Source organism: Mesoplodon bidens (genome assembly GCF_964165515.1).
Source record: "Mesoplodon bidens genome assembly, chromosome: 19".
In the NCBI taxonomy this organism is placed as follows: Eukaryota; Metazoa; Chordata; class Mammalia; order Artiodactyla; family Ziphiidae; genus Mesoplodon; species Mesoplodon bidens.
Genome location: NC_138179.1, coordinates 26285782 through 26407677, shown reverse-complemented (window position 1 = coordinate 26407677; position 121896 = coordinate 26285782). Strand labels below are relative to the sequence as shown.

General features: G+C 42.7%; 2 protein-coding genes and 1 pseudogene across 3 annotated transcripts; 1 reads left to right on the top strand and 2 right to left on the bottom strand.

The window, feature by feature from the left end:
• Positions 1–565: 565 nt before the first annotated feature.
• Positions 566–6317, bottom strand: LOC308607027 (uncharacterized protein C3orf38 homolog; annotated as a pseudogene). The gene is made up of 5 exons: positions 6277–6317; positions 6124–6187; positions 5307–5310; positions 1399–1915; positions 566–1177 (listed from the first exon to the last, which is right to left on the bottom strand). The product of its transcript is annotated as an uncharacterized protein C3orf38 homolog (transcript).
• A 9415-nt stretch (positions 6318–15732) lies between these two features.
• HS3ST3A1 (heparan sulfate-glucosamine 3-sulfotransferase 3A1) lies at positions 15733–95418 on the top strand. Its single transcript, XM_081219654.1, has 2 exons — positions 15733–16386; positions 94432–95418. The coding sequence occupies exons 1-2, from the start codon at positions 15788–15790 to the stop codon at positions 95051–95053; spliced, it is 1221 nt and encodes a 406-aa protein (XP_081075780.1). The 5' UTR covers positions 15733–15787; the 3' UTR covers positions 95054–95418.
• Positions 95419–105831: 10413 nt separating this feature from the next.
• Positions 105832–107551, bottom strand: LOC308607235 (cytokine receptor-like factor 3). The gene is given in 2 exon segments (XM_081218949.1): positions 105832–107251; positions 107253–107551. Coding segments are annotated over 2 exon segments (1320 nt in total). The 5' UTR covers positions 107517–107551; the 3' UTR covers positions 105832–106195.
• Between the last annotated feature and the right edge of the window lie 14345 nt (positions 107552–121896).

Sequence of the window (121896 nt, the reverse complement as noted above, 5' to 3'; positions counted from 1 at the left end):
CGCAAGGAAGATCTCAAAAAACGGTGTCGCAAACTGCACGGGCTACTGTGGGCAACTCGGCCAAGGTACCACGCGCCACACCTTTAAAAAGAGTCGTCATTTCTTCCCGGTTCATTTCATCATCTCAGCCCACGTTTATTGCCACCTCGATGCTGTGACTCATGCCGTTCCCCTTGCCTGGAAGTTCTCTCCTTTCCTTCCACCTACCCAAACTCTAAGCGTTAAAAAAAGGAATCCTCTCCTCAGGCTTCTGATTCTTCCAGCCTTCAGTGAGCAACTTCTTTTCTGAATTTCTAATCCTGCATGATCATTTTTTTTTACAACGTTTAAAGTGGGATTTATTTGATGAATTGCATGAAGCTTTCAGAACATTTACTGCAACTCAAGTAGAAGGAGGCAAGTGTTCACATAATATGTTAACCTGTGGTCAAGAAAGACATTTCAGCTAAAATATGTCAATCCCCGAATCTGAAATCACTTAAACATTACTATTGTAGTATCTGGAAGAATTTCTGTATACAAGATTTTTCAGACTGACATAGTACTCAGTGCTTCAAGGGCTAGGAAAAATTAATTTTCTTTTGTTCAACAGTGTCTCCTTTCCACTAGATAAAGTTTGGTCTCCAATCCCACTGTCCAGTGCCTGCCTTACATTGAGTCGTACTTCACTGGACCACATAAAGTGTTTACATTATAAAAGGCTTCTAGATCACTTGGTTCAAGTGTAATAGCTGGTGTCATTAATGTCCCAGGAGCAAGGGAACTCTCTCCAATAATTCTCAGGTTGATAAATTTGATTTTCCCAGTATTCTCCACAGAAGGGCAGTGGATGAGTCCAAAAATCTGTTCAAAAATGCCCAAACAGGTGTTCCCTTGGTGGACGGTCCCAGCAAACTCCAACCATAATGAGACCATGGGGAGAAGAAGTGCATTTCAGTCCATGGGAATTTAGGTTGGGACTGAGAAAAAGATATTCTTCATTCACTAGTGACAGCAGACGAAGTCTCACAATTTCTGCTCCATGGTAGTCTATCACATTTTGTTTCAGATATGTTGTAATAGAACCTAAGCTTGACATCATGCCAGAAGTGCTGTGGCCGCCATTCTTCTTGACGTGGTCCCAGAATAGCATTCTGAGAAATAAGAAGTTCAAAGAACCAGTGACAGAATTCTTCACCTAATCAACGAAAATCAAACTTTTCAGCTTTTTTTTTTTTTTTTTTTTTTTGCGGTACGCGGGCCTCTCACTGTTGTGGCCTCTCCCGTTGCGGAGCACAGGCTCCGGATGCGCAGGCTCAGCGGCCATGGCTCACGGGCCCAGCCGCTCCGCGGCACGTGGGATCCTCCCAGACCAGGGCACGAACCCGTGTCTCCTGCACTGGCAGGCGGACTCCCAACCACTGCGCCACCAGGGAAGCCCTTCAGCTTTTTTATCTTCTTTCTCCTGCTGTTCAAAGAGTCTCATGTCCTCTGTCTTAACTGGCTCTGGCATTTCCTTCAATTTCAGTTTTGACTGCTTTTTCTAGTAATCCTTCACATGCTGAATAAGATTGTGTTTTTCAGTAGCTGGAGGTATAATAACCCACTGTGTTGCAAGTACTTAAATATGATTTCTTGGTGGACTTTTTTGCACCTCAAAAGTTCTTCTGCACTTTGACTGTACACTAATATTGCACGAATGGCATCTTGGTGGTCCTCAGGCTGCACCAGGCAGTTGGTGATGGTGTCGCATAGGGCCATGATCTCGTTCGTCGTTGTCCAATAGGCCGAGCAGGTTACGACAGCCCTCCATCTCTGGGTAGCTGAGCCCCAACTTCTCAACCCCCAGAAAGGGGGGGAGAGGATGCCAATAACGTCGCCCCCTTAGGCCCACCAGGCTGGCACCTTGGCAACAGATACCCTAATCCTGCGTGATCTTTATTGCACAATTTGCATTTGACTGCATGTCGTTTGTATCATTAAATATCAGTTCAATTATACATTTTCATTAGATCCATGAACATTATAAATTCCATTTTGGCATTCCTTTGGCCAAATTCTGTTTCTTTGATGGGCACTTATTTTCTTCCTTTTATTGTTAATGAGCTTTTCGAGTGCCTGCCTTCTGTTCTAACTAGATGGTTAGTTAGTATATCAGTCGGAAAAGACCTGCTGAACACCCACCATGTGCTGGCGAAATGTGTTCAAGGCAGATTTATTTTCACTGTCATGGAGCTCACAATCTTCCAGTTTTCTCCGGTAAGAAACCACTATTTCCTCAAAGAGAATTACATGTTTTAAAGTCCTTTATTCCTGCTGTGGAGATACCCTCGAAAACAAGATATAAAGCACCCATCCCATAAGTTTGGCTGCAAGATGTTCCCATTGTCATGTCTAAAAATAAGTAAAAGGGAATAATAGCAATTACATATTTACCATTTTTTGAGCACTTTCTATGAGTCAGGCACTCTATAAAGCCTTTTATATGTATTAATTCATTTATTGCTCACATCAACTCAGTCATGATAGACAATCACATTACTGTTATCTCCATGGCACAGAAAAGGAAACTGAAGCCAGGAGAGATGAGGTAACTTGTCCAAGATCAGGCAGCTGACAGATGGTGGAGTCAGGGTTAAACCCAGATACTTCAACTCCAGAACTCAGCACAATATAAATGTTAGTTACTCTTTCATATAATCCCTCAGTCCCTTGTCTGTAAAATGGGGACGTTAGGTTTGATCTGATGTATCCCAGTTTATTTCTGTAATGGGTATATGATCAGAAATTCATCTGTGTATAAATTCCAAGGATCTTTTAATGATAAATTTTACTGAATTAAGAGTGTCTACACTTAGTGGTTGAGTATTAGATATGACTCCACCATGATTCAAATGTACATGAAGGTATGATTTATACCTATTTTCCTTCTGTCAGCAATCCTTCATTATGTCAGTTTGGTGATGTAAATTTAATGAAGTTAAACTGCAGCTGCTCAAAATTGTGTGACTAATGACATTGCACTTCAGTTATAATTGGTACTTGATCCAAGGATGCTAGAGGTACACCTGGCAAGGTTAGTTCTACAAAAGGACCAGCGGGGCTGGTGGCAAATGCTTGCTATCCTGTGAAGTCATGTGTGTTGGCCAAATTGATAGAGAACATTTGCTAACAAGCCTTCTGGGGCACACCATTGGCCCCCAGATCACTGCAAGTGCAGTGGAGTGGAAAGATCACAGCCAGGCAGATCTACAGTGCATCCCTGCTGACACCTGTTCAGCTTTCTGAGCCTGGCTCAGCATCTAAGATCCTGTAGGAGAGCTGTAAGGTTTAGACTTGATACAGATAAAACATCTAGCATAAAGCTAGTATTTTGGACTTGCCAGCCTCTATGATCATATGAGCCAATTCCAATAAATAAATAAATAAATAAAATATATGGAGAGAGTTGCAGGTAGAGATGCATGTATGTATATGTGTATTGGGTTGTGATAAAAAATGTATTTTTTACTCTAGGTCAAGGTCAAAAACAGTTTTAAAAGTACTGCCTTAGGTCTTATCATGACCAATAATTGCACTATCTCCAAAAGCCTTGTAACATCACATCTTATTTCTGTAGTCACTCACCTCAGATCCACGGGTTTTACCATTTCTCACTGTTTGATACACACTCACACCTTCCCTTTTCTCCCACTCAGCTTAGGTTCTATGGTTTTCATACAATCCCTCCCTTAACTCCGTTTTCTTCTTTGACTTCAGAGTATTTGTTTGACACACTCCACCTTGATTCGTCCCTAATCTTGATGTATTTCAGCCTGGACCCATGCAACAAACTGCACATGACTCAAGAAAATACAACTGTGCTGATTTGTTGTACTTTAAGTTCATGGCCACAAGTGCCAAGTGGGCTGCTGTGCTACATTTCTGGATAAATTCACTTTCCTGCTCTTAGACAGTACAGTTTCACACCCTTGTGTTTGTTTTCAGTCTCAGGCAAACTCTATCCACAAGGAGGCAAAGACACCTGTTTTCATTTTGTTTTGTAGCTAAAGATTCTGTGATAAAGAGTGTATTTTTTTTCTAAGACTTAGTAAAAGTCTCATGAAAGGTTTTAATTAACTGGGTTTGGGTCATTGGCCTGGTTGTGAACAAATCACCATGGCCAAGTTCTGGCTTTTGTGCCCACGCCTGTAAATCAGGCTGGATCCATGCTTCCCAGGCCACATGGGCTAAGAATGAGGGAGTGCTCACTCCCCAAAGAGATGTTTTGGCTCGCCCATGTAAAATGAGACAGAGTGTTTCTACCTTGTATATGAGGTTCATAACACAATGCCCAACCCATAGCAAGTAAGCATTAGCTCGATACAAACAGCACATAGAAAAGCTTTGGGATGTAGACAAAGTTCTACTTAGATAAAATCTATAACCCTAAAAACTTCCATCACTGAACAACCAAAAAATGAAAATAAATAAAATATGATCTCTATTCTTGCTCAAGATTCCAGAACAGAACAACAAAATGCATCTAAGGAAACTTACAGCAAAAATCAATGAATCAGAAAATAGAAAATGGTAGTTTTACTTATCAGTTTTTTGTTTTTGAACAAAATAAATAAACGTACATAACTCTGGCAAGCTTAATTAAAAAAATAGAGGGGAGGCTAAAACACAAGTGTACTAAATAAGAATTAGAATCATGAAGTAAACAGATACAATATTTTAAAAATCATAATTGAATACTGTACACAATTTGAACACTGATGAATAGAAAGATTTTAGCATGTTTTATGTTTATTAAGCAAATATTATACAAGTGAAACACGAGCATATTGTCATAGAAAGAAATCAAACAATTAAGTACAGCAAAACCAAGAAATCCCCTTTTCCATATCTCTTGAACTCCTCTTCTTAAAGATAACCACCATCAAGAGTTGAGTGTTCATTGTTTTCCCCCACTGAGGCCTATACATATGTGTGTATTTATGTCTTTGGTGTCATATGGGAAAATCTACATGTGAGATAATATTATCCATGCTGCTCTGGAACTTCCTTTTTCACTTAAGCAAATGAGTTGATGGTAAATCTAGTGTTGACATGTGGATCTACCTCATCCAATTTTACAGCTTCAGCATGTTCCTTGGGAAGGTAGCCTTTTAAATTACTTAACCACGTCTCTGTTGGACATTTAGGATGCTAGTAACTTTGCTTTTATCAACAACATGGAAATTGAGCATCTCTGCATCTTTGGGCACAAGTGCAAGTATTTCTTTAGCATAAATTTCTGGAAGGATTTATCATTTCTAGTTTGATAGAGAGTGGAAACTCACCTTCCTAAAAGTCAACACCAATATACTTTTCGCATTACTCTTTTAGATTTTTTTATTTTTATTTTTGCTCATTCTTGAAAATCTTTTCTATCATTAGTGTTTTTACTCTGGCAGTTGGATGAGACCACCCAGCAATATATCTCATGCTTTCACTGCTCCCCAGCAGTAATTTCTATTACTTATTGATCAGAAGAGTCAAAAGATAAAGCTCCCTCCTCAGTTTTCATCTCTCCAGACTTGGGAATATTAGTAAAATTTCTCAGGTTTATGTCTCTTCACCAGAATGGTTTCTAGGGATTGAAACAGACATAGGAACAGAATCAAGTTTATCCCCAGCTCTGCTCAAATTGAATTAGGTCTCCTCTCTTTTTCTTTCCTCCCTCCCTTCCTTCCTTCTTTCCTGATACATTTTGTAATGGGAGAGAGGCAGCTTGTTTCTTAATTTTTACTCATTTCTTTAGGTATTGGCAAAGAGATTTTCTGTGAAGAAATTTCAGTCTTAAGGCAGAAGTAGAGTTGATTCTTTTCTGTGAATGCAGTGGTCTCTTGATCATCACTGACAATATTAATTTTACTTATTGAAAAGTGTTTTTGCTTCTTCTCTTTGCAATTTTACCTGTGGATATTGTTCCTTCTTTTAATGCAATTAAGTACTGATCTCTCCTGGTGGTTCAAAGCAGGTTAACCAAATGTTATTACTGATGTTTGACTATTTTGTAACCTATAAAAACAGTGAATTCATATTTTGCAAGTCTCGTAAGACCCTCTGTTTCTCTGCCTATGCTTTTCTATGTAGTTTGGTCACCGATAGGGTTACCGGGTGGGGTGGGCTGGCCCCTTGTGAACCAGAACCTCTGAGGGCTTCCCACTGCCTGGCCACACTGCAAGCGGGAGGGGCAGAGGGAGGAGGTTGAGCACTGCTTCCCATTTCATCACCCTGAGGAACTACTCCTCCACTTTTCATACCCACCTGTTGACTATGGCTTTGAGACTACACGGGACCACGCTCATCTCTGCGACAGCGTCTCCTACAGCAGGGGTCCCCAACCCCTGCCCTGGGCCATGCAAATGAAGCTTCATCTGCCGCTCCCCATCGCTCCCATTACCGCCTGAACCCATCTCCTCCCAACCGCTGTCCCCCCCAGCCACTCCCCTCTGCCCGCCACCGCCCCCCCCCACCCCCCGGTCGGTGGAAAAATTGTCTTCCACAAAACCGGTCCCTGGTGCCAAAAAGGTTGGAGACCGCTGCCCTACAGCATGTTGGGTAGCACTTGGTTCCCTGTATCTATTCTTCTGTCTTGCTTTCATGCATTCTGCAACATTTCTGGTCTACTTGTTACACTTGTTACACTTTTTCCTTTATTTTCCTCCCCATAAGATAATGAGCATGCTCACTTTACTATATTGATCTAAATTCTCATGAATGATTTTAAGGAATAATTACTGACTCAAGAAATGTTAGAAAATATGAATATAACAACCATGATTTTTAAAAATTATTGATGAATATCCTTCCCCATTAGGGCTCCAGATCTGAATTGCTTTATGGATAATTTTTATATTACTCTCATATAAATTATTTATACTCTTGCAGAGCACGGAAAAAATGTAGAATTTCTCATGTCCTTTTAGAAAGCCAGCTTAATCATAATAAAAACACCTGACCAAAATTGAATACAATAAAAGTTTAGCCTTTTGAATGAATATAGATACAAGCATCCCAAATAAAATCTTGGCAAAACACATACAATGGCAAAATAAAATAATAATAACAATACAACATTACCAAGGAGGTGAATATGAGTACACTTCAACATTAACACAAATTGATGTAACATAATATATTACATCACAGAAAACAAACCAAAAAGGACAGGTATCTCAGTATCTGTAAAAGGCCTTAAACAAAATCTCACTTATAATTAAAGTGTATTTTTATATGAGAAATGAAGTTAGCTAATTCTTTAATAAGATGAAGACTCCATAGTGGAAAAAAGAACAAATGTGATACTTAAAGGTCAAATTCAGAATTATTCCATAAATAACATAAACAGAAGAAGGACATCCGATATTTTATCATCATTTTTGCATTATTTTTATAGTTCTAGCCAATGCAATGTGGCAAGAAAAATAAATGAGTTAGACTTTTTGGAAAGAGGATTTAAAATTCTTGTCAACTAGAGATTAAATAATTGTCTAACTGAAAAACATTGAAACTAGTAAGAGTATCCATTATGGGTGCCAGTTATTGAATATATGTGGAAAAGGTAATAACTTGCTTATATATCAAGGAAAAATCATGAGAAATATCTTGCGGAAAGATTCATTTACAAAACAATCATACATTTAACTCATACAGGAATAACCATAACAAAAGATGCAGGAATTTTATGAAGACAATGAAAAATTCTTCCTGTGGTCATGCAATATCATTCAATAGACAGAATAATGGTGATGATATAGAATAAGGCATACCATGTTCTTGGAAGGGACTATATTGTATTATATTATATTATATTATATTATATATACCTCAAGAAATCAGTAAATTAAAGTCCAGTAAAAATATAAACCATATTTTTTGGGGTAATTGATCTAATAAACTTAAATTTCTAGGAAAATAAAGTGTGAGAATAGTCAAGACACTTTGGAATGGTAGTTTAGGGTTTGGAGTCTTAAAGTGATAGTACGTACATAGTAAGTACTATAATGATAGTGTGGTCCTGAAAGTAACAGATGAATAGAACAAAATAAAATGTCCCAGGACAGATTCAAGTACGTTTTAAGCTAAATATAAGAGAAACATGTCATTTCAAGTCAGCAAGGAAAGCATAGGTATTAGGTAAACTAGTTCATCATTTGGGGTGGGGGTGGGGAAACGTTGAATGGTTACCTTACAACACATAGAGAAATTGTTTAGGTAAGAAACGTACTCAGAATATCCCTTTCTTGGTAACTTTCCCTGGTCTCATTCATAATCTCTTGAGATGTTTAGTACACTGGATTGAATTCCCCTGTTTATAAAGGAAAAAAAGAGACCTAATCATATACAAAGAAGGAACTATTTTTTAAAATCAATATATATCCATGTCTAAAAACATTATTTTTTTCCTGGGCAAATGGGTCTATAAAAATCACATTCCTATATAGTCTGGGATTTGAATTATTCCAAATCCTTTAAAAGAGCAAGAGCCGTGTCAGAGGCTAAGCTGTAAAAAGCTCAGAGGTGAGCTTGGGCTTTTAGTGTTTAATTAGTGAAGATAAGCATTATCTTTGCAGCCCCAGCTAATATTATGCCCGCAGTTGAAGGGCAGAATGCTAAAGAGAAGGGGCGATCAGATGGATAAAATGACCAAGTCAACATGCAGAAAAATATCCACAGTAATGAGTCTTGCAGTCTTGCACTCAGTTGCTTAATAATATGTCTGGAAAAGCTATATGATTGTGTAGAAATAATAATCAGAACTAAAAAGGCAAATAAAAACATTTGTTAAAAGAGGTGCTATGCATGGGTGTGTCAAGGCATGCCTTATATGTTCTGATGAGTTAACTAAGCCTAGGGGGTCTATACCTACTTCAGAGAGTATAATGAGCACAAAAATCTCAAACTGGAAATCAGGTGTGCACAAAGTAACTGTCTCATGCTTCTGAAAACTGAACTGGATTTCCTTTTTTAGCGCCTGTTTTTCACAATGGCAGAAATGTAATCTCAGTACATTCTGGGGACCCTCAGGGTCTTCCCCTCCCTCCCCCTGCCCCCAGTCCTTCTGCTCTCACTCCATATCTCTGGTTTGGTCTTAGAGATGCCAAGATATCATAGGGAATCTGGGTTTTGGCCATTGTTACCCATCCACTGGGCATCTGATGAGCTGTACTTTGTCCTTCCTGTCCTTGGTCACCAGCCCACGCCTATCACGGTTGCATCATGCCTTGTTCCTGATCCCCAGGCTTCTCTGGACCCTGCTCCGTCTCAGCTGATTGATTCTTCTTCTGTGCCTTTGGAGTCTTGAGGGGCCCCTAGGGAGTTGTTGCTGGTGCTAAGGAATCCACAGCTCTTCTCTTCTGCTCTCAAGCTGCTCTGAGGTGGGGTATCTCTTTGAGGCTCACCGCTTCCCTGGGTCCTCCCTGGGGACTGAGGCACAAGGCTCCTTTGCTCTCAGATTCCCTTGGCTCACCTGGGGGTCGATGTCTCTCCTCCAGCTCCTGCCTTGGGAGGGGGACAGATAGGAAGCACCAGGCTGTCGCTCACCTGCTTTCCCTCCGACTCATACCTCCTTCTCCTATAACGTAAGGCAAGTTTAAAAATCTCCTCTAGAGGTGGAGAACCAAGGACACTCACTCTGACTCCCCTTATCCTTCAGGTCTATTATTTATGCCCCACATCATTCTAAAGTTCACCTATATTAACTCAGTTTTGGTCTACTACCATAAAAAGTATGTGATATCTTTTAAATAAAAGAAATACCAATATTATAATAAACCAAAGAAAAAATTATGGACTCAGCATCCTCTACTCTCAGAAGAGAAACTGAGAATAAATAAAAAATAACCATATAGCCCTCCTTGAATCAACTTTTAGTGCTCTATTATTTATTTAAATAGGTCCTGCTTTTTAACTAACGGTTCTTATTTCTTCCTGCTTAACTTATATTGTAGCCTGGAGATTTTGAGAAATGAGTGGTCAGTCTACTGAAAATGTCCCTTGATCCTTTTGCATGCTAATTCACTTCTTAATAAGGTGTATTTCAAAACCTGCACCCATTTCTTTCATATGTCATAGAATCGGAAAGAATTGACTCAGGACAGAAGCAAGATGCATGAGAAAATCTCTGTGTGATTATCAAGCTTTCCAGTTATTTTTGGCTAAATCAATAATTCATGAAAATTACCATTTGTCAAGACCTTTGTTAAAGCCCTGTCCCTCGGGGGAGGTGGGTCCCGGGAGAAATAATAGAACAAAGAAAAGTCCAGATACTTGGTGAAATGTCCCCCACCTGGTCTCAAAGTAAACCAAACCCTCACTATTTGTAGTTGAGGCCCCTGTACATTCAGAAAACATTTGTCCTTCGAGGTTCCTGACAACAGCAAGCCTTTGTAAAGTTTAGGATTACATTTCTTGATATATGTTCCTGAGAACAAGGAATATTACTGGCTAGGGCATGGGTAATGGGAGTCCATGGTCCAAAAGCCTTGGAAAACATTGGATTAAGCAAAATTTAACTGGTATCTTTACTGAAAAGTCATTTCAGAGACTGTAACATGCTAAAATTTATCAGGAATGCCCAAGAGAGGGTAGTCTTTCAAATTTATTCTATCACAGAATACTTTGCTATCGAACATTTCCCAGGATTAGGGCTATATCTGGGGAAACTCTGGCCTCTTCCAACATTAGAAATGGCAAGCAAAGACCTGAGCATCCACTCAGAGTAAGACCTAGTAGGAGCAGCTCCAGCACCCAGCACAATGTCTGGCCTTCAGGGGATATCACTAGTCTCTCTCCCTCATTATCCTTTCTTGTCGAAACTACAAAGACTAATATTGGTCACCAACGGTTGTAAGAACACTTTTTAATATTGTCTTGTAATAATTCTGTTTATTTTGTTTCTCGGTCTGGAACTACCACCATGCTCATCTCCATCTGCAAAACTCTTACTCCTTCTTCTACAAGGTCCTTCTTAAATTCCACTTACTTTGGGAATTCTTGGTGATCTTTCTATTTTATTGGAACTCTTAATGACTCACAGGATAGCCATTAATACATATTAATCAACATGTCACCTGAGATTGAGAAAACCATATTGCCCCCCACATGAGATGAGTAAGGATCATAGTGATCAAAATAGTCACTGGGACCTCTTGTCAAGTCTGCTTCATCCTTTGGTGAGAACGGTCTTGTGTCCAATGCTGTATCTTCAGTTCTGATAGTGACTTGATCCACCTTCAACTCCCACTTGGCCATTTGACTGCTACCTACTCAGCTCCATTTCTCCAGTCCTACTCGTGGGTCCCCAAGTCAATTTAGAGTATTCACCAGCATGCCCAACTGCAAAGATAGATGAAAAAACTGACTAGCAAACACACACCAGGCCAACTGGAGAAGGACCCATTCAGTGGTGATACTTGGAATGGCTTCTGAGTTTTCTTTCATCTGCGACATTTGCCCTATCACAGATTTTATGTTTCTTTGTAAGATATTTTAGATTTTCTCTATTTGTACCCTCTGCTAACGTTACAGTTTGGGATTTTATGATTTCATGGCTTATATCTAACTCTGGACTCTCCACTGGGTTGTCTACATCCAAGCTTTTCTAACCAATCCAGCATTCAGCTCGCAGAGTAATTTTCTAAAATGTTACCTTCACTATTCCTGGACTGAGCACAAGAAATCAGCCACTTGAATTTGAAGTCTGAAGATCGCAGACCCTAACATTTTTGTCTCTTAAGGTAAAAGAGAGAGCACTGAAACACTTCCTTAGGGCTACAATAAGTATAAATGAAGATTTGGTCACAGGGCATTACTCAACATTTATTGTCTGTGTCTTGCAGCAGACACCTTAGTGCTTATTCCTTGTGACCTAAAATATCATGTCCCCCCGCCCCAGTCAATTCCTTAAGACCCATGTTGAAATCCAGCACCTCCACCAAATCTCCCTCCTTATTTCTAGCTAATTATCAAGACTCCTGCTTTCTTCACTAGTCTTGTTTTTGTGCTAATTCTAGTCCCCCCAGTGCCTTCCCCAGGCCAGCCCACACTTGGTTCACACTGAAACACAAGCGGTTTACACTGCACTATGCTTCCTCCCGTCTCTTGGCTTCTGTGTGGTGCTCTCTCAGACTGGGATGCCCAGCCCCCAATCCTCTAGGTTCATTAGTTCATCAACAGATCTTCACCAGGCATCTCCTTGCACCAAGTAATATGCTAGATATTCCAGGTGTGCTACTGAGGAGTGGCTCCCGGCTCCTTGGAGTACAGCCTCTAACGGGGAAACACAGACATAACCACACACCTGTAACATTGCAAACCCTCATCAAGTCTGTAAGGAAACTGCCAGGAACTTTGAGAATCTGTACCAGGAGACATGATCAAACCAGGGACAGGGGATGCAGAGGGAAGGCATCCTTAAAGATGTGTACAGCTGACATCTGAGGGATGAAGAGGGTGTACATTCTAGGTCGAAACACCATGTGCTTTGGGACAGAAAGGGACAGGGCACATCCTGGAGCTGGATGTGAATCTGGTGAGTGGGCAGCACACCTGTGTTCAGTTGAACACAATGTGATTTTGCATTTCTAAAGAGTGTGTGTACGTTTTGTCTCATTAAGATCATAAGCTCCTAAAACAAGGAATGGGGCAGTGGAGCGCCATAGCATTGTTCCCGAGATATGTCAGTCTTCTGGGGGAAGTGTGGCAGTATGAAAGGTCCAGTGAAGCACCCAAAATTCTTTGAGGAGAACCATTCATGAATCCATGCACATCAACACCAGACACTCCTCTCACCAAAAACAACATCCTCATTCGTGCCGTCCAACATGGAAGCCACTAGCTCTTGTGGTTACTGAACATTTGACATGTAGCTCGTCCCTATAAAGCAGTGCTGAAAGTGTAAAACACATACTGGATTTTGAAGACTTGGTATGAAAAGAAAGAACATAAATGACCTCAGTAATTTTTATATTGACTACATGGTAAAATCACATTTTTAGGTATGTTGGCTATATTAGTAAAATTAATTTCACCTGCTTTTTAGCATTGTTAAGGTGGCTACTAGACATTTTAAATGACCTATGAGGCTTGTGTTCATGGCTTATATTTTATTTCTAATGCACAGAGCTGCCCTAGAGCTAGATATGGTGTGAGTGGTCCTTAGAACCCTGTCTCCTACATAGTGTGGGTGTTCAATACCCACATAAAGGAAATACCTGTGCTGGGAATGTGAAAGCAAAACGCATAATATCCTACCATGTTGGAGCTAGAAGGGAACTTGGCTACCACCATTTTCCAGATGGGAAAACCCAAGCATGTTTGTAAACATTTATGGGATTGCATATACTTTCAGAATAACTTTAAAACTGCCTCTTTTTTTTTTTTCTGGTCTCACTTTTGCAAGTCAAACTGAAATACTAAGAGACAAACTAGAATATATTAAAGCTCAAGTTAGTATTAAACCTCAGCTAGATTGTTGATGTCCAATTTTAGGACACAAAGAGGCATTAAAGCTTGGCAGGACTTACTGTTCATCCTTGTAAAAAGCCCATTGCTTTATGGCAGTGGAACCTAACAAGCTCTTCACTAGTTTACAGAATAGGTTGGGACTGGCACTTCATAAACAGAAAACCACGTCCAGTCCTGGGTATTTATCCAACCGGCACAAACACAGCGATTCCACCCAGGCACCGAGTCAGAACCACCAGGTCCCCTTTGGAAGGTTAAAAAGGACTTCAATTCCACGTCAGATAGAGCACAGGAAGCAGAAGTTTCCCCTGTGAGTTTCCTGCAACCCTAGCTCTGCTGCCGCTGCCAGCCCTGGTCAGCACCCGCAGTGCGCCCCGAAAGCAGCCTGCACAGCTTGCAAGGGTGGGTACGAGGAGGTCAGGCTACCACCCACATTGCGGGGCATCCTGCCGAGACGAGGAAGCCAAGAAATCAGGAACAAATCGGACTGGAATTAAAAACCACCTCATGCAGGTTCCACGGGCCACCTCCCTCCATTAAACAGCAAGGCGATTTGTATCCCTTCCTGACCTGCTCTCCGAGGAGCGCAGGGAGAGGATATAGGGTCAGGGGAGGCAAGAGAAAGAGGAAACCGCTTAGGAAAGCACATATAACTCTTTTAACGTGGAGAGCGCGCGTGCGCGCGCGCGCACACACACACACACACACACACACTAGTGCAAGCAACACTAAAAAAAGCCCTTCCTCAAAAACTGGGCATATGGATTTGGAATTGTAGCTGATATAATTTTTTAAATCTTCATTTCTCCCCTTATTTATTGGCTCATTTCCTAAGAGGTTGCTCCTTTCCACGTCCTGGGGAACTCTGATCATCCTAAACGAATACAAAGGAAAACAATCAAATGAAAAAACAAAAAACAACAAAAGCTGCTGCGGGGAGAAAAGGCTTTGCTCCGGAGCCGGCAGTGGACAGCAGAGTAGGTGGAAGGCGAAGCCGCAGCGGAGGAATTCAGTTCGTACAGGACAAATGGGGGCGTGGCGTGCGGCTTGGTCCCGGGAACCTCCGCCAACAAAACTTCTAAAGGTTCGCGGAGGTGGCGGGGGGCGGGGCGGAACGGGGGAAGGATGTAGCGACTCCGGAGGGAGGGAACCAGGGCCCTCGGAGGGGTCTGGGCTGCGAAGGGCAGAGCGGCGTCGCAGAGGTTTGGGAACCCCTGATCCAGCGAGCGGCTGGCTGGGTGGAAGTCAGGCCCCCGGGGATCCGGCCACCCTGGCTGTCAGTCAGACGCCCCAGGAGCCGCCGCAGACCCGGCAGCGCTCCGAGGGGGCGAGGCCGCCGGCTGGGGTTGGCGGGGAGGGGTGGGCGGAGTGGGGAAGGGGCGTCGCCCCTGTCGCCCCCGCCCTCTCCGATGTCATTGGGCGGCCGCCTCGGGGTCCGCGCCACCTTTTCCCCGTCGCACCCCGCCCTCCCCGCTGCACTCGTCCGGGGGCCGGTCTGGCCCTGGCCGTTGACGTCACCTCCAAGTTTGCTGCCCTCGGAGCCCCACGTGTGGCGGCAGCGACGGCCCGGGAGGCGGCGAGCGCAGTGGCCACGGCTGCTGACAGGTCCTGCGCAGACCGGCTCGGCCACGCCGCTCCCAGGTGGGGCCCGAGAGCCGCCGGAGCGGCCGGGCGCGCACCAAGAGGGTCGGACGGCTCGGCGCGGGCCCTCTGGCTCCCGCTCGGGTAGAGGGACTCAGGGGACCTCGCCCCGGGGCCGAGAGCGCGCTCCCAGGCGGGCCGGGGACAGAGGAAGCGGCGGCTGGGAGGCACTGTCCCCGCCGCGGTCTGCAGCGCACGGAGCTCAGCGGCCCCGGAGCCGCACCTCCCCTCACCGGGACCGAGCGAGGGATGCACGATCGCTGAGCTGGGACTCGCGCCGAGAGGCCGTTCCGTCCCGGGTCTGAGACGCACGCCTTCGCCACCGCCGCCGACACCCCCATTCCGGCGACTCTCGGGGACCGGGGGCGCCGAGCGCGGCCCCGGGCTCAGGACTTGGGCGATTCTCAGACGATGGTTTCCTAAGCACGGCACCACGTCCCCCTTCCCGCCCCCTCGACCGGAGGCTGGGATCCCGCGCAGGGCTCCGTGGGCTCCGTCTCCCCGAGGAGCCTCGGCTGCCGCCGCCCGGGCAGCTCGCACGGCAGCAGGGGCGCAGGGCGATGTGGCCTCCGTCCAGCGCGCCGGCCCCCCCGGAGGATGCCACGGCACCTGGCGGAGTCCCGGTCTAGCATGGCCCGCGCGCTGCCCGACGTCGCCTCCGGCTAGGATGGCCCCTCCGGCCCCGGCAGGCTCCCACCCCACCTCGGCCGAGCCGCTGTCCCGCAGCATCTTCCGGAAGTTCTTGCTGATGCTCTGCTCCTTGCTCACGTCCCTCTACGTCTTCTACTGCCTGGCCGAGCGCTGCCAGACCCTGTCGGGCCCCGTCGTGGGGCGGTCGGGCGGTGGCAAGGAGGCGGGGGCCCCGAGTCGCGGCATCCCGGCGGGAGGCCCGGGGGAGCCGGCGGCGTGGCCCGCGGCCGCGCGAAGGAAGCGCCTCCTGCAAGTGCAGCCGTGGCCGAGGCGCCGGCCGCCCGCGCCGCGGGAAGACGGCGAGGTGGCGGCCTGGGAAGAGGAGCCCCCTGGCCTGGCGGGGAGTCCCGGCGGCTCCGGGGCCGGGAGCAGCGTGGCCGAGACGCCACCGGGGACCCTGGCCCTGCTGCTGGACGAAGGCAGCAAGCAGTTGCCGCAGGCCATCATCATCGGCGTGAAGAAGGGCGGCACGCGGGCGCTGCTCGAGTTCCTGCGCGTGCACCCCGACGTGCGCGCCGTGGGCGCCGAGCCCCACTTCTTCGACCGCAGCTACGACAAGGGCCTCGCCTGGTACCGGTGAGCTGGGGCCGGACAAGGCGGGCAGGCGGGGGCGGCCAGAGCCCGGGGTAGGGGCTCGAGGAGCCCGTGGTGACGCCCACCCAGTTCATCGCCCTCCCCGGTTTCATGCAGAGGGCAGAGGGTCATCGGTAGTTGTCCGTAAGATGAGGGGTCTCCTTCCCCACCCTGCCTTCTCCCGGGGAAGAGGGAGCGGGTGGGAGGGAAATTTTGGCCTTGCAGATTTTTTCTTTAGTTCTTGGAATTCCCTTTTCCCCAAATAGCCAATCTCATCATTTTCTCCTGCTTTGTGAAAAGTTTCCCTGTGCGTAGCTAAAGAGGGAGAGAGAGAGAGAGAGAGAAAAAAGAAACATGTTTCTTCCAAGTTAGAAACCTGTTCACCAATTACTAGATACGTGACCTAGTGGACCCCTTTCCCAAGGAAGCCTGTTTTTATTTCTTCTTCATCTTCTGGGCGTTTCCCTGCAGTTAACGCAGCCTTTGCCATCGCCTGTTTATTTATTTACCTTAACTCTTTGCCTAATTGTCCTAGGTAGTAAGTAATATAGACACTGAGTTAAAGTGTCAGGAACTAGACTCTAGGTTTTGGAGAGATATATCTGAGAGCAGCGTGTTTTAAAGGCTTCGTTGGCAATAACTTTTGTTTGGGGCTAGGAATGACTTTGTATAAAATGCTTTCTGTATTTGTAGGGAAGAGAACCTTTTGTCTCTGGACTGGCAGAAAGTTTTCTAAGGATCTCCAAACAATTCCCTTTAAAAATGAGGTAGACAAAATTTTTTGAAAGGAAGAAAAGTGGGGAAAAGTAGGGATCCTGGTTACATTGTGAAAAACCCTCCTAATACAGGGTAGGAAACAAGTCTGATTTAGGTCTTAATCTTAAACTTGGCAGTCTTCTCAAATTCAGACCACCTTTAATAATAGAATAAGCCAAATTCTAATAAATCTTAGTGTCACCTGGATTTTGTTTGCCATAAAATGTTGGCCTTTTTTTCTTTCCTCTGAGTATATGGAAGAATAGGCCAGAATTTTCCATTTTATAAAGTTTTATCTTGTTCATTAAATTTGCAGTCTCCTTGTTATCTTAACTGAAATGATAGGACAAAAGTTACAATACCATTTAAATATATTTCAAAAGCCCACTCAATTAACCATTCATCCCCAAAAGAGAAATGGATGTGATTTGACAAGTTTATTTACTTGAGGGTCAAGCACAGGAAGCAAATTTACAGTAACCCAACTCATGAGAAAACGTTTGGTCCTAAAAGTCGAACTAGAACATTAAACATGTTTAAAACAGTAATTTCCATTTGTTGGAGAGGAAAACAAACAACCTTCCCTTACTATAGAATATATATCATTTAAAATCATCAGCCACTTAAAAAATCCCCTTGTGTTTCTGTCATTTACGTTGTATCCTCTGGGAAGTTCTTATAAAAATGACCTGTTGAATCTGGAAACAACAGGTCCTTCTTCTTAGCACAAAGGCAGCTCTGTTTTTTCCATCAAGGACACAAGAAAGAAGTGATTAAAGACCCCTAAAACTCTTATCTATAGCAGTTTGCATTGTATGTGGCCTGGTACAGGGCTATAAGTGAACACATTTCAAGCCGACTGCCCAAAAACATCTAAGACAATGTTGGACTCTGAGGTGCTATTAAATATGGTGAAATATTTAGTACTAAAACCCTTTATTTTCATTTTGCTATATAGCTTTTATTTCCACAAAGTAGGACTGTTTCTTCCTATTCCAGAAATGAGTATTTGGGGGCACAGTATATCCACAGAGCTGGATCTTATTTTCCGTTGACCTTTCTGAGCTTGTGTAAGAGAAGGAAGGTTTCAAGGTAACTAGAAACACAAGTATTTAAAAAAAAAAAAAGAAAGAGGGGCTTCCCTGGTGGCGCAGTGGTTGGGAGTCCGCCTGCCGATGCAGGGGACATGGGTTCGTGCCCCGGTCCGGGAAGATCCCACATGCCACGGAGCGGCTGGGCCCGTGAGCCATGGCCACTGGGCCTGCGCGTCCAGAGCCTGTGCTCCGCGACAGGAGAGGCCACAACAGTGAGAGGCCCGTGTACCGCAAAAAAAAAAAAAAAAAAAAAAAAAAGAAAGAAAAAAAGAAGAAAAAGTCATGAACTTTTAGGCTGCTGTCTTGTTTGGAAACTGGAGGCATGCTGTAAAGTAAATATCTCCTTGGATTGTTTACTTCGGTAGAGGAGTTTTATAAAGCAATTTATGGTGGTTACAAAAATAACTGCACAGTAGACTTCATGGTTTGGTGAATTTAATTTTCTAAGTGTTGGAGCAGTGTCTTTGTTTTACCATTTGCAATGGTCTTTTATTGAACGCATAAATTTACGTTTAACTCAATTACATGGAAAAACTATTTAAAAAGTCCAACCTATGGGGCCTGGATTATGTGATTATTTAATGAAACTTTGCTACAGTTCTCTTTCGTCTCGGCCCTGAACTTGGAGTTAGACGTTTGTGAAAAAGACTGAAGACTTACCTATGACAAAAAATCACACAGAATGCCATTTAACTATTAGGCACGTTTTAGCTGCTTGTGTTTAGCCAGTATTTTAGGTAAAGGGATTCGCTAAGACCTTCTTGAGTCAGCCCAAAAATTGTAATATAGGGTTTCTAACACATTTATGACCAGACACACACACACACACACACACACACACACACACACACACAAACAGAAAGAACACCCTAGTATTTGAACCCTGAAGTGAATTATGGAAGAGAAAAAATTTGTACAATATTTTTTACATGCTCATTGACATGGGAGAATCATAATGTCTAAGCCTTGTTTTTTCGCCCAGTGAAATGTTCGGAAGCACTTTTGCCATAATAGTTTGTTGTGGCAGCGCCCCCTACCGTCCTGACAACGGGACAAATCTGTTGCTGCTGCGAAGTTGGAAGAAAATCTCTTGGAAATTGAGTTTGAGAGTTAAAAACGCCTGTTGTTAGGATGCGTCAATAAATTTCTCTCTCTGGGAAAAAAATTAAAAGTACTTTAAAAACTACATGCCGAGAACAGTGTAATCAATGGTTTCTTCGTTTGGACAAATGTGTAGTAAAGGCCAAGAAAACGAATTTATTTAAAATCTCTAAAAAGGAAATTATTCTTATTGATTTAAAAATGTCCTAATATTACTCTAAAATAAATGAAATAAAGGAACATTTTAATATGCCAGGAAATTTGTTGATGATAATTTAGGACGCTTCAGCGGACTTTTCTGGATATGAAACTCCACTCTGATGGGGTTTAAAAAAACATTCCACATTACTTAATTTAGCTGACATGATATCAGGACAACAAATGTCTGTGGCTTGCGTGTCACAGGAAAGCAGTCCTTCACCGTGAGCGGTCTCCATTTCCATCGGATGTGTGGTGGGTTCCTCAAGAAAAGGGGGGAATTATTTCATTACCTTCAGAACTTTGAGATCTTTTCTGGAAGTTAAGACCAAATGCCTCTGCTGTGGTTCAAGAGCAGGTGAACTTGGAATTCTAAAAGAAGCCCCCTCCCCTACTCTGCCTGTATATCTGCACCAACTAGAGGCCATGGTTATTTTTCTCCTAAGACAAAAGATACCTATTTATAAAGTATTTAAAGATATGTGTGTGCTTATATATACTAGTTACATATATATATATATTTATATATGTCTATGAATATAAATGTTTGGATTCTGTAACACTTCAGTCTTTTATTTGGGGACAAGATAGTAAGTGTTCATCATCTAATCTCTTGTGCTAGTATGTCTCTTTTCTATATTTTGACTCATTTTCTTTAGTGAGACTGGGTGATTTCCCCAGAGAAGAATGTCACTAAACTTATTTTACTCTGTAGCGTCCAGAAAGATCAAAGATTCCTCAGCTTGGAGTTGAGGAGTTGGTCCTTTCCGTGGCTTCATCAGAATGTGAAGTCTTCTGGCCCTTCCTGATCACTGCCTTGTTTATCAAGTCCATGGGAGAGGCGGGCTGAGCAGAGGTTCCTATCGGGGGCGATCGCATCTCGGAGCAGCTGGGAGCAGCTGCAGAGTACCTCCGTGCGCACTTTCCCACCCTCCTGAGCCACCAGCCCTTCTACATGAAGGGTTGGAAGTGAAATTCGAGCCAAGGGAGTCTGGCCACCCATGCAAGGTCCTGGGGATTGACATCCAGAGGGGCTCTGTGTCCTCAGAGGGAAGCGAAGGACCTTGGAAGGGATAAGAGGTGTTGGGGGGAAATCGGGGAGAAGCAGCTTTGGGCCCTGAGTCTAGGGTACATGTCTGTGTGTGTGTTGGGGGAGGGCCCAGTTTCTTTCATGCATTTGCTCCCTGGAGCTCTCAGTGATTGGACACTCTCCATCAACTGAGGGGTTGCAAAGAACCCCTTTGAGAAGCCACATGCTGCCATTTTGTTTGCCCTGGGTTCATCTCCCCAGTAGACCAACCCAGCAAGACAAGTCCAACAGTCTCATTGTGTGTGTGTGTGTGTGTGTGTGTGTGGCGCACGAGGTTCATTCATGAACCCCTACACACATGTATGCAAGAGCAGGTACCCAGTAGGTGGGGAAAGTGATAGAATTGATAACAGAAAAGTTATTTAGTGGTTGGGGAACTTCTGAGCAGCATCAGACACCCAGGTGGAGCAAGGTCTAGGATTATTGAGTCCAGGCATTAAAAACAACAATAGCAAAACCATGTTTGGTATAGCCTGGCATTGGAATACGTTATGTGAGTGATTATTCCCGTGTAGTGATGAGATTTATCATGTGCTGATGTAGTGTGTGAAATGCACAGCCAAGTAGGAGCGAAAACCCTCCACAATATTGTAATCTTCTGCCTTCCTCTTAAAAAAAATCAAGAAACGCTCTGGCCAAAATATTTGTCTCATAGAAATGACTGTTGATTGGCCCAGAAAGAGTACGTGCCAAATCTGTATTCTGGAGGGGTCATGAGAACAAAATAAGCCTGTGCAATTAATGGCAACAGGGGCTGACCTTACACAGACCAGATGCTCCCATCATAGTAGGAGAGTGTCACAGAGCAAACAAACTGACTTGGTATAAACAACAAAGGCCTGCTATCTCTACGGGATGCATTTGAAGGACTGCACATCACGATTACCATCAGCCACATTGCTGCGCTGGGTTGGGAACTTGATAGACGTAGCGATTTCCCTTGGGGGCATGTCTTCCTCCCCCAAGGAACAGGAACTGGGCTGATAAAGAGCATCCTTTCTCCGTGTGCTTCCCAATGATATTAGACTCGAAGCTTTTAGAAAGTTTGTTTTTCCTTAAGTGATGAATCATAATTGTGGAAATGAGGTTTCTTATTAAAACATATGCCTTTGATGTGTAATCAGAGGAAATTGCACCTAAGTAATATTTTAGCTCCCTAGTCTTTGCATTTTTAAGAATGTCTTAAAAATGTTTGGAAGCACTTTAAAATCTTTGCTCATTTGATACAGTTTAAAAAATCTATTTGGAGGGGGGAATATTGATATAGTTAATAAATAAACTTATGTGAAATAAACTTATGTGAAAGCAGAATGTAGAAACTGAGGAAATGCTGAGTTCAGAGAATTGAAACATCTTCCCAGCTGCTTGCCTCCAATTATGCAACTCCTGATTTTATATATTACTCATGTCATGACTGTTACGCCTCTAACATTTACATTTATTCTGTGATTCCTTGAAAGCTGGATTCCAGAAGTTCAGATTTGCTCAGTTTCAGAAGCTGTCAGATGGCAGTAAATGTGAAAAAGAAAAGGGGAACTGCTTAATAAGAAGGAAGTTTAGTACTTGCCGTTAGTTTAGTACTTGTGATATTCTCACAAAGGTTAAAAAAAAAAAAATCCTCTTCCTGGTCTCTTTTGAGAGCAGCCCACTTTGAATGTGACCTTTAGCGCCACCTAGTGGGAGGGAGAGTCAGCAAGGAACTCAAAAGGGTGGACTTTGAAAACTCATCATGATCAGAGTATATTTGGTCTCACTTTAAAAAAAAAAATCATCCTGGCTAGCACTTACCGCCACTCTGCCTGAGCCGGCTCTTTCAGGCAGGGAGGTTATCCTTTGGAGAGAAATAGAAAAGAGCTGCCTTGACAATAAACCTGAAAAAGAAGAGAGAAGTGATTGGGAGATTTATATTAGAAATGTGTGTGCCTGAAAGGAATGCCATATGCCCAGATTAGTTTTGTTAGTGTGTTTTGCCTCTGTTTCTGAAAGCCAGCTTCACATGAAAATACTCCCAGATGATTTTATTTCAACATCAGTAATGCAGTCTTATTTCTGTCCCTGTGTTGTACAGGCTCTGGAAGAGGGTCCCAGGGTTCTTAACAGGCAGCACCCAGAAGCCTGTTTAACCCTTAATGCACCTGAGATACACTTTGGGAAGATCCACCACGTGGGATAGTTTTATAGGAAGGTGTTTTCGGAGTTCCAACGGGAGACTGTTTCCTGTGACTTTGGTCCAGGGCCTGGTGAGGGGGGGTGAGTAGGTATGCACTACTATATATAGAATAGATCACCAGCAAGGACCTACTGTAGAGCACAGGGAACTCTACTCAATATTCTGTAATAACCTATAAGGGAGAAGAATCTGAAAAGATCAGAGAGATATGTATTTACATCTGAATCACTTTGCTGTACACCCGAAACTAATATAACATTGTAAATCAACTATAATTCAACTTAAAAAAAAATAAGGAAGGGGGAAAGGGGAACATGGGAACGCTACGGTGGAGGAACGTGGCGGACCCCACTGGACCAAGTGCTGAGGGTGACGTTCCCTAGTTGCTGTGCTGAGATCTTGTATCCCCTGGTGTAAGGCAGGGAGGAGGGCTTCACCTGTGGGGTTTTCTTCCCCTAAATCCTTGACCCCCATCTAATCATGAGAAAACGTTAGACCAGCATGAATGGATGGTACAGCCACAGAATACCTGACCAGCGTTCTTCACAAATGGCGAGATCATGAATAACAAAATAAGACCGATAAACTGTCTCAAAAGAGACTAATTGCTAATGCATAAATACAGTCTGGTACCGTCGACTGGATCCTGGAATAGAAAAAGGGCATTGGTGGAAAACTGAGGAAATGTGACTGATGTGTGTGGTTTAGTTCACGGTGTCATACCAAGGTTGATTTCTTGGTTTTGATCCTTTACCAGGGTTATGGAAGATGACAAACAACCTCAGGGGAAACTGTCTGGCTGAAAGGGTCTCTGAGATTTTTCTGTACTGCTTTTTCTTTTTTTTTTTTTTTTTACAGTTTTGTTGTCTAGAATGATTCCAAAACCAAAGGGAAAAGAACACCATTAACAAAGAAGGCAGAGGGTGTGAGGGGTCATCCTGAAACACTCCACCAAGCCAGCCCTTCACTCCTCTCCTCCCCGAGGCCCCCAGCACCAGCCTGCTAGCTCCCTCCACACCAGCACCTGTTGCTCCAGGCATGCTGATCTTTCCCTCAGCTTATTTCATAATAAAATTGGCTCAGGACCCCCTCCTACTCTCTTGTCTCTGAAACACGGACAGAGACTGTTTTGTCTTTCTTTCTCTTCTTTATGGTTGGCAAGTGTCAAGTCAAGAAGGTATAAAAAGTCACCCAGCCCTGACTGAATCCCTTTCTGCCTGGAGAGCCAAAACTTTGATGTCGGTGGCAAGTTTTTGAGAACACAAAGAACTGAAGTAGGGGTCAGAGGAAAATCTGATGTGGGCATCTGGCTTTTTTGCCTCCAATGTAGGAGGGACTGGGGCAGTTGTCAGGACTGGGGAAGCTGGTGATGTGGTGACGAGATGGGGCCGTGCCTGGGGACACTCCTTACAGCTAAGATGACAGCACAGTCTGGATTTTCTGGGTCAGCTTAAATGTTCTGTCTGCTTACTTGCCCTCGTGCTTTAGCCTTTGGTTTAGACCCTGGCTTATGGGATCTGCCACGGGAGCAAAGCAGACCTGGAGCAATCACAGGGTTGAAGGAGAGGGTGGAAGGGAGAAAATCCAACCTCCAGAGCACTGGAGGACAGGACCTGGGCATCCTGGTGGTTCTTCCTGCTGGAACAGCTAAGCCTGGGATGCCAGCATTATCAGACTCAAAGTTCCTGTCCAGGTAGCGTGCTGGCATTTTCTGCTTCTGTTGTGCATCAGAGGCTCAGGTTTAATAGAGAAATGACAATCTGCCTCAAAACATTTCCTTTGATATTTTAACAACTGTCAAAATTAAAATCACATTTTCACTTAGGCAAAATGAAACAACACCTGGTACATCTTGAGACTCAGAGAAGATAACAGTATTTCCTCTTAATCGTTGGCTCACTTACCATGGTTGCATCTGTCTTATGAACCTGTATCGTGCAAAGGACAGGCTACTAAATGCTTATGTAGATAAAAATAATTCTGTGATTTAATGCCATTCTGGGCTTGTTGTTTGACATTTTCCCATCTTAGTTGGTGTAATGCTTTTCTTCATGCATGTTGAAACTTCTTAAAAATAGCAAAATATTTGAACCCTGCAAAGTACATTTGACGAAATCTGTCATTTTAGTTTCTATTTCATTTATTTTCACTCTGATTTTCGTTATTGCTTTCCTTCTTCTAACTGTGGGCTTAGATTGCTCTTCTTTTTCTGGTTCCTTAAGGGGTAAAGTTAGGTTGCTTATTTGAGATTTTCTTTTTCCTTAATGTAGGCATTTGTCACTATGAACCTCCCTCTTAGAACTGCTTTTGCTGCATCCCATAAGTTTTGGTGTGTTCGGATTCCATTTTCATTTGTCTCAAGATATTTTCTGATTTACTTTTTGAGTTCTTCTTTGGCTCATTGGTTTTAAGTAGGATGTTGTTCAACATCCACACATTTGTGAATTTTCCAGTTTTCTGCTTGTTACTGATTTCTAGCTTCATACCATTGTGTTCAGAAAAGACACTTGATATGATCTCAATCTTCTTAAATGTGTTAAGACTAGATTTGTGGTCAAGCATACGATCCACCCTGGAGAACGTTCTGTGTGCATCCTGCTGCTGTTGTATGGAATGTTCTGTATATGTCTGTTAGGTCTATCCGGTCTAACACATAGTTCAAATCCAATGTTTCCTTACTAATTTTCTGTCTGAATGATCTATCTATCATTTTAGATGTAAGGTAATAATAGCTGCATTTGTTGAGCCCACACTGGATGTTGCTAGATTTTACTGCATGACCTGCTGCATGTAGTCTGGATATTTTATTAATAAGACTAATATCATTAGGTAGGTCCTATCATTTACTGCCTTTTATAGCTCAAGAAACTGAGGCTCAAAAAGATGAAGTAACTTGCCCAGGGTCATATAGTCAAGTAAATAGTAGAACTAGTGCTGAACCCAAGTCCACCCACCTTATGCCAATGCTTCACCGCTGGGAAGCATCATGTTCTCAGATGGAATTGCCTGTGTGTAGTTCCTGCCTAGATATCCAGCCATCAGTGGCTCAACGATGGTAGGGATTGAAAGCCTGTCCCATGTGATAGAAGGACTTGGACATGTTTGATTCTGGGCCTTAGACCTTTAGTTAAAAACTAGGCAGCATATCAACATAGGGTTGACAAAGTGAATTTTTAAGTCTTTAAATATCCTTGTGAGTCTGTTGGCCTATCTGGAATAACTAAAACCACCTCTACTTTTTGTGTAATTCTTTTTTTTTAAAGAAATAATATAATCCGATCACAGAGCTCATCTTATTGATCATATCAGAAATCCTGAGCCATTCAATTGATTTTTCACCCACCCATTGAAAAATAATCACCCTGAAAAAAACCTCTTTGTTTAGTGGTCCAAATGAGCAAGTTTCCTTCTTCTAAATGGCTGCATGGGGAAGCCAAAATATTGTCAGAGATATATGAGAAGGTGGCTGGCTGCTCCTGGAAGTGGGGCAAGGCGAGTTGGTGGTTGTACCCATTCCCTGGTGTCTTCAACTTTGTAGGAAACCCCCAACCAGCCATGGCTGAGTCATGCCAAAGTCCATGGCTGAGTCACTGCCAAAGTCCATCTTTCTCACTCTTTTCTGTATTTGCCCTTTATTTTTTAGCTTTTTATTTTATATTGGAGTATAGCCAATTAACAATGTGATAGTTTCAGGTACACAGCAAAGTGACTCAGTCATCCATATACATGTACTTGCACTTTCTGATTGACACTTTTTATTCTTTAGAAATGTTAATATTCCCAATCAGGCCATAGCCCAATTTTTACCCCCAAGCACTCTTCTATCTTCATTATTATTGTTATTAATAATTTTTATCTAATTATCCTGCCAGCTGGTCATTAATAGTGCCAAGCTCTTTACTGTAGTGGTCAGATCATTGCCAAATAAGGCATGGTTGTTGATTTGAACTTTTCTGGCTCTAACCAGACAGAATCATAAACCGTAAAGGAAGTTGGAATTAGAAAGTATCTCAGAGATTGTCTTCTGCCTATGAGAAAACAGGGTGCGTTGCCCAAGGTTAAGCTAAAAGACAAGAGCTTAGAGCTTCCATTTTTCAGGGTAAAATTCTGGAGACTACAATTGGGAAACCATTGCATGCTCTGAATTACATAAATATCATTTTGGAGGATTTGTATCGATGGCAAAATTATTCCAGAGAATGGAACAATTGATAGCATTATTCTTTCTCCTCCCAGAACTGGCGAATTAAAGTATTGAATTGAATTTAGTCAGTGATCAATTCATCTTTACATTTGTGGTTTTCATCTCAGATGTTTTCCCCAGTATTTTGATGCTTATGGATTTTGGAACCCAGCTAGCATGATTGGCCTGTGGATCCTTGTAAGTAATTTGTGTTTTATGGTTGTTACCTGCTTGTAAAAGATTAGTGGGAGAAATCCAACTACAGACAGAAAAAAAGTTTGCTTTTTCTCTCTCTCGAGCGTTCAGAGTAGGAAGTAATCAATCAAATTATGGGAATAAAATTCCTTTTCCCTTTTTCAGAGTTCTTACTTGGATTAGAGCTCTCCTTTCAATAGGAAATATCAAAGTTGCCAGGCTGGTTTGAATGACAAATTCAAAAGTGGTGTGTTTTTTACGGTCATAAATCTTTGCAGATTCTCCTTAAGCTCAGGTATTTAAAAAGGGAACTGAATTAAGCCGAAACGAAAGTTACATTCCCAGAGCTAACTGCGCCCCTGGTCACCTTTCTTAACTGAAGCCATGTTTGCTTGCAATCGATGTTTGAAAAGTTCTGGCGGTAAGAAAAGGCTGCAGTGATGAAGTGATTTCGTTTTACAAACAAAGCTTTTGAGTAAACAAAAACTGGCATCTGGGTTTTTTCTTAATTTTCTGGTGGACTTTAATTATTGTAGTTTCTTTCATCAGATGTTGTGGGTTTTTCTTAAAGAAATAAAGGCCGCTTGTTTTTCTTTCTAATGAGACCTTTCTCTTTCTTCTTGGTGTAGGAGGACTTGAGATTACAACAGTATCTGTTAAAAAGGCTTTCCCCAGGGCTTCCCTGGTGGCGCAGTGGTTGAGAGTCCGCCTGCCGATGCAGGGGATACGGGTTCGTGCCCCGGTCTGGGAAGATCCCACATGCCGCGGAGCGGTTGGGCCCGTGAGCCATGGCCGTTGGGCCTGCGCGTCCGGAGCCTGTGCTCCGCAACGGGAGAGGCCACAACAGTGAGAGGCCCGCATACAGCAAAAAAAAAAAAAAAAAAGGCTTTCCCCAAAGCCAGAGGGTCTACTAGAATGCCCTGCTAGGGTTTAATGATGGAAAGAAAACACATTGGATCTGTTTTATATTTATATGGGGGGGAGAGTTCATGGGGAGCTAATGCTTGCGATGAAAATTCTTGGGATTTTCAGGTGCATTTGCCCTGTGGCAGAGGGTGGCAAGTTGGAAGCAGACATTGGAGAAACCACTTCTCAGCTCCAGCTGACAGTTACCAAGAAAGAAAGTAGACTCATGATTGCCCTGCCCTCTGATTTTTCTAAAGAATCTTGGGATACTGATTTTTTAAAAAACATATTGAGAAATAATTAACATATTAAAAACCAAAACTAACACAAACCAAAATTCTGCATAGAGGGAGTAAATCAATTTCATCTGGAGGAGAGGGGCTGCGAGTTTATAACCTTTGGCTTATAGTGAAGATCAGAGTTAGCAACAAAAAGCTGGTGTGTATTAAGAGTTTTTCAAACTGTGAATCCCAAGACATTAGTGTATAATAAAACCAATTATTATTTTTTTAATGGAAGGGGCTATAACAGGATAAAATAAGAGAGTGGATCCCAGGTAGTAAGCCGGGCAAATATTATCTTGACAGGCTTGGTTCAGGTATGTACGTACATAAATAGATCAGTGTGTGCTGAAAGATTGGATGTAAACGTAATTATTATTAGTGGATTTCAATAGAAAAAAGTTTGAAAAGCACTGGCCAGTATGAACAGAAGTCCTGTGTGAAGAGACTAAAGTGAACATGCTTCAGGGTCCCTCGAGAAACTAACCTTCGTCTTTTTCAACTTTGTATCTCTGGGCCCTGGAACTGTACCTGTCACAGAAGAGATTCACTCTTTGTTTAATAAAAAAAGATGATGCCTTAGGCCATGGCTCAGTGATTTTTTTTCTGGAAAGGGCCAATAGTAAATGTTTTAGGTTTCATGGGTCATATGATCTCTGTCACAACTATTCAACTCTGCTTTTTAGCAGGAAAGCAGCCTTAGACAATATGTAAATGAATGGGTGTGGCTATGTTCCAATAAAACGTTATTGACCAAAACAGGCCTTTGGCTCACTGGCCTGGTTTGCAGACTTCTAGGATAGGCTAAAAGCTTCAAATATGTCCCTGGACCTTCCCTTACTTTACTTAGCATGTGAGTATCCACCACGAACATTCATGGGAGGTGCTGAGGGTGTAGCTGAGGGACCCCCTATGCGAGGTGCCGCTCAGAAATAACAGCTCCTCGAGACTGGATGAGGCTAGAAGTGTCCATCCCAGGCAGTGACCAGTGGAAACTTTTTGAAATATGCAGATTTGTTCAGCATGGTGGCATTCCATGTAAAGGTGATTCATATGCTCAATGACAAATGTTCTACTTTGGAAGAGACATCATATAAACACAAATCGGCAGTCTTTGGTCATTTTTTAAAAAAAGCTTAATAATGCCTTTTGCTGTTTCCTTGACTTTGTCTTGAGTAGCTGTTTAATTTACATAGATCTTCCCCTGCTTCTCTATTCTTCCGTCTGTCTTCTGGATGCCTGGGCGTCCTGTGATGGGGTCACCTGACCTCTGTCCTGAGAAGCAATCCCACCCAGCAGTTTCAGTCAACAGTCTGAGTTTGCAGGTGAAGAGTGAGGCATCACGTTGGGATCAAAGTGTCAGAAAAGATTTTTGAGACCATTCAATAACATGTTTAGGGAGTTTGGACTTCATTCTAGATCAGCGTTGTCCAACTGAAATGTAACGGGAACCTCATATGTCCTTTTAAATGTTCTGGTAGCTTCTTTAAAAAAGTAGGAATGAAGAGGCAATGTTCATTCTAATAATATTTTGATTGAAGCCAAGTTGTCTGAAATATTATAATTTAAATATGTAATCAACAATAAAACATTATCAACGAGACATTTTGCATTTTTTGTACAAAATCTTCCAAATCTCATATGCATTTTATTTTATTTTATTTTTTAACACTTTATTTTATTTTATTTTTATTTTTTGGCCGTGCCACACTGCATGTGGGATCTTAGTTCCCTGACCAGGGTTCGAACCTGTGCCCCCTGCCTTGGAAGCACGGAGTCTTAATCACTGGACTGCCAGGGAAGTCCCTCATGTGCATTTTATGCTCGCGGCATTTCTCAATCCCGACTACCCACATTTCGAGTATTCAGTAGCTCCCTGAGGCCAGTGGCTACCATACTGGGTAGTTACGGCTCTTGAGGCAAGGCCAGGGGAGGGGTTTTGAAGGCTTTCCATAGAGAGTTGATTCCGTAGACGTCCTCTGGTTCTGCCCAGGAAACCCAGTCCAAGGTGGCATGGGAAGGGCGGGGGATGCACACCAAGCCCCTGGTTGTTGAGTCTCAAGGACAGAGATGGAGGTTTGAACTAGAACAGGGCCATGGCCATGGGAAGTGGTGGGAAGGAGATTTTGCTGGACGTTTTGGTGGAAGGAATCATAAAACTGTGTGTGGGATGCTAATGAGGAGGAAGGGGAGAAACTGGAGAATACTGGAGGATTTCTAGCTCAGGGATAGTTATGATTGACTGTGACTGTCATAGGGAGGGACACAGAGGAGTTAACAGGTACCAAGGGGAACAGGCAACTTTGTTTTAGGCACATGAAGTGGATGGAGCCTCAAGGTGGGCTGGAGCCCACAAATAAGGTCAGGCTTGGGGCCACCGTAGGCCTGATGGCTGAGGCCGTGCCAGCCGTCACTGTAGCCGAGATATGAAACTGTGGAACAGAAACACAGGGGAGGGAGGGAAGAGCAGGAACAGGAAAACATGGTTATATTCTTGCCCCAAAGAAGGACCGTTTCTACAGTTTTTGCCGTGCACGCACAAGTGTTTAGAAGGAAAGGTACTGATGTCTAGAATTTGGTTTGAAACACATTCAAAAGGATGAGATGAATTGATGGATGGGTAGAGGGTTGTGTAGATATGTGATAATAAAAGTGCAGAAAAATCCCTATTTAGAGTCTAGTTGGTGGGTAGATGGGTGTTTGGTTGTACAATTCTTACCAATTTTTGCTACATTTAAAATTTTCATAAGAAAATGTTGGCAGTAGCAGGGAGGAGATGTCTTAAAGGTCAGTGGTATGAAATGCTACAGAAGGTGTGAATAGAGGTCCAAGACCAAAGAATGTTTGTCTCGTCAACTAGGAAGTTATTGGTGACCCTGAGACCAGGTGGGCTATGGCGTGTGACAAAAGCCAGCGGGCAGTGTGTTGATGGGTAAAAGAAAATTACTCAGAAGAGGCAGAGAGTGTGATGAACTTCATCCATGTGTCTGCCTGATCTTTGCTGTCTCCCTCTTTTTCCTGGATTGAGTTGGCCAGTGGGGTCCTCCTACTTGCTTTATGAACATTATGGCTGGTCATCCATGTAAATAAAACTTCCCTATATAGAAAGGAGGTTTTTACAATGTGTTTAGTATGTTTCTGTCCTGGTTACTGCATTTGTGTGTCCTGTTTTCTGCATGAATGTTGTTACTTAGGTCTGGTGGCTTGATCAGCAGTTTCTTTATCACAAGGTTTTAGGAAGCCTTTTCTTTTTTAATTGCAGACTGTGCTCTTTGGATGGATGCTTAAGACTTCCTGCGTTAGTTACTGAACACAAGTAGCATCTGATAGACCTGTTTAAGTTTCTTGAACATTCTGGTAAAAGTGTAGTGGCTAATTTTCAAGGCAGTGCTATACCAGCCTATTCTAAACTCCATTGCAAGGCTGGGCAGCAAAAGAAACTTGCTTTAAGAATCTCTGTCTTTTTGAAAACTCACTTGAAAATTCCCTGAAAGAATGAGGACTTCTGAATGCTTTGTGTTTTCTCTCACCAACACTGAAGTTTAAAGTTTCAACCATGGATATTCTTTCACTGGTGACATCTTTTTTTTTTTTAGATTTTTATTTATTTATTTATTTATTTATTGAGGTTGCACTGGGTCTTAGTTGCGGCACGAGAGCTCTTAGTTGCGGCACGTGTGCAGGATCTTGTTAGTTCCCTGACCAGGGATCGAACCTGGGCCCCTGCATTGGGATTGCGGAGTCCCACCCACTGGACCACCAGGGAAGTCCCCGCTGGTGACATCTTATTTTTCTCTAGGAATACCAAATAGAAGACATTCTTTGTAATGCTTCTAATATTTTCCTTTCTCTTCCCTGGAAATTTTGCTGCTGATGAGAAAGCATTTAAAAAAAAAAAAAAAAAAGGAAAAAAGAAAAACCTGAGAAAACCAAACCAATTTACTCCTACTGACTGACTCACAGATCTAATGCTTATGGGAAAAAAAATTGTTTTTGTAGTGTTTGTTTCTCATTTAAGTCAATGGCAGTCATTTCTTTCTCATAGAGGCTCTTAGGGAAAGGACGTGAAGGACATTTCAAGTTGAAAATTGCTTAAAATAAGGGGACTCGCGTAATCTAAAGTTCAGAAACTGTTTTCATGGCATCTCTCTAGGTTTAGTCTTGGAGTATTGCAAATAATTCATCTGTTTCACCATGATGGTCCTTTCTAGTCCACTCAGAAATTGAGGGTGGACCTTTAAACAGCGTGGTGAGAGGTCAGTGTGGTGGTGAGATTTGGGAAGGGGGGGGTGAGACGACCAGAGGACCGAGGAACTCAGAAGCTCGAGGGCTTACGTGTAAACAAATGACTGCATGAAATCTTCACTCATCTAATATCCTGATTAAAATGAAGCAGGCCACCGTGTCGCCCTTTGCATTTGTGTGACAGAACTGGAGAACTTCTCATTGCGTGGCCAGAGGGCTGCATAATTGCAGCAGTGGAGAAAGTAGAAAACTAGAAGGGGAAAAGAAAGAGAAGCACTGCTGAGCTAAGGCTTCAGAGGCCACCAGTAAAGGGGCCCAGAGACCCACGAGGAGGGGCGTGGAGTGGGAAAGCGGGTTCAGACCTGGCTCAGATCTGGAACCCTTGATGTTTTCGGTAGATACCTCTGGGGACTTTTGTGAGTCCTGAAATTCTCAGATGTGGAAATGTTCGCACCTGCCCCTCCTTGTGTGTCTCCCTGTCTGCAAGCCTTCCTGTGGCCATCAGTTTCCAGTAAAGGTCCTCATTATTCTGTCCACTTGATCTTTCTCGAAAAGGAGCATCTCCCCACATTCGTGGAGACTGAACGGGCTATGTGCCTTCACAGGAATTCACATCGTCTGCATCTGCAAAATTAACACGTGTCTGAACCTCGTGAACTGTGCAGTCTGCTTACATAGCATCAGTGTGTCTGCTGGGGGTTACTATCTACAACAGACAAAGAGGATTTCAGAAAAATATGACAGTATTTCAAATATGGTTTCTTTAATAGATTATCGATTTCTTGGGGAGAGGAAACAGGAAAATCATGAGTCACCTGATACAATGTATGAACAGGGGTATGCAGATGTAAAAGGTGATTATTATGAAATACTTGGAAATCCGTTGGACATGAGATGTCTCATTCCATGGCCAATCCCCTGATTGTTCATCAAACTATGTCAAGGGATAGATTATATATATATGTTTTTAATTTTTTTATTGACATATAGTTGATTTACAATGTTGTGTTAGTTTCTACTGCACAGCACAGTGACTCAGTTATACATATGTATACACTCTTTCCTATTCTTTTCCATTTATCCGAGGACATTGAATCTAGTTCCCTGTGCTCTACAGCAGGACCTCGTTGTGTATCCTTTCAAATAGATTATATTTTGACTCTCTTCTTTCAGGCACTGTTTCCCCTTCCTTCATAAAAGAAAGCAAATAAATAATAGTTTATTTAAACAGCTCTGTTAGTACATTGGCTTGAACATGGGACGTATGTGTACCTATTGTCATAATCTGCAGCACAGTTTTAAAGGTTTGGGTGAAATCGTTGCCCTTCAAAACAGTAAGTTCTTGAAATTGCATAATAACTAAATATGTAAACAATTTCAATGTATTGATTTGGGCCTCTGGCTTCTGAGGGCCTCTTATCAGAATTTGGTCGCATGCTAGCTCCGTTTTGAAAACGTGGGCAAAATCATTTTCCTTAAATAAAGAAAATTCTTTTCCTTACTCCCAAGGCCTTAAAAATCTGAACTGTTGAACCCAGCTTTGAGTAATGATGTACTATACTTTGCCAAATGAGTCGTTTCCCCTTTTATCACATCCATCAGAAAAAGGAAGTGTTCTGTTGGACAAACTGTGTCCCAGGAAAGGCTTTTTTGTGCGTGTGTTTGTTTGCTTAAGTCAAGGTAAGTTTAAAATCAGAGGAAAATTTCATATTGTTCTCAGGTGATATTTACAAGTTTGAGTCTGTGGGTTGTATTCTGTCGGCACAGAAATGCTAAGACAGTAGTTAAAGGAAAGAGGAATCTGTAATCAAAGGAAAGTAATGTAGACTGTTTAATAGTGCATGTTCATATAACAATGATGGAAATAAGACAGATTTGCAGTTTTTTTTAGACACAGCCACAACAAAATATAAAATGTATCATAAACAGTTTTTGAAAATTTGAAATATTTAGGCTCAGAACAGTGTGACCGAATTTACTTTTATGATACTCAATTCCTGTTTGAGTTTCACGGACTTTGTACTAAATCTCAATTCTCTCGGAACTGAACTTGTTTGTTCTCACCCCCAAATAAATTATCTAATTATTAAGAAATAAGTACACTATCATATAATCTCATTATTAGCATTAGAAATGACCTCCAGGTCATCTAGCCCAATACTTAGCTGACAGACCAAAGTATATTAAATGAGTTCTGTAGCTGCTCTAGTCAACAAATAATCTTCTGATATGTCTTCAAACACTTATTTTGAAGGGTAAACTATTTAGTCAGTTCTTGGCTTCTTTTGCCTACTGGTTGCCAAGCAGAATCTCATCTATTTATTCTTTATTCATGTGACTAGTTGTTTGGAGAGAGTGCAGAGGGTGTAGACCGCTTTAGAAAGAGGGTTTTAGTAGCTCATATTCACGTTTATTTATTTATTAGAAAGGTAATACAGCAGTTCTGCTAGAGTGATTGTTTCGAACACGTTGAGTTTGTTCCAGTGGAATTCATAGTTTAGGAAACCGTTTGCCTATACTGCCAATTTTAGATTTGTACATTTGTAGCCCGTGTACATTTTCATCAGCAAGAAACACTAGGTGAATGCAGAAAACTGCACTCAGCTGAAGTGAGTCGTGTAAGAACACACACACACACACACGTGCACACATTAGCACACATGTGCCTCAACTGTCCACCAGCCACCTCAGCTCAGAGCCAGTTCTGAGTTACATTCATCTACATCTGGTGAACAGCTTTCCGTCCCATTTTTGATAACCTGCTTTCAACCACTTCGCAATAACTCCCAAGCTGCAACCCTCCCAATGCGCAATTCCACTAGAAAACTTTAGGGCTTTTTCAAGGTCAAGTGTCATATTTATTGTACTGTTTATGAATCGCTTAACCAGTTAAAGTGTGAAAACTGGGCTACCGTTATTATTAGGTTCCTGCCTTTCAAAAAATGTGCCACTGATAAGTTTTGAGAGTATTGTACCTTAAGTCCATTTTCCCCGTAAGCTCTGTGATTTTTATTGTGTGATTTTAGGTAGTGGAGGGATTTTAGGAATGCACGTGTTGGAGTTCTAGCACAGCTGACTGGATATCATTACAGAAAATGCAGCAAATGCAGTACAGACAAGCCTTGTAACCAATGTGATGTATTTCCTCTCAGGCATTTTACTATGTGTCACATATTTTTAAAATTTGTTAATGTAATTAGGCTCAGGGCGTATGTACAATTTGTTAGAAATTTTATCATTTAGGTGTCATATAAATATTTTCTAACTATATTGTTAGACCTTTTATAAATATTGTAATGACTTCTAAATCCCCTTTTAAGAATGTATCATAATTTACTTAAGGCCTTTACCAAAGGCCTTTAGGCATTTTTTAATTTGGGGCTCTTATACACAGTACTTTGATGGATATCTTTGTTACGCTTTTTGTTATATTGAATACAAGTTGTTTAGAATGACCTGCCAGAAATAGAATCGTAAGGTCAAAGGCTGTGAATATTTGATACATATTGCTGAATTGATTTCCAAAAGGATTGTGTGAATTTATACTCGCAACAGTGTTGTACAGGTAGAAATGTGATCAAGTTTCTGTTTCTGGGATTCTAAAACAACAGAGAGACAATTTCATTTGAATGGGAAAACATGAGCCCTGTATCCGCAGAATCAGATGCTCAGCTGCTCACACATCACCTCTGCTGGCTCTTGCCTTGTCCTTAGCATCCTGGCTTCTTTTAAACCTCCTTCTAAAATGTCCAAATGTGTTGGTTTTCTAATCCTTTCAAGGAATGTCCACAATACAAAGGTCCAACTGTCCATCTCCTAGGAAGGAAAGTGTCACAGTGTGATCTGAAAACTGGAGACGTACTCCTGAACCCGCCAGGTGATGACTTGATTTGGGAGAAGTCTGTTCCCCTTGGTAGGACCTCAGTTTTGTTTTCTTAAAAACTGGGTTTGACTCAGTGTTTTCTGAACATATTTGGTCATCTTTAGAGATGTGTTCTCAAGGAATCGTAGAGGTAAGAAAGACACGGTGAGGGGGTGAGGTGAAGAGAGATGAAGGCAGGTGAAAAAAAATCTATTCAGCAGCATTCTGTTACTTAGGAGAACACTAATGTTCAAAACAGCATTTTGTTATGAAATATTTCAGTATATAGTAAAGTTAAAAGACTTTTGCAGTAAACACCCATCTACTCACTACCTAGAGTCTATTCTTAGAATTTTATTGTGCTTGTTTTATCATATATTTTTCCATCAATGTGTCCTCTGTGCACTGTGGATTCTCTTTTGTTTGTACGGTCCCTTAGGGCATGGTGACTCTCCTCAGACACCCCAGGGCCCTGGGAAAGTTGGGGTAAGTTGCCAGTTAGTCACTGAGACCACTGGAGTTGGCAGATTCATACCCAGCGCCATCTTGGATGTCCTCTGAGGGAGAGTTTCTTCCTGCAGTTTCACAGAAAAGAGCTTTTGCTAAAATGATGCGTCAACTGCACAATATAAAATATAAGAATAAGGAGACTGAATATAAAAAAGCGCAGGATCTGTAGATCCAAATGAGCAAAGTTCATCAAAGCAGTCTCCAGTGGAGGCTATGTACCTCTTCCAGTGTCGCCGTCACCCGGAGTACTTGGGGGCATTTTTTCATTTGGAATTCCTCTCAGGATGCTACAGCTCCTAAGACAACTGGCTTTCTTGCTCGGAGCAGACACACGCAGATTAGACTAGTGATGCTACTCCTCCAAGCCACCCTTCACCCCCCTTTCTCCCTTTAATCCCAGCTGTGGCTACTGTTCTCAGCACCCATGAGCTTGTGCGGGCTGAAGTCACAAACCTGAGTTCCCTGTGTTTGCAGACATCTAAGGAGAGAGCTTTCGTGACAACAAGCTTCTCTTGTCTCTCTGTGATGCTGAGCAACTCACCACCAAATAAATGCCTGTGCTTGTTTCTTTCTCTGTAACATAGGGCCAAGAATTTTTACCAGGCTCAAGTTGGAGGGTTGTTGTGATAAAAAAAAAAATGAGATACTTAGGAACCCCAAACTCCTGTAAATACATGGGGTAAAATGATTTTAAATATCATTTTACGATACTGAAATAAAAGTCATAAGGAAAAGAAGACTGAGAGGAGATACAGTAAAATGCTAGCATGCTAGAATTAGGGACCAGTGATGATTTCCTCTTCCTGTTTCCAAAGTTGTTTATACGGTGATACTCCCTTTATCATGAAAAAGTGTATTAGGACTAAGCATCTGTTGTTCTCATCATTTTAGGACAAAAAGCAAGAAATGATTTTTGTAGTAGATCGTGGAAGAAGGAAGCAATCAGTCATTTGGGGGAGAAACTGAAATATCACAGAAATGAACCTTCTTTGCCTACTAGTAGTACTGACTGCTGATTTATACCTTCTGTAGCCTAAGAACATTTGTTTACTTTGCATCCCTTGGTAACAGCTGGAGTCTCACAAATGTGTGGAGAATATTTGACTGTCAATAATTCTGGAAGATTTTATCACTTGGAGCTCTGAGAAGACTTTGAGAGGTTAGATTAACCGTTGGCTAACCTGCTAACTCCTGTCTTCCGCACTGTGCCACTTTCCAAGCGGGATTAGTGGCACCCAGAATAGAATTCCCAGGGCCCAGCTTCCGTCAGCAGGAAGGTGGGAGGAGCGAGGGATGGCTCAAGACCCACTTTAGGTTTTTAAGCAGAGAATGCGAAAACCAGCGAGGTTGCAAGGGCAGGCGTCCTTGAAGTTCTTGGGTGTGCTCTTCAGAAGTTCTGTTTTGCCCTTTTCTTCCTCCCACTGTCTTTCCCAAGGGAAATGGATTTACATCAGAATTTTACTTCCAGTCTAGTTTCCTGCATTAAAATTTCAGAAGTTGCTAGTTGTGAGAAATGGACATCTTAAAAATCGTGGCTGGTTGTACAGAGAAAGAGGAACCAGAAGAGCTGGCAGGACGCGGCCTGGGAACAGGAGTGATGACTCATCAAGTTCATTCTTGGGTCCTCTGTGAGCATCAGGCTTTGGGCAGGTGATGCATTTCAGGGTCGTCTCCTTCGGAGGGCTCCTGTGCTGTATGCATCTGCCGTGTGTTCCTGCAATGCACGGAGATGCCGTACGCTTAGCCTCTCCGCTCATGAGATGTGGGACTAATATAGCCTCACAATGAAAACCTTTATTTATCTCAGAAACACTTCCAGTGATGAGAAGGACTGAGCTGGGGAGAGATGTGATCCCCTTCCCACCTCCCTCGGCCACTAACAATAAACACACAGGGATGTTGCAGAAACTATAACAACCACCACAACAAAAACAAGTGACCCCAGCCAGAGTCCACAGGCAGGGAGTTCTGCCTGCCAGAGCAGTGGAGGCCAAGGCTGTGGTACCCGTAGAGGATGCCCAGGAGGGAGGGCTTGTAGGCGGAAGGCTGGGGTTCTGGGATGCAGCCTGTGTTTCCCAGGAGAGACAAAATGGTGGCCCCTGCATCTGCCAAGTGCCATGACAAACCCCCTCCTCTCTGTCCTCGTGGCTCACCTATCAAGCTCAGAAAAATGTGGCCAGGAGGCTTGCCTTCTCTATAGGTTTTTGGACAAAAGAAAAAATCACCCACAAAAAATTAAAACCGCAGTTCTATATGTTGGCATGTGGTCTGAGTTTATACTTCCTGTGAAGTATAAACTGAGAAGTATGTATAAACTGTGATTTCACACACTGAGAAATCAACATAAGAACTGGTCTCAGGGCCATTGAAACCCCTGGTATCTTTGGCAGACCAAAAAAAAAAAAAAAAAAACTGCTTTGGATTTTTTATAACTTTGTTCCCAGGAGAATTCCCCAGAATGAACAACCGGGATGGAGGATGAGGGCACCATTAGCAATTTCAGTCACTTGAGAAAAGAAATCAACCGTGAGTGAGAAACAGGGAACTCAGCAAACCCCAGAAAGACCTCAAAGATACAGCACTCTGAAAGGTGTTTACAACTCGTTTTAAATTATTAGAGAAATTTAAAAATATATAAAAATCACAATGAAAAATTACGACAGCATAAAAAAGATTTGGAAAAGAACCAAAGAGAATGTGAAAGGAACAGTAGAGTTGAAATTAAAAACTCAATGGATAGGCTAAGCTGCAGATTAAAATAGCAGAAACAAACTTAGTAATAACTAAGAGATCAATCTGATAGGTTTATCAAACAGCAGAACCAAGCAGCTGGAAAATATTAATAACTAAAAGCTTTGATGAAATTACCAAAGAGATAAAGAGATGGAGGACTAGGAGAGGGTGGTTTCTAGGCACAGAGAATAGACTAACTAGGTCCAAGGTACCTTTAGTAAAGACATCCAGAGAACAGAACGTGGAGAACTTTCAGATAAATAAAGAGTTAACTACACACAGACTTTCACTGAAACAACTACTAAATGATATACTTTAGCAAGAAAGACTGAATCCGTAAGGAAAGCATGATGTAATAAAAGCCGTGTAGAGCCAAGAATTGGGTAAAATGCTAGTACATCTAAATGAGCAAGGACTGTAAAATTAATAAAAGTAATAAATTTGTTGGATTATTAATGAGAATGAGGTGAAGGGTAGTGTTGATAGTGAGAAGGAGAGTGATATTCACTTTAGATTTTCTTAAGTTAATCATCATGCAAACCATTTGCATGTAACCACTAAAAGAATAAAAATAACTTCAAACTGGAGAGATGGTAAAATAATATAAATAAACTCAATCAACCCAATAGAAGTCAACAAAGTAGCAAAAAAAAAACATAGAATAGGAACAAAAAATCATAAGAATAGACATAGAATCTAGAAAGCATCAGATAAGATGGTAGAAAAGAAGTCCAAATTTATAAGTAATCAAAATAAATGTAAATGGATTAAACTCGGACATTGAAAGATTCTCGGATTGGATAATTTTCTCAGAAACGTAAGTCTCTGTCAGAAAGAACCTGGATCTTTGGAGAAAATTTCTACTCCTTTCAGACTTCTGCAATACACTGCACTTCTAGTATCTTCTACACCAAGGCATTAAAATACATGCTGCTGTGCACAGGCTGAATAAAGATCAATGTGTAGAAAAAATATCATTAACACATGTCCTGAGGTGCTGCTGATGGAAGAATGGCTTTTCTTGGATTAACATTAAAAGTTTCCTAAAATCAGGGCTTCCCTGGTGGCGCAGTGGTTGAGAGTCCGCCTGCCGATGCAGGGGACATGGGTTCGTGCCCCGGTCTGGGAAGATCCCACATGCCGCGGAGCGGCTGGGCCCATGAGCCGTGGCCGCTGAGCCTGTGCGTCCGGAGCCTGTGCTCCGCAACGGGAGAGGCCACAACAGTGAGGCCCGCGTACAGCAAAAAAAAAAAAAAAAAAAAAGTTTCCTAAAATCAAACCTAAACTCTATAGTTTCCTACAGAGCAGTGGTAATGCAGCTTTTTGGTCAGGGGGACCCGTCCACATGTTTCATTGTGTACTAGTACATTGGGCCATGCATTCAACAGTAATTGAGAAAAACTCTACGCCCAGCACCCGTGCTAATAGTTGCAATTTTGTGATTTTTCATTTGCCCTCTCTCAGTTGATGAAAAGCATTTTAAGAGTTCAGAGACATCTATTCAAGACAGGAAGGAGCTCCAGCCATGTTCTTTGGGGACACATTTCCATAGCCAGAAAGAGAGAGGACAGAGCCTCGAGTCTGGCATGGGGAACCCGTGTCTTGGAGGAAGGTCATCTTGTGATGCTTTGCTGAGCTAAACGCCTTTGTATTAGTGTTCCTAGAGGTAGAGCTTGAAAGAACCTTCTGAATTTCCAACCTGCCAAGCTGCTATAGACATGAACAAGCTAAATGCCCCCTGCACCCTACCCCCCATGCCACCCTGCACTGGGATCAGCAGACTAGCTGGACATCTGTGACATTTACAGTTTGCCCAGATTCTGACTTCTAGATTACCTACACAGATCCTCCTACGGTTGCCCTGGTTCCAGATGACATAACGTCCTCCTGCATCTGAACACGACACTGGTACCAGCACACAGACTCTTCAGGTGCCTCAAAGAGCAGAGAATTCGCTATCCTGTTTCAGTAGCGTTGGTGCCCTTCTAACCCCTCCACTTCCCTGGGCTCCACCTTTAGTGTCTTTCAGTACCATTGCCCCCCTGAACAGAAGACCTGTGATCTAACTTTCCCCAGGGTTCTGGTGGCCCATCCGAAAGGTTCATCACTTACTTTCCGAATGGGATCCATGCATCCCTGGAGGAAGGAGGGTCTGGTACTCATTTGGGGAAAATGGGTTCCCCTTCCCCTGCCTTCCGTCTGCACTGTACATCACAGGTTGTATCTTTCCCACTTCCAGTGCAGCCCTGAGAATCTCGGGGGTCTTGTCGTGGGCCGTCTGGGGTTGATTTGACTCCTTTACCCCTACAAAGTGAGCAGCAACAGCGGGCCCACTGAGCTTTGCAGGCTCTGTACCCACTCCTCATACACAATCCCCTTGTAGAAGAAGCTCGGGCCTTCCAGGCAACCGAAGTTAGACAAAAATCATCTTTTCTATGAGCTCAAATACGGTCCTGTCATAGTAAATATAAGATGGTTTACGGTCGCAGGGCATGTCGGCTGGCTTCATAAACCCTGAGTCCTGGAGCTCAGCTGGGTGCCTTGATATTTGACTCTCTGGATGGAGTTTGGCCCAGTGGAAATGTTTGCCAGCAGTTTCCATCATTGTAGAAAAACAGGACTTACAGCCCATAAATTCTCTGCCTGGCCGGGGCTGGGGTGGGGGTGGGGGGGTATGGAGGGGCCTGGGGGGAGGATGGTAAAGGACTTCCTTCGGGGTAATGTTTCTCCAGTTTTTGAATCTTTCACACTGGACATTTTTATAGGGCCATTTGATCCCAGGATGTGAGAGATCAGAGGGGGTGGCAGGGGGCGGCGATGTCAGGAATCGGATAGGGTTACTGTCCGTGAGTCCCCGGCCACCACACTGGTGACAGGATGTGCAGTGCTCACAGAAGGGCTTGGGGTGTCTGTCAGAGGCAGCCGGGTCTGTCCCTGCCTTCTGCAGAGGGAGTTACCCTGGACTCCTCCGGGCCAGGTCTGTGTCTGACTCATCTCCTGGCACGCAGTACGCCTGCAGGCTGCTGGGCGCCCCCTGTAACAGCGAAGAGCCAAACCTGACTACACGTTGGATCTTTCTTTCACTTTAACATTTGCTTCCCGTTGCTTTTGTTCAGTGAAAGGATACTGTCTATATATACATAACGACCTGCCTCGGGGCACCCTGTCCTTCTGCCTGAATGTTAAACTAAAGTGCCTTCGTTCAGGGAGACATCTGGAACCTGTCCACCTGTGGATGGCTGCAAGGAAGAAGAAATTAACATATCCCCTCCCTGAGGTTGGCCATTCCAGGGGATATTTGCAAAACTTATGGCCTTTTTACTTTACTTCCTCATCTCCTCCCCCTCTCTGTGCTATAAAAGAAACTGGCATCCAAACCCCCAGAAGGTGGTTTTTCGGAGACACTAGTCTGCCATCTTCTCGGTCTGCGGGCCAAAGTCACCTCACCTCCGATTCATTGGCCTGTCGTGTGGCGAGCAGAGCTGGAGACACAGCCAAAGATACTGCTGGTCTCAGCCACGCAGGACAGGGCTGGAAGGCCTTGGGTGGAGGGAAAGGGGGCGGAGTCCAATCCATCGTCGGTTCCCATTTTTAGGTTTTTGGAGACAGGCTGAACAGACTGGTTGGTCTCTGCTTGAGGAGCCAGCTGTCCGTAAGGGCGGACCTTGCAGCCTGCTTTGGCAAGTGTGGGGTCCTCCTGCCGCCGAGCTCGCCAGCACAGTGAGAACCCCATCACGGCCAAAAGCTTATCCGAGGAAGCTGCCTTCAGCACAGATCAGCACACAACGTTGTCACTTGCTTTTGGAGCCTCCTCTTGTCACCCCTGTGATGGGACCTTCGCTCTTGCAAAATGCACAGCATTTTGGGTGCTTCTGTGAGCAAAAGGCCTGCTGCTTGCTGCTGGGCCCACGTACTGGCAGAATTCCTCAGTGCCTCTAGCTCGCTGGGAGGTCTGTGGCCAGTGCGTTTAGGGATGCTTCTGGCCTGGCAGCATCTCAGGGAGAATGCTTGGGAGAGAGTCAGCAGCGGGGAGAGAAACTAGCATTACCTCCTAAGACAAGAAACTTCCCACTTGTGGGAAGTAGACAAAAGTACTTGGCTGCAGCTAATGTCTGGGCTGCCGTTCCTCCAGGGCACTGGGTCCTGGGGCTGGCCACTTTCTAGAGCCCCCTGGGGAGCTGGTAATACTGATGCCCCGGGTCTCCTATCTAATTGGTCTGAGCTGGAAGCCGAAGCATCTGGGCGTCCTGTAAATTGGTCCTGGGATGATTCGAATGTGCGTGATGGGTGGGGCTTCTGTTTGGATGTGTTAGTTGCAGAAATGAGGGAGACGGAAACATTTGTTTCTGGTCTTTTGTGACTCTTTTACAGCCACATCCCCCATAGGCTAAGCATTTAAGTTTTCTTGCTTTGCTGGATGACACTGCTGGAATTTGTCTGAATTTCACCAACCTTTTCTCAGCTGGTAAACTTGAGGAATGCCACTTTAATTTCCCGAACTTTGGTGTATTTATCATTTAAAAGAAGAAAACACTGAAAAGAGTTCTCTTGAAGTGCTGAGTACTTTAGTTCAAAATCAGTTTCTCTATTAGATACCTATATTGCAGTTTACTTTGAGTGAAACAGAGTTGTGATACTGAATCATTTAGAGAGATTTATCCTTTGAGTAATGGAGCTATATTGTTTTGCCCTGGAAGAGGTCAGCTCACTTTAGCATAAGCATAATCAGCAAAGGTATCCAGACTAGTGGAGACCTTATGTTCTTAACCAAAAATCGAGACACATGTTATGACCAAAAAAGAAAAAAATAAAGCCTTAATGTTAAACGTCCTGAGCGTGGCAATTGTATTCTGATTATTTAGGAGAATGACTTTTGTTCTTAGGAGATATATGCGGAAGCATCTAGGGATGAGGTGTCACTGTGCCTGCAACTAACTCTGTTATAGTTCATCAAAAGAATATATACATTTGCACACACAGGAGCACATGTGGCAAAAAACAAAAACAGTTGGTGATTCTAGGTGAAGAATTTAATGGGCAATTCACTCCTACTATTGTTGTAACTCTCCTAGAACTTTGACATTTTTCAAAATAAAAGCTTATGGAATCAAAGAATTGACTAAAAAAAAAGTCGGTGGACCAACTATAAATGAACCCTTTGAAAAATGAATATTGTTAATTGCACAACCTAAACAAAAAATATCAGAATCTATGTTTGCCTGTTGTTCATTAGTTTCCTCAGTTATTTTAAGGCTAGTGTATGCTGACATTCTGTGCCTAGAATGTGACTAAGAGAATGCTAGTCCCTGTCAGCTATTTGCTGAAGCTATCTGCCATAACAGTGTGTTCATTTCCAGAATTTTATAAGGGGAAGGATACCATAAACATAATAAGTTGCTTAAAACCTTTTTGCATATACTATAGCTATATAGAGATATGGATAATATATATGTTAATCTCTCTTTAGCTGTAAGTGTAGTCTAGAACTAAAGTTTGGATATACAGATGTGTGAGTTCCTAGATATTTGGGGGAGGGACTGTCCATTAATATGAAATGACCTTCCCCAGCTTTGCTCAGTGCTGGTACCCAGCTGAGGGGCTGGGGTGCTGAAACAAAGATGCTCACGGCTGATGATGCCACACTGAGCATCCTGCCCCGGGGCTGCAGCACCCAAGGATGGGGTGCTTTTTCACATCTGCATCAAGGTGCCATATGGGCAACAAAGAGGTTTTGACTGTTACCATTATTCAGTGCATTTGCCCTTAAACTCTGATTTATTTGGTGTTGTTCTCCTACTTAATTTGTTTATTCATTGTTGCTTGAACTTGAATTCAAGTTCTCTGCCTTAATTTTACTTTTCAAAACCATTTGATGCCACCTTGTTTTAGGTATATCTCTTCAGAGCAAATCGTTGCTGGATTTTTTACAATACGTGTAACAGTCTGATAGGCTGACCCCACTTTTGTTCATTGATGAACAAATGCATGAATGAACATTCATTCATGCATCTGTTCATATAAGCATATATGTTTGGACAAATGATCATCCCATTTCATGGGTTTTGTTGTCATTGTTACTTATTTTTAAACTTCTTTTATTTTTATACACAGACTATGTTTTTTTTATTAACTCTCTAAAACTAATTTGGCTGATGTTTATCATATTCTTCATTCTGCTAATTTTATCATTAATTTTTTAAAAATTGAAACTATATTTCTCTTATAATGAGGATATGGAGAGAAAAAGTACCGATTTACTTTCTGAAAGATGAACTGATATTCTTGCTTTTATTTCCTGCAACACTTTTTCCACCCTGTCCCATTTTTTGTTTTAATAATACTGGTAATAGCTAATATTAATTCAGAATCCATATGTTCTAGGCTCTAGGATGAGAGATTTGTAATTGTTGTTTCACATAATTGTTACAGTTATCCTTGGAGGCAGGTATCACTGTGAACCTTGTAAGACAAAGGGAGAAGCTGATTCAGAGAGGTGCTGCAATTTTCCTAAAGTCACACAGCCATTAGGTGCTGGAGTCAGGCTCGGAACACAGATCAGCGTTATCCCCGAACTCAGACCTTAAACTGCTAATATTATATCCCCTGGCATCTTATTATTACTTTTCATTAACCTTGTCATTTTTCAAGAGCTGTTTTTGACCTTGGCATTTTGTAAACTTTTTTATGACAATTATTTAGACTTCTGTATTTAGCTTATTTGATGATAAAGCCTTTTATTCTCTGATCTCTCCTTTATTCAGTTATTTTTTAAAGGACATATACAGTGTCAAGCATAGAAATAATACAGATGATCTCTCATGTACCAGACCTGACCTTTTTCCATATTTGCTTCAGACATAGGTAGAGATGGATACAGATGTTTTTCAAAGGCATAAACTGGTGTTATTTCATGTCAGTTTCATTGTGTCCCTGTTTGATTCCAGCCCCTATACTCTGTCCCTTGTGGTAATCTTTTTTAAAAATCATTCAGTTGTATATTTTTATTTTTATTACTGACGCATACCATAAATAACTGCTCTCTTTTGTTTTTAAAATTTATGTAAGATATTTGACCATTTTATTTCCATGTATCCATGTATTCATTGTAGTACTTTAATATTTCAGCATTTCATTATGATTCTTTGCATGTCCAATATAAAAAAAAAATCTTCTCTTAAATGAAATCTTGGTAAATGTTAGCTTTCTTGAGTCATAGATATTCCCCCCCGCCAAATTCCACAGAAGCTGATTTCTGGTTTTATGGTATTTCATGCTGTGAAAGAGATGCCTTAGGCAACTGTTGTCTTGCTTTTAGGTAACTTGTATGATTCTGTCTTCATTCTTAAAATTCAAAATATTTACCAGGATACATCACATGTTTGTCCCTTTTCAGTAGTCGTCCTTGTCCATGGTAAGCCCTTCCTGTCTCAGGATTCAGGATCCTGAGAGCTGTATCTGGAGCAGTCCATCCCCACGTCGTGGAGCCCTGGTCTCTGTTTGCCCTTACCCCTCTTCTGTCCTCTTCTCTCCACAGCTTTTCTCTGCAGCCTAAGAGGAGACAACGTCACCTTTGGCCTCCACAGTGATGATGAACTTTTCTACCTTTATATTTTTCATGTCTTTTAATGATTGTCCTGTTTCCCTTCCCATTTCTGTTACCTCTCAACCCACTCCTTTTTGTAAAGTTTTTTTTTTATCGAAATATAGTTGATTTACAATGTTGTGTTAGTTTCTGCTGTACAGCAAAGTTCCATTATGGTTTATTATAGGATATTGGATCTAGTTCCCTGTGCTCTACAGTAGGACCTCGTTGTTTATCCATTCTATGTATAATAGTTTGCATCTGCTGATCCCAAACTCCCAGTCCATCCCTCTCCCACCCCTTCCGCCTTGGCAACCACAATTCTGTTCTGTACGTCTGTGAGTCTGTTTCTGTTTCATAGATAAGTGAATTTGTGTCATATTTTAGATTCCACATATAAGTGACACCATATGGTATTTGTCTTTGTCTGACTTACTTCACTCAGTATGGCAATCTCTAGGTCCATCCATGTTGCTGCAAATGGCATTATTTCATTCTTTTTTATGGCTGAATAGTATTCCATTGTATATATGTACCACATCTTCTTTATCCATTCCTCTGTCAATGGACTTTTAGGTTGCTTGGCTATTGTGAATAGTGCTGCTGTGAACATAGGGGTGCATGCATCTTTTTGAATTAGAGTTTTGTCCAGATCTATGCCCAGGAGTGGGATTGCTGGATTGTATGGCAACTCTTTTCATCAATTTGCTCTTTCTTAGCCTGTCTTTATCCTTACTATTTCACAATTTATCTCTGTTTCCATGAAGTCCATATTTAAGTTTTGTGGGCATATCGGGCAGATACCTTTTAAAACTTACTTCAGGTTTTGTTTATTTGTTGTAAATTTTTTTTTCTCTCCAAAATGTACCTTTGTAGTCCCTTTCTATTTAGGGTTTTGTTCCTTTAACTTTGTGGCTTCTCTTTCTAGAACTGATGTCTGTTGTTATCTGTTGACTTATACTTGAATGCTCAAGGTTTTATTCAGGCCTTTAATTTGCATGAAAAATAGGGTGTGTGAATCACCCCAGATAAACAGGAGGTTCAGTTAATGAAAAATCCAGTCTAATTAAGTGATTCAGCAACTGTGAGCCGGAGGGAAGAGGTGGCATCTCACAGGACCTACCAGGGAAACAGTTCCAGCCTGTCCCCCAACCCCTGTTCATTTTGTGAACCTGCTGAGCTACATGGATGCTTTTGACGTGGGCTTTGGCTTCTTGGGAGTTTGCTGTTTTTGTTTGTTTTCAACAGAAGCACGCTCACGCGGTTTGCCTACAAGGAGATCACTTACGAGGACATCACATAGTTTAGTTTACAGATAAGAAGGCACGGAGGGTGGACAGATGCTGGAGGGAGGTGACATCTGTTGCGGGGACAGCGTCTTTCCCCACCTCAGCAGGTCTGGAAAACCTCGATGAACTTTTCCTCTTCTTGCTTGAAAAACAAAACCTTTGCCTTATCTCTCCTTTGGAAGAAGGCTGAGCGTGCTGCTAACTAGGTTGCCCTCATAGGGTTGGGACATGACAGTTCCTGAATCACTGGCACTCAGCGAGGAAGGCTGTGCTCCGGTCAGGGCTGTGCAGTGACCCCTGAGCGCCCGGCAGGTGGCCGCATCCCAGGGACAGCAGTGCCACGTGCGGTCTTGAGCAGTCAGATGGCGGCTCTGGTCATGGCTGTGTCTGGAAAAACTTCGCGGATTTGCCATTCCCCTTGGAGCACTTTTATTTCTCATTTTTATTTTTTAATCAGCCTGATGCATTGCTAATTTACTATTAAAATTGGAACCAGTAGAGCAATAACTGACAATTACCGCTTTGAGAGCTTCGAATTTCCCTGCTACTTTGCTGCAATCAGTGGAGGGCTCCAAGCTGCTTGAACTGCTGGACTTGGGCTGTGGGCTTTGCAGCTGGACCTGCGAAGCTCTGAGCCTCAGTCCTGCCTGGAGCACAGGCTGGCAACTCGATAGAAACTCTCAGAAACAAAGCAAAAGAAAACAAACAAGCAAGAAAACCCCAAGGAATAAACCTACGATCTGTCGAATGGATAAGATGTCTCATTTATGTGGCAGGAAGTGTCCCCAACTCTGGTTAATTTACCGAGAAGGTTCTTTTTTGTTCGAATCTCTGATTTTCCTTGGGGTCTCCAGCCCCCTTACTTGCTGGCGATCATATCAGAGGCTCTGTTTCCTTATCTCAGTGTCTACTTTCCGTTGTAGATTCCTGCCTGGAGTTTTCTTAGGAAAATTATTAGATCATCCTTTGCTCTGAAGTCTCTATCTGTAAGGGCTTCCAAAAGAGTAAGATTCCTCCTGGGTATCATTTTAAGGGAAATTTGATAAAGACGTGAGGGGTTAGGCCAAGATGGTTACAGTTTTAAAAGGAGGTACCTGAAAGGGTAAGGGGAGGAGGTTAGGGATGATGAACTTAAAAAATATATATATTTTGGGAAATCAGCACTATTTCTTGTGCCTGGGAAAAACGCCAGAGCATTCAGAAAGTAGTATATCAGCCGGCCAGGGGTGCTTCACGTGAAATACCCCTTTTTTAAAGCAAGGAGTGCTGTGGATGGCAACTTGATTGGTGAGGCATCATCTCAGAGATGTTTAGGGAGATCTGAACTGCTGTTTAGAATTTCAGTACCTGGAGAGTTTCTTTAGAATGTCATCTGATCTGGACAAGTCTTGAGGATCCTGAAGGAACCACAGGTAGAAAAGATCTTTGTTTTTTTCAGTGACGAGAGAAAGCATAGTATCATCAGCAGAGAAATCCATATCAATGCACTGAGAACCTGCAGTGATGCCTTAGGATGGCTCCTGCATCAGCAGGGCAGCCGTGAGAGCTGCTCCTTCCCGCAGGCAGCTTTTCTTGCACGGGGTCCAGGAGGTGCTCTCCTGGGTTTCCACCCACTGGCTACACCTGCTCAGGCAGCATCAAGTTTCCCGTCCTGTGAACTCACAGCACCCCAACTCTCTCCTGTTTCCCCACCCCTGCAAGCTCAGTGTCCACGAGGAGCTGGAGGGGGCACTGGCACCAGTCTCTACTCAGCCTTGAAGACACAAGCCAACCTCTTGTTCACAGGGCTCTGGATTTTGTGTGTGCCTTTGGGCCACAGTGAGGCTTACTGAGTTGACTCTGCCCCATGGGAAGGAAAAAAAAGAATTTAAATTAACTTGATCATAGATAGGGAGATTGGGATTGACATGTACACACTGCTATATTTAAAATGGATAACCAGGGGACTTCCCTGGTGGTGCAGTGGTTAAGAATCCACCTGCCAGTGCAGGGGATTTGGGTTCAAGCCTTGGTCAGGGAAGATCCCACATGCCGCGGAGCAACTAAGCCCGTGCACCACAACTGCTGAGCCTGCGCTATAGAGCCGCGAGCCAAAACTACTGAAGCCCGCGTGCCCAGGGCCCATGCTCCACAACAAGGGAAACCACCACAATGAGAAGCCTGTGCACCGCAACAAAGAGCAGCCCCCGCTCGGTGCAACTAGAGAAAGCCAGCGCGCAGCGATGAAGAACCAATGCAGCCAAATATAAATAAATAAATAAATTTATTTATTTATTTAAAAAAAAAAGAATAGCCAACAAGGACCTACTGTATAGCACAGGGAACTCTGCTCAATATTATATAACAACCTAAATGGGAAAAGAATTTGAAAAAGAACAGATACATGTATATGTATAAATGAATCACTTTGCTGTACACCTGAAGCTATCACAACATTGTTAATCAACAATACTCCCATATAAAATAAAAAGTTTTTTTAAAAAGTTACTTGATCATGGAAAAAGCCAGGAAGCCTTAGTCCCAGGGGAACCAAATGTCCAAATGACACCAAAAGGCCACTTCTCTAAGCAATCGATTGCAATCCCCTCCCTGCTAAAGGGGAAGCAGTATTAGTAACCAAATAATCTGAACCTTGACTGGGTTACTGAAGGTTCTGATTATTTGCTTTTGCTGCAGAAAGATTAGGTGTGGGAAGCTCTTTACCCTACTCTGCAGCTTCCATTCCCCCTTCTCAAGTTCAAGAGCTGGAGAAGAGGCTGGAAGAGGGAACATTTTATTTTTTATTTATTTTTTAATTTTTAAATTTTTTTTTAAATTTTTTAACATCTTTATTGGAGTATAATTGCTTTACAATGGTGTGTTAGTTTGTGCTTTATAACAAAGTGAATCAGTTATACATATACATATGTTCCCATATCTCTTCCCTCTTGCATCTCCCTCCCTCCCACCCTCCCTATCCCGCCCCTCTAGGTGGTCACAAAGCACCCAGCTGATCTCCCTGTGCTATGCGGCTGCTTCCCACTAGCTATCTATTTTATGTTTGGTAGTGTATATATGTCCATGCCACTCTCTCACTTTGTCCCAGCTTACCCTTCCCCCTCACCGTATCCTCAAGTCCATTCTCTAGTAGGTCTGTGTCTTTATTCCCATCTTAGCCCTAGGTTCTTCATGACCATTTTTTTTTCTTAGATTCCATATATATGTGTTAGCATACGGTATTTGTTTTTCTCTTCCTGACTTACTTCACTCTGTATGACAGACTCTAGGTCCATCCACCTCACTACAAATAACTCAATTTCGTTTCTTTTTATGGCTGAGTAATATTCCATTGTATATATGTGCCACATCTTCTTTATCCATTCATCTGTCGATGGACACTTAGGTTGCTTCCACGTCCTGGCTATTGTAAATAGTGCTGCAGTGAACATTTTGGTACATGACTCTTTTTGAATTATGGTTTTCTCAGGGTATATGCCCAGTAGTGGGATTGCTGGGTCGTGTGGTAGTTGTATTTGTAGTTTTTTACCTTTCTTTGCCTTAATTTGCACTTGAAAAAGTCCCCCAGACCTGCCAGAAAAGTTACTAACAAATGCAGTACTGAATGATCATGATGCTGACGGTAGATTGGGGCACCGCCTCTCCAGCCAGTAGGCAGAGTTTTGGAGACAAACACATTTCAGTACAGATGGGAACTCAAATAAAATTGCACATGAGGCGACGGAGCCAAAGCCATCCACCTAAGAAGAGGCAGAAAGAATCCCCTCCACCCTCCCCACAGCCACTTTCCATACACCCTTGAGGAGGCTTTCACGGGGAGGCCGTATCGATCAGTGTCGCAATCGTATTTTGCCCTGACATACCTTGGCACTTGGATTGTAAGTACCGTGGTCAGCCAAGGGAAAATTAAAGTGTTCAAAACCAAAAACAGCAATTGCCAGTCAGACAGCCATAAACTCAGGCCTAAATCAAATCAGTTAAGTGCCTGTCAGTCGGATAAGACAGAACTTTCTTCACTTTCACAAAGCGCACAGCTTAGTTGGATAAAGTAGACTCAGTCCTACAAAGTTGAATAGTAATTCTTGGGTTAAATCATATATGAAAAACAGAAAAGGAAATGCAGGAGGCAAATACGTCATTATGAGAAAGTTGCATGAAGGAGGTTGTTGGATCTTAATGGAGAGGGTTTGGTAAAGAGTGAAAATTTAAGAATGGGAGAAAGTTTAAACACAGCATCAAGATAGAAGCGAATACAGTTTTTTGTTTTTTTTTTCAGAGACAGAAATTCATCAAAGCACGGAAAATAGTTGGAGCCTGAGAGTGAAGGGCGCTGGCTCAGGAGTTTAGAGTTATCTGTGGTCCTCTGAACAGGGCAGGGTGAAATGCAAGCTGTTCTTTAGGAAAGTTCGTTGGTGCTGTGTGCATGGTAGAGGGTGGAAACCTATCAAATTAGGGGAGGACGCTGCTGGAGCAAATAAACGATGATCCTGCCTTTATTTAAAAGGTTGCTCATTTGTGATCGATATTTTTTGCATCAATTCTGATTTCTTAAAATATTGCATTAACATCTTATTTACCTTGATGACTGAACTTTTTGTGCCCCCTTAAATTGCACACCAGAGGAAAATCTCTCACTCATGTCACCCTAGTCCTGTCTTTGAATAAATCCCCCGATCTGAGCTTCTCTGTAAACAAAAGTTGAGAGTAAGGACCAGCTGCCGTCAGAAAAGGACCAATGGATGTGGTTCGCTGCGAGGAATCAGGGTCAGGGGATCCCCTGAGGCCATAAGATGGTTGGATAACGATTCATCTGGTACTTTTTAAGTTATTGGGCTGGGTGCTCTGGGTGATGCAGATGGATCAGGAGACAGTCACGTCCAGGACCGGGGTCTCTTCCATGACCTCATGGACAAGGTGATACAGCTCCAGATCCAGGATCCACATTCATCCGTGTCCGGAGCACAGTTGGCTTATTTCAGAGGCCATGTGACCATGGAAATAGGGCCCATTGGAGCGGGACAGAAAACATGAAAACTTCTTTCGTGAGGAGAGATGCTTAGCCCCCAAGTCTAGAGAGGAAAGAAAAGCTTTCTGGGGTGGTGATGGCAAACCAAGGGGAGAGAAAAATCCAGAAATGAAAGCCTGATGATAAGCAAGCCCTGGGATAGGTTACTGGGGGAAGTGCTCCCTGGAGCGAGCAGAGGGTCAACGTCTCCATGCCTTGTTCCCGCCCCCTCACGCCACTCTCATTACCTGGACACTCTCTGGTGTCATTAGATATCAGCATTACTTAGGCGTATCAGCATTGGCGGGTTAATGATGTCTGGGGAAGACGCAGTGTTTATTCATGGGTGATCTGGGGCAGTTGTCAGGCTCCAGCCTGGAGATAAAGATGCGGGCCCTGAGGAATGCTAACCCTCCTGGCTGGCACTTGACAAACGCGAGCTGGCTATTACCAAACTGATTATTTCCATCATTAATAACCCATCCATCAGCCTCGTTTACCCGAGATGGCCACATGCATTCATCTCGTCATAAACAATTATCTGACAAGGGCGCTGAGAATTGATGTTCTAGAGGGAATTGCCCAACTTGGTCCACCACGGGATGCAGCAAGCTGCGCCCCGCCCCCCACCCCAGCCGTTAACACCGTCATTTCATTAATCAGATTAGGACAACAACCCGAACAGGGAGCATCGTGCTAGAAAACAATGTCCAGTCACGGGTTCCTTTGTGTTGCCCAACTCCGAGGCTGCATTTCTTTTTTAGAGGATGAGGCTTTCAGGTCCCCTTGGAAAACCCCCGTCTTTGTCTTTGCTCCTCCAGTCACCCGCCCATTTATAATAATTACTCGTGTTCCGAGGAGCCGGGTGCATGGAGGGGCTGGGTTAGTGGAGGCACCATCTGCGCCTTATCGCTCACCTGAGTCAGAGTCTCCTGACATCTCTTCTCCACGGCAACAGGAGCCAAAGGGAGCCAGGAAAGAGGCTGGGGCTGTGCCAGATGTCCAGGGCCTGAGGAGTGATGGATGAAAGCATGGGAGACAGCGGATCTGCTCCCGGGCAGACGGCCCTTTTCTCCAAAGGGTGACTCACAGGAAAGGCAGTTTTGCCTGAGTTACAAAGGTCATCCCAGACCTTATCATGAAGGACTGACATTTCTTTCTCTCCATCTACAGCTTATACAGATCCCATTACACCTATTTTGGAAAACAGAACCCTCTGTCCAAGTTCACCTCTGCTTTTTCTTCTTCTTCTGATGTAATACAAAAGTTCAGGGTTTGGTTTGTAAAGGAGTCTAGATGATTGCCTTTTCAATAAACACTTTCAAAAATAAATGTTTATATTTTTAAAGCAAGCCCAGAGCAAAAAAAAAAAAAAAATCGTCATGGTTACCAAATCCACAGATGCTGAGGTCCCATACCCAGCCCTGCTTGTCCTCGTTTCCATGTCCATGGATTCAACCAGCCGAGGATCATGGAATATTTATTGAAAAAAATCTTCAAGAACCCCACAGTTCAAACCTGTGTTGCTCAAGGGCCAACTGTATATAGACGCAGGCAAGAGGCTGGAGATAAAGATTCATCTGATATTTTTTAAGTTTTTGTGCTGGATGCTCTGGGTGATGCCAACATGAGCATACCTCGGAAATATTGTGGGTTTGTTTCCAGACCATTACAATAAAGCGAGTATTGTAATAAAGCAAGTCATGTGGATTTTTTGGCACATAAAAGTTATGTTTACATTGTACTGTGGTCTATTAAGTGTGCAATAGCATTATGTCTAAAAAGCAATGTACATACCTTACTTAAAAAATACTTTATTGCTAAAAATGCTAACCAGCATCTGAGCCTTCAGCAAATGATAATCTTTTTGTAATAGTAACATCAAAGATCAGTGATCACAGAACACCCTAAAATTGTAATAATAATGAAAAAGTTTGAAATACTGTGGGGATTACAAAAATGTAACACAGAGACATGAAGTGAGCAAATTCTCTTGGAAAAATGGCGCCATTAGGCTTGCTTGAGGAAGAGTTGCCACAAACCTTCAATTTGTAAAAAATGCAAATCTGTGAAGCACAGTAAAGCTTCATAGATATAATAAAATGAGGTATGCCTATATATATATGTATATATGTGTGTGTGTGTGTATATATATATATATATATATATATATATATATATATATATAGGCATTTCATTTGATGGCACAAAAAACATGATGATGGTGATGATGATTATTTTTTCCCATTCATATCATGCTTCACTAATAGTCTTTTTTGATTTTCACAATAATTGTACTTGCTTTAAAAATAGATTTTGGAAACTGAGATGAAGAGATGTTATGCAGCTTGCCAAGATCATGATCTGGTTAGTGGTCAACTTTGTTGAGAGGTCTCCTTAATCCTACTTATACCACTTAAAGTTGTCATAGACTCATAGTAGTCTGGCATTCTACATGATGCTTCAAATCCTGACAAATGATTATTTTGTGAAGGGATCTCATTTCCCTTTGTATATAGCTCATTCTTCTTTTGAATAGCTTTAGCCATTAAAACTTCTTTTTTATAATTGAGCCCAAATCCTTAGCTTTATAATTCTAGCAGATTCTGGATTTCCTCCTAGGTACACAGAGAAAAAAATTAGATTCTCTGTGTAGGAGCCCCCACATAAAGACAGTCCTAATGTCTCCTGGAAATTAATCTTTATGCTGATTCCGGGTCTTGAGGTTATATGGTACTGTATTCGTCTGCTAGGAATACCGTAATAAAATACCACAGGCTAGGTGGCTTAAATAAGAGGAATTTATTTTTTCTCACAGTTTGGGAGGCTGCAAGGCCAAGATCAAGGTATCAGCAGGGCTGGTTTCTTATAAGACCTCTTTCCTGGCTGCAGATGGCCACCTTTTCTCTGTGTCCTCAAGGGGCCTTTCCTCTGCACGTGCATCCCTGTTGTCTCTGTCTCGTCTTATAAGGACACCAGTCCTTTTAGATTAAGGCTCACCCTTATGACTACATTTAACCTTAATTACCTCCTTAAAGGCCCTGTTTCTGAATACAGTCACTTAGGGGTTAAAGCTTCAACACACAAATTTTAAGGAGACACATTGAGCGCATAACAGGTACAGTTAGGTCAGGGTTTTCATTTCTCCAGCATACTTTATTACATGTACAGAAAACAGAGAAAACCAGCACCATTCAAAGACGGAAAAAGACCTGACCTGCATCTCCCTTATTTGAATAGCCTTCGGAATTTGTGTCCACTGAATGAGTGCTGTGTCAACAGCCAACAGATAGCCATCTGGCCATGATGCTCTCGAAGACTCAACCTAAATCAACGTTGAAAATAATCAAGCTTATGATTCCACTGAGAGAGGAGAGTTCCCACGGAGCATGAGTCTCTTGGAACTGGCTGTTCTGTTATAGCACAGGATGTAAAATCGGAAGAATCAGCCTCTCAAATCTCAAAGAAACCGGACTCAGGCCTTGGTTTCTTACAATATGTTTGGGAAGGTGGAGAGGGTACTTATACAGACTGGTCCTTCCATTCCCAACACGTATACCAAGAGTGAGGGAGCCAGTGATGAACCACCCAGGATGAGGTTAGAATAATTCAATAAGAAGAGGTGGGAATGTGGTCTTTAATTCCTAACCTTTTGAGCTGTGGCTAAAATCCATTAATAGAACATGGATTAAGAAGTCCAAAGTAAGATCACTCAGCATCCCCCAACAGTGAATCACTCTGGCACTTGGGTTAGAATTAACATCTGAGAATTCTTTCAAACTTTATGGCTGGATCTTTTTTTTATTTTTATTTTTTCCTGGCTTGACTTCTTTTGTAGTCTTAGGCTCTTTAGCCCGGAGATAGGAAATGTTTGGCATCCATTCAACAGTCATTCAAACTACAGGGTAGAACTATAAAGGAGGCCTTTGGGGATAGGCAGGGTCAGTCTGAATAGTTCATATCATAGATTTCAGTAGAAAAAAGTGCTTTTACAGCATCGGTAGGGAGAATTATATCACAATATTTAAGTAGATTTAGCAAGATTTACAAATCCACATGTGTTTCTTTAAGCAGTAGTTTTCAAATACTTGGTGACCTTAGAACTCTTGGTTCAAATGAAATTTTACACTGAAGTAAAATAGAACAATACTGGTAAGAGAAAGTTGCTCTGCTTGAAGAAAGGATGTGAAGTCTCAGAGACCCCCACCTTTCCATTTCCCTCTTTTGGGTCGCCCCCAACGGAAACGAACGCCAAGATCTTCCAAGAAGGTAGATTGAATGCATTTTCTCTAGGAGGTTCTTATTCTACAGTGAATTTCTCCTGAACCACAGAGCATGTGGGAGTGGAAGCTGATCATTAAGTAGTAAATCACACCTCTCCTTAAGTTTTGCAAACTATTTTGAAAATGATATGTGGTCTTCCAACATAAATGTAGAGATTAAAAGAATCAGATTTTCCCCACAGCAGGAGCTTTTAAAACTCTTTGACTCTTTAAAGCAAACTGCTGAAACAAGGTATATTTTATCAATTGACCATGCATTTTTTAATCCATCAAATCTACAGTGTTGAAGATGGCAGGGACCCTAGAAATTGAAATCAAATGAGATAATGACATAAAAGTGCTTTGTAACCTGTAAAACACTTTGCAAGAATAAGTGTTGATGATGATGTTTACTCCTTTTCTTTAACATTCCTTTGATGACCAGCCACTGAACCCCTTACCTGGAGCTCAGAGAATGGAAAAATATCTTGCCCAATGTTGAGAAGCTAGTCGGTGACACAGATAACACTAGAACAGTATGGATTGTTGCCTGAGGACAATTTGATCTATCAGAAAAGCTCGGTAATCAGAGTCAATCAGAAATTTAAAAGAAACCATTTACTTTCTTTGTATAAAAATGCATTTCATCTATACTGGAGATGAATTGCAAGGAGCTAATTTCTGCTGGAACTCTAAAGATCAGTCCATCAGTCTCACCAGCAAGGCTCAGATGTTTTCGTGGCGGGAATTTGGGTTTATTTACCTGAGCCCAAACTCGGGAGCAGGGGGGGTACCCTTTCTTTATAGCTCTTCTGTGGTAAGTTTGGAACATGTAGAGTAGAATCTCATCTTATATGATTTGTGCTGAGCTTTTGATATCAGTGAGCTACAAAATTAAAATGGTGTCTGAGAATCCTTTAGACCCATAGAAGCCCAAAGACAAACCATATATTATTTTTCTTCCTGGAAATTTGGCTGAGATATTCTTTTTCCTGTGTTGTTGGAAGCCAAGGTCTCTTTTGAACTAAGCAGGGCAGCATAAATATATTATATGTTTTGTTCTCTTTCTTTTTAAAATTTTATTGGAGTGTAGTTGATTGACAATGTTGTGTTAGCTTCAGGTGTACAGCAAAGTGATTCAGTTATACATATACATGTATCCATTCTTTTTTTTTTTAATTTTAAACCTCATCAGTCTGTTTACTCATAGCACTCTTACAAACTTGTCGTTTTATTTATATTTTTTTGAATTTTATTTTATTTAGGTTTTTATACAGCAGGTTCTTATTAGTTATCCATTTTATACATATTATTGTATATATGTCAATCCAAGTCTCCCAATTTTCCATTCTTTTTTAGAACGTTTCATTCTCTTTGAGTGTGATTAGTTGAGTACGTTGAGGAATTGCATGGGATCTGATTCCACTCTACAAGTTTCCTACTTTATCCACAAATTGACTCCTAGTGACAGGACTGATGTGTAACTCAAATAAACTTGAAATAAGGATATAATAGCAAATACGCAGTGTTGTTTAAGGGAAAAGGTGTTCTTTGGCAATGCATATAACCTGTGAAGTGAAATCATAGAGAATGACCACAAATTCCCCCAACTGACCTTTAGTACCCTCCCCTAAGCTAGAACCTTGGACTAGAAGAACACTGGGGGTTGGTCTGGGGTTGTTTCCAACAATGGCCACAGACGGTTCCTCCCATCCATACTTGTTCATCCATTTCTCCCATCAAGAGGTGGAATCTAATGATTTCTTCTCCCCTTGCATCTGAGCTGGCCATGTGACTTGCAGGGGCCAGTAGAGGGAGGCAGAAGTGATGCCATGCCAGTTCCAGGCTTAACCATGTAAGGGGCTGACACCTTCTGCTTTTGCTCTCTTGGCACCCTGAGCCACCATACAAGGAGTCCAACCCTGCTGGAGAAAGAGGCTAGCCAGCCCCCAGCTCTTCGGTCCCTGCAGCTGAGGACCCAGACATGTGATGGCAGCTATGTTGGTCATTCTAGCCCCAGCTGAGCTCCAAGATGAATAAAGCTAAATGAATCCAAATGACATCATGTGCAGCAGAAGAACCACTTAGCCAAGCTCTTCCTAAAATACAAAATGCTTTGTATCACTCTAGGCATTGAGTGCTTTGTTAAACAGCAGTAGCTAACTGAGACAACTGGCCAGGAGATGTCTGATGGATTTTGTTTGATAGACTTTTCCCTGATACTTTTCTTTCCTCCTGATAGACTCTTCTGCTTTTGTGTCTTCTGATGCTGCTCAGACTCTAGGTGAAGAAAAGCAAAACAAAACCAAAACATCAGGGACTTCTCAGTGTTAGACCCTGCAGAACTTCCCTTCCACCCAAATGGGGCTGAAGGATGGGGCTGGAGGACCTGCCCCAGTGTCCTGATGTGACTCTCAGCTTTGTAGGAGTGGTCACCAGTGCGGGTCATGGTTTTATGAATTTCATATTCCATGTTATTTTACTGGTGCTTGGTGTTCAATTCTCATGGCAAAGGAAGACAGTGACAGGTGACACACACTTTCTTAAGAATACAAACCCTCAGGGAGAAGGGGGTAGTGATAAGGACCAGAAATGGGAAATTAGACACTTATAAGGTAAGGTGGTGGGGGGATGAATTTCAAGGAAAAGAAAGTGCTACCATCAAAATATCAAGAGACAACTTCGGTGGACTCGGAAAATGGTGAGTCCGTGGTGAGCTACTCAATGACCAATCCAGATGGTTGGAGGTGAATCACTGAGCCATTTCAGGGAACAGTAAAAAAAGTTTGATAAACAACAAAAAGGTGGAATCACCATCTGTAAACACCAAGGGTGACTTAGCTATGCAGTACCACAGTGAGCTTCATTGCATGAAACTTGCTGGATGTCTGACGATTAAGTGGTCAGACATGTCACTTCTGTTGGATAGAAAAACACTATAAAATTTATGTGTCACTTAAAATACACAAATGTAGCACTTACAGGCCAAACAGATATTTCTTGATAGAAAACACTCTTTAAAACCTTGGAGGGCAAAGCAATCTGCTAAAGAATGTTTATTGCATTTGTTGAAAACTCAGTTAAATTTGACGATGTCACCTAAGTAAACACTAAAGTCCAGATTTTCATGTTACTGAAATATTGATGGCATAAAGTGGAGGCTGAAGAAATAAAGGATTCTTATTACTTTCAGTACCTCGGGATAACCTTCTACCTGTGAACCACAGGAGAATGCTTTCCCACTGTCTCCTCTCCCCTCCCCCATCCCTGTCTGGTACAAGAGGCATCTCTACCCTCAGTTGACAAGTGTCTGGTGGAAGTTTTATAAGATTTTTCAGCGAGGCATAAGTCGTCTTTAATACTTGAAAGGGAATTGAAGGGAAGGATTCAATTACTCATGTGAAAAATGAACCTTCTACCCAAGGTTTGGCCACTGCTGGTGTGCTTGTTTTAAAGCTGAATTATAGGTGCAATACGTTTGCCAGAGACACGGGCATTAATTTTTCTGAAACCGTTCAAGATGCGGAGGACAGAAGCGGGGGGAAGCAGAGAGAAAATAAGATAGTAAGAGTTTCACGTTGATTTATTCACCTTTGTGCAAAGTAATGGGGACAAGCAGGGGACTACTCCAGGAGCTGTGGAGGGAAGGATTGCAGGGCAGCCGGCCAAACAGAAAGTCATATTGTTGTTCTTAGATGATATAAGGTTGCTTTATTTCTCTAGCTGCTTTATAAAAATACATACGCATAAAATATGCCACCGATGCAGCCATATGAGCGAGGACCGTGCTGTTTATCCGGGAAACAATTGTATCCCTAACCTGCCTGTCTGTTAGCTCATTCTTTTAATAAAGTTAAACTGGGTCTGTGCAGGGCAGAGTGGAGGCTGTGATTCCAGTGCATTTGAGTCGGGCAGTGCAGAGAGATTGGTTCACAGCCCGCCCTGGGCAGACGGATGGATGGACAGATGAATGAATGGATGGATGGATGGATGGACAGATGAATGAACGGATGGATGGATGGGTTCTTGGGGCACAAAGTTGATGCCAGATGTCTCTGTAGGTGAGCTGTCCCGTGGACCTCAGGTGGTGTGACTGTGTCCAGATGGGCGAAGCACTGGACCAGGGATCTGGGGAGTTCTCCCTCAGTCAGTCATTAGCTTCATGCAGGACCAGGTGCGTACCTTATGGGGCGCAATGCAGAGTGAAAATGGAGGGGTCCTTGTTAAAAAGTTACTGCGAATTTTTAGGTGCAACAGCGGAGCACTGAACAGAGAGTGGAGCCCTTCTGAGCATGCACCCTGTGGGATGGTGGGTCTGATGCCCACAAAGCCCATCCCGACTCCGTGACGAGTCTGAGACGAGCAGCTTTTTCTCATCTTGAGGTTTCGGTTTTCATGCCGTAAAGGGATTGGACATGACTGTAAGCTTTCACCTTAGCGGGGGGAGCACTGGTGGGATCAATTGGCAACGTGATTATTAAGTAGGGTCTTCTCTCTATTATGAAATTCAAACCTTAAGTCCGAAGGACCTCTCCCTATTCTGTTCTGCAAACTATGCATCTGTGCAGAGAGGTCTGTGGACCCTCATGGGTACCCAGAAGGTGGGGAGCAGAAAGCTTGTGGCCATTGTCTTGTAGAGCAAAGGAGAACTTAAGTTAAAAAAGAATGTATTTTCTCATATCTACAAAATGAAACCAAGTCCATTCAGTTGCATTAGAAATTAGCCTTTGCCTTTTTTTAAAAAAAAACAACTTAAACCTCTTTTTTTGTCCCCAAGCAGAAGTTTTAAAAACTAGCATAAGCTGATTTATCTTGGAATAGACTTTGCAACCGACTTTGGCAGGTTTATCTATTTGAAAAGAGACCTTGAAACCCAAGTGCCTTCTTTAAAGCTTGTGCTCTGAAGTTGAACTTCTGGGTTATTGACAAATGAGAATGGGATGAAGTATAACTTTTCTTGCTTGAACCGTGAATGGGTCCCTGAACCTGAGCATACAGGTTTAGTGTGTGAGTTCTGAGAAACAGCACTCTGCACGCAGCAGCCGCACAATGAGTGACTCTGTGGTTCTCTGGGTTCTTTAGAGAAGGTTCTGGAGTCATCAGAAAAACATGCTAATATTTCCGTTTTTGGTCTTGATGAGAGAATCTAAAATAATTCTGTAGATCTGTTCTTTTCTCCCTTTTCATGCCCCAGAGATAGATAGTGTGTCAGTACATTCATTTATTAGCATAGGGAAAGCAATTTGACATCAACGTGCCATCTCGTATGAATGAGTGTTTCTGACCTAAAGATGTTTTGCTTCTTTGTTTTTTGTAAGAGCAGAAAACCTAATTTGACATCAACATGCCATTTCATAAGAATGAGTGTGTTTCTGACCTAAAGGTGTTTTGCTTTTTTTTTTTTGTAATAGCCGAAAACCTAATTTGGAAGAAGCCCTGCAACGTGCTTGGCCTGCTTTTTACAGGTTTTTCATTTCACTTTCTATTCATCCACTTAATAAATACAGTTGACCTTTGTTATTCACAGATTTGTGTTTGTGAATTCGCCTACTTGCTAAAATTTATTTGCAGTCCCCCAGTTTTCACTTGCAGCACTTTCAGGGTCGTTTTTGGACATGAGCAGAGCACAGAAATCTTACGTCACCCTGTGTGTGTTCCCACCTGAGGTCACAAAAAAGCAACGCCTTGCCCTCCTGTTTCAGCTCGGACTGTGAACAGATGTCCTTCTGAGGATCTGTTTAGTGCCATGCTTTTCACATTTTCCTGCTTTTTGTTGGTGATTTCACTTTTTAAAGTGGCCCCGAAGTGTAGAACTGAAGTGCTGTCTAGTGTTCCTAAGGCTGCGAGGTGCTCTATGGAGAAAATCCGTGTGTTAGATGAGCTCTGTTCAGGTCTGAGTTAGAGCATGGTTGGCTGCAAGTTCAACATTAATGAATCAACAGGATATATTAAATGAGGTGTCTTTAAACAGAAACACACATAAGACAAGGTGATGTACTGATTGATTGATGAAAATGTTGTGACCAGAGGCTCATGGGAGCCTAACCTTGCGTTTCCCCTAGGAGCATGATTCAGTATTCTCTCCTTCAGTGTTTGCGGGATGTTGTAAAGTGCCTGGAATAACCAGAATAGACTGACTGTGCGGTTGAGAGCCCACCTGTTCAGGTGAAGGATGCGAGGTGCAGCAGAACACGTCCCATCCTCAAGGAGTGTTTAATGACAGCGCTGGTCATTCGTGACGACTCCTCGTTCCCAGTACCTTAAATACATCATCTTTAGATTCTCTCAGCAACACTGCAGATAGGGCATTAAACCACTTATAGGAACAAAGACTCAGGTTGGCACAGCTACGAAGTGGCACTCACAGATGTCACTGAAAATAACCTGTTACGTTTCCTCCATTTTCATCATGCGTCAAAGCAAATACGCCACCACATTTCTTACTAGTTGCAAGTATTTCTCGGGAATATTCAAAGCCATCATGATTATAAAGCCACTGAATCTGCCTCTGGCATACGCTGCTTTTCGATGTTCTTATCCTCTGCTGCCCAGCTGTCCCAAATCCCACACTTTTGTCCGAGGACCATGGAGAATGGTGGTCTTTCCCCATCTTGAGTATCCCATCAACAGAGGGCCAAGAATTCCTTAATTCTCTCATAAAGTCTGGATCTCCAATTCCTTTTCTCCCTTGATCTCTACTTTGTTCCACTTCTGTTCTGACCCCTCAGGCTTTGGATTCTCCTAGAAATCTCACTTTCCCACCATCTTGCCTCTGTCTTCTTGGTGCCAGGACTTCTGCTTGCTCCGGAAGTGTAGCCTTCTTGTCCTGATTTTGGTAGCTATGGCTTCTTCTTCTGGAACTTGCTTCTGACCCCTGACAGCCTCAGGACCATGCATTTGCCAAGCTGAAGTCTGAACTTCTGAGTGCTCCATTTGGTCTTTGTCTTGTTCCTCTGAGAACTACAAGAGTCCATCTTGGTCCCCCCTGTTACAGGACAACCAGGTCTTTTGCAAATATGATTGTAAGTGAACACACGGGCAGGGAACACTTGAGCTTGCACGGAGACCTCTCGCACGCAGGAGCCCACCTTCGGCTGCCCCTCCTCTGTCCTGGAGAGCAATGGCCAGAGAATTCAGTCGCTCACTGGTGAGCTGGGCTTCTCTGCCACAGAGTGGGCTGTGTCAACTCATCTGGCTGATTGTGCTTGCAGAGAGGCTTGATTTTCAACTCTAATTACAGCTGCTAATTCAGTCCTGGCCTTCTGATCATTCATCTTTTAAGTGTTCAGCTTCTGAATCCCATTTGGTTCCCTGTCCCCCCTCTTCCCCCCGCTTTCCTCCCAACTCCCCTTGATGTGGTCAGAATAGTTAACTCAGACAATTAGTAAATGCTGAATCATTGAGTCAGTGAATGAAGCGAGTGTCTGTGTGAGGTATACAACTTCCTGAGTGGGTCTAATGGAAGCCTAAAGAGATTTTTCACAGATTCATGGGTTTTCAAAGGAGAAATTTGCATATTAATAAGAAGCTGTTCAGACTGATTCGCTTAATGTGTTTGAAGTAAGTATAATTAAATGTCAAGGGAGATATATCATGAAGTAATGGAGCTGAAGCCAATTTATCAAAAATAAGGCCTAGGGAGAGACATTTCAAATAATAAACAGTTCTCCAACCTTCCTTTTTAAGGTGATTTGCTTAGTCTGGGCCAAGATTTACATGCTTTTTGAGACTCGAACAGAGTGGGGTGTGGGGAAGAAGAATGGACATTTTTTCTCTTGAAGTTTATAACATTCAAGGCGGTCTCTCCTGCCTGAAACATTTTAAGGGAACAAAACCTATTTATTTTTTCGCTCCAATATTGGGATGTGGGTAGGACCAACACCCCCATGCCGCCCTCACAAGAGCTTCCACTTGCAAACTACTGTTCTGATGAGAGGGGATGTCACGTGCGGGGATAGGTGATCACCCAGGAATTGCACTGATGAGGAAAACTGGTTGAAAATTGAAAATGCAACCGTGGGTTCTAGATTTTGAAGGCGAGCTATTTACTAATGAGCGTGTCTGAGGAGTTGGCCATTCTTTGAACAAACTCAATCCATGCTTTGCTTTGAATGCACTTGGGAGAGAAGCCATGATAAAATTACACAGCCGTCATTTTGTGCTTTCTTCCTTAAGTGTTTGATTGAATGAGTCAAGACATCCAGGCTTCGGCAGTAGATGGATTCTCTCGAATTCTGGATGACACTAAGGTGACCTCGGGAATAGCTGCTTGACTGGCTCAAATGGGAACGGGTCTTGATTCTGTTTATCAGAATCGTTCCTGGGCAGGCTGGAGTGAGCACACACTCACTGGCCCTCCTCAAAGAGGTCTGGGCAGGGGGAGAGAAGGCCTTGACTCAATGATGTAAAACCACTGGGTGGAAGAGAGGAAATGCCCGCCTCATCCTTGCATGTGACACAAACAAAATGAAAAGTCACATTTCCAAAACTTTAAATATGTGTCCACGTGCAATGACTGCACATTGTACCGAGTGTAGCCACTGGGAAGTTTAAGCAGAGGAAGCCATGATTCAGGGATATAAGCTTTTTGAGCACCATTTAAATTTTTGTTGGTAGCAATTTCCTCCAGGTTCCACAAAGCAAGCTTACCTTGAGGATCATTGAGAATAATCTGTTTTGTCCTATATCTGAACAGATGTGTTACTTAGGGTTTTTAAAAGTTGCTTAATGTGGCCCACTGCCTTTGTAACAGCACTGCTGATCTTGGGTTCAAGTCCCAACACTCCTTCTTACCCCCAGGTAACTTGGGACAAGTTGTTGAATCTCTGCACACTTCAGTTTTGCCATCCAGAAAGGTGGAGACCACAGAGATAGTGTATGTGAACTATCTTGTTATTATTGTTGTGATTTTTGTCATTTGACCCGTGACCTCATGAAGCCATCATTTCTGGACCCATCATTTGTAAACATCCTCTGCACTTAAAGTGACTGGAGACATTGGACCTGGCAATTTCCTCTTATTTTCAAAGCCGAAAATAAGAACTGTATTTTAGGTGGGATTGTGGATATCTAACCAGGAGAATCCCTTGGGAACTTCATGTTGCATTTATTCAGAGCAATAAAGAAGAGGGCATTTCTTTCCCTGTGATCAAGCCCCTGGTCACGTCCCTTTTCCTAATGACAGGTTTACCTTCCAGTGTGTGCACACTGATAGACAGATAGATTACAGTTCTGATTTCAAATGTTTGTACAAACCTCCTGCCACCTCTTAGTCTATAAAAGAATCTGTGCTGACTGAATGAGGGAGGGTGGGTGTCCAGAACTCACCTGCTTGACCCACCCTCTCACCTAGTAGGGTGTCTCTAACACATTTCCAAGAAGCCTGGAGGTTTGTGTTCAGCCTAGTTTGAATGAACAGTTCATTGGCTTGCATTTTCTCTAGCTGTGTGGGACAGATTTGCATCATTTTTTAATAATGTGCAATTTTGATCACATCCCTGAAACTTCAGGGGAACACAGGAATATTGCCCTGGGGTCACAAACACTAAGACAACTCTATACAAACGTTCCTTAATTTTGCAGAATAGGAAGTTCGTTCAGTAGATGATTGTTTGGCAGCTCAGCAAACCATAGGCTTGGAACTTCTCATTTATGCCTTCAGTGTGTGCTTCCAGCTTAGAGCTTTTCTTTCGACCACAGAAACAGTAAATTTAATATTCTCCATCCCACCTTTCACTGGACCTTCCACACCATGACCAGTTGGAAGGACCATCCACATACCTGGTTGGGAATGAAACCCCTTTAACTTTACCCTTGAGGCACCAAGTTCAAGAATAAAAGATGGAATTTTGTGAAAGCAATGATTTTGTTTACTACTATCACATTTCGATAGGAAATGCTTTTGAAATCCTCAAAGTCAGCCTGCAAAATGTATTCCCTATAATGTTACTTCTATAGTGTCTGTGGGTGCTATGAGGGCAGGAAGATTTTGTGGTCAAATATGAATGGGAAATGGATTCAGCAAACTTAAATGGTGGTCTTTTGAGAGTTTTCTCATGGTGGACTTTTAAGAGTTGTGTTTCTAAGGTTCAATATGACAAGTAAATGGGATTTGTCATGCACAGTGTTTCCCTCATGACAATGAAAACCCAAAGGACTATGTGTTCCTTGGAACAAAGTTTGGGAAATGCTGTTTTGTTTTTGTTTTTGTTTTTATTACGGCAAATTGTGATTTATAAAATGAAAACTTTGTTAGGATGGATGAACTTCAGTGTCAGAATTTGATAACGGTCGTTAAGGAAGTTATTTTGGGACCCAGGGGGCAGGTCCTTTTTTTCTCCTGAATAAGTAAAAAGGGATAGGAGTATTAACTGCCAGTTTCTTTCCTGAAAACATGGGCCTAGAGACTGAATTTTCCCTGATAGATTGGTGTTATGATATGATTGATTTTGCCATAACGTGGGACAAGCAATTCATTTTCTCCCTGACAAATAGCTGGTGGTCTTTGTTCAAGGAAACCACCTACATAGAAGTAAAATATCTTTTTTTTAGGGCTGTCAAAAGTACTGTGCTATGGAATTTCCCATATTTTATTGCTTTGGGTAGCTCATTCTTCTCTCAGGGTTCCCGTTTCCCTGTATCAGAGTCTAAAAACCAATAGGACTATATATACAGGGCTTTTGTGACAGCTGTGTATCTTGGATCCCGTGTTTTCCAGCTTTACCTTTCCGGCCCACCCTCCTGCCGCCACCACTGCACAAATGGAATGCTCCGTTTCCAGGCACTGCCTGTGGTCCCACATCCTGTATATTTATATCGTTGTGCCTTTGTGCACGCATCCATCCCTCTGCTTGGAAGGCCAATTTTCTTTTTTCTACCCACTCATTCTTCAAAGGCCACCTTGAATGCCACTTCCTTCGTGACTGTGCTTTCCCCCATGGTTGGATTCATGGCATCCTTTCCTGAGTTTTATGCCATTTTGTTTACAGCTCATTCCCCATCACCCTTTGGGTTCTCCTTCTCCAGGAAGCAGATCCTGAGAAGGAGTTAGGTGTATAAAAGATGTCTTGGAGAGAGGCCAGCTGTGGAGGAAAAGGGAAGGAATCTGGGTTGGGCAGACCCAGTGTAGACCTGACAGTCTCTGTCAGCTCCAGCGGGAGACCCGGAGCAAAGATCAGTCATCAGAGACGTCCCAACTTGAGCAGACGGGGCTGAGCCCCCGGGCTACCTCCTTGTCCAGTCTTTGAAGGAGAGACCCCGGGAGCAAAGCCTGTGCTTCACAATAAGATGGACCCTAAGGGCTCAAACAACTGGGACCTGTCAGCTGGTCACACAGCCAGGCTGCAAGTCCTTTCATGAAAGGGGATCAGAGTAGTTCATCTCTGTGTCTTCCATCTTTTTTGCTGCTAATCAGAGTTTTTACTCTTTGACCTACATACCTAGAATATTAGAACCGGAAAGGGCCTTTAAAGTTCATGCACTGGAGCCTCTACATTTTACAGATGAGGAAGTGGAGACACTGTCTTATGACTTCCCTCATTCTAGGATCCATTCTGAATTGAATCTCAAATCAGAATCTACTAGATCAATCCAACCATTCCCATTCCTCTTCCTTCATTCCAGTGACATTCAAGTATCCATGTATCCGGCCGCCCCGGGAGGCACCGCCTTTTCCTGGGGGCCAAGGAAATGAATGCTGATGGATGTCGGGGAAGAAAATGAGGAAATTATTTGTGATATTGGCACTAGGCCCAGTGGTTCAATTACACATTAAAAAAAAACTGTATTGACACTTCAAATATTAGGCTTTTGTGACTTGAAGTCCCCAAATAATTAGAGGTTATAAGGGGAGCTGAACCCACAAAGACACATCAGCCGCAGCAAGAGCTGGGAGTCTGTGGGCAAATTTTTGTTTGTAAAAGGAGGAAGATCAGTGACAGAATGGGAGTCGATTGTAGCAGAGTGCCTTCCTCTTTATCAGTTGCTCTTCCTAGAAGCTGCTGGGCTCCGAGACCTTAGATGCACTTGTGCTTGGGGGCTGGGGTCTGTGCACTGGCGGTGGGCACAGCCCCACCTTCCCCTCCCAAGGGATCTGCCCCACTCTTGGGTGACAATTGCACCTTAATTACCAAGCCCAAAGCAGGTGATGTCTGTCTCCTTGGTCCTGAGGGCTCTTGATGACTGAACTCCCACAAAGGAAACACTTTCCACATCAATAATTAAACAGAGCAATTAGGGGAGTTTACAAAGTATAATTAGGCAGAACCCACTCTGTGTCTCTCGAGCATCCTATCTCTCTATCATGCCCCACTCCCTCCCTCCCTTTCCCCTGAAGTGTCACTTTGTGGACATAGAAAGCCTTTGTTTTGTATTTTTTTTAAAGCCCAGGCAGAAAAGGGAAAAAAAACAAGCTGTTGGAAAGGATGGACGTGAGCAGTGGTAGGTGAGGGCAGACCCAGACTGCCAGTCTCAGCTCTCTCTTTACAGCTCCTGGGGCTTGAGGAGTGGAAATGGGCAGGTTGTTTGGGGTGGGCACATGCAGAGGGGCAGGAAGTCCCTGGGGATGGGGCCCTGGTCCCCAGAACAGTGAAGCATCCAGCCAGAAGCACAGTGTGGTGGAGGTTCCCAAAGGGGCCCCCGTAGGAAACCACCTCTGTCCGTGACCTTTACCTCACTCCCTTCTTGTCCATCACATGTCCTCTGGTGAAGGAAATGAATGTGCTCAGGACACTTACATTAGCCTGCAGTTGGGCAAAACTATCTAACACAAAGCCTATTTGATAACAAAGTGTTGAACATCTCATATAATGGATTGAGGTGAAAAGCAGAATGGTTGTCTGGGTCCATGATGGCTGTTAAGTGTATGGGTTGTTCACCCTTGTGATCTCGGGGCTGGCTGGGAACTATGGCTGCCCTGCCCAACATCACGAGACGGCATCATACCTCCTGTCACTCCACTCCCCTGGGGAAAGATCCAAATTCAAAATTCCAAGTACGGGGACTTCCCCGGCAGTCCAGTGGTTAGGACTCTGCACTTCCACTGCAGGGGAGCATGAGTTTGATCCCTGGTCGGGGAACTAAGATCCTGCATGCCACATGGCGTGGCCAAAAAAAAAAAAAAAATTCCAAGTACAGTTTCCACTGAATGTATATTGCTTTTGCAGGATCTAAAGTTGAAAAGTCATAGACTGAAGCATCATAAATCACAGACCATCTATATCCCTGAAATATATAATCTACTGAAAGACACAAGTCACCAAAACTGTCTGCAGGAAACACAAAGGACATCAGTTATTGAAAGGCAATCCAAAGTAAATTAAAAACAACCAAAGAAAAGCAGACAAAGTCTTATTGAGAGAAAACTGTTAGAGATTTCTCCATGGAAAAGTACGCTCCTCTGTTATCATTATCCAAGGCACGGAAAATTCCAGCCTCACCATGGGGAGTTGTGGAGGGCGTACTTTCCTTGGGCAACAAAGGTACACCATGTTGTCAGATCCACCAGCCCTCACCATCCTTACCCACGTCTTTGCAGCATTTGATTTTTGACACTGTTGGTCAGGACCACTGTTTAAAAGGTTTTCCTCCGTCCCCTGTTGCGTTTTTCATCGACACCACCCTCTTCCTCCCCTACTTTGTCCCATCAATTGTTATATTCTTTGTTTCAATCACCAGATCCTGTTTCCTTCTCAAGAAACTAACCAGATTCTTGTTGTCTTTTCCTTCTTTTACCCACTTTCCGCACAACTACACAGCCAGATCTTGACATCACTTTTTTCTAGAAAGGAACTAATGTCAGAGGAAAGTGGACAAAACTTCTCTTGATCTTCTGCTTGATTCTAGAGTCTCAGACGATTCTACAGTCTTCGATGCTGAACCCTTGAGATCCAGTTCCTCCTTTCTCCTTTGTGAACCTGTTGGCTTGTATAATGTCTCACTTTGACCTTACCTCTTGCCTCTGGTTCCTATCTTGACCCACTTCTGATTCATTTCCAAACACTCAGCATTTCTACCTCATTCCAGATGTCTATTTCAGCTTGAGAACGTGCTCTACCACTGCCTACAAAACTTCACTTGTGTGTTCCATGGCGATGTGGCCAAAACTAAGAGCAATATGTTCTTCTGTGCTCACTTTTTTTTTTTTTGATCTATGAAGCTTGACTCATAACAGCTTTGGTTTGTGAAAGATTATTTTACCATTGTATACTTGTTTCAGTTTTTATGTGTTTATGTCAGACATCCCTAAAGAGCAGATATCATTTCTTGTATGACTTGATATTCACCAACTAACTCTGTGTGATATGCCTGCAAAGTTAGACTTAAAGAAACATCGTTTAACACATGGTCTCCTAAAATAGATGATAAACCCTGAAATGGCAGCGTTTGGATTCACACATTTTCTTTCAGCCCATAGTCAAGACTCACTCATCTGGTGGATGACCCACAATGTTTTATTTTGATAATTTTGTAAATCTAGAGTAGAGATAAATCACCACAGTTGTCTTAATAAGGTAGAAGACAGAGTGCCCATTTGTTGTTGAAATAAAGCCATGCTAAATTAAAAAGAACCCAGTAAAAAGCATGCAATAAATTTTTGAAGAAAAATTAGAGATTTTTAAGTGGGAGACTAATACCCATCTCCTAGCAGAAGCACAGATAAGTAATTGCTTTTGTGAGGGTCAAGATACTCTATCAGTATTTTTCACTTTTTTTTTTTTACCATGACCCACGTTATTTACATGCATATACATACAGACAAAATGTGAAATACATGTTCAAGAAAGAATACTTTTGGACTTCCCTGGTGGTCCAGTGATTAAGACCCTGCACTTCCAATGCAGGGGGCGCAGGTTCGATCCCTGGACAGGGAACTAAGATCCCACATGCCACGCAGCACAGCCAAAAAATAAAAAATAAATAAATAATTAAAAATTAAAAAAATAAAGCAAGTGCTTTTCAAAAAAAAAATACTTTCTCTTATGTGATGCTGTCTGATAATTTCTATCCTTTTATTGAGATCTATTCTTTTTAATGCAGGTGGCAATCTTCTAAAGCAGTGGTTCTCAGCAGGGGGTGATTGTGCTCCCCCAGGGGATATCTGGCAATGGCTGGACACATTTTTGTTTGTTATTATGTCATAGGGGCTGGGCGGAGGGTGCTACTGGCATCTAGTGGGTAGAGGTCAGGGATGCTGCTCACATCCTACAAAACACGGATAGCCCACCACCAGAATTATCCATCCTGAGATGTCAGTAGTGTTGAAGCTGAGAAATGCTGATCTGAAGCTTTGTGCCCACAGATCTAAAGACACTTCTCTGCTAGGGTTACCAAGAAGGGGGAACACTGCCCCTAATAATATGCCAAGGTTCTTCCAAGGGGAATAATAAGTACAATTTTTGTCTTTAAAGGGACCCCACAGAGTAGACCCATTTTTCCTTACTTTAGTGTGTGGCGTACTCTTTCTTCAAGTGTAGGTCAACTAGTGAGACTTAGGTCTTCAAGGCCACACAGGGCACTTTGAGGTTAAAACACTAATGAATGCTTCTCTAAGTGTCCATGGAAGCTGATTCAGCACTCAGGGTGATTAGCAGGGTCGGGTTAGAACTAATGAGCTTTGGGTGCCCGTAGTTGGTATTTGAGCTTAGTGGGGCATTAAGACCCAACAGCCCTCAACTTCTTTCTGACCTGCCTGGGCCTCTATTACTTCAAAACCCAGGAGGGAGAAAACTGCTGAAATGGCAGTTTCCTCCCCATCAGGCTAATTACTTCTTTTCCCAAGATCAAGACTGTATTTGGAAGGGCGGAGACCTCTGAAAGCATAGGACACCCTGCCCACTGGGGCGAGGAAGCAAAGGCCCTTTCTGTGCCCCTCAAAAGAAACAGGTGCTTAGCAAAGAATCTGGAAGCAGAACACAAAGTGGAGAGACTTGGAATGTAGTCTGTAGACCAACCCGGCCAAGAAGCAGGTTGTGACTGAAACTCGGAAGCCTGGATTTGGGAAGGGTGCCTCTGCAGACAGCTGCTCCTGAGTAGGAAGAAAAGATGCCAGTGGGACCAGAAAAGTTCAGCAGAATGCGTGTGAAAGATGGAGAATTTGGAAGGAAGCTGATGAAGTTGCTTTGGGTGGAAGGTTTAGGGTGGTCTCACCAAGCCCTCATCAAACTCAGCATATAGGGATGTGGTTCTAGTTTTTCTATGAATAAGCGATGCCTTTTATTTATCTAAATGGAAATATGTTGCCTGTTCTTCAGCATTCTTAGCTATAATCACTATGGATTGGTTCCACAGACATGCACTGGTTAGGAAATATTCCAGAGGTTGCTCTGGCCTGCAGTCTTAGATTTTTGTTCCTATTTGGTTAGTAGAATGTTGGGCAAATTATTTTGCATCTCCGAGCCAGGCTTTTGTAATATTTAAATGTGTGGTTGGACTGGTGTCATCTATAAAGCTTTGTTTCCCCTTGAACTTACTATGGATTTAAGAGAATTGGATAATAATAGAACTGGCCTATTACGGCAGATCCTACATATCTCCACCCAAGCAGAATTAGAAAATAAAAGCATACCGGGGAAAGGGGAGTTAGTAACGAATTAAAACTTTCCGATTATAAGAATTATGGAGAGTGTCAGTAGCAGTGGTATGTAAATCAGCTCTTCCTTCATTGATCCTTTGCAGGCTTCTTACTGTTTGGAAGGCGGAAGTGGGAGATGGTGGCAAATGACTGAGTTTGACTTTTATGATGGGGCACTCTGACTATTTCCATGAAGTGGAGGAAGAGACTGAGACAGAAAGTAAGACACTTATAGGTCACATAATTATTAGGAAATGGAACCAGATGCGTCTAGTCCCCAAACCTGACCCGTTTTGACACCATTTCCCCATCTTACTACCTCTGCATTCTGTACTTCACACCAGGGCATGGTCCTCTGATACTTTGGATTTTACAGTTACTGTAAATGCCTTACAGGCAGTTAACAGTATTTGTTGAAGCTTAATGTGGGGAAGAAAAATCCAACCACATCATAAGAGTTTGTAATGACTTTCTCTTTTTCTAGACTTAGTCAAGTTTAAACAATAGCCATATCTTCTCCCAGACAGGTGGCATGAAGGAATGAAGTAACTATACACATCAGTATCCGGTATTTAAAAATATCTCGTTTATTTTCATCATCTGAAAGTCCAAACTAGATCAACCTCAAGGACTTTAAGAGATCATGTAGCAGGTGGCCATTCCTGTGGCGAAAAATAAACTCATCGCATCAACTTCACTATACCAAGCACCTTCAGCTAATTTGCTTGTGTGTAGAGCATCTTGGGTAGCTCTAACAGTTTCTCATCCTGGCTTTTCCCATTCCTAGGAGACACAATCATTATCTTGATGACCTCACCCCAAGCAGGAGCTACTTGCATGTTTTACAAAAGAAAAATGGGCTAAAATAGAGGTTAAGTGGCTCCTTCACTGATGTTCGGACCATCAGTGTTGCGGGCAAGAACCAAAGACGACCATTCGAAACCTTTTGCAAACAAAGCCAGTGCTGTAACTATTTAGACTTCATCTTAAGGCTGCCAGGATTAGGGCCTATTTTCTTATCTACTCTGCTTTTGGCATTTTAAGAATAAGTTAAAGAAAGGAAAATGAACCAAATCAGAAGGTGCAACTCTGTTTCTTAGAAGGTACAGCAGTACTTTCGGTGTTGGGAAGTGTAAGTTGACCAACACTTCCATTCCCTAGAGGTCACCACTGTTAATAGTTCAGTGTGAATCCGTCCAGATTTTTGGTAAGACAATATTATACACATCACATTAGTTATTATGGCTAAAATCGTGTTTCATAACATTACCATGAAACCTCAGAAACATACAGTTGTTTATTTGACAAGGCTACAGGGTTCCTCTGATCCGGGCTGGCCTGAGGTCTCAGCTGGCCTTACTCGTGTGTGTGTGGTCAGCTGTGAGTCAACCAGATGAATGTCCCCATCTCTCCTGGGTCTGCCCGCATGTCTGGGGAATCAGCTGGCCGAAGGCTGATCTCAGGTGGTCTTTGCTGAGATAACTTGGTCACTCAATGTTATTCCATTTGTCTTCCATCCTGCAGAAGGCCCATCCAGACATGTCCTCACAGAGGTGGCCAGGCACATGAGTGGAACATACAGGAGGTTTTTCAAGCCTCTTCTTGAAATAACTGTACACTTGCTAATGCTCATTGACCTAAGCAAGCCGCATGGCAACTCAGTATCCAGGCATGGGAAAATAGATTCCACTTTCATGATGAAAAAGCTGCTAAGTTCATGGCAAAGGGCCAGGAGAGAGAGAGGAATGAAGAATTGGGGCCATCAAAACACCCAGCCTAACAATCACTGAAACATAATTAACACACGAGCAGTTTTTAATTGCCTGTTTTTACAAATATGAGATAGTATCCTATCCTATCATTTTATGGCATATACAATATTGAAGACCTTTCTTAATTTGAAACAGATATAATTCAATCTTGTTAACCTTGCAAAATGTTCCTCTATATGAATATACCAGAAGTTTTTATCTAGTTCCCTAATATTGAGCATGTAAGTTGTTCTCTGTTTTGGGAACTTTGGGATAGTGCTGCAGTGGACACATGTTTGCATAACGGTTTGTGTACTGACACTGATATTTCAGTAAATTGAACCTGGGGGATCCTTCTTATTTTATCTTCCAGCAAGACTGAGCAACTTGTAATTCCCTGAATGTGCCACCATCTTCTATGCCCCTATGTTTTCAAACACTGTTTCTTCTAAAATCCTCCTCCTTCTTCCACTTGACCAATAAGCTACAGTGAAACCCAGGAGAAAGTGAACCTGCATATAGCATCACCGGTGATTGGCTGCCAGCCTCCGTATCAGACTCACCCTGCAGTATCTCAAGTTCACAGCGTTTGCAATTGAATGTCATTCCAGTCTTCACTCAGGCACCGCTGTGTTTGTGAGGCCTTCTCTAAATTCCTTGGGCAGATTGGTACTCCTTCTCTGACCAACTAAGCACTCCCATTACAGTCATTGTCCCAAACGCATTTGCTACTACGTCTTTCTGTCAAGAGGAGGGTGAGCTCTGTGAGAGCAGGAATGTTGTCTTCTGAGCCTCATAGTTCCCTTTCCTAATGGGGTGCTTGACCAATGCAGGCACTTGACAAAGGTTTGCTAAGTTAAAATCTTACACTTGGGGGTCAAAACTAATGGTAGCCATATCAAAATAATTTAATAGATACTTATTTGTTCAGTGATTCAAGAAATATTTATTGAATATGTGCAGGGACTGGGATATACTTGAAATGGGAAGATGGCAAGAATGTCAGTGTGGCTTCTTGACATTGGACGGTGTTCTGAGAGTCTGATGAAATTTCAGACTTTTCCCTCAGAAAAATAGGTATATGTTTTTGTTCCCATTTTTACATACACTTGCAGTGAGTTCTCTACTTCCTGTATTCAGTCTTCGGACCTTGGTTGAGAACCTCTACCTCCAGTTGATAGGAACATGACCCCATGTCAGACTTAGCTCCACGAAGGACAGATTTGGGGAACTTGGGATTAGACCATCTGTCATCACCCTTCCCCCGTCATAGGCCTTAATTCTCACTTCATGACAAGTGTGCAAGTGGCCAGAATATGGAATTTTCATATCACTATCTTTATATTTTAGAGATCTTACCTAAACCTAAAATATTTTTGGAGACTCACAGATATATAAAAGGGAAACATCTGGGGCTTCCCTGGTGGCTCAGTGGTTGAGAGTCCCCCTGCTGATGCAGGGGACAGGGGTTCGTGCCCCGGTCCGGGAAGATCCCACATGCCGTGGAGCGGCTGGGCCTGTGAGCCATGGACGCTGAGCCTGCGCGTCTGGAGCCTGTGCTCTGCAACGGGAGAGTCCACAACAGTGAGAGGCCCGCGTACCGCAAAAAAAAAAAAAAAAAAAAAAAGGGAAACATCTACCACAAATAGGTCTCAAGACTCATTTGACATTACTTAACCATAATTCTGTGTAAATACATAGATATGTTCTATTTCTCGGAAGAAAGAGAGTTTTCAAAAAATGGATAAGAAATATGACTTCTGCATCTTAAAAAACACTTAAAAATAGTATTTTTAGATTAAATGAAACAGCAATATCCCATTCAAAACAGTAGCCAAAATACAAACTTTTAGGAATAATATCAATAAGAAGTGTGCACAACGTACCTGTAAAAAACTTTACTGAGGATTCATGATCTGTGGCAAGGCAGAGTTCTTAGACATGATGCTAAAAGCATAATTCATGAAATAAATGAATAAATCAAACTCCATCAAAATTAAAAACTTTGATTAGCTCTAGTAGTTTTCTGGTAGCATCTTTAGGATTCTCTATGTATAGTATCATGTCATCTGCAAACAGTGACAGCTTTACTTCTTTTCCGATTTGGATTCCTCTTATTTCCTTTTCTTCTCTGATTGCTGTGGCTAAAACTTCCAAAACTATGTTGAATAAGAGTAGTGAGAGTGGGCAACCTTGTCTGGTTCCTGATCTTAGTGGAAATGCTTTCAGTTTTTCACCATTGAGGACAATGTTGGCTGTGGGTTTGTCATATATGGCCTTTATTATGTTGAGGAAAGTTCCCTCTATGCCTACTTTCTGCAGGGTTTTTATCATAAATGGGTGTTGAATTTTGTCGAAAGCTTTCTCTGCATCTATTGAGATGATCATATGGTTTTTCTCCTTCAATTTGTTAATACGGTGTATCATGTTGATTGATTTGCGTATACTGAAGAATCCTTGCATTCCTGGAGTAAACCCCACTTGATCATGGTGTATGATCCTTTTCATGTGCTGCTGGATTCTGTTTGCTAGTATTTTGTTGAGGATTTTTGCATCTATGTTCATCAATGATATTGGCCTGTAGTTTTCTTTCTTTGTGACATCCTTGTCTGGTTTTGGTATCAGGGTGATGGTGGCCTCGTAGAATGAGTTTGGGAGTGTTCCTCCCTCTGCTATATTTTGGAAGAGTTTGAGAAGGATAGGTGTTAGCTCTTCTCTAAATGTTTGATAGAATTCACCTGTGAAGCCATCTGGTCCTGGGCTTTTGTTTGTTGGAAGATTTTTTTTTTTTTTTCGGTACGCGGGCCTCTCACTGTTGTGGCCTCTCCTGTTGCAGAGCACAGGCTCAGCGGCCATGGCTCACGGGCCCAGCTGCTCCGCGGCATGTGGGATCTTCCTGGACTGGGGCATGAACCGATGTTCCCTGCATCGGCAGGCGGACTCTCAACCACTGCGCCACCAGGGAAGCCCTGTTGTAAGATTTTTAATCACAGTTTCAATTTCAGTGCTTGTGATTGGTCTGGTCATATTTTCTATTTCTTCCTGATTCAGTCTTGGCAGGTTGTGCATTTCTAAGAATTTGTCCATTTCTTCCAGGTTGTCCATTTTATTGGCATAGAGTTGCTTGTAGTAATCTCTCATGATCTTTTGTATTTCTGCAGTGTCAGTTGTTACTTCTCCTTTTTTATTTCTAATTCTATTGATTTGAGTCTTCTCCCTTTTTTTCTTGATGAGTCTGGCTAATGGTTTATCAATTTTGTTTATCTTCTCAAAGAACCAGCTTTTAGTTTTATTGATCTTTGCTATCGTTTCCTTCATTTCTTTTTCATTTATTTCTGATCTGATTTTTATGATTTCTTTCCTTCTGCTAACCTTGGGGTTTTTTTGTTCTTCTTTCTCTAATTGCTTTAGGTGCAAGGTCAGGTTGTTTATTCGAGATGTTTCCTGTTTCTTAAGGTAGGATTGTATTGCTATAAACTTCCCTCTTAGAACTGCTTTTGCTGCGTCCCATAGGTGTTGGGTCGTCGTGTCTCCATTGTCATTTGTTTCTAGGTATTTTTTGATTTCCTCTTTGATTTCTTCAGTGATCACTTCGTTATTGAGTAGTGTATTTTTTAGCCTCCATGTGTATTTTTTACAGATCTTTTCCTGTAATTGATATCTAGTCTCATAGTGTTGTGGTTCGAAAAGATACTTGATACAATTTCAATTTTCTTAAATTTACCAAGGCTTGATTTGTTACCCAAGATATGATCTATCCTGGAGAATGTTCCATGAGCACTTGAGAAAAATGTGTATTCTGTTGTTTTTGGATGGAATGTCTTATAAATATCAATTAAATCCATCTTGTTTAATGTATCATTTAAAGCTTGTGCTTCCTTATTTATTTTCATTTTGGATGATCTGTCCATTGGTGAAAGTGGGGTGCTAAAGTCCCCTACTATGATTGTGTTACTGTCGATTTCCCCTTTTATGGCTGTTAGCATTTGCCTTATGTATTGAGGTGCTCCTATGTTGGGTGCATAAATATTTACAATTGTTATATCTTCTTCTTGGATCGATCCTTTATCATTATGTAGTGTCCTTCTTTGTCTCTTCTAATAGTCTTTATTTTAAAGTCTATTTTGTCTGATATGAGAATTGCTACTCCAGCTTTCTTTTGATTTCCACTTGCATGGAATATCTTTTTCCATCCCCTTACTTTCAATGTGTATGTGTCTCTAGGTCTGAAGTGGGTCTCTTGTAGACAGCATATATATGGGTCTTGTTTTTGTATCCATTCAGCCAATCTGTGTCTTTTGGTGGGAGCATTTAGTCCATTTACATTTAAGGTAATTATCGATATGTATGTTCCTATTCCCATTTTCTTAATTGTTTTGGGTTTGTTATTGTAGGTCTTTTCCTTCTCTTGTGTTTCTTGCCTAGAGAAGTTCCTTTAGCATTTGTCGTAAAGCTGGTTTGGTGGTGCTGAACTCTCTCAGCTTTTGCTTGTCTGTAAAGGTTTTAATTTCTCCATCAAATCTGAATGAGATCCTTGCTTGGTAGAGGAATCTGGGTTGCAGGTTTTTCTCCTTCATCACTTTAAATATTCCTGCCAGTCCCTTCTGGCTTGCAGAGTTTCTGCTGAAAGATCAGCTGTTAACCTTATGGGGATTCCCTTGTGTGTTATTTGTTGTTTTTCCCTTGCTGCTTTTAATATGTTTTCTTTGTATTTCATTTTTGACAGTTTGATTAATATGTGTCTTGGCGTACTTCTCCTTGGATTTATCCTATATGGGACTCTCTGTGCTTCCTGGACTTGATTAACTATTTCCTTTCCCATTTTAGGGAAGTTTTCAACTATAATCTCTTCAAATATTTTCTCAGTTCCTTTTTTTTCTTCTTCTTCTGGAACCCCTATAATTCAAATGTTGCTGCGTTTAATGTTGTCCCAGAGACTGTCCTCAGTTCATTCTTTTTTCTTTCTTCTGCTCTGCAGTAGTTATTTCCACTATTTTATCTTCCACATCACTAATCCGTTCTTCTGCCTCAGTTATTCTGCTATGGATCCCATCTAGAGTATTTTTAATTTCATTTATTGTGTTGTTCATCATTGCTTGTTTCATCTTTAGTTCTTCTAGGTCCTTGTTAAATGTTTCTTGTATTTTGTCTATTTTATTTCCAAGATTTTGGATCATCTTTACTATTATTATTCTGAATTCTTTTACAGGTAGACTGCCTATTTCCTCTTTTTTGTTAGGTCTGGTGGGTTTTTATGTTGCTCCTTCATCTGCTGTGTGTTTTTCTGTCTTCTCATTTTGCTTATCTTACTGTGTTTGCGGTCTCCTTTTTCCAGGCTGCAGGTATGTAGTTCCCGTTGTTTTTGGTGTCTGTCCCCAGTGGCTAAGGTTGGTTCAGTGGGTTGTGTAGGCTTCCTGTTGGAGGGGACTCGTGCCTGTGTTCTGGTGGATGAGGCTGGATCTTGTCTTTCTGGTGCGCAGGTCCACGTCTGGTGGTGTGTTTTGGGGTGTCTGTGGACTTTATATGATTTTAGGCAGCCTCTCTGCTAATGGGTGGGGTTGTGTTCCTGTCTTGCTAGTTGTTTGGCATAGGGTGTCCAGCACTGTAGCTTGCTGGTCGTTGAGTGAAGCTGGGTGTTGGTGTTGAGATGGAGGTCTCTGGGAGATTTTTGCTGTTTGATATTATGTGGAGCTGGGAGGTCTCTTGTGGACCAGTGTCCTGAACTTGGCTCTCCCACCTCAGAGGCACAGCCTTGATGCCTGGCTGGAGCACCAAGAGTAGTGTTTCATCCACATGGCTCAGAATAAAAGGGAGGAAAAGTAGAAAGAAAGAAAGCGAGAGAGAGAGAGAGAGAGAGAGAGAGAGAGAGAGAGAGAGAGAGAAGATAAAATAAAATAAAGTAAAATAAAATAAAGTTAATAAAAAATAATTATTAAGAAAAAAAATTTTTTAAGAAAAAAAAAACAAGAAACAAGAAACAAAACGGACAGGTAGAACCCTAGGACAAATGGTGGAAGCAAAGCTATACAGACAAAATCTCACACAGACGCATACACATACACACAAAAAGAGGAAAAGGGGAAAAAATCATAAATATTGCTCTCAAAGCCCACCTCCTCAATTTGGGATGATTCGTTGTCTATTCATGTATTCCACAGATGCAGGGTACATCAAGTTGAATGTGGAGCTTTAATCCGCTGCTTCTGAGGCTGCTGGGAGAGATTTCCCTTTCTCTTCTTTGTTCGCACAGCTCCCGGGTCTCAGCTTTGGATTTGGCCCCGCCTCTGTGTGTAGGTCGCCGGAGGGCGTCTGTTCTTCCCTCAGACAGGACGGGGTTAAAGGAGCCGCTGATTCGGGGACTCTGGCTCCCTCAGGCCGGGGGGAGGGAGGGGTATGGCTGCGGGGCGAGCCTGCGGTGGCAGAGGCCAGCGTGACGGTTGCACCAGCCCGAGGCGCGCCGTGTGTTCTCCCGGGGAAGTTGTCCCTGGATCCTGGGACCCTGCCAGTGGCGGGCTGCACAGGCTCCCAGGAGGGGAGGTGTGGAGGTGACCTGTGCTCGCACACAGGCTTCTTGGTGGCGGCAGCAGCAGCCCCAGCGTCCCACGCCCGTCTCTGGGGTCGGCGTTGATAGCCGCTGCTCGTGCCCGTCTCTGGAGCTCCTTTAAGCAGCGCTCTGAATCCCCTCTCCTCGCGCACCAGGAAACAAAGAGGGAAGAAAATGTCTCTTGTCTCTTCGGCAGGTCCAGCCTTTTTCCCGGACTCCCTCCTGGCTAGCCGTGCCGCACTAACCCCGTGCAGGCTGTGTTCACGCCGCCAACCCCAGTCCTCTCCCTGCGCTCCGACCGAAGCCCGAGCCTCAGCTCCCAGCCCCGCCCGCCGCGGCGGGTGAGCAGACAAGCCTCTCGGGCTGGTGAGTGCTGGTCGGCACCGATCCTCTGTGCGGGCATCTCTCCGCTTTGCCCTCCGCACCCCTGTTGCTGCGCTCTCCTCCGCGGCTCTGAAGCTTCCGCCCTCCGCCTCCCGCAGTCTCCGCCCGCGAAGGGGCTCCTAGTGTGTGGAAACCTTTCCTCCTTCACGGCTCCCTCCCACTGGTGCAGGTCCCATCCCTATTCTTTTGTCTCTGTTTATTCTTTTTTCTTTTGCCCTACCCAGGTACGTGGGGCAGTTTCTTGCCTTTTGGGAGGTCTGAGGTCTTCTGCCAGCGTTCAGTAGGTGTTCTGTAGGAGTTGTTCCACGTGTAGATGTATTTCTGGTGTATCTGTGGGGAGGAAGGTGATTTCCGCGTCTTACTCTTTCCTTCGTAGTCCCCCCAAAATAGCATTTCTAATAAATGTCTGAGAAAATGCTCACTAGCTTAAAACGTAAGTATTAAAATATTTAAAAAACATTTCCATGTTTGTTGGAATTAATTATGCAATATAATACACAGTATAAATGAATGCATTAGAAGACATTTTAACATACTGAAATAGAACTGAGATATCTAAAATAACATATTGAAATTCAAAGATAAAGTTTAAAAATCTTTAATAAAGTCCAGTTTGCAGTATGATTCAAAAACCTTTAAAATATACACACCTTCCTTTATACGTCAAGGGAATAATTAAACATGAATGAAAATGTTTAACTTTGGAAACAACCTAAGTATCCAATAAGAAGGACTTCACTAAACATTTTATGGTGATTCATATAGTGGGTTACTGCACAGTCGTTTAAAATGAAGTCGATGTGCATTTAAGGTCAGGAATTTCCTGTTCCTCAGTGCAGAAAAGCAGTTCAGAATGGTTTACATACGAAACGATCTCATTTCACAAATGTTATAAAGAATTGCATAGAATAGTCTGGATGGATATACTTCAAGATACTACATCGGAGTGTAGAAGAATTTTGGGCTTCTCTGAATTTTCTCATTTTTCTACAATGTGCAGTTTGTGCAATTCTTTTTAACTTGTGCAATTTGTAAATTTTTAAAATTTTTAATTAAAAAAAATAGTCCTTCTGGAAAGCAGCTATTTTTCTCCATGATCTCACCCTGCAGCCTATGGTGTTTTGTTTCCTTGAGCCGATAAGGAGAGATTCCTTCCTGGTCCATCACAGAGATGTAGTGACAGCACACCTGTGACATCTCTGCCATAGGAGAACCACCTGGTCCCTGTGAATTGCTTCATTTCGAAAGCCCAGTTCCTGGAGGCCCTCAGGCTTGTTTGGCGCCAAAGCCTTGTCTGTCTGCCTCCTGTTTCTCTGTGATGATTTCTTCTCCAAGCCCTGGTACATCCTCTTCTGATCCACCCTTAACAGGTCCCTGGACAAAACTACTCATGGAAACCCCACATCCCATGCATCTAAACATTTCAAAAGTGATAAATCAAGTTAATAAACTGTTAAACATAATATATTCTATTCTGACAAATATTCCTTCATAACTACAAAACAGAAAAAATGTGCTTAAATCTATTATTTTTATGTCTGAAAGTTTTGGCAAAATACCAGAGGGAACTCGATTTGATTGTTATTGCTCTGCTCGGTGTTCTGTGGATGGACCAGTGACGTGTGGATGAACAATAAAATGGAAACACACACACACCATGAGCAATGATATCTTCTGCAGTACAATTCATTTCTCCTGCTTAATTTCAGCAAAATACTAAATATGTTACCATCAAGATTTTTACAATAATTTTGTTCTGGTGGCAATAATGATCTAAAGCGGGGGTTGGCAAACATTTTCTGAAAAGGTCAAGGTCAGAAATATTTTAGAGTTTGCAGGCCATCTGGTCTCTGTCACAACTGCTTGGCCTGCTGTCCAAGTTCAGAAACGGCCGTAGACAATAAGTAAGCAAAACAGGCATGGCTGTGTGTCCATAAAACGTTACTGATAAAAATAGTTGGATTTGACCCATGGGCACCTGTGTCCCTGTTGGAGAGTTTTCCCCTTCTCGGTGGCACACCTGGCAGCTACGCCGATGGTGTGGGTCTAACGGACCCTCACTGGTTGCTCTCCTGAAGTCTGTTTTGTCCGTTTGCCTCACTTCACGATGACGCCATAAATTTGGAGGTTTGTTTTGTGTCACCAGAGTGAGATAATTTTGGAAGTTCTGTTAGTGAGACAGGATGTGGGTCGTTTTCTATTGTTCAAACCCAGGGAAGCTGATGGCAGGGTCCTGATGGCAAACTTTAGAAAGAACATGCAGGAAGGCCAGGGCCCAAGACCCTGCAAAATAATAGCTTCACGTCACGTTTCCTGTTTTAAACTTTAAAGACCTATTGATAAGCACCCACTCTGTGTCTAGAACCTAACAACCAACCAACAAAAAAAAATCAAGGAAACCAAAACAAAAAATGCACCATTGTCAAAATGTAACAAAGAACCTTCTAAAATGGCAGGGTTTTCCTCATCATGCCCTCGGCCTCTCAGCTGCCTCACTGTCCTTAGATTGTCGATCTCAGGCGAGGAAAGCCCGGTTCTTCCCTTATCTGCAGCGGCATGTATGCAAAAACCTGACGATTCCACGCTGATAAGAGGGCCCCACCCACAGTGCCACAGAAGCTGATAGCGCAGCTCTCAAACCAGTCGTTTATAAAAACCCCCGTCAGGAGCCAAGATGCGCTGAGCTGGGGGTGTGCGGGGTCGTGGCTGCAGAGCCGGGAGAGCTGCCCGCCAACCCCGACCCGGGCCCCGCCCACTCTGATGAGGAATTCCACATCCCCTCTGGATTGTTGATCTTAGAACGTGGTTGAAAGTACCAGATAGGATGAAGGACAATCAATTCTCCCTTTAACTAGGGCTCGTATTTAATGCACCTTTCCTGCCTCAGAAGTACCACGAGGGAATTTCCCTTGCAGGGATGAACTTTATTTTTTAGGGGGTTGAAACTTCAAGGTGGTCAAACCCTGAGCATGCTGTATTTCTTTCTAGAACTGGAGAATTCTGTATCATGGAAAGAACAGTGAACCCCAGGGCTCAGGAGACCAGAGTGAAGCCAAGCCTCGGGTCCATCTGGCTGCATGTCTTTTCAGAACTTCCTGCCTCTGTGAAACCACGGGGCTGGGTCGGGGGGCTTCTGAGACCCTCCCAGTCCGCAGTGATGGTGCCCCACATGACAGCCCAGTCCACCGGCTTCCTTTTCTCCAGCTCATTCTTTTTTTTTTTTTTTTTAGCTTTATTTTATATTGGAGTATAGCTGATTTACAATGTGTTAGTTTCAGGTGTACAGCAAAGTGATTCATATATCTATTCTTTTTTCAAATTCCTTCCCCACATAGGTTATTACAGAGTATTGAGTAGAGTTCCCTGTGCTGTACAGTAGGTCCTTGTCGATTATCTATTTTATATATAGTAGTGCATATATGTTCCTCCCAAATTTATCCCCCCACCATGTTTCCCCTTTGGTAACTGTAAATTTGTTTTCTGTGTCTGTGAGTCTGTTTCTGCTTTGGAAATAAGTTCATTTGTATCATTTTTTTAGATTCCACATGTAAGTGATATCATATGGTATTTGTCTTTGTCTGTCTTACTTTCTCCAGCTCATTCATTCTTGATCTCTTCTCTCTGTAATCTCTCTCTCTCTCTCTCTCACACACACACACACACACACATTCTAAGCGTTTCTAAACATTTTTCAGGCTCTAGATCCTTACCAACTTAATCAGTTTATCTCTGTTTTCTATGGTCATTTTTTATAACTACTAGAAACATTCTTTAAGACATTTCTATTCTAACTGGATTTCGATGTCCTGTTCGTTCCTTGAACACGTGAGCTTTTCATTTTGCTCTGTTCTTCAGTTGAAATGAAATCTCAAGGTTGCACTTTTCTCAAGCTTGCCTAGATGCCAGGTGTTTGGAATCACTGCATATCTGAAGATGGTATTTGGATACTACTTTCAATGAAATAAAACTGAGCTCAGTGGAAAAGGTCTTGTTCTCTTTAATCTTTCATAAGCTCTGGGCCCTTATTACTGAAGTCAGGGCCAAGCTCCCCCTCCATCACCTCCATTCGTCAGGAGCCTAGTTATATGCTCTTTTGTTTGCCTTTCTATGTGAACGCCTATGAAATACTTTCTTTATCCTCAAATTCTAAAGCATTTTGCTAATATATTTCAGAATGTAGGTCTCTACCAGGGCCAGAACTAGGGTGAGGCATTGGTAGCACACAGGGTGCAGAAGTTGAGGAGATGCTTCCTCTCTGGGTAGTGCAGTGTTGAATTCTTCACATCTGGATAGAACAATAATTGTCCCTTTCTAGCTTGAGGCATAAAGTACACCCGACATCCAGAGACAGACCCACTGTGGACAAGTGGCAAGTTCCTATCTTTTTCTAGGTGCTTTCTTAGGCTCTGATTTTCTTATAGATTCTGCCATTATTATTAGCGGGTCTGTGAATTTTAGTGTTTAAGGGTGTTAGGGCTTTCCTTCTGGATATTCTTTGATATTTTGTTAGGACTTTGGGAGAAGCTCATCAGTTCCCAAGAGCCAGACACTATTTTAAAACAGAGTTTGGGATGCTGTAAACAAGGATAGAAATGATATTTTAAATCTTATGAATACATGAGTTTCCCAACGAAGTAAACTTAGAAGGAGAAAATCAGAGGGTGAAGCGATGAGCCTTATAAGTTACTGGTCTATTTTTATACTTCCTAAGAGCCCACAAATGAGAAAACTTGTGGAATTGCTTGGGAAACTCTGAGGTCCCACACAAACACCAAGGATTCCTGCTTGAATTTATGACCCCAGATAGCCCTTGCCCCTTCCCTTTCAGGGTGGCCCTTTCTGACCTGAGAGGTGTGTTTTCTGCCCTTTCATGGGTCACCCCAAACTACCAACCAAGACTGCTCTTCTCTTCTCCTCTCAGGGCCAAGGAACATTGTGTTGCTTTCTTGAAATAAGCTTGTTTCCTTTGTCATTAAGCCTGGGGAGGGTGAGACCCATGCCTTTCTGTCTCTTTACTTGATTGTTCAGAGGTTTAGAAGGAACCTGCCATCAAGGGCACTGGGAAACGTACCAGCCTTTAAGTTTGATGCTTGAATATCTTGACGACAGTTTGCTTATTAGATCTGCACATCCAGATTCGGTCAGTGTGGGAACCGGTTCAAAAACAATACGTCTTCCTCTCCCACAGAAGCCAACTCAAAAAACAATGAAAGGGAGTTTTCTTTCCAGCCTCACAAGGCACGTTTGGCGAGGGGGGGGGTCCCACATAACAACAGCAGGAAAAGAAATATCGATGTGGCTGGTCCTTGGCCCCAGGGATGCTGGCCCAACAGCACCGGAGTTTGCTTTGCTTCCTCTGCTGCAGGCTCACGCCACCAGGGCCCCCGGGAACCACCTTCACGCCATGGCCGTGAAAAGAGCATGTTTCCCCTCGAATTTTCTGCTTTTACTGGAGGCTTCCAAAAACAGACACATGGTTCTCTTTGGTTGCAGAGACTTAAAAAAAAAAACTCTATGTGTACACGGGCCAGATTTATTTATTTCTCAAGGCAAATTACCTTTGCCTTACCACTCAGGTCCTTTTCTTACAGAAGAGCGCCTTTGAAAAACATGTTATGTCTATTACCTGTTTGCAAGATTCCAGTGATTTATACTCTGAGATGAATACGGAAGTAGTGCATTTAGCATTCCTATGTTTTGACAGAACGTCAAAGATGGCTATACCATCCACCCAAAGACTCTTGCTGATGTTGCCTGGGTGTCTGGGACGGAGGAAGGAGCGTGTGCTTTAGAGCAGAATAGACCTGGATTTTCATTCTGGCCCTTTCACTCATTGCTGTGTGTCTTTGGACAACTCACATTACCTCTCTGAGTCTATTATCTCATCTGAGAAATTATGCCAATAATTCTAGCTTTTTGCTGTTGTGAGACACAGGAAAGAAAACATCAGATCTTGGTCTGTGGTAAATGCTTAGTAAGTGCTCATTTGCTTCTGTCTTCATTATGTTCGTCCTAAGACACTTGGACTTGAAATCTTGTCTGCCCTGTGTGTGTTATTGGTAACAGTGCCCTATCTGGGAACCTCACCTTCTAGCAGTGACATCTTGTTTTGATGTTTTGGGCACAGAGGACGCGTGGGACAGAGATGGGTCTCCTTCATCCCTGCCCTCTTAAAGGCTGTGAGAGCACTCAGCTGGTGGACGTGTTGGTCTTTCTGCTAGCTCCAGGCATGAGGGACATGGCCAGTACAGCCTTCATCTGAACCAGCCTGAGCACTTTCCCTAGGCACACATATGTACACACCCACACATACAGGTACACACACAAGTACACCCCCCCACACACAACATACACACGTACACACCCACACCCACGTACACCCCCCCACACACACAGGTACACACACACCCCCACACATACACACAGGTACACACACAGGTACACACATACACACGTCCACACCCACCCCCACACACACATACCCACACCCCACACACACGTACACACCCATACACACAGGTACACACACACCCACATACATACATCCACACCCACACCCACACCCACACAAGTACACACCCCCCACACACAACATACACACAGGTAAACACCCCCACACCCCACACACACACACCGGTACACACACTTACACATACACCCCCACACACACATACACAACATACACACCCACACCCACACATGTACACACACACACGGGAGGAGACGGATGCCCCTGAGAAGCCAAGCTTATCTCTCCCACCAGAACCAGCCAGCCTCTGTCCTTCCAGAGAATTCGGCTTTGCCAGCTCACAACTCGCACATCAGCCTCCTTACCACCTGAGGCCTCAAGTGAGCAGGTGTGTGTGCACGTCCCAGGAATACGCCCGGGGGTCTCTGATCTCCTCTGGATCCGAGTTATCTGGACAGAATGGGGTTCTCCCGACTTCTGGGAATTCTGTACACCAGGCGTCACTTTCTTAAGAGCAGTGCTTGGGGGTGTTCCTTGTAGAAATTGTCGTGCTGACACTTCGTTACAATCCAGATTTCCCAAGCTCTTGGCTTGACTTTTCTGGCGAGATTGGAAAGGTTATGAGTAGCGCCTGGTCACCCCGCTGGCAGTTAAAAAATCAGAAGCACTATAAACAAAAAGGTAAACAAAAAGGAAATGAGAAATGATACAGGCCACAAACATTTCTGATCTCAGCTCCATAAAATCTCATCATGATTATATTCCCCTTTGGTCTTACAAGAGGAAAGCAAGGCCACCATCTTCTTCAGGTACCTCATCCGAGTGTTTAATTACCTGCAAAGCCAAAATGATTCATTTATCTAATTCAAGTCTATCGATGCAATTTGAAGTCTTTGCCCTCTGGGTGAGTTCTCTTTTTAAGAAATCAGGGTAAAACAGACATAACATAATATTTACCATCTTAACCATTCTTACGTGTCCAGGTCAACAGCGGTAAGTACATTTATGGTGCTGAGCAATCACTCTCCAGAACTCTTTTCATCTCGAAAAACTAAAACTCTGTCCCCATCAAATACAAACTCCTCATCCCCCCACCCCCAGGCCCTGGCAATCACTATCTTACTTTCTGTCTCTGTGATTTCAACTCCTCTAGAGACCTCATACAAGTGGAATCACACAATCTCTGTCCTTCTGTGTCTGGCTTATTTCACTCAGCATAAAGTCCTCAAGGTTCATCCACATTGCAGCAGGTGTCGGAATTCTGTTCCTTTTTTAAGGCTGAATAATATTCCACTGCATGGATAGATCACATTTTGCCTGCCCATTCAGCCCTCCATGGATATTTGTGTTGCTTCTACTGTTTGGCTATGGTGAATTCTCCTTTTGTTCTTTGGGGACAAAGAACAAATGTGTGGGACACACCTGGTAATAATCCTGCATTTGCTTGTAAAACCCCTTCTTCTCCTTGTCATCTTCAGGAGAAAACAAATAAGCGTCTCTAATTTTTCTTTATTATTCTAGTTTCTACCCATTTCTCCTCCCCTATACTTACTATAAATGTCTCCAAATTCTTTTCACTATGGAGAAGTGAATGGAATAGCCAATACTGTTTGCCTGGAAATTAAGGTGTCCTAGGACCTCCCCTTCCCATCGTTCAATGGAATTTCTCACCTTCCGCCCCAGCTTGTCCTGTCTTTAGACAAACCTCAAATGTCTTCTCATTGCCTACACCTTTCCGCTCCCCTCATGTGCCTGGTGTTTCTACAAAGCTCTCATCGTACTGGGATGGCTTCTTTCCTTGCCCATCCCAGGCCGAGCCCTTGCACAGAGTCACAGTACATGCCTCACTATGGTAAGGAAGGAAGATTTCTAAGTTTGCCTAAACACCTCGAAATACGATATTCCAAAGTACATGTGCATTTTGTTTTATGTGATAGAGGAGCACTTTTCTGAACATTAAAATTCAAATTGCAATAAGAAAATGAATGTAGAATTTAAAAGGGAGATTGCTCTTTAAAGAATTCTGTTGTGAATCCTTTTACCAAACAACTGTGCTGTACAATGTAAGCCTCATTGAGGATTTATTTATACTTGCACGTCTTTGTTTTTGAAGAAAGTAGATTGCAGAGAGTTCATAGTTAACCCCGACTCCCCATCCCAATGGGGATGCTAAACCTGTCAGCTTTCCTCATCCTGTAGATGACAGTAATTAATGTGTTTTTCCTCTGAAATCCTATTTTAGCTGTTTCCTCTTCAAACTCCTCCTATTTTGGAGAGTTCTTTTTCCTATCCTATTGAGATAATTTAAAATATTGTTTCTTTTTTCAGAGATATTGGTAATATTTCCTCTGGGACAGCACATTCTGCAGCTTTAGTCTCTGCTGAAAGGCTACTGGGGAGTCTGTGTTTTTCCCCAGGGCCGGAGGGCAGGAAGGCTGAGATTACCAACCAGTAGCTCCCACGTGAAGTATGTTATCTCTATTCTACTGGCCGAAATATGAGGTCGAGTGGTTAAAAGTCAGAGATGATAGGGAAGGAGGCAAGAATGCTGACTTTAAAAAAAAATCACCAAATACTCCTTCTTATAGTTTCAGTGATGCTTGATGTTTGCTTTTACAGTCCAAAACTTTTTCACACCTTTGAGCCAATTTTCTTTACTGAGATAGTCCAACAGTTTCTGGATAGATCTCCTGGCTCATCTTACAAAAGTGTAACTAAGCTTCCAAAGTAGGTTGGTCTAGCCCATTTCTCAATTCCATGAAGGGAATATATATATATATATATATATATATATATATATATATACACACACACACACACACACACACACACACATATATAGTGCATATGTATATGTATATACAGTGGTGAAATCTGTGAATTCATGTCACGAAGTGGCTCCAGCATTGCGTCGGCAGTAAAGACAGTCTGTGTCTCCCCTGTGTCAACACTGACCTCCCTGGTCTTCGCTTTATCCTACCCAGACCTTCAGGCATTTTTAAGAAATGGGGAATGGGCACACATTAAAAGTTCTTTTGAAAAAGGAATTGCAGATTTTTAAAACAACAAAGAAAAAAGCAACAAATGAGATATCTAATTATCATTTCCCCCTCCAAAAAAAAAGTAGAGATAATCTGACTGAAATATCGAAGAAGGCAAAAGTGTGAGAAAACCTGCATCATTAAACTAATACAGCACCAGTGGCTTATGGCCACAACTGTTGAGGAATCTGTGCCAGGTGTAATGCAGATGGGCACCAGATTGTTTATGAACCAGCTGATATGATGTCTGGGATAAACTTCAAAATAATTCATTTAGAAAAATATTAATTGCCAAACTTGACACAAGATGCGGCAGAGTATTACAAAAAACAACCACCACAGAAGAAACTGAAAAGATACCTGAAGATTCTAATCCCTTTCTTACCCTCTACCCCAAAAGTACCAGTATTAGGTGGCTTTGTAGGTGAACCATCAAATTTTGAAGGAATAGAAAATTATTTTGCTATTGAAACTTCTTTAGGATATAGAAAAATATGAAACATTTCTCATTTTATTTCTGGAATAATTCATGTTCTCACAATTGATTAAGCTATTGATCAAAAGAAAAACTACAGGAACATCTCATTAATGCATATGGATGAGAAATCCAAAGCAAAATAATGATGAATCAAGTCTAGGACTATATTGAAATAATAATACACCATGATCAAATAGGGTTTATTCCAGGAATAAAAGTGAATCTAATATTAGCGTATTTATCAGTTTGGATCAGTGGATCAAAGGACAAAATACATTTTGTCATTGTAATAAATCTCCCAAAAACATTTATCTAATATTGATTTGAACAATGTCTATTTCTTATAAAACTTGGAATTAGCAAGATGGTGCCTTAAAATTAGAATATATATGTATTTCATATATATAATAAATAGTGGCTTTAATGGCAGTACACTTTTGGAAGAATAAATAGGTTTTCCCTCTCCTACTCACACTTTTGGACTGGCTTCGAGACCCATCACTTCTCAGTAGGAATGCATGCTTGAACTAGGTAGCAATCTCTGCTCCATCAAGGCTCCAACAGGATTTCTTTTTTCCACATGACAGAGTGATTCTCACATTCATCTGGAAGAATAAACACACAAGAATCATTAAGAACGTTTTGAACAACAGAGTCAGAATTTACTTTGATGTACATGAAAATATACCATAATGTGATAATTGGGCCAATAGAAAGAGGAACCAAGATATTTAGACTACTGGAAGGATGTCATTTCAAATTATTAGATAAAAGATGGATTATTTCATGTCTTGTTTGTTATAGGAAAATTCAGGAATTATAAAGAGAAGTATTTTGTGTACTATGCAATGGTATTATGTTGACTGTAATTGCTTTGTTTGTTAGAAAACTACAGAAAGGGCTCAGGGTATTTTAACACCATCCCATAGTCATATAATTGTGTTTATTACACTATCCTAATTCACCTAAAGAATTACATCAAGGTTATTTTCTTACAGCCTTGTGGGTTGATAATTATAAAAAATAAAAATTACACAGCGCTTATTCTATGCCAGGCACTTTTCTAAGCTGTTGAGGTATATTAATACGTTTAATCATCACAACAACCATAGGAGATCGGTCGTGTTATTATTTCCCATGAAGTACATCCGCGAGGAACCAGGGGTGCACAGCCTTGCGTCTGTGCGACTTCTCCGTGATCACGGTCACACATCTAGCAAGCAGAGCAGTTGGTACCTCAACTCAGGCTCCGGGTCCGTAAGACCTCCCCCTCTGCTGGGAAGGAGCTCGCGGTGGCAATCAGGGGAGGCGCTCAGTTTTCAGGCCCTAACGTCCCTTTCTGCTCCGATCAGGGACCTGATGCCGCGGACCCTGGAGGGGCAGATCACCATGGAGAAGACGCCCAGCTACTTCGTGACGCGCGAGGCGCCCGCGCGCATCTCGGCCATGTCCAAGGACACCAAGCTCCTGGTGGTGGTGCGGGACCCGGTGACCAGGGCCGTCTCGGACTACACGCAGACGCTGTCCAAGCGGCCCGACATCCCCAGCTTCGAGAGCCTGGCCTTCAGGAACCGGACGGCGGGCCTCGTGGACCGGGCGTGGAGCGCCATCCAGATCGGCCTGTACGCCGAGCACCTGGAGCGCTGGCTGCGCCACTTCCCCGCCCGCCAGCTGCTCTTCGTGAGCGGCGAGCGGCTGGTGCGCGACCCGGCCGGCGAGCTGGGCCGCGTGCAGGACTTCCTGGGCCTCAAGCGCATCATCTCCGACAAGCACTTCTACTTCAACCAGACCAAGGGCTTCCCCTGCCTCAAGAAGGCCGAGGGCAGCGGCCGCCCTCACTGCCTGGGCAAGACCAAGGGCAGGCCCCACCCCGAGATCGACGGCCAGGTGCTGCAGCGGCTGCGTGACTTCTACCGGCCCTTCAACCGCAAGTTCTACCAGATGACGGGCCACGACTTCGGCTGGGACGGATAACCTTATAATTTAAAAAGAAAAAAAAAATATCAGAAGATAATATATTTTTTTACCAATCGGTAGAGAAGAGGCAGTTTAATATTTGCGCTGCTGATATGTTTCAGTATTTTTTTCCCATGAATGTTAAAGAGATTGTTCTCGCCTCCGCCCTCACCGTCATGTACAACTGCGCGCACAAACATTTGGAGGAACAAAAAAGGAAACCTGCGCGCATCTAAATTCTCTCCATTTTCCATGTTCACTTCATGTTTTATATGCATAGTTATGAAGTATGAGCATCAGCTGCCATTAAAACTTTTAAGAAAATCCTGAGGGTGTAGCTCGTGCTCTCTCTCTTTTTTTAACAAAGCCCGGATGAGATTGATGTCTACCCTTATGTTTTTCTCCCTTTAGTTTTTCTCTTGTGCCACTTTTTCTTAACACCTTTCCCAGTTAGTGATTCTGTATGTTTGCACATCACTTCCCAGTTACCACAGTGCTTGCAAATACAGTACCTTTCTTGATCCTTATACTCAGATGTGATACAATAACATAAGACATGGAGATTATTACCCCTGTTTTACAGATAAGGAAACTGAGTCTCAGGGAGCTTAAGTGATGTGTCCTAAGGCCAGATGGTGGACTCTGGACAAAAACCTCATCTTCCACTTGTTCCCTATTTTGTGCCACTTTTTCCAGTGAGAATGGGAAAGGCACAGACAGCCTTTAGAAATGGTTAGCTAGTTTGGGCACCAACAGAGAGGGAGGGTTTCCTGTTGCTTTCTAAGTTCTAGGCTAGCCTCTATGGCACTCAGACACCTTACACAGTTGTACTCAAGGAAACCACTCTGTCTTGGGCACAACATCTTTTAAGAGCCAATCTTGGGTTGTTAAAGCACCCTGAGACATGGAAATCTCAACTCAATTGAAGTTGAGAGAAATTACTGGATTCTTGTATGGAGAACAAGATGGCCAGTCACACTAGGAGTAGGACAAGGTGTGGTAGGAGAAGAATTTACCTATTCTTGTTTTGACTGTGTTTTCCTTTTTTTTCTTAAAGAAAAACCCACTTCAGTAAGAGCTTACAAATATGAATCTCATTTTATAAACCTCTTTTTTAACAAAGAAAATCTGCCTCTCTTTGTAATATCTTATTTCTAAACTGGCAGCTAGTACTAAAAAAAGGTCAATCAACATCTCATTTACAAGGCCCCAGTTTTTCATGGGTGGAGGGAGGGCTGTCACTTTGTCACTTTATTTTTCCCCATTTCCTCTTTGTACCAGTTATAACCTAATATTCATTAATATTTGGAAAATAAGAAATGCAGATATGGGTAAAGTGGTGATTTTTCCTCTTCTCCCATCTGTTTCTGCCTGTTCCCCATTAAAATAGCTCAAATAAATCAATAGTTTATTAAGAGCATTCCTTTCCTCTCTGAGTGGGCATTAACGAGATTAGCATTAATGGGAATTAAATTGGTTTAGAGAAGAGCACATATGCACAAACTATATAAAACATTCATAATTAGTCTGTCAGCAACATTTTTTTTTTTTTTTTTTTTGCGGTATGCAGGCCTCTCACTGTTGTGGCCTCTCCCGTTGTGGAGCACAGGCTCCGGACGCGCAGGCTCAGCGGCCATGGCTCACGGGCCCAGCCGCTCCGCGGCATGTGGGATCCTCCCTGACCGGGGCACGAACCCGTGTCCCCTGCATTGGCAGGCGGACTCGCAACCACTGCGCCACCAGGGAAGCCCCCGTCAGCAACATTTTTATAACAGGTTTAAACACAAGAGGAAAATGTCTCCAATCTCATGGAAATTTTCCATACCTGCTAAAATGTAAAGGACCAGACACTCCAGTATTCTAAAACAATATTCTTCTCCAGTGTTGTCAGTCAAAAGAAACTAAAGTTGTTTTAAAATATGCAGTTTTACTGTGCATTTGACATAGATGCTGCATCGGGTGAAGTAAATATTTCTTGAGAAGCCTAACACGGGATTAAAATGAAGGAAAAACATATAAGTTTCTAGATATTCTATCATTGCTCTAAATCTCTGGATTTATTAATTCTCTTTTATGGGGGTTAAGGAAACCCCCAATCCAGGTCCCCTTTCCCAGCCAATAGCCTTCCCTCCTACGCCCTCAATTTCCCGATGCTACAGCCTGTTTTTTTGCTCTACTTGAATCATCACTACCAGCAACAAGAAACGCATTTTTAACTCTGTTCGTCTTTTCTCTTAACTCATGTTTCTGCTTCTGATTCCCTAATAAGCATGTGCTGGACCTTGTGCGAAGGTGGCTCGCACAAGGACACAAGTGCATCTAACAACTGCATTCAGCAACCGTCATCTTTTTGTGTTAAGAAATAATAAAAGAACAGAATTGAGTGCAAAGAACCTCTTCTTGCATGTAGATTTTTTGTTTGGTCATATGATTTTTAAAATGAATGACTACAGAGCATTCCAGGAAAACCTTCTAACTTCTAAGATTTCATAAGAGTGGTAGAGGTTTTAGATCCCAGACAAGTGTATAAAGATCTTGGGTCAGTGTACCCCAGAACATGAATTTTCCATTTCTGCCTTTACGTGGTACTTCCTCTTGTTATACACGGACTTGGCCTCGGGTTTCTTTCGTCCATTTAGCTACATCAGATCATAGGCTCTGCTCTTGATTTGAACACTGTAATCATCCTTCCTCCAAGCTCACCCCTCTTAGAGAACAACCAGAGGTCTACAGCTTCATTCTGAATCGTTTGCTTTTGAGGCCATGCCTATAGCGTATAAATTCTTCCGGTGACTAAGAAATTTTAAGGGAAATTAATTTTGTCCTATTAACTACAGATTAATAAGCTTCTAGAGAGCAGATATTTATTATTCCAGAAGTATTAATCCCACTCTAATTTTCTTATTTTCAAAGATCCTCAAAGTTAGAATAAACCTGAATGGTGATGTGGATTAAATCCCCATTTGGCACTTGAATCCTTTCTTTAGCTGGTTATGCAGGGGTTTAAAACATTGATGTGTCTCTCTAAATTAACTCTTGATTTTACAGTTGTAAAGAGGATACGTTTTTTTCTAAACACCTGCATCCTGTTCTGTCAGCTGAGACCTGCCAAATCTGTTACCCATGAAGATAACCAACATTTAATATGTGAATAAATAAATAAAGCGATAATAGCTTAGATTAATGTAGCAGATTACCCTAAGTACATCTTTTCCCCTTAAACCACCACCTACTTCTCCACTTACATTCCACTGTACAGATGAAAAAACTAACACTTAAGACAGTGGCTCTCAACGAAAAACAATTTTTCATTCCAAGCGATGTCTGGAGATATTTTGGGGTCCCAAGCATGGTGGATTATAGATGCCATCTAATAATGTACATGAGAGCCTTCATAACAAAGTATTATCACACCCAAAATGTGTGGTAATTCTTTGTTATTACACATAGATATCAGCACCTCAGTGGTGCTGAGGTTTCCAGTTGAAGAAGTACACCAGTTACAGCTAGTCTTGTGTCCAAACCAGGTCTAAAAACCAGACTTGAATTAAGGTTTGGCTAGTAATTCTTTCACTCACCACTCTAGGTTTTCTCTTGAAAACCTTTCCTTCTCTAACTCTGTAAGTGACTCCACTATAGTTACTAGATCAGTGTTTAAGGGTGTGCTTTATCAAGAGAGGTACTAAAGAGAAGCATCGCTGAGCTGTGTTTTTTACAACTGAGATACAGGAGCAGCTTGTAACAAATGGATCACTGCATTTCTGGGAAGTGGAATCAGTCAGCTTCAGGTGGAAAAATGTCATTCTGATAAAACATTTCTGAAGTCTTTTTCGAGTCTTGCAGCTTCAGTTTGCCTCCATGAGAGTGCCATGACAGTATTTCTTGTCACCTGACACAACCAAGTGTCGAGAAATAGAAGTAAATGGCTGGACTTCTGTAAACCAGCTAAATCCAGATAGATGTGCTATGGTTTACAATTGGCCCTGAGTGGCTGAATAATAGCAAAGGAAGATGAATTCTTACTGCCACATTTTCTAGAAACCCCAGGTCTTTGTATGGGCCCACCATAGAATCAGGGAAGAGAAAATCGTATGGTTCCCCAAATTAAGAAAATATGGCTCAGAGTCCAGTGAAAGTCTTAGTGTAGAAATAAAATACCCACCTATTCTCCTACTGCATCCTGTAATCACTGAGGAAGAACGGGACTTTCAAAACCCAAACATCAAGAAACATCAGTGCTACTGTAGAATTTATGGTCTTTGGAATATCTTCCTCGATGTGAAAACAGATTTGCATTCAGAGCCTCACTTACATGATGGATATAGGGGAAGTAGGGACCTGTTGGTCACACCATGAAATTGTGGAATGGCACGTCTTTCGTTTAAAGCTTAAAAAAATGAATTTTGGAAAATTACAAGGCAGTGCAACCTCAAATACAGAGTAATAAAATAATGGATTTTCGTTAAGTCAGGAGGAAATAAAACTGAAAACAGAAATTGCTTCTAATATATGAATCCATTGTGGGACATTTAGGATGTTTAGTTGGTATGTTTCAGGCTATAACCCTAATTATCTAGTTAAATTTCCAACAGTTGGTTGTGTTCTTTTAATAGCTATAGGCTCAACATCTTAATTCTCCTCTAATTTTACTGTCAAAATAAAAAGTAACAATAAGGAGGGATCATACATTCTGTTGTGAGTCCTTTTCATCCCCCAATTCCTAGGTCTGATATTTTAGGTATATTCGAAGGATCACATATGATGAGAAATGGCATCCTTTGTTAGCTCTGCCTGGCTGGTACGTGATGAGGCCAGATTCCTAGCTTGGCGCTAACTGATAATTCCTCAGGGGCATTCAGGTTACTGTCTGGTCTAGACATTGTCCAACTATGGTCCACGTACCCAAAGTCACTTTATAGTCATCATAAAGTGTTTTACCATCCTTGGGGGCTTGTTTTCATCACAAGGAGAAGTGATGTGCCTTTCCCCCTCCTACCTCCTAGGTCCCTGCTTCCTTCACTTTTCAAGTAACTTCTCCCCCCTCACCCTGCCTGTGTCCACTGCTCCCTTGTGTCCTTATGGGCTTAACCCTACTGGTCTAAGTTGTACCCTCTCATCAGAAGCACCATACTTGATGGTGTTCACTTCACACTTCAGATTCCTGGGGAAAACCTTGTGGTCCACCTGGGGCAACTGCTCTGAGCTTTAGCTCTACGGAAAGTAGTCTGTTTATCTGATGTAGACACCCAGACAGATGCAGGTTAGATGAGTTTCATTTTCCCAGAGAATATTTACATTAGGAAAACAGGGCCCGAAGGAAGATGGATGAAACAGAGGTGAAAGTTGTGGGCACGCTTTTGACTGGAGCTGGAGGGTTCTTGGAAGGACACTTCCCAGGTCCCCAGGGCCCTGTCCTTCATCCCTGACCTGAAGAGCCAGGGTCAGCAGCTTGGCATTCCACTCCTGAAAGGTTGTCTGCCTCTGGTCTGGGCAATGGCATTTTTCTCCCACCTGTTTTCCCACAAAGCCTTATCTAAGCTCAGATTTCTTTATTTCAAGCCTGCAACAGCTGGTCAACTAGGGAACAGTAGGAAGCAAGAAAATTTTGCAGTCATTTCACTGTAGTTTTTCAGAAGGAATAAGAGTTCCTGATGAGTTACTATCAACTGATACCTTTACAGCAAAACATAGTTCTTGTTTCAGACCACTTGATCTTACCCCTTAAACCCCAGATCAGTTGTTCTTTGTCATGAAAAGTCCAAGTAAATATTCTAGAATAATAATAAATTACCTTTATATATAGAATGAGTCAAAGCACTTTTATACCGTATTTAGGCCTGAATAATTTTTTTTTATTTCTTTCTAAATAAAAAAAAAAGTTTAGGCTATTACAGCTCTTCAGCATTTCCAGCAAACTCCACATTTCCTCTCAACTGAATAACTTACAAATATCTTTTCACCCCTTTTTTCCCACCCTTCTTACTTCCATATCATCTTTCTTCTAGGTGACCTTTTACCCTGCAATACCTTCTTGTATCAAAATCTTTATGCCAAAAGTCATCCTGCATCTTTATTTTTTTGGATTCCTGCCTTTCTTTTTTTTTTTTTTTTTTGCAGTACGCGGGCCTCTCACTGCTGTGGCCTCTCCCGTTGCGGAGCACAGGCTCCGGACGCGCAGGCTCAGCGGCCATGGCTCACGGGCCCAGGCGCTCCACGGCATGTGGAATCTTCCCAGACTGGGGCACGAACCCGTGTCCCCTGCATCAGCAGGCAGACTCTCAACCACTGCGCCACCAGGGAAGCCCCTGCCTTTCTTTTCAATGAGACTCTTAGTTGTCACTTTTCCCTTTTTGTAACCATCTGGCCCCAGAACAATACCTTGTTTTTATTTCCAAACTTGGCCTTGATTCTACCTTCTTTGATCTTCTTTACCTTTTCTTAGAATGTGCCTTTTCATTTTAGGAAAAGTCCTCTTTAGAGAAAAATCCCCTTCCCACTAGTGACTGAGCATCTGGAATTGAGAACTTTCTTGGGGATGTAGCTTTCTGATCCCTTCTTACCCACTAAGATGCAAAAGCACCAAATGGCATTGGCTCCCAGCTGTGAAATGATTCTGTGTTGAACACGTTTAGCTCTTCTTCCATCTAGCTGTAAATAATGCTCTTTTTCAGACTCTTTGGCCTCTGCTATTTGATGAGGCCATGAGTAAAAAGTTCTGTATGAACAGAATGATAAACTCCGCTAGCCTGAGCCATACATAATGAATACATGGAAAAATTGGAAGCAGATCTCTTTTGACCAGCATCATCCTGTGTCCTAAGTTAAGCTGCAATTCTCCCGTGTGATAACAATGCCCAGAGTCTGCTTCCCTCATCAGTCCTTCGATGTGTGTCTCTAGCTCTCTCGCCAGTCTGTTCCCTGCTTGTTCAGGCCCATTTATTCCTACGACAGTTTCATTATTTAATTGACTCTGGCTCCAGTTTCTCTAGCCTGATCATCATCCTTTTTACTGTCCTCTCCTTTATTTCTACTCTGGCCACTGTGATGTCTGCTATGTGTCCAGAACTGTGCTGAGTCTGCCTTTGCCTGACCCTTCCTAAGCAGCCCTTCTCATTTCCTACATTACTTAAATTTTTTTTCTCCACTCACTGTTTGAGGCCAGGGATAGAGCCGTACTGATAAATAATATGATTATATAGTCATTAGATTCATCTCACACTTCAAAGTTAAATATGCCTTGAAAAGGATCCATGACCTGTCCAATCCATCCATTTTCTTAACCCTAGCTTCCTTTAAAAAAGCAAAAGAAAAAAAGATGTTTCATTTCATCAGCTTTTTCTGTGCCTTAATGATGAAACCCCATGTCCTATGGATTATTTTGTGAACAGTCTTGATTTGACCAGAAATGATGAAGTCTTGCATGAATCATTCAGTACCACTAAACCTCAATTTTCTCATTTATTTTAAAAAATGCACAGGATAAACTGTACTGTCAAGCCCAGTCCAACTGAAATGTCTGGAAACATTTTATGGTTGGAGCTGTCACAATTATTTTTCTTCTGTCTCTTAAAATGCTTATCATTAAAATCAATTGCTTTACCTATTTCCCATAGGCCACTAAAAACTGTGACCAAAATTTGCTTTTATTAATAAGAATCAGTGCTAGCTGGCCACCAAACCTTTCCTTCCTCTATCACTTAGCTGCATTTGTCAATGTCGGAGGAGTGATGACTGCCCTTGAATTTTGTGTTTCTTCCTATTTTCTCTGCAATCCTGGCATTCTCACTCCTTGACTGTAAGGCTGTTATCTTTTCTGGATTCTGAAGAAAAAAATTCTGTTTAAAAAAAAGGTCCTAAATTACCAATGGCATTTTTTACAGAACTAGAACAAAAAACCTTAAAATCTGTATGGAGACACAAAAGACCCCAAATAGCCAAAGCAGTCTTGAGGGAAAAAAACGGAGCTGGAGGAATCAGACTCCCTGACATCAGTCTATACTACAAAGCTACAGTAATCAAGAGAGTATGGTACTGGCACAAAAACAGAAACATAGATCCATGGAACAAGATAGAAAGCCCAGAGATAAACCCATGCACCTTTGGTCAACTAATCTATGACAAAGGAGGCAAGGATATTCAATGGAGAAAAGACAGTCTCTTCAGTAAGTGGTGCTGGGAAAACTGGACAGCTACATGTAAAAGAATGGAATTAGAACACTCCCTAACACCATACACAAAAATAAACTCAAAATGGATTAGAGACCTAAATGTAAGACCAGACACTATAAAACTCTTAGAGGAAAACATAGGAAGAACACTGTTTGACATAAGTCACAGCAAAATTTTTTTTGATCCACCTCCTAGAGTAATGGAAATAAAAACAAAAATAAACAAATGGGACCTAATGAAACTTCAAAGCTTTTGTACTACCAAGGAAACCATAAAGAAGACGAAAAGACAACCCTCAGAACGGGAGAAAATATTTGCAAACGAATCTACGGACAAAGGATTAATCTCCAAAATATATAAACAGCTCATGCAGCTCAATATTAAAAAAACAAACAACCCAATCCAAAACTGGGCAGAGGACCTAAACAGACATTTCTCCAAAGAAGACATACAGATGGCCAAGAAGCACGTGAAAAGCTGCTCAACATCACTAGTTATTAGAGAAATGCAAATCAAAACTACAATGAGGTATCACCTCACACCAGTTAGAATGGGCATCATCAGAAAATCTACAAACAACAAATGCTGGAGAGGGTGTGGAGAAAAGAGAACCCTCTTCCACTGTTGGTGGGAATGTAAATTGATACACCCACTATGGAGAACAGTATGGAAGTTCCTTAAGAAACTAAAAATAGAACTACCATATGACCCAGCAATCTCACTATTGGGCATATACCCAGAGAAAACCATAATTCAAAAAGACACATGCACCCCAATGTTCATTGCTGCACTATTTACAATAGCCAGGTCACGGAAGCAACCTAAATGTCCATCGACAGACGAATGAATAAAGAAGATGTGGTACATATATACAATGGAATATTACTCAGCCATAAAAAGGAACGATATTGGGTCATTTGTTGAGACGAGGATGGATCTAGAGACTGTCATACAGAGTGAAGTAAGTCAGAAAGAGGAAAACAAATATCATATATTAATGCATATATGTGGAATCTAGAAAAATGGTACAGATGAACCGGTTTGCAGGGCAGAAATTGAGACACAGATGTAGAGAACAAACGTATGGACACCAAGGGGGGAAAGCTGCAGGGGGAGGGGTGGTGGTGGGATGAATTGGGCAATTGGGATTGACATGTATACACTGATGTGTATTAAATTGATGACTAATAAGAATCTGCTGTATAAAAAAATAAATAAAATTAAAAAAAAATTTTTTTAAAGGTCCTTAATAACAGTTTCTACTTTGGGAGTATCTTCATCCATCCATTTTGGGTCTTTAATTTACAGACTACCTCCCACCTTGAACAGTAAAATATAGCTATAAAGAAACTCATTCATGCTTGTGTTAACCATTTCCTTCATCATCACTTTGATCTGGTCCAGACAGACCATGTTTTTCCTTTGACATATGCTATTTTCCGTGGATTTTTTATACTCTGGCTTTTCCCACCTCCTGCACCATTCATTCCCTGCTTGCAAAGGAAGAAGATAGAACCTCACTCTGTGAATCCTTTACTCTTGAGAAAATGCACCTTTGATAACCATTTGGAAATGGGGACCATACTTCCTGACTCTTGATCAACCATACAAATGCCTTCTGAGTCTAGGGTTTGCCCAACGATTATCCTCAAGGGACCAGAAAAGGCACTATCCATTGCTTTGTGTCTAAGGTCCTCATAATTAAATCCAGTTGGCATGGATTTGTGGGAATTTACTTAGTTTCCAAGGGGTCTTTTGAACTCTCTCTCTTTTTTTTTTACCTTTTAGTTTTTCATTTTGTTTCAGACAGTTGGACGAGAGGCATCTACATTCTAGCACATCTTCTTAACAGTCACTAAGCAAGTGAAAAACAGCTTACTTATAAAAAGGCAAGGGGAAAAGGTCATGATTGTCTAAGAGGGAACTGGAATTCCCGAATAAATTATCTCACAAAAATATCAAACTTGCTTTTCCACTTTTCTGTTAAAAATGAAAAAAAAATTCACATTAAAGAAAAAAGATCTTAAGCTGTTATATAGCAAAATAATCATTTTTACATCCTAAATCCTTCAAATAAATATTTTAAACAAATTTAAGTTTTCCAAAAAATAGGTCAAGTATTTACCCTACATTTGTTTGGCCCACTAAAAGACCATTTATGAAGCTGACATGAAACTGGACTGCAGCTCAGACCCTAGGAAGAACAACATGCATGTCACTGAGGCTGGATATGCACCTGTGCATATTTCAAACATGGGACATGGCTAACACTGCTGTGCAGACTACTTCCATAAGTAGTTTTACCCTGTAAAAACCCTCTAACCTATCGTGAATTGAACTGCAAGGAAAGAACAAAAGAAAACACCTTGCCTGTTGTAGACATTTGCTCAGTAATTTTTAAAAATGCAAAAATTATCATGCTTTTGGGACTTAAAGATTACTGAACATGAGATAAAATTCAATACTGCTTACAAATCCCTGAATATGAAGAGCGTATTCAACACTCCTGTGGAGAACACATAAGAGAGTGTATATTACGGCATACATGGTGGCATATTCTACCTGGTCTGTTCTTGCCCATTCATTCTAAAGTCTTGGATGGCCTTGGATCTTTAAAAGATAAAGATTTAATCAAAAAATGTTATGTTACATTTTTGTGTTCTTACAGCCAACTTTAAAAAGAAGTACAGTGGAAAGGTACATAGGGCTGTCTGTATCACCTCATACTTTTAAAAGCCAATTTGATTTTTATTGTGATGTGATATTCCAATTAACACTATGCTAAAAATAAAATGGACTGCATTACTGTTTTGTCCACAATATTCACGCCTCTTATTGCTAAGATATTGGAAAATAAATCCAGTAAATAATTTGTTTCCAATGACTTAACTGAGAGATGAATCTAACCATTTTTTAAACCAATGACAACTGAACTGGGCTGAGGAAAGCTATGTGAAACCCCTGCAAACCCAAAGCCAATCATCTGAAAATCTAGAATACCAACACTTTCCACCCAGGATAGAAAAACGAGCATCCAAAGTAAAGAGAACCACAAGACTGATCGAGCAACCAATCAAACACCACTTCTCTGTTATTTGAGCTAATAGTTACTCGAAGCTTGATGTTTCCGCCTTCGTTATTATTGCTGGATCCTAGAGTCACAGCTTCAATGTCAAATGTGACAGTGGACCCAGAAGTAACTGCGGGCAACTGATTAGTCATTTCTTTTCCATTTACAAAAACTGCACCATTTGTACTAATGCAAACTGCTTGATCCCGCTGCAGGGAGTCATATCCATTCTGTTTTTCTGCACACACTCCTATACTGTCTCTTCTGTCTGGCTGTCCCACAGTTTCAACTCTGAATGTTAATGTCTGCCCACAGAAGTAAGTGGGAGCGCTGGAGTAGAGAACACCGGACGATTCAGCATCATTCCGAAGCGCTATGTTTCTTCGACTGCTCAGACTGTACCCCTCAAAGCCAGCTGTCCACTCATGAGGCACCAGCGTGGAATGACCTATCTGGGGGACACTCCAAGGACTCCACTCCTGTCGGCCATCTCCTCGGGCGCAGACTCTGAACTGATAATCAACATTGGGGTCTACGTGCAATACTATGAATTCAGTTTCAGAGCCTACATACACGTCCTCAAAATGACTGGAAGTACATTTACGGAACTGGAGCCTGTAATCTTGGGTGGTAAAGTCGTCATCCACCTTACACCATCGTACGATGATGCCTCCGGGTTTCTCTATCAATTCTTCTATCTGTACTGGTGGGCGAGATGCTACTGTTCCATGCTTGAAAATATGGTCTTTCACTATGTTAAGAATTGAGTCATCCAACTGAGCAGATAAGCAAGGCACATCAACCAGTAAAGTCACCTCTGGTAAGCTGTCCAACTGGATGTGTGAGGCCTTTTTGGTAAAGCTCCACAGTTTTTCATTCTGTTCTCCTACACCACCCAGAATGGCGATCTCACCTTCTTGGACTAAGTCCGCTGCAGTGTTAACTCCGTGCTCTATCAGCTTCTGGCAGTCATCTAAGTGGTTTAATGGTCTCCTGTTCAATGGTGTCCACCTCTTGCAAAAGGGTCACCAATCGCTCATCCAGGAGCTTCCCAAGGGTTCCTTTCAAATCATTAAAATGCTGTTTGAGGACACCTCTCGTCTGGGATGCACTCTCTTTGATCTGCCTCCGCGCCTCCCGCAGCCCCTGCAGCCTCTGGCCTAGCTCCCGCCGGTAGCTCTGCGCCACTTCCACGCTCTCGCGGGCCTCCTGCAGCAGCAGCTCGGGCTCCAGCTCCATCATCCCCTCGTCCGGCCGCGCAGCCGGCGGCTGCGGGTGCGGTTCCCGACTGTCCCGGGTGCCGCCGAGCGGCCCCGAGCGGCCACGCGCAGGCGGAAGCACCTGAACTCTCTTTTGTTTAAAAGTGTCCTTAAAAAAATTTTTTTTGGTAAAATACACATAAAATCTACCATCTTAACCATGAAGTGTATAATCCGGTGGCATTAAATACATTCACAATGTTGTCCTGTAACAATCACCACCAACCATCTCCAAAACTTCATCCTCCCAAACAGAAGCTCTGTACCCATTAAACAATAACTCCCCATCCCCTTCCCCCAGCCCAGGTAGTGTCTATCCTATTTTCTGTCTCCGTAAATTTGACTCCTCTATACATACCTCATGGTAGAATCATATAATACTTGTCCTTTTGTGTCTGGGCTGTTTCACCTATAATGTCTCTAAGGATCATCCACATTGTGATGATCCTTTATTTTTAAGGATAAATAATATTCCATTGCATATATATATATATATATATATATATATATATATAAAATTTCATTTATTCATCCATCTTTTGATGGACCTTGGGCTGTTTCCACCTTTTGTGAATGATGCTGCTATGAACATGGGTGTACAAATGTCTGCTAAAGTCTCTGCTTTCAATTCTGTTGCGCATATACCTCAGAGTGGATTCCTGAATCATAGGGTAGTTCTGTGCTTAACTCTTTGAGGACCTGCCAGACATTTCCATAGCTGCTGCACCATCTTACATTCCCACCAGCAAAGCATGAAATTTCGAATGTGTCCACATCCTCTCCAACACGTGTTATTTTCTGTTTGATTTTTACTTTATTTGAATTTTTTTTTTTTGATAATAGTGATCCTAATAGATGTGGGGGGAAAAGGACGCTTTTTTTTCTATTCTTATCCCTTAGCTCAAAATCTTTGCTTCTGGCCCTTTCCTTCTTCTTGTCATTCTTCTTGGGGCTTTTAATTTTTTTTTTAAATACATAGACTTGTTTCTCATTTTCCTTGCCCTTTCCTGACCGTTTCCCCCCTCTCCGTCCCTCAGATGAAATCAGCTTCCCCCTTTTCTTTCCACAACAAGAACCAACTCATCCTCTGTTTTCTTCCACGGCTTCCTCTGCCTTCTTCCCAACATTCCACATCCCAGAGACCCTCCTGATCATCTATCCTGAAAGCACATGGCGGCTTCATCTGGATGGATCCTGATTCCCCCAGCTTGTCTGGCTTTTCCATTCTGGTCTCTGGAAGGCCACCAACCTGTACCTCCTTCTCATCACAGTAGCATGTGGCCAGGGCACACACTCAGCCACACGCACACAGCCTTCCCCGAAGCCACGTTCAAATTCACCTTGATTTGAAGTGTTGCAAGGCTCTTGGTTTATTCCCCAGCTCCCCTTCCTCATTCTCATCATTTGCTCCTGGTTGGCAGCTGTAACTTACAGGAAAGGCTGATGGAGCCATGCAAGAGACAAGGACAACCCAGTACAATGGAGACCATCCTCTCAGCTCCAATTGAAAGGAATGATGACAATGTATTTTAATTTTAACTGGTAGTCCCAGATCACCTCACATCCTTCTTAAGCCCGTCTGAGCTTATTTTCTAACTAAGTCTTTAATCCTGAGGGTCTGTGTAAATTATTAGTTAAGAGCATGGATATTTGATTTGAATTCTAGATTTATTACTTTCTAAATGTATTAATTTATGAAGACCCTGGGAAACATACTTAAGCTCTCTGCGCCCCAGTTTTCTAACCTGTAAAGAAAGGACGATAATAATAGCACTTAAAACACTGGCTTGACATGAGGGTTGAATTGTTATGTGAAGCACTGATATCAATGCCTGGCGCACAGCAAACAGGATGTAAGTTTCAGCCTTTCTGTTTGCTACTGTTTAGGAGTATTACAGACCCCCTCTCTTGCTTTTAGGAAATGACTGTTTGCATGAACACGTTTACATACAGGTGCATCCCTATCTTCCTATGCATTTCCAGGTCTCTTTGGACAGAGATTATGCAATTTGGGATAATCGCACTCCATTTTAAGGTTATTTTACCCTGAAATCAGAAGACTGCTCAAACACACTGGAAGTTTCCAAATCCCAGAGATGGAAGGAGCGGGCAGTAGCGTAAACCCACTGATGGAGTCTGTGTTTGTGACCCCTCAGTCACCTCCCCCGCCTCTATTTTGCAGAAACAAGTCATGGGCAGGAGGGAGACCACTTGCCCCCTGTAAGTCATCCTACAGAGAGCAAACCCGTGGGGTTACCTGGTGGAGTGACCTGTGGGTCTCCCCAGGGCAGGGCTGGAGCAGCCCCATAGCCTCATGGCCCACTCTCTTGTGACTTTACAGAAATCCTTAGGGCTCCTAGAGTCTCACTTTGCTCCTCAGGAAGGAGAACAGATGGCTTTGAAGGTTCCCACCAGCTCTAAACAAGGATACATGCACGTTTTGTCAAACTTGAAAACATGATCGCTTGGCTAAGCCTGATGATGACACATTTTAATTGTGGCCACTTTAAAGTTTGCCCAAGACTTTTGACACCAAAGGCTAACTTTTTTTTTTGGAGTCAGAGCCCCTGAAGGTGAATATTTTCATGTTCATCACCAAGTATCCCTCATAGCCCCTAAGTTCAATGGTTCTTCTTCAGTAATACCTTTGCAACTACATGGCAGAGTATTTTCTTTATTTTAAGAATTATTATCACCAGCCCAGTGACCCAGCAGATTTCGTACTAGTCTATGCCACACCCCACTTCTGCAATCATCTGGTATGGAGACAACGTAAATTCACATTTTCTGCTTTTATTAGAAGAGGAGGAAAGATGATGGTTCGGAAGTTTAAAATATATTGATTTTTCAAGTGATAACTTTAGGGAAAAAAGCCTAATGAGAGATGACTCACATACTGGCAAGGGTGTTGTTCAACCTCTTCGACTATAAACTAGGTTAATAAAACTGGGATGCTGTGTTTATCAGACTGAGGTCATGGAATTAATTCACGATTACAGTTGCAAAACCTCAATATGACAAAAATGCTCCTTAGCAGCACTTCTATAAAATGAAGATATTTACCATGAAATAGGACTTACATGCTATGAAATAAAACTTTACAAGTCTCCCACCCTTATAGACTAGGACTATTAGCATTTTATATATCTATCAAATTGGTTAAACAGTTTTAGCTTCCCTGACTTTCTGAAATTAAAAGTTGGAATTTTTCAAGGGTACATCTGGGTTTCCTATGGATTTCTGCAAACATATTAAGGTTCATAAAAAACAAGCAAATTCATAGTTTCCCTTCATGGTTTGGTTCCGTTAAGCCAATTGTACATGTTTGTTTATTTTCTTCCCCCTGGAAAGCAAAGGCAACTGAAAGGAGACCATTGGTGGTCGTGGATGCTGATTTGATGCAATTTATTTTCTCATGTTTGTTGAAGTAGAAATAAGATTTACATATATGCTGTATTAAGGGGGTACTCTATTTGAAGTTCCAAGTTGTTTGGTCGTATTTGATGACAATTAACTTAAAAAAATAAGCCTTTCAAAGCTCCTTTAAAGTATTTTTCTCTGACAATTATCAAAAAGGTAGCTTTTATGTGCTTTAAGTCTTTGAATTTCTTTTTTAGTACTGCAAATTTTACCCCATCTGAGACAACTGATCTCTGAGGATATATAATTTCTTCTTCTGTTTTCAGTCCATAATTCTTTTTTTTTTTTACATCTTTATTGGAGTATAATTGCTCTACAGTGGTGTTAGTTTCTGCTTTATAACAAAGTGAATCAGTTATACATATACATATGTTCCCATATCTCTTCCCTCTTGCGTCTCCCTCCCTCCCACCCTCCCTATCCTACCCCTCTAGGTGGTCACAAAGCACCCAGCTGATCTCCCTGTGCTATGCGGCTGCTTCCCACTATCTATTTTACCTTTGGTAGTATATATATGCCCATGCCACTCTCTCGCTTTGTCACAGCTTACCCTTCCCCCTCTCCATATCCTCAAGTCCATTCTCTAGTAGGTCTGTGTCTTTATTCCTGTCTTACCCCTAAGTTCTTCATGACATTTTTTTTTCGCGAATTCTGTCAAACATTTAGAGAAGAGCTAACACCTATCCTTCTCAAACTCTTCCAAAGTATAGCAGAGGGAGGAACACTCCCAAACTCATTCTACGAGGCCACCATCACCCTGATACCAAAACCAGACAAGGATGTCACAAAGAAAGAAAACTACAGGCCAATATCACTGATGAACACAGATGCAAAAATCCTCAACAAAATACTAGCAAACAGAATCCAACAGCACATTAAAAGGATCATACATCATGATCAAGTGGGGTTTATCCTAGGAATGCAAGGATTCTTCAATATACGCAAATCAATCAACGTGATACACCATATTAACAACTTGAAGGAGAAAAACCATATGATCATCTCAATAGATGCAGAGAAAGCTTTCGACAAAATTCAACACCCATTTGTGATAAAAACCCTGCAGTCCATCATTCTTGATCAGTTCTTACAAAAGCTGCTAAGGTCTTTTATTCAAAATGGTTCTCTGAGAATTTTCTTAATTCTTTAACTTTTCTACTCTAGTAATTTAAACTAGACACTGTTTAATGTATTAATTACATTTAATGTATTAAGACTCGCTGTGACAAAATTACAAAAAGGAAAGTTAGAGGCAATAGTAACAAATAAAATTTAAGCTTAAGGGAATTCCCTGGCGGTTCCCTGCTTCCACTACAGGGGGTGTGGGTTCGATCCCTGGTCAGGGAACTAAGATCCCGCATGCCCTGGGGTGAGGCCAAAAATAAAAAAATTTGAAGCTTAAAATTGGAAAATCCCATTTTAAATGTATTTATTAAATTGTACCACTGCACCAGGTTTTCTATCTCTTTCTATGTAACATAAAATATGTACGTTTTCTGTGATAAAGGTTTAAAGAGTTTAAAACATCTGTCTTCACGTATTTTGTTGGACACTTTCTGTTCCATGTTATTTCTGTTTTAAAAAAAAATTTTGTGTTTGTGTTTTATATTGTATGTAATAAATGGCACCCATTTCATACGATACAGGGTCTGTTGCTGTCATTCACTGGTGCTTCTTTATAGGACATTCCTTATTATTTTACACGGAGATTCAAGTAAAGTAATTCTGATTGGGGGCCAGTAGCTGGTGAAACTCTTCTCTGAATCTCCAGCCTCACCACCGCGGACCATCCCTCAGGCTATAATGGTATTTGACCCAAACCTCCTAGGATGGATGGGATTGTTGCTGGTGGTGTGAAGGCATGAGAAAACACGGTGCCACCACAGAGAAGCGTCTCAGGACACATAAGTTAATGAACTGATTTACTGTTTCAGGTCCCTATGGATGGGTCAACTGAGATAGGATGGCACCACTGTGGCACAAGATGGTCTTAGCCCGCCTCCCCCGCCTCACCCACTCCCGCCTGTACCCACAGAAGATGCTATTCTTTCATCTTAGCGCTCTGACGTACTGAATCCCGGTTCCCCTGAGAATCCTCCCCAGCCACATGCTTTGGGAACCTCCGACCAAGTGACTGAAGCCCCTGCATGTGATAACCCTATTTGCCATCCCTGATCTAGAATTCAGGGAATGAACTCTAGGAATAAAATGGAAAAGTGAGGCTTGGAAGGGAAGATGGACGAGATCCCCAGGGTCTCAGATGATAACTTACTCTTTTATAGTATGTTCAACTTAATCACATTTCAGCTTCCCAGACCTACAGCTGAAATACAGGTGCCCAGAAGATATCTGGGTTCCCAAAGATCGCAGAGTCAGATGACAGTGTTTTCAATTTGCTTCACTTTCCTTTGTTAATAGGGGTATTAATGACATCAGATCTGTAGAATTGTTTTAAAGGTTCAATAAAGTTGCGTGCCTCAGGTTCTGAGAGCAGGGCTTGGCCAGTGACAGGTACTCGGTAAATGTGAGCTGCCGCTGCTGTTAACATCACTCAAGACCAAGCACTCCCCTCCTGGTGAGGTCTGGGAGGCGCCTCTTGTGTGGGCTGGGAGGGACTCCAGCCCTGCTCTAGGGACAAGCCATGTGAAGGAAGTGGCAAACCTGCTTCCCTCTAAGTTTACCACGTCACATCAGAGTGGATACATCCGCAGGGTCTACAGCACTGTGTGAACCGTAATAAACTTCCCCAAGGCAACCCGATCCCGGCCTCTCACTGTGCTTCCCGTTAACTTTTACTTCACCTCCGAAAGACCTTCACAGGAAATGTGGTTTTAAAGTGTTGGAGGAATTTGTCAGCAGGGAGCTCTTCAGTTACAGAACTCAGGTGAAGTAACCAGGGCAGGAAGTACATCTGTTCCACAGCACCGGGCTGCCCCGGTGGGTGCGCACCTCTCCAACTCAGGGGAACTCTGCACACCCGCATCCCGTATAACCGCCATCTGCCCCAATAAATTCCGCACCTACTGCTAGTTAAAACCAGCGGTATCCCGGGATGGAATGCTTGATTCATTAGCCACTGATGAGGCTAGGAATCCAAAGACCTGTCTTCTCTTTCCTGCTTCATTACATTCAAGAGCAATTAAGAAAAGCTATGTTGTCATCACACGCTTGGCAGTAAACGCCGTGACAGTGAGTGAAGCTGTAGCCTTGAAGCAAAAAAGGGTCAGACGTACCATCACATTTTCAGGATGAAGCTAATGAAGGTCAGTGTCACAGGCTTTTTTGCCTATCTGTGTCTCTCTTTTACTGTCTAAAAATAAAGAAGAATGGATGGACACACTGACCTCCTTTCAACAGAGCCATGGAAGTCGGACCCAGATGGCCCTCAGGGACCTTCTTCTTGCACAATGGATCATGCTTTATAGCTGAGATTCTTAAAGGAAAGTTGCTCTTCAACCTGACGTATGGCTCAGGGGCCAGGAGTCTGCCAACAGGCATGAGAGCCCTCCCAGATTTATGAAGTGTTCTGAGATTTCAACTTCCATTCCAGACCTGGTGGGTACATAAATTCCTTCTCCCTGTGCCTTTGGGTGATGCACTGTAGCATTCTGAAGGGCTGTAATAGGGAAGGTGGGATGACATTAAAGAATTCGGCAAATCACAGGGTCTTTTCTTGCCTGTGCTCCAAGCAAAAAACATTTGAAAAGGAATGAAAAAAGAAATACCTCAATGAAATCAGTGATTCCAATGATTGCCACTGAAAAACGTTCTGCCTCAATCCTAATTATATCCACAACCCACACGACCTTTTTCATGAAAAATAGAAGATACATTAAATTTTAAAGCTTTCTAACAACTTAGGGTTTGAAAGACAGCCATGCAATTTGATCCTTTCCCAACCCCCTGGACCGAAATCCACGAATTCAATATGATTGGCCAGAGGCATAAACAAATGCACAGCACTGTCAATTAAATGTTAAATGCCATGCAGAAAGTCTCAGTTAATTTTCAATTTCATTTAATCGTGGAATTCAACAAGATCTTTGGAGTTAACCATGGTAGCTTCCTGAAGACCTAGACAAAGCCCCCAAGTGGTCACCCTCGTCCTTCTCTCTAGTGGTCACATCCTGATTTCCTTGACCTTCTAAGGGAACAGAGGAGAAGACCCCTTCGACCCCTCTTATTCTATTAACTATTGGACGTAAAGAGAAATCCTAGATGGACTGACTCTCCATGAGAAAACAAGGGTTCTTGACTTTATTCTTGTGACTTCAAACTCTATCCATTGGCACATTAATGAAATTTTATTTTCCTTGTAAGGAGTGGAAAGAAGAGAGCCTAGCACTTCTAGAAGTTGTTGGATGCCAGTAACAATTCCATACTTGATTCAGTCCTGGCTTTGACTTCCGGATGTCAATTCAGACCTGGCTTTGTGGACTCTGTAATTTGCCTAATACCACTGGAATGACTTTCAAACTCATCTCACCTTCCCCACCTTCTCCGTTTCCTAGCACACTATGCCCCCAGCCACGATCTCTTCAGCCCACCGGCTACTGAAGCTGCCTGTTCTGCTCTTGTTCCTGTGACTTAACCTGGGAACCCAGTACAGAGAGCATGAGGCATTCATGTTCAAGAACTGGGGCTTCAGATGTGGGGGGAAGGAATGAATACCACTGTGTTGTGTAGCATAACTGGGCTCAGCTCAAGGGCTGGAATGAGACACTCTTCCCGATGTGGCTGCAAACCACCTGTGATGTGAGGGCAGGCGGGTTTAATCCAACTCATAGAGCCAGAGTGTAGAACAAAGAAAGCCCTAACTCTGGCAAGTGGAAGGGTGAAAGTGTGCAGGGATTTAATGCATGCCAAACTCACTGTGATGGGGGAATGACGAGGGTCAGGTGAGAGAAAGCAAAGAACCAAAGGAGGTAAGACCCCATGAAAAAAGCGTCACCCGAAGGGGCTTGGGAAGAGATGAGGGCATCAAGATTGTGAGACATGAGCTGATTTGGTCAGTTAGGCTCTAGTCCTGAACTCCTGGTTTATTTCAGAAGGATGTTCTCCCCAGCTGGACATCGTTCAAACAATCCCCGAAGTTGCTGGTGGATGGAATGACTAATCCACAATCCATGGGCGGGATTGAGCACATCCTGCCCAAATGAGTAAATCAGGAAGTTGCATTTTTTCTCCATCTGTCTACACAACTGTAAATTCTTCAGAAATTCTATCCGTGGGGCAGGGGTGGGAGCGAGAAGAGGACCCTTAAGCTCATTGTTACTGCTCCCTTCCCATTTTGTATCCACACACACGCACGTCTGCCTCCCGCCCTCTTGTAAATTAACTATGCACATCTATGGATTTGGTTTTTAAAAAAATATTTAGGAGATTATGTGAAGAATAGGGATTAGTTACTGATTCCTTCAAAATACTAACTTTGGACCAAGGGGAAATTCAGGAAGAAGATACTCCTATTCTCATTCTCCCTATTACTGGAGAACAATGTTCTTTTTGTTTGTTTGTTTGTTTGTTTGCTGTACGCGGGCCTCTCACTGCCGTGGCCTCTCCCGTTGTGGAGCACAGGCTCCGGACGCGCAGGCTCAGCGGCCATGGCTCACGGGCTCAGCCGCTCCGCGGCATGTGGGATCTTCCCGGTCCGGGGCATGAACCCATGTCCCCTGCATCGGCAGGCAGACTCTCAACCACTGCGCCACCAGGGAAGCCCCAGAGAACAATGTTTTTTAAAAAACCAAACCAAAACAAAACATTTTTCCCATTTTATCAATATGTAACTGACATATAACTCTATTAGTTTAAGGTATGTAACACAATGATTTGATAAATGTATATAATGCGAAATGATTGCCACAATAAGTCTAGCTAACATCCATCACCTCGAATTGTTACACATTTTTTTCTTGTGATGAGAACTTTTAAGATCTACTCTTAGCAACTTTCATATATACGATACAGTATTGTTAGCCAGAGTCACCATGCCATACATTACATCCCCAGGACTTATTTATCTTGAAACTGGGAGAACAGCAGGCATTTTTGAAGAAAGCTGGACTGAGATGGTAGATCTATAGGAGAGAGAGCAAATTCTGAATGAGGAAGAAGGAAAGTGTAGATCAAGTGAACTCCTCTCATGAGTTGTATATGTGCACTGGTTTAAAAAAGAGGTGGGGGAGGGTAGATAATCTTAGAATAAAATCAGCCTCAGAAGAGAACATGTGTTGGGCTGGTGAGCAGCAGTGGAGTCTGGGGCCCAGATCTCACTCTCCTAACTCGACACCAGCACAAAATGAAGCATTCTTTAAAGTTTTGTTGCAAAACCTGTTATCGATGTTGGTGGTGACCTAAAAGTGTTTAAAAAAAAAAAAGATCTGGCTGCTTTAAAAGGAAATGTGTTCTCCCAGGAAAGAGGTAAAGACGGGGAGTTCTTTATGCTCCCGTTACAGGACACCTGGCGGGCGGCTGCGCTCCCCTCCCATCTCCCCCGGACCCCTGGGGGCTCGGCCTGGCGTGGGGAGGGAAGGTAGGGCGAGCAGGGAGGTCTGGAGCAATTCAGGAGACCTCGCGCGAGCATAGAGGCTCCAGAAAGCCCTCCAGGGGTGACTTTGATAGAAAACATCTAAAAACCCTTATTGTCCACAGCCTAAAAGGGGCTTCATTAAGACAATTTCTCTTCTAAGCAGCAGGGAAGGCACCGCTACAGCTCGATTCCAGAGGCACAAACATGTCCCGCTCCGTTATGGATGTTCAAGGGGTGAGCAAACTTCCATCTGATAGCGATGAAAGTCAACAGTCAAGAGAAGTTGATAGGAATCCTGGGCTAATATTTACTGCTTGCTTATCATGGGTTAGGTATTATTCTAAGTCCATGTGCGGGTTCACTTAGTGTTGTCAGTAACCTCCACGTTCGTTTATGGAAGAGGAAACTGAGGCCTGGGGTAGCTAAGGGCTAGTTGAAGCTTTCGAAGGAGGCAAGCGATGGAGGGCATGACACACTAGACAGTCTGGCTCCAGAGCCTCTGACCCCACTGCTCCGACACCTCTGCCTTCTGACAGGTCCATCATCGCAGAGGGCTTTGTACTTGAGCGTTTCAAAGTGAAATGAGTCATTGTTGGGAAAGCATTTCTAAGCCATTCCTATAGACGCGGTGTTGGATGGTTTTACATCACTTTTGGCAGCCACCCCGTGATGAATCTATTCCATTTCTTTCATAAGAAAAATTTTCATGAGGAAAAACAGAAAGAAAAATTTAATGAGTGAATCCTACTATCTCCTCCTTCTTTAGGGATTCATCCGGCTTCACATGGTCGTAGGGACCATCTTTCCCCGTGGCAGATACCCAGGCCCTGGCAGGCTGTCCGGGCAGAGCTAATTTACCTCCAGAGCTACTGTTATACGGCTCCCGTATCCTTTTCATCGATGCCAGATGTCACATTTGTTGTCACCTTTTAATGAGTATGGCATCCTGATCAGGAGAAGTTTCAATGTCAGATTGTTTCTGTATGGATCAGCGAAAAGGATCCCGTTTCCCTTATGTTCCTGGCTTCACCCTATCACCACAGTCGTCTTCCAGAAACTCCCTCCCGGTCAAAATATTTCATTAATTCACTATTTGTCTTGCCATAGTCTGTCTGGATTTTATTTTCTGTGATTCCTTCCTTCATTTCCTGCTCCCCAGTTTACAGTCCATGCCTGCCTGACTCTGATACACTGGCTCATGCTTTCTGGAATGTTCTCCTGTTGTCCTTCCCTCCTAATTTCTCCACAGGTCTTCATAGTGTGACCCTTTCAAGGCCCAGTTGCAGCACTGTGTCTTTAATAATCCCTTCTCCAACCACTCTACGACCTAAGCTACCCCACCCTTCTCCAAGCCCTTCGTGACACCTGACAACTTCTTTGTTTTTCTTTGTATACTAGCTATTTATACACAAAACTTATATTCCTAGATTGCAGTTTCCTTAGGCGCAGGACTGGTTTCACTCCGGGATAGAAATCGAGGCAGACCCGGGCACTGTGATGAGGACACAAGGGAAGGTGAGCCAGGGTCCAGCTATTATGGCACCAGACAGGCCCCTCATTTCACTGGAAGAACAGCTTCTCCCCCTCCACAGAGAAAGACTGAGGGCGAAGGACTCACCTTGTCTGTGTTTACATTTATGTTTTTCCCGATCGGACCATTTTGCCACCACGCTGTACAAGTGCCCCTACAGGAGGTGTTCATCCGAGATCACCCTAGACACCCCACACACAGTTGCTTTGAACCAAGCACTAATCCTTAAATGAATCAGTGGTGGTCAGGGAAGTCCAGTTGGCTTTGTGAAAGTTTACTTTAGCCGCAGCAGCTTATAGAGAAAATTCCTAGCGAGGGTCATTTTTCTTCAAAGGTGTTAGATTCCTTCTCTTGCCCAGCACAATAGAATCTGCTTTCCATCAAGGCTGCATGAACAAGTCCTGGTTCCCAGTTTTGCATTTCTCGATATTGTGGCCAAACATAAGCAGGATGTCGAGGATCAAAACACGAGGGTTTGGCCAGTCCCCACTGCCTGTTCAACATCTTGAATGGCTAATGAATGACTCTTCTGACCTGTTTAGTCTTAGGCTGGAGCTTAAAGTACATTATGTCTGCTAGCTTGGGCTACAGCCAGTCATTCCTGCCCCCTCCATAGCTCGGATCAAGGGCTCTTTTATCGTCTGGGCTGGCTTGAAGAATACAGGTCAATCAGAAGTTCCTGGGCCTGTACCCATCACACAGCTTTGTATAACCAACCAACAGGCCCACGCACCAGTGGTGTGCTGGAACTGACCCCTACTGGCTCACTAGAGCCAACAGCTTGCATCTCTTCCCAGCTGCATGGACACCACATTCAGTGATGTCATGCTGGTACCTTGAACTCAACCATGGTGAGAGTATTTATACTGTGGATATTGGGAAACACTACAAATATGGTCTTTTTCCCTTCCTTCCTTCATTCCTTTCTCTTTCTCTTTCTCTCTCTCTCTTTCTTTCCTTTCTTTTTTTCCTAAGGGAGCTGGTTTACCAAATGCCACTGAAGCAAGCCCATCACTATTCCTAATGACAAATATAAGACAGAATACCTGCCCACAGGGACATTATCCCATTTCTCCCAACACAGAAAACATATCCTGTCTCTTTGAGGCCAAGTCCATATGAGGACGCTGAGGCACACAACTGACTGCCCCGAGGGAAGGAGCCCTAAATGGAGCCCCAGAATCATCTAGACTGGCATCCTTAGCTCCACCCAGGTCTGGCCTTAAGGTACCAATTTTTTCTGCCCCAAAGAGTCAGATGAACCTAAGCCAGATGGGGGGGTGGGTGAAAGTCAAATGGACTGATTAACTTTTTTGAAAGGATAAATGAAGTCAATAAATGTTTAGAATAGAAAGAGCTGCTTCCACTCCAGCCTCTAGTACATTTCCACATCATGCTGGCCCTAATGGGGAGTGACAGCTGATGAAAGCTGCTATTCATGGTCATCTGAAACAGCTTTTCCTCCCAGATGAAATTCGGTGTTGCGTGAGTCTAAACACGCAGACCGAAGGCTGGGCGAATGTATTCCCCAGGTCCCCAAGGGCTGGCAGAGGCCACTCTGTTTGCGAAGGGGGCTTCCTGACCGGGCATCAGGCAGGCCCAGTGTAAACAATAGGGGTCTTTGTGCCCCCCTATGCTCAGGCCCGAGAGAGTGGTCCTGGCCCTAGACTCTACCCATCTCAGGCCCTCCTCTTTGTTTATAATCAGCAGCAGGCACTCGGGGTGACTTTAAGTTTGGTGACTAGTATTTTCTACCACCATATGGAACAAAGCCCGGATTTATCCTCACTGCCTTCCAGGTGAACTGTGTCCCTGCAGGGAGCAATGTCGGGGTGGGCAACACGATGCTTCAATTCTGAGATGGCTATTCTGCCTTCTTGTCTGGAAAAACCAAGAGCACATGCACGTCTAGCAGAAGGACTTTTTGTACGGAGTTCAGGGATGCTGGGTTATCCCAGCAAACTGTAGGACTGATCTGTACAAGCCTAAGGCAAGCAAAGACCCCTTGGAACAAGAAGCCATAGCTTCTACTCCATGTCTTGCCATCTGACACTGACACGAAGTTACAAACATATGGTTTCCATCAAAACAGAGCTGGCAATACTCCATCAGCCTCAGGGAGCCAGGACTTAGAAACTAGGGCAGCTAGTAGCTTAGGAGCAAGAAGCTGGGCACTTGGAAGGTATCTGGGCATCTGGGCCAGGAGGTAAGTCCTTCTGGAAGAACCAATACACAAACTCCACGAGGGTGAGCATTGGGCAGAGTGACAAGATCAAGAGTCTAGGGTTGGGAGAAATCTTATTTAGTCCCATGACTTCTGCCTCTATCCTGAGTCACCTATCAAGATGGTTCCCCTTCTTTCTTGCTCTGAGGTTAGACTACCAGAAAGTTGGCTGCAGGGGCCCAGCAAAGAGAGATGAAGCATATTGCGCATCATGCTGGCAAAATCAGGCCCTCAAGCTAAGTAAACCAAAGCAAAACATCAATGTTTCTCTCTTTGTGTTTCCTGACTCCTGCCCCAACCCCGAGATCCCCGGGGAATGAATACCAATCTCAGGCCACAAACTCGCCTTTTCAAGACATTACCTTATTATCTCTAGCTAATCCTATTTTCTCTTTTAAGATCCTATGCCACTGGGTGGGACAATTTTTTCTATTCCTTTCTATCCCCAGGAACCTAAAACGATGTATAAAAACTCAAGAAACAAGTCATTGAATGTGTGAATTTTGGGATTCTCCCAATTCCTGTAGCATTTTGTACTTCAGTTTCTTGCCAAGTGCCAAGGCAAGTGTGTGTGCATGTGTGTGTGTGTGTGTGTGTGTGTGTGTGTGTGTTTTGGAGGAGTGTCTGTCCCTCCGTTGCTGCTGGTCAGAGCTGGCATT

Excerpts from the sequence above, each read along its gene's own strand:
- HS3ST3A1 (XM_081219654.1), top strand. The coding sequence starts at position 15,788 with ATGGCCCCTCCGGCCCCGGCAGGCTCCCACCCCACCTCGGCCGAGCCG. Across the intron at positions 16,387-94,431 it reads AAGGGCCTCGCCTGGTACCG|GGACCTGATGCCGCGGACCC; the intron begins GTGAGCTGGGGC and ends TGCTCCGATCAG.